Source organism: Stigmatopora nigra, chromosome 16 (assembly GCF_051989575.1).
Source record: "Stigmatopora nigra isolate UIUO_SnigA chromosome 16, RoL_Snig_1.1, whole genome shotgun sequence".
NCBI classification, from domain to species: domain Eukaryota; kingdom Metazoa; phylum Chordata; class Actinopteri; order Syngnathiformes; family Syngnathidae; genus Stigmatopora; species Stigmatopora nigra.
The window spans coordinates 10,157,720-10,289,278 of NC_135523.1; the positions used below are offsets into that span (position 1 = coordinate 10,157,720).

The 131,559-nt window shown below is 42.2% G+C and overlaps 129 non-coding genes across 129 annotated transcripts; all 129 read right to left on the bottom strand.

The window, feature by feature from the left end:
- Positions 1-11,556: 11,556 nt before the first annotated feature.
- Positions 11,557-11,629, bottom strand: trnak-uuu (transfer RNA lysine (anticodon UUU)). The gene has a single exon. It is a non-coding gene; the product is annotated as a tRNA-Lys (tRNA).
- Positions 11,630-13,236: 1,607 nt separating this feature from the next.
- trnak-uuu (transfer RNA lysine (anticodon UUU)) lies at positions 13,237-13,309 on the bottom strand. The gene has a single exon. It is a non-coding gene; the product is annotated as a tRNA-Lys (tRNA).
- A 947-nt stretch (positions 13,310-14,256) lies between these two features.
- trnak-uuu (transfer RNA lysine (anticodon UUU)) lies at positions 14,257-14,329 on the bottom strand. The gene has a single exon. It is a non-coding gene; the product is annotated as a tRNA-Lys (tRNA).
- A 267-nt stretch (positions 14,330-14,596) lies between these two features.
- trnak-uuu (transfer RNA lysine (anticodon UUU)) lies at positions 14,597-14,669 on the bottom strand. The gene has a single exon. It is a non-coding gene; the product is annotated as a tRNA-Lys (tRNA).
- Positions 14,670-16,635: 1,966 nt separating this feature from the next.
- trnak-uuu (transfer RNA lysine (anticodon UUU)) lies at positions 16,636-16,708 on the bottom strand. Its single transcript has one exon. It is a non-coding gene; the product is annotated as a tRNA-Lys (tRNA).
- A 1,384-nt stretch (positions 16,709-18,092) lies between these two features.
- On the bottom strand, positions 18,093-18,165 carry trnak-uuu (transfer RNA lysine (anticodon UUU)). The gene has a single exon. It is a non-coding gene; the product is annotated as a tRNA-Lys (tRNA).
- A 267-nt stretch (positions 18,166-18,432) lies between these two features.
- Positions 18,433-18,505, bottom strand: trnak-uuu (transfer RNA lysine (anticodon UUU)). Its single transcript has one exon. It is a non-coding gene; the product is annotated as a tRNA-Lys (tRNA).
- A 97-nt stretch (positions 18,506-18,602) lies between these two features.
- On the bottom strand, positions 18,603-18,675 carry trnak-uuu (transfer RNA lysine (anticodon UUU)). Its single transcript has one exon. It is a non-coding gene; the product is annotated as a tRNA-Lys (tRNA).
- A 267-nt stretch (positions 18,676-18,942) lies between these two features.
- On the bottom strand, positions 18,943-19,015 carry trnak-cuu (transfer RNA lysine (anticodon CUU)). Its single transcript has one exon. It is a non-coding gene; the product is annotated as a tRNA-Lys (tRNA).
- Positions 19,016-20,471: 1,456 nt separating this feature from the next.
- On the bottom strand, positions 20,472-20,544 carry trnak-uuu (transfer RNA lysine (anticodon UUU)). Its single transcript has one exon. It is a non-coding gene; the product is annotated as a tRNA-Lys (tRNA).
- A 606-nt stretch (positions 20,545-21,150) lies between these two features.
- On the bottom strand, positions 21,151-21,223 carry trnak-uuu (transfer RNA lysine (anticodon UUU)). Its single transcript has one exon. It is a non-coding gene; the product is annotated as a tRNA-Lys (tRNA).
- Positions 21,224-21,320: 97 nt separating this feature from the next.
- On the bottom strand, positions 21,321-21,393 carry trnak-cuu (transfer RNA lysine (anticodon CUU)). The gene has a single exon. It is a non-coding gene; the product is annotated as a tRNA-Lys (tRNA).
- A 97-nt stretch (positions 21,394-21,490) lies between these two features.
- On the bottom strand, positions 21,491-21,563 carry trnak-uuu (transfer RNA lysine (anticodon UUU)). The gene has a single exon. It is a non-coding gene; the product is annotated as a tRNA-Lys (tRNA).
- A 266-nt stretch (positions 21,564-21,829) lies between these two features.
- On the bottom strand, positions 21,830-21,902 carry trnak-uuu (transfer RNA lysine (anticodon UUU)). Its single transcript has one exon. It is a non-coding gene; the product is annotated as a tRNA-Lys (tRNA).
- Positions 21,903-22,169: 267 nt separating this feature from the next.
- Positions 22,170-22,242, bottom strand: trnak-uuu (transfer RNA lysine (anticodon UUU)). The gene has a single exon. It is a non-coding gene; the product is annotated as a tRNA-Lys (tRNA).
- Positions 22,243-22,339: 97 nt separating this feature from the next.
- On the bottom strand, positions 22,340-22,412 carry trnak-cuu (transfer RNA lysine (anticodon CUU)). The gene has a single exon. It is a non-coding gene; the product is annotated as a tRNA-Lys (tRNA).
- Positions 22,413-23,019: 607 nt separating this feature from the next.
- Positions 23,020-23,092, bottom strand: trnak-cuu (transfer RNA lysine (anticodon CUU)). The gene has a single exon. It is a non-coding gene; the product is annotated as a tRNA-Lys (tRNA).
- A 97-nt stretch (positions 23,093-23,189) lies between these two features.
- trnak-uuu (transfer RNA lysine (anticodon UUU)) lies at positions 23,190-23,262 on the bottom strand. The gene has a single exon. It is a non-coding gene; the product is annotated as a tRNA-Lys (tRNA).
- Positions 23,263-23,359: 97 nt separating this feature from the next.
- trnak-uuu (transfer RNA lysine (anticodon UUU)) lies at positions 23,360-23,432 on the bottom strand. Its single transcript has one exon. It is a non-coding gene; the product is annotated as a tRNA-Lys (tRNA).
- Positions 23,433-23,699: 267 nt separating this feature from the next.
- On the bottom strand, positions 23,700-23,772 carry trnak-cuu (transfer RNA lysine (anticodon CUU)). The gene has a single exon. It is a non-coding gene; the product is annotated as a tRNA-Lys (tRNA).
- A 267-nt stretch (positions 23,773-24,039) lies between these two features.
- trnak-uuu (transfer RNA lysine (anticodon UUU)) lies at positions 24,040-24,112 on the bottom strand. Its single transcript has one exon. It is a non-coding gene; the product is annotated as a tRNA-Lys (tRNA).
- A 97-nt stretch (positions 24,113-24,209) lies between these two features.
- trnak-uuu (transfer RNA lysine (anticodon UUU)) lies at positions 24,210-24,282 on the bottom strand. Its single transcript has one exon. It is a non-coding gene; the product is annotated as a tRNA-Lys (tRNA).
- A 97-nt stretch (positions 24,283-24,379) lies between these two features.
- On the bottom strand, positions 24,380-24,452 carry trnak-cuu (transfer RNA lysine (anticodon CUU)). The gene has a single exon. It is a non-coding gene; the product is annotated as a tRNA-Lys (tRNA).
- Positions 24,453-24,719: 267 nt separating this feature from the next.
- Positions 24,720-24,792, bottom strand: trnak-cuu (transfer RNA lysine (anticodon CUU)). The gene has a single exon. It is a non-coding gene; the product is annotated as a tRNA-Lys (tRNA).
- A 437-nt stretch (positions 24,793-25,229) lies between these two features.
- On the bottom strand, positions 25,230-25,302 carry trnak-uuu (transfer RNA lysine (anticodon UUU)). Its single transcript has one exon. It is a non-coding gene; the product is annotated as a tRNA-Lys (tRNA).
- Positions 25,303-25,739: 437 nt separating this feature from the next.
- trnak-cuu (transfer RNA lysine (anticodon CUU)) lies at positions 25,740-25,812 on the bottom strand. Its single transcript has one exon. It is a non-coding gene; the product is annotated as a tRNA-Lys (tRNA).
- A 97-nt stretch (positions 25,813-25,909) lies between these two features.
- trnak-uuu (transfer RNA lysine (anticodon UUU)) lies at positions 25,910-25,982 on the bottom strand. The gene has a single exon. It is a non-coding gene; the product is annotated as a tRNA-Lys (tRNA).
- A 267-nt stretch (positions 25,983-26,249) lies between these two features.
- trnak-uuu (transfer RNA lysine (anticodon UUU)) lies at positions 26,250-26,322 on the bottom strand. The gene has a single exon. It is a non-coding gene; the product is annotated as a tRNA-Lys (tRNA).
- A 1,456-nt stretch (positions 26,323-27,778) lies between these two features.
- Positions 27,779-27,851, bottom strand: trnak-uuu (transfer RNA lysine (anticodon UUU)). Its single transcript has one exon. It is a non-coding gene; the product is annotated as a tRNA-Lys (tRNA).
- A 606-nt stretch (positions 27,852-28,457) lies between these two features.
- trnak-uuu (transfer RNA lysine (anticodon UUU)) lies at positions 28,458-28,530 on the bottom strand. The gene has a single exon. It is a non-coding gene; the product is annotated as a tRNA-Lys (tRNA).
- A 97-nt stretch (positions 28,531-28,627) lies between these two features.
- trnak-cuu (transfer RNA lysine (anticodon CUU)) lies at positions 28,628-28,700 on the bottom strand. Its single transcript has one exon. It is a non-coding gene; the product is annotated as a tRNA-Lys (tRNA).
- A 97-nt stretch (positions 28,701-28,797) lies between these two features.
- On the bottom strand, positions 28,798-28,870 carry trnak-uuu (transfer RNA lysine (anticodon UUU)). The gene has a single exon. It is a non-coding gene; the product is annotated as a tRNA-Lys (tRNA).
- A 266-nt stretch (positions 28,871-29,136) lies between these two features.
- Positions 29,137-29,209, bottom strand: trnak-uuu (transfer RNA lysine (anticodon UUU)). The gene has a single exon. It is a non-coding gene; the product is annotated as a tRNA-Lys (tRNA).
- Positions 29,210-29,476: 267 nt separating this feature from the next.
- On the bottom strand, positions 29,477-29,549 carry trnak-uuu (transfer RNA lysine (anticodon UUU)). The gene has a single exon. It is a non-coding gene; the product is annotated as a tRNA-Lys (tRNA).
- A 97-nt stretch (positions 29,550-29,646) lies between these two features.
- trnak-cuu (transfer RNA lysine (anticodon CUU)) lies at positions 29,647-29,719 on the bottom strand. The gene has a single exon. It is a non-coding gene; the product is annotated as a tRNA-Lys (tRNA).
- A 437-nt stretch (positions 29,720-30,156) lies between these two features.
- trnak-uuu (transfer RNA lysine (anticodon UUU)) lies at positions 30,157-30,229 on the bottom strand. The gene has a single exon. It is a non-coding gene; the product is annotated as a tRNA-Lys (tRNA).
- Positions 30,230-30,326: 97 nt separating this feature from the next.
- On the bottom strand, positions 30,327-30,399 carry trnak-uuu (transfer RNA lysine (anticodon UUU)). Its single transcript has one exon. It is a non-coding gene; the product is annotated as a tRNA-Lys (tRNA).
- A 97-nt stretch (positions 30,400-30,496) lies between these two features.
- trnak-cuu (transfer RNA lysine (anticodon CUU)) lies at positions 30,497-30,569 on the bottom strand. The gene has a single exon. It is a non-coding gene; the product is annotated as a tRNA-Lys (tRNA).
- Positions 30,570-31,176: 607 nt separating this feature from the next.
- trnak-cuu (transfer RNA lysine (anticodon CUU)) lies at positions 31,177-31,249 on the bottom strand. Its single transcript has one exon. It is a non-coding gene; the product is annotated as a tRNA-Lys (tRNA).
- A 97-nt stretch (positions 31,250-31,346) lies between these two features.
- trnak-uuu (transfer RNA lysine (anticodon UUU)) lies at positions 31,347-31,419 on the bottom strand. The gene has a single exon. It is a non-coding gene; the product is annotated as a tRNA-Lys (tRNA).
- Positions 31,420-31,516: 97 nt separating this feature from the next.
- On the bottom strand, positions 31,517-31,589 carry trnak-uuu (transfer RNA lysine (anticodon UUU)). The gene has a single exon. It is a non-coding gene; the product is annotated as a tRNA-Lys (tRNA).
- A 267-nt stretch (positions 31,590-31,856) lies between these two features.
- On the bottom strand, positions 31,857-31,929 carry trnak-cuu (transfer RNA lysine (anticodon CUU)). The gene has a single exon. It is a non-coding gene; the product is annotated as a tRNA-Lys (tRNA).
- A 267-nt stretch (positions 31,930-32,196) lies between these two features.
- Positions 32,197-32,269, bottom strand: trnak-uuu (transfer RNA lysine (anticodon UUU)). Its single transcript has one exon. It is a non-coding gene; the product is annotated as a tRNA-Lys (tRNA).
- Positions 32,270-32,366: 97 nt separating this feature from the next.
- On the bottom strand, positions 32,367-32,439 carry trnak-uuu (transfer RNA lysine (anticodon UUU)). Its single transcript has one exon. It is a non-coding gene; the product is annotated as a tRNA-Lys (tRNA).
- A 97-nt stretch (positions 32,440-32,536) lies between these two features.
- trnak-cuu (transfer RNA lysine (anticodon CUU)) lies at positions 32,537-32,609 on the bottom strand. The gene has a single exon. It is a non-coding gene; the product is annotated as a tRNA-Lys (tRNA).
- Positions 32,610-32,876: 267 nt separating this feature from the next.
- Positions 32,877-32,949, bottom strand: trnak-cuu (transfer RNA lysine (anticodon CUU)). Its single transcript has one exon. It is a non-coding gene; the product is annotated as a tRNA-Lys (tRNA).
- A 97-nt stretch (positions 32,950-33,046) lies between these two features.
- Positions 33,047-33,119, bottom strand: trnak-uuu (transfer RNA lysine (anticodon UUU)). The gene has a single exon. It is a non-coding gene; the product is annotated as a tRNA-Lys (tRNA).
- A 267-nt stretch (positions 33,120-33,386) lies between these two features.
- Positions 33,387-33,459, bottom strand: trnak-uuu (transfer RNA lysine (anticodon UUU)). Its single transcript has one exon. It is a non-coding gene; the product is annotated as a tRNA-Lys (tRNA).
- Positions 33,460-33,726: 267 nt separating this feature from the next.
- On the bottom strand, positions 33,727-33,799 carry trnak-uuu (transfer RNA lysine (anticodon UUU)). The gene has a single exon. It is a non-coding gene; the product is annotated as a tRNA-Lys (tRNA).
- Positions 33,800-33,896: 97 nt separating this feature from the next.
- trnak-cuu (transfer RNA lysine (anticodon CUU)) lies at positions 33,897-33,969 on the bottom strand. The gene has a single exon. It is a non-coding gene; the product is annotated as a tRNA-Lys (tRNA).
- Positions 33,970-34,576: 607 nt separating this feature from the next.
- On the bottom strand, positions 34,577-34,649 carry trnak-cuu (transfer RNA lysine (anticodon CUU)). The gene has a single exon. It is a non-coding gene; the product is annotated as a tRNA-Lys (tRNA).
- A 97-nt stretch (positions 34,650-34,746) lies between these two features.
- Positions 34,747-34,819, bottom strand: trnak-uuu (transfer RNA lysine (anticodon UUU)). Its single transcript has one exon. It is a non-coding gene; the product is annotated as a tRNA-Lys (tRNA).
- Positions 34,820-34,916: 97 nt separating this feature from the next.
- trnak-uuu (transfer RNA lysine (anticodon UUU)) lies at positions 34,917-34,989 on the bottom strand. The gene has a single exon. It is a non-coding gene; the product is annotated as a tRNA-Lys (tRNA).
- Positions 34,990-35,086: 97 nt separating this feature from the next.
- Positions 35,087-35,159, bottom strand: trnak-uuu (transfer RNA lysine (anticodon UUU)). The gene has a single exon. It is a non-coding gene; the product is annotated as a tRNA-Lys (tRNA).
- Positions 35,160-35,426: 267 nt separating this feature from the next.
- trnak-uuu (transfer RNA lysine (anticodon UUU)) lies at positions 35,427-35,499 on the bottom strand. The gene has a single exon. It is a non-coding gene; the product is annotated as a tRNA-Lys (tRNA).
- A 437-nt stretch (positions 35,500-35,936) lies between these two features.
- On the bottom strand, positions 35,937-36,009 carry trnak-cuu (transfer RNA lysine (anticodon CUU)). Its single transcript has one exon. It is a non-coding gene; the product is annotated as a tRNA-Lys (tRNA).
- A 97-nt stretch (positions 36,010-36,106) lies between these two features.
- trnak-uuu (transfer RNA lysine (anticodon UUU)) lies at positions 36,107-36,179 on the bottom strand. Its single transcript has one exon. It is a non-coding gene; the product is annotated as a tRNA-Lys (tRNA).
- A 97-nt stretch (positions 36,180-36,276) lies between these two features.
- Positions 36,277-36,349, bottom strand: trnak-uuu (transfer RNA lysine (anticodon UUU)). Its single transcript has one exon. It is a non-coding gene; the product is annotated as a tRNA-Lys (tRNA).
- Positions 36,350-36,446: 97 nt separating this feature from the next.
- trnak-uuu (transfer RNA lysine (anticodon UUU)) lies at positions 36,447-36,519 on the bottom strand. Its single transcript has one exon. It is a non-coding gene; the product is annotated as a tRNA-Lys (tRNA).
- Positions 36,520-36,616: 97 nt separating this feature from the next.
- trnak-cuu (transfer RNA lysine (anticodon CUU)) lies at positions 36,617-36,689 on the bottom strand. The gene has a single exon. It is a non-coding gene; the product is annotated as a tRNA-Lys (tRNA).
- A 97-nt stretch (positions 36,690-36,786) lies between these two features.
- Positions 36,787-36,859, bottom strand: trnak-uuu (transfer RNA lysine (anticodon UUU)). The gene has a single exon. It is a non-coding gene; the product is annotated as a tRNA-Lys (tRNA).
- A 97-nt stretch (positions 36,860-36,956) lies between these two features.
- trnak-cuu (transfer RNA lysine (anticodon CUU)) lies at positions 36,957-37,029 on the bottom strand. The gene has a single exon. It is a non-coding gene; the product is annotated as a tRNA-Lys (tRNA).
- Positions 37,030-37,466: 437 nt separating this feature from the next.
- trnak-uuu (transfer RNA lysine (anticodon UUU)) lies at positions 37,467-37,539 on the bottom strand. Its single transcript has one exon. It is a non-coding gene; the product is annotated as a tRNA-Lys (tRNA).
- Positions 37,540-37,976: 437 nt separating this feature from the next.
- trnak-uuu (transfer RNA lysine (anticodon UUU)) lies at positions 37,977-38,049 on the bottom strand. Its single transcript has one exon. It is a non-coding gene; the product is annotated as a tRNA-Lys (tRNA).
- Positions 38,050-38,146: 97 nt separating this feature from the next.
- On the bottom strand, positions 38,147-38,219 carry trnak-cuu (transfer RNA lysine (anticodon CUU)). Its single transcript has one exon. It is a non-coding gene; the product is annotated as a tRNA-Lys (tRNA).
- Positions 38,220-38,316: 97 nt separating this feature from the next.
- trnak-cuu (transfer RNA lysine (anticodon CUU)) lies at positions 38,317-38,389 on the bottom strand. The gene has a single exon. It is a non-coding gene; the product is annotated as a tRNA-Lys (tRNA).
- A 97-nt stretch (positions 38,390-38,486) lies between these two features.
- Positions 38,487-38,559, bottom strand: trnak-uuu (transfer RNA lysine (anticodon UUU)). Its single transcript has one exon. It is a non-coding gene; the product is annotated as a tRNA-Lys (tRNA).
- A 97-nt stretch (positions 38,560-38,656) lies between these two features.
- On the bottom strand, positions 38,657-38,729 carry trnak-uuu (transfer RNA lysine (anticodon UUU)). Its single transcript has one exon. It is a non-coding gene; the product is annotated as a tRNA-Lys (tRNA).
- A 97-nt stretch (positions 38,730-38,826) lies between these two features.
- Positions 38,827-38,899, bottom strand: trnak-uuu (transfer RNA lysine (anticodon UUU)). Its single transcript has one exon. It is a non-coding gene; the product is annotated as a tRNA-Lys (tRNA).
- Positions 38,900-38,996: 97 nt separating this feature from the next.
- Positions 38,997-39,069, bottom strand: trnak-cuu (transfer RNA lysine (anticodon CUU)). Its single transcript has one exon. It is a non-coding gene; the product is annotated as a tRNA-Lys (tRNA).
- A 267-nt stretch (positions 39,070-39,336) lies between these two features.
- trnak-cuu (transfer RNA lysine (anticodon CUU)) lies at positions 39,337-39,409 on the bottom strand. The gene has a single exon. It is a non-coding gene; the product is annotated as a tRNA-Lys (tRNA).
- Positions 39,410-39,846: 437 nt separating this feature from the next.
- On the bottom strand, positions 39,847-39,919 carry trnak-uuu (transfer RNA lysine (anticodon UUU)). The gene has a single exon. It is a non-coding gene; the product is annotated as a tRNA-Lys (tRNA).
- A 437-nt stretch (positions 39,920-40,356) lies between these two features.
- Positions 40,357-40,429, bottom strand: trnak-cuu (transfer RNA lysine (anticodon CUU)). The gene has a single exon. It is a non-coding gene; the product is annotated as a tRNA-Lys (tRNA).
- Positions 40,430-40,526: 97 nt separating this feature from the next.
- On the bottom strand, positions 40,527-40,599 carry trnak-uuu (transfer RNA lysine (anticodon UUU)). Its single transcript has one exon. It is a non-coding gene; the product is annotated as a tRNA-Lys (tRNA).
- Positions 40,600-40,696: 97 nt separating this feature from the next.
- On the bottom strand, positions 40,697-40,769 carry trnak-uuu (transfer RNA lysine (anticodon UUU)). The gene has a single exon. It is a non-coding gene; the product is annotated as a tRNA-Lys (tRNA).
- Positions 40,770-41,206: 437 nt separating this feature from the next.
- On the bottom strand, positions 41,207-41,279 carry trnak-uuu (transfer RNA lysine (anticodon UUU)). Its single transcript has one exon. It is a non-coding gene; the product is annotated as a tRNA-Lys (tRNA).
- A 97-nt stretch (positions 41,280-41,376) lies between these two features.
- Positions 41,377-41,449, bottom strand: trnak-cuu (transfer RNA lysine (anticodon CUU)). Its single transcript has one exon. It is a non-coding gene; the product is annotated as a tRNA-Lys (tRNA).
- Positions 41,450-41,546: 97 nt separating this feature from the next.
- Positions 41,547-41,619, bottom strand: trnak-cuu (transfer RNA lysine (anticodon CUU)). Its single transcript has one exon. It is a non-coding gene; the product is annotated as a tRNA-Lys (tRNA).
- A 97-nt stretch (positions 41,620-41,716) lies between these two features.
- trnak-uuu (transfer RNA lysine (anticodon UUU)) lies at positions 41,717-41,789 on the bottom strand. Its single transcript has one exon. It is a non-coding gene; the product is annotated as a tRNA-Lys (tRNA).
- Positions 41,790-41,886: 97 nt separating this feature from the next.
- Positions 41,887-41,959, bottom strand: trnak-uuu (transfer RNA lysine (anticodon UUU)). Its single transcript has one exon. It is a non-coding gene; the product is annotated as a tRNA-Lys (tRNA).
- A 97-nt stretch (positions 41,960-42,056) lies between these two features.
- trnak-cuu (transfer RNA lysine (anticodon CUU)) lies at positions 42,057-42,129 on the bottom strand. The gene has a single exon. It is a non-coding gene; the product is annotated as a tRNA-Lys (tRNA).
- Positions 42,130-42,396: 267 nt separating this feature from the next.
- On the bottom strand, positions 42,397-42,469 carry trnak-cuu (transfer RNA lysine (anticodon CUU)). Its single transcript has one exon. It is a non-coding gene; the product is annotated as a tRNA-Lys (tRNA).
- Positions 42,470-42,906: 437 nt separating this feature from the next.
- Positions 42,907-42,979, bottom strand: trnak-uuu (transfer RNA lysine (anticodon UUU)). The gene has a single exon. It is a non-coding gene; the product is annotated as a tRNA-Lys (tRNA).
- Positions 42,980-43,416: 437 nt separating this feature from the next.
- trnak-cuu (transfer RNA lysine (anticodon CUU)) lies at positions 43,417-43,489 on the bottom strand. The gene has a single exon. It is a non-coding gene; the product is annotated as a tRNA-Lys (tRNA).
- A 97-nt stretch (positions 43,490-43,586) lies between these two features.
- Positions 43,587-43,659, bottom strand: trnak-uuu (transfer RNA lysine (anticodon UUU)). Its single transcript has one exon. It is a non-coding gene; the product is annotated as a tRNA-Lys (tRNA).
- A 97-nt stretch (positions 43,660-43,756) lies between these two features.
- On the bottom strand, positions 43,757-43,829 carry trnak-uuu (transfer RNA lysine (anticodon UUU)). Its single transcript has one exon. It is a non-coding gene; the product is annotated as a tRNA-Lys (tRNA).
- A 437-nt stretch (positions 43,830-44,266) lies between these two features.
- trnak-uuu (transfer RNA lysine (anticodon UUU)) lies at positions 44,267-44,339 on the bottom strand. The gene has a single exon. It is a non-coding gene; the product is annotated as a tRNA-Lys (tRNA).
- Positions 44,340-44,436: 97 nt separating this feature from the next.
- trnak-cuu (transfer RNA lysine (anticodon CUU)) lies at positions 44,437-44,509 on the bottom strand. Its single transcript has one exon. It is a non-coding gene; the product is annotated as a tRNA-Lys (tRNA).
- A 97-nt stretch (positions 44,510-44,606) lies between these two features.
- Positions 44,607-44,679, bottom strand: trnak-cuu (transfer RNA lysine (anticodon CUU)). The gene has a single exon. It is a non-coding gene; the product is annotated as a tRNA-Lys (tRNA).
- Positions 44,680-44,776: 97 nt separating this feature from the next.
- On the bottom strand, positions 44,777-44,849 carry trnak-uuu (transfer RNA lysine (anticodon UUU)). Its single transcript has one exon. It is a non-coding gene; the product is annotated as a tRNA-Lys (tRNA).
- Positions 44,850-44,946: 97 nt separating this feature from the next.
- On the bottom strand, positions 44,947-45,019 carry trnak-uuu (transfer RNA lysine (anticodon UUU)). Its single transcript has one exon. It is a non-coding gene; the product is annotated as a tRNA-Lys (tRNA).
- A 97-nt stretch (positions 45,020-45,116) lies between these two features.
- Positions 45,117-45,189, bottom strand: trnak-cuu (transfer RNA lysine (anticodon CUU)). Its single transcript has one exon. It is a non-coding gene; the product is annotated as a tRNA-Lys (tRNA).
- A 267-nt stretch (positions 45,190-45,456) lies between these two features.
- trnak-cuu (transfer RNA lysine (anticodon CUU)) lies at positions 45,457-45,529 on the bottom strand. The gene has a single exon. It is a non-coding gene; the product is annotated as a tRNA-Lys (tRNA).
- Positions 45,530-45,966: 437 nt separating this feature from the next.
- On the bottom strand, positions 45,967-46,039 carry trnak-uuu (transfer RNA lysine (anticodon UUU)). The gene has a single exon. It is a non-coding gene; the product is annotated as a tRNA-Lys (tRNA).
- A 437-nt stretch (positions 46,040-46,476) lies between these two features.
- trnak-cuu (transfer RNA lysine (anticodon CUU)) lies at positions 46,477-46,549 on the bottom strand. Its single transcript has one exon. It is a non-coding gene; the product is annotated as a tRNA-Lys (tRNA).
- A 97-nt stretch (positions 46,550-46,646) lies between these two features.
- On the bottom strand, positions 46,647-46,719 carry trnak-uuu (transfer RNA lysine (anticodon UUU)). Its single transcript has one exon. It is a non-coding gene; the product is annotated as a tRNA-Lys (tRNA).
- A 97-nt stretch (positions 46,720-46,816) lies between these two features.
- Positions 46,817-46,889, bottom strand: trnak-uuu (transfer RNA lysine (anticodon UUU)). The gene has a single exon. It is a non-coding gene; the product is annotated as a tRNA-Lys (tRNA).
- A 267-nt stretch (positions 46,890-47,156) lies between these two features.
- Positions 47,157-47,229, bottom strand: trnak-cuu (transfer RNA lysine (anticodon CUU)). Its single transcript has one exon. It is a non-coding gene; the product is annotated as a tRNA-Lys (tRNA).
- Positions 47,230-47,496: 267 nt separating this feature from the next.
- Positions 47,497-47,569, bottom strand: trnak-uuu (transfer RNA lysine (anticodon UUU)). Its single transcript has one exon. It is a non-coding gene; the product is annotated as a tRNA-Lys (tRNA).
- Positions 47,570-47,666: 97 nt separating this feature from the next.
- trnak-uuu (transfer RNA lysine (anticodon UUU)) lies at positions 47,667-47,739 on the bottom strand. Its single transcript has one exon. It is a non-coding gene; the product is annotated as a tRNA-Lys (tRNA).
- A 97-nt stretch (positions 47,740-47,836) lies between these two features.
- On the bottom strand, positions 47,837-47,909 carry trnak-uuu (transfer RNA lysine (anticodon UUU)). The gene has a single exon. It is a non-coding gene; the product is annotated as a tRNA-Lys (tRNA).
- Positions 47,910-48,006: 97 nt separating this feature from the next.
- On the bottom strand, positions 48,007-48,079 carry trnak-cuu (transfer RNA lysine (anticodon CUU)). The gene has a single exon. It is a non-coding gene; the product is annotated as a tRNA-Lys (tRNA).
- Positions 48,080-48,516: 437 nt separating this feature from the next.
- On the bottom strand, positions 48,517-48,589 carry trnak-uuu (transfer RNA lysine (anticodon UUU)). Its single transcript has one exon. It is a non-coding gene; the product is annotated as a tRNA-Lys (tRNA).
- Positions 48,590-49,026: 437 nt separating this feature from the next.
- Positions 49,027-49,100, bottom strand: trnak-cuu (transfer RNA lysine (anticodon CUU)). Its single transcript has one exon. It is a non-coding gene; the product is annotated as a tRNA-Lys (tRNA).
- A 267-nt stretch (positions 49,101-49,367) lies between these two features.
- trnak-uuu (transfer RNA lysine (anticodon UUU)) lies at positions 49,368-49,440 on the bottom strand. Its single transcript has one exon. It is a non-coding gene; the product is annotated as a tRNA-Lys (tRNA).
- Positions 49,441-49,707: 267 nt separating this feature from the next.
- Positions 49,708-49,780, bottom strand: trnak-cuu (transfer RNA lysine (anticodon CUU)). The gene has a single exon. It is a non-coding gene; the product is annotated as a tRNA-Lys (tRNA).
- A 97-nt stretch (positions 49,781-49,877) lies between these two features.
- Positions 49,878-49,950, bottom strand: trnak-uuu (transfer RNA lysine (anticodon UUU)). The gene has a single exon. It is a non-coding gene; the product is annotated as a tRNA-Lys (tRNA).
- A 607-nt stretch (positions 49,951-50,557) lies between these two features.
- Positions 50,558-50,630, bottom strand: trnak-cuu (transfer RNA lysine (anticodon CUU)). Its single transcript has one exon. It is a non-coding gene; the product is annotated as a tRNA-Lys (tRNA).
- A 267-nt stretch (positions 50,631-50,897) lies between these two features.
- Positions 50,898-50,970, bottom strand: trnak-uuu (transfer RNA lysine (anticodon UUU)). Its single transcript has one exon. It is a non-coding gene; the product is annotated as a tRNA-Lys (tRNA).
- A 267-nt stretch (positions 50,971-51,237) lies between these two features.
- trnak-uuu (transfer RNA lysine (anticodon UUU)) lies at positions 51,238-51,310 on the bottom strand. The gene has a single exon. It is a non-coding gene; the product is annotated as a tRNA-Lys (tRNA).
- A 98-nt stretch (positions 51,311-51,408) lies between these two features.
- On the bottom strand, positions 51,409-51,481 carry trnak-cuu (transfer RNA lysine (anticodon CUU)). Its single transcript has one exon. It is a non-coding gene; the product is annotated as a tRNA-Lys (tRNA).
- Positions 51,482-51,578: 97 nt separating this feature from the next.
- Positions 51,579-51,651, bottom strand: trnak-uuu (transfer RNA lysine (anticodon UUU)). Its single transcript has one exon. It is a non-coding gene; the product is annotated as a tRNA-Lys (tRNA).
- A 267-nt stretch (positions 51,652-51,918) lies between these two features.
- trnae-uuc (transfer RNA glutamic acid (anticodon UUC)) lies at positions 51,919-51,991 on the bottom strand. Its single transcript has one exon. It is a non-coding gene; the product is annotated as a tRNA-Glu (tRNA).
- A 97-nt stretch (positions 51,992-52,088) lies between these two features.
- trnak-cuu (transfer RNA lysine (anticodon CUU)) lies at positions 52,089-52,161 on the bottom strand. Its single transcript has one exon. It is a non-coding gene; the product is annotated as a tRNA-Lys (tRNA).
- A 96-nt stretch (positions 52,162-52,257) lies between these two features.
- trnak-uuu (transfer RNA lysine (anticodon UUU)) lies at positions 52,258-52,330 on the bottom strand. The gene has a single exon. It is a non-coding gene; the product is annotated as a tRNA-Lys (tRNA).
- A 97-nt stretch (positions 52,331-52,427) lies between these two features.
- trnak-uuu (transfer RNA lysine (anticodon UUU)) lies at positions 52,428-52,500 on the bottom strand. The gene has a single exon. It is a non-coding gene; the product is annotated as a tRNA-Lys (tRNA).
- A 97-nt stretch (positions 52,501-52,597) lies between these two features.
- trnak-uuu (transfer RNA lysine (anticodon UUU)) lies at positions 52,598-52,670 on the bottom strand. The gene has a single exon. It is a non-coding gene; the product is annotated as a tRNA-Lys (tRNA).
- Positions 52,671-56,279: 3,609 nt separating this feature from the next.
- On the bottom strand, positions 56,280-56,352 carry trnak-uuu (transfer RNA lysine (anticodon UUU)). Its single transcript has one exon. It is a non-coding gene; the product is annotated as a tRNA-Lys (tRNA).
- A 266-nt stretch (positions 56,353-56,618) lies between these two features.
- trnak-uuu (transfer RNA lysine (anticodon UUU)) lies at positions 56,619-56,691 on the bottom strand. Its single transcript has one exon. It is a non-coding gene; the product is annotated as a tRNA-Lys (tRNA).
- Positions 56,692-56,789: 98 nt separating this feature from the next.
- Positions 56,790-56,862, bottom strand: trnak-cuu (transfer RNA lysine (anticodon CUU)). Its single transcript has one exon. It is a non-coding gene; the product is annotated as a tRNA-Lys (tRNA).
- A 266-nt stretch (positions 56,863-57,128) lies between these two features.
- trnak-uuu (transfer RNA lysine (anticodon UUU)) lies at positions 57,129-57,201 on the bottom strand. The gene has a single exon. It is a non-coding gene; the product is annotated as a tRNA-Lys (tRNA).
- Positions 57,202-57,298: 97 nt separating this feature from the next.
- On the bottom strand, positions 57,299-57,371 carry trnak-uuu (transfer RNA lysine (anticodon UUU)). The gene has a single exon. It is a non-coding gene; the product is annotated as a tRNA-Lys (tRNA).
- Positions 57,372-57,468: 97 nt separating this feature from the next.
- trnak-cuu (transfer RNA lysine (anticodon CUU)) lies at positions 57,469-57,541 on the bottom strand. The gene has a single exon. It is a non-coding gene; the product is annotated as a tRNA-Lys (tRNA).
- A 267-nt stretch (positions 57,542-57,808) lies between these two features.
- On the bottom strand, positions 57,809-57,881 carry trnak-uuu (transfer RNA lysine (anticodon UUU)). The gene has a single exon. It is a non-coding gene; the product is annotated as a tRNA-Lys (tRNA).
- A 267-nt stretch (positions 57,882-58,148) lies between these two features.
- trnak-cuu (transfer RNA lysine (anticodon CUU)) lies at positions 58,149-58,221 on the bottom strand. Its single transcript has one exon. It is a non-coding gene; the product is annotated as a tRNA-Lys (tRNA).
- A 607-nt stretch (positions 58,222-58,828) lies between these two features.
- Positions 58,829-58,901, bottom strand: trnak-cuu (transfer RNA lysine (anticodon CUU)). Its single transcript has one exon. It is a non-coding gene; the product is annotated as a tRNA-Lys (tRNA).
- Positions 58,902-58,998: 97 nt separating this feature from the next.
- Positions 58,999-59,071, bottom strand: trnak-uuu (transfer RNA lysine (anticodon UUU)). Its single transcript has one exon. It is a non-coding gene; the product is annotated as a tRNA-Lys (tRNA).
- Positions 59,072-59,168: 97 nt separating this feature from the next.
- On the bottom strand, positions 59,169-59,241 carry trnak-uuu (transfer RNA lysine (anticodon UUU)). The gene has a single exon. It is a non-coding gene; the product is annotated as a tRNA-Lys (tRNA).
- Positions 59,242-59,508: 267 nt separating this feature from the next.
- On the bottom strand, positions 59,509-59,581 carry trnak-uuu (transfer RNA lysine (anticodon UUU)). Its single transcript has one exon. It is a non-coding gene; the product is annotated as a tRNA-Lys (tRNA).
- Positions 59,582-131,559: the final 71,978 nt, after the last annotated feature.

Sequence of the window (131,559 nt, forward strand, 5' to 3'; positions counted from 1 at the left end):
ATTATACAACCTCCTTGACCTAAGAATCATATAATATAATCATAATCATATAATCGTTACATACAGAAAAACCCGAAGTGTACGGTTACATAACGATAACAATATTCTTGTTATTGTCCGAATAGCCCTGTCCTCGTCACCAAGGGCCCACCAAATCTCAAGGACCCAGATTGGGTGGATTGTTTGTATAACCATCCTGGAACAGGCTGTCCAGGTTAAAGATGACTTGGTGTGACCTCAACACTTTTGAAAAACAGAAAGAGAATGATTTAACAAAGTAATGAATTAATACAGAGAAAAGGAAGAGAATGATTTAATAAAGAAATGAATTAATATAACTATTATAATAATAAAACAGAATAAACCCAACACTTTGTGATTCACCCCCTCTGTCAGGGTCTGGGAAAAGGTCCTTCCTTTGATGGAGGAGTTCAATTATCTTGGAGTCTTGTTCACGAATAAAGGAAAAATGCAGCATTAGATCGACAGGTGGATTGGTGCAGTTCCGCTGTGACGGCGCGGACGACAGAGAAAAGAAAGGAAAGACTTGACGGTCACTCACCTAACAGCATAAACGTTAAATGTAACTTAAAAGAACTTAGATTACTACACACAAACTTAAAATAAGTTTTACTCTTACATTACACTAAATGGGAACTTTCTTGTGCAATAACCATGGCAATAATGTTAATGCATTCCACCACGACTTTCAGGGCGGAACTTCCTGCTTCTCCATGCCTCAGAACAGTGTTCAGTTCGTCCAGTTATTTTTTCTAAATTATCGAATCAGCCATGACTTGCTTTGAAGGGTTTTGCTGGTGTCTTGCTTTGTTTTCAAGAAGATGTAGATTCTTTTTTTTTTTTTTTTTGCATATTATCGACCCGGTCACGCTATCATAAAGAAGGTTCTCCATCTCGTTATGAATGTCACTGTGCAGCGGTAAATTGTGTTTAGTCCTTTGGAAGGCTTAATATATTTTATACCATACTTCTGCTAGATAATGATACATATTGTCGCAGTATTCCTCTACTATTGGCGATCCAGCGCCATATCGCTTACACTACTCTCATGTATTTCGATTATTTTGTGCTAAATATTGAATATTGTCTCTGAACCGCTTTATCCTCATTAGGGTTGAGGGGGTTGCTGGAGCCCATCCCAGCTGACTCTGGGCCAGAGGTGGGGGACACCCTGAATCGGTGGCCAGACGATTGAAGGGCACAAGGAGACGGCCAACCATGCACACTCACACTCATACCTAGAGGCAATTTGGAGTGTCCAATCAGCCTACCATGCATGTTTTTGGAATATGGGAAGTTACGGCTGTCAGCCTGGACAGACACTATGTAGTAGGGTGTGTTGTTTCTTTTCTTCTGCAGGTACATAGAGCTGTGGCTCCACCTTTGTTGCAAAGCCCTGCTCAGGCCAACACAGCTGTGATTACTTCCCCATCATCCCTCCTCCAATCAAGATTCACTTCCTGTCTGTATTTAAACCTTTTTATTTGTCACTTAACTCTTGATTCTTGACTCCATTGACTGCCATGATTGTAAATGCTGAGACAGTGGAGTCCTTACTTTCTTTAGGAAGCACATTATTTAGTGTTAAGTAAGCTTAGGTTGCCCCTGCTTCACCTGATAATGTGAGTACGTTACTCCTTGTAATATTGAGTATTTATGTTGATAAAGTTAATTATTTTGGGTTACATAGGGGGACTTGAGATAAGTTTAGACACCCCGGGGTATACATATAGTTTGTTGCATTTTTACACATAGTTTATTCCCCTGTCTAGACTTTGATTACATCAGTTCTGACAGTGGCACCCTTCGGCCTTATTTCCTGTATTTTTGTGGGTGTTCATTTGAAGAACTGTTTGGGAGGGTGATTTTTTTTACCGTTTTTATTTGAGGGTGCCACTTTAGTATCTTTTGCTTCCCCTATGTTATCCCTTAGTCCAGGTTTTGGTGGACTTTGTTGTCAATAAATTATCACTGAAGGCTACTTGCAGTGTGCTTCTGACTCATCATTGACTGAATCCTTCTGCTGTGGTAGTTGCGACTCACTGGTATATCTTACCATCAGGGGGAGTCGTAACATGGGAGGAAACTGGTGTACCCGGAGGAATCCCACGTAGGCCCGGGGAGATTATGCAAACTTCATACAGGTGGACGTGACCTTGATGTGAAACCAAGACTCCATGGCTGTGAGGTCGATGTTTTAACCGGCCCGCCCTTAGTCGGCTGGCTAAACACTAAATTGCCTCTAGGTATGAGTGTGAGCCTGAGACATTGTCAGTCTCTGTGTGCCTTACAATTGACTGTCATCCAATTCAGGGTATCTCCTATCTGGGATAGGCTCCAACACCCCCACCGTCACGAGCTGTTAAATGTTATGAAATATAAATACATTATTTTTTGTTTTGTTTTGGAAAAAAAAGTGGTGTGCGTTATTCACATTAGAGTGAGAAGGGTTCATGTGCAGCCAATGGAGAGCTCCAAGGAAAGGGAGAGTATAAAGGACATCTGAAAATTACAGATGGACTTGGATTCCAGCGGATATGTGCTTTTTGAACATCATCTGGAGGCCGAGAGATTGGGACCAATGAGTTTTGGGGTTGATGTGCCATGCGTTATGAGAACCGGTGGTTTGCTCATTGTGTGTTTCATGTGCATTGAGTCCAGATAAACGTGTTTCATTTGGATCACATTAGTAACCTAGGTACTGTGTACAATAACCACATGGCTCTTATAGTTGAAAAAATGTAAAGCATTTCATTAGAAGTTACAGCAAAAAGTACCATACTTTTTCGCATATAGGCCATATTTGTCGCTGATGAATGAAGATCATGACGGAATCAAGGCTATGGCTTATACACAAATAAGACTTGACATGCACAAAATTGCAAGGCGACAATGACAAAACGCTACATGGCAACACAAAATTATTTTGACGTCTATGAATGAATTTCAAGAAAAAAAAACTGTATTTTGCATAAAACGTGAAAAATCTCACTTACATATGCCTGCCATTGCTCGTTCAGGGTGCTGCCATCTTACCTAGAGATGACAAACCAGACCAATACGCACACACATCCTCGTTGTACTGCAAACATGACTTCCTTTTTGAATTTTTCTATGTGCAGCCAACACCCTTTATGAGTGTGCAATCCAGCAATCGATTTATACAGCATCTCAGAAATTCCACGAAGATTTTTCTTAAGATTTTCCCTTCGATGTAACACATTTGTAGTCCCTAATAAACCTATGAATAATGAGGCGAAAATTGTGAATTATAAGAGAATAATTGTAAAATTCAACTACTTTGAGGCAAATTTATGGGTTATATGCAAGAAAATACGATAGTTTTTTTAATGTAACATAACTCAGTGGGTGTTAGTTCCAACACTGCCTTGCAGCATTTGAGAGTGTTACAAAAACAAAATCCATATATGAAAGGAGAATGTTGAGTATTTAGTCCTAGTCATGTTATTTTTTAATTCATTTTCTGAACCGCTTATCCTTACTAGGGTCACTGGAGCCTATTCCAGCTGACTTTGGCCAGAGGTGGGAGACATCCTAAATCGTTGGCCAGCCAATCGCAAGGCACGAGGAGACGGACAGCCATTCAAACTCAGACTCAGAAAAAAACAGTCACTATACAATTTTCTATTTAGCCAAATAGCAAAAGCTTTGTCTGTGTCCAAAAGAGAAAAGAGAAAGAAGGCAACACCAAATATGGTATAGAAATGTTAGGGTAGGGGTCGGGAAACTTTTTTGATACAGAGCCATAAACAATTCCTATTTTAAAATTGTTTTTTTTTGAGAGCCATACTCAGAATTTGAGAGTAAAACATTTTCAGCGCCATGGTGCGGACGTGACGCTCCCATTGGTGCATTCGGGACTTGGCTCTGTCACCAGCGGTTTAAATTCATATTTTAACTAATCAATTAGCCAAGAGCCACATGCACCCATCAGAAGAGCCACATATGACTCCCAGGATAGGTTCCCCACCCCTAGGTTAGAAAGTGCACTTCTTTTACATTATATCCGTGATACTTGTGTTTGCTACAGGCAGTGGCACACATATACACAAACAAGCAGAGCAGAATGTTACCAAAGAAATCTTTGTAAAAAATGAAAGGGTCTGAATATTCCACAGCCAATGACAAAATTGTTTACATGTGTCTGTTTCGTTCGAGAGTGTACTATGTTTTTGCTGTTTATTGTCGCTTATAGGCAAGACACTGATTAAAAAAAACGTTCTGTAAATACGCATCATTGTTATTTGTCATTGAAGGCAGATTTTACCATACACCACTTTTTAAAAAATCATCATATTACATGATTATTGGGGATGCATTAAATTATAGTTGGGATGCTCACTTTTCTAGAAAGAGCATCCTAGGGATGCATAACTTCCTGGATGTAAAATGTATCACGGAAGCATGACACTTAATTGCTCTAAAACCATGTCCTCTGATGTGTACGTAGCCATAAATTATAAGTAATGTACATATTGAAATAACTGTTATTTCTTACACTTTCTTTCCTCTTTCACTCAAGAATAAAGTCTGTCAATCTCTGACTCATCAAGTTTATTATCTTTTCTTAATCATTTTGTAAGTCTCTTACACTATTTTCCACTGCAACACAGGGATAGTCAATCAATGTACAACTCATCAATTCTATCACAGTTCTTGTCTCCTCCATCAACCAAAAATGCCAAAAGGCAAAGCTAGTGGTGTTCTTTGAAAAATTGTCCTAAAACACAAATGATTCGAAAAGACTCAATCCTGTTTTTCCTCTCAATAAAGAGCACAACAAAGCCTGGCATTTGATGTACGAGCATTGTGGGAGCCCGGCCACGCAGCAGAATGTGTATGGAAGGAAACATGTCAGAGCAAACTAAGTGTGTGCTATATAGTTCCCACACTACATAGGTAAGAATATCATGTTGCCCACCACATGATAGCTGCAGGTCAATACTTGCTTTGCTCCAACATGTTGCGAGGGATTTTTCTGTTGATAGTCTAGGGATCTATGAGGTTCTCTGAAAAATGATGTTAAAGGAGTTTGCTTCACCATGATTAGTTTTTCTAGTCTGTTATTTCAATGTTTACAAACCTGAAGACAATGTAAATAAAATGGATATGCTCAGACTAACATAACTAATGATATATGTGATGATCCAGGAGAATGGAATTAAACAATGAAATTTAGATTTTGTTTTCCCTGAAGTTAACGTTGAAATAATTATGTTATGTTACATGTTTAATATATTGTTTCTTATACATAAAAAAACAACACATTCTGGAATGTTGGTGCTAGATGGAACAGGCAAAAACAGCACTTAATATGGGACGAGGACTACATGCCATTTTAATTAATTAGTAAACCCTGGAACGATTTTGTCTTCGAGAGAAAACTATTAATTTGTGATGTTAGGTTACGAGTGAATTTTCCTCCACCCCTTCTCTCTTTGGCCTGTTTCTGCTCAGCTTGTCACCAAGGCAAGCATGTACATTGCTAAACCAAAGGCAGAAGCCCGCTATTATTGTGCTGTTAATCCAGAGCCCTTGGGCCCCATTGCCACACCGACCAGATGAAAGGCCTTGGCCCAGCTGTTTACAGCCTGTGAAAGTGGCAGGGAGCTTGTGTATGATGCTGGTGCACCAACAGAAAGAAAACAAGACCATAAAGCCTTACACTATTTAAGGAGACTTTCAGAAACAGGAGGTTTGAAACGGTGTTAAAGCGAAGTGACAGAGTCGTAAGATTTGACGAACACACAGGTACTGCATATGCACTGAGGGTATGTGTGCACATCACTGAAGATTATTTTAATGTTTTGGGCTTGACACAAGGCCACTCAAAATTTAAATAATCGTTTAAGGGCTCCAATGTCCACCATCTCCTTGATGTCATCATAGAAGAGTGCAGAGGCGGGCGTGACCGGACGTTTGCTCACCGATCTTTTGGTCGCCGGTCTTTTGGTCCTTTTGGTTGCCATTCAATATTAAACCGTACTTAGATATTAAACCGTACTTAGATATTGAACCGTACTTAGATATTAAACCCTCTCATTTAGATATTAAACTCTCTCTCTTAGATATTAAACTCTCTCTCATGAATATAATTTTTAGAGCTGGTACAGTAAACACCATTTGACCGGCGACCAAAAGATACCAAAAGACCGGCGACCAAAAGACCGGCGACTAAACGCTCTTCGGAGTTGACCGTCCTTTCTTAATGATGTCCATTTTTCTTCTGGAAAAGACCGTCTGGAAAATGGCTTTATGAGCAAATTTGCAACCAAATCCATTAGTGTTCCTTCGTCGGCCATTGCCGGTGGAGTTTGCGATCTCTGGCTGGCTCACATTGCCTTTGGTCCTACTCTATCACTACCCAACCATACTTGGTAAAAGCAATGACGTATTCCTATGCCTGTGAGAAGGCCGTGGTGTCACCAAATCAAATTCTGATTGGTTAAAGCAACAGTCTTATCCTTGTTTAATGCAGCAGAGCCTGTAGAACTGATTTTTAATGCCTTGAGGCAGATTTCTGACCCTTGCAACAAATAATGGCTGAAATGTGATTGGTTAAATGTTTCAATATGAAAACACACATCTGAAAGAAGTGCAACGAGGGGGATAGCAATGAAAGGAAGCTAAGAGACAATTTGGAATTATTTATTGGTAGTATTGATGGACAAAATATTATATATGATTCAGATATTTCTTAGGCCAGCAAAGAAGGCTTTGAAGGCCCTGACGTCACACCACTGGAAGATTGGAAGAGGATTCCACTGGCGATCTGTGATGCTCTGATGAACTCCATGCCCGAGAGGTTTAAGGTGATGACTGTTTGATGGGACGACAATGGCCTATAAAGACAGGTACATGTACTGTACTGAGATGCTAATTTTAAAAAAGTGCGTATTAAGAAGAGAATATGTTAAGAACAACTGTCGATATCCTACTCAATGAAATCTGTGACTGTTCACTAAAAACAAAATATCTTAAACCAAACATTCCTTAGCTAAATCATTATTCTAAATAAGTCCCCATGAGTATTAGACAATGAGATATTGACCTGATGCTAAGATATTTCAGTTAACTTTGGCCTGAGGACAGGTTTACTCCACATTATGTAGATGTTGCCTCATTATGGCACTGATGTAGTGTTTACAGCAAAATGCTAATAAACAATGGAGTATTGTGTGGTGGATTGTTTTTTGTTGTTGTTTTTCATCCATCCTTTTTTTCTTCAGTGACCATAATTCGGTAACATCTTTAAATCCGTGAGCCACATTTCAGGAACACAGTTTTACTGCGACGATCTGGATTGAAAAAAGCACCTTTATATTGCGTTACACGTGGCTGCAATGTGTCTTGTCAATTTGTAGAGATAGTGGCTGTTGAAAGGAATTAGATTGTAATTGATGTGTAGGTGAGATTGAGGGAACAACAGATCAATTGGCAGTCTTCATCCTACATGCGGATAATGGATACACAAACGGAATAATTCCAGATGGAAAGTGTGAATCAGCACTGAAGAAAAATAAAAAATGTATTTATAATGGGATTGACCTTACTTCGCAATTTTTCGATTATCAGTGCAATGTCTGGTGACGTCTTTATTTTTATTTTCGCGGCTATGTCTGGCCTAAATTATCCGCGGAAAACAAGGGATTAGTGTATATACAGCCAAGCCTGCAAAGACATACACAAATGTACACAAAAAGGTATTTTCTCTCACTTTAGCTTGGAGCGATAACTCAACGCTGAACAATGGGGAGAACAGGTTGTGTGTGTGTATGTGTAAGGGGAGGGGCGGGGGGGGGGGGGGATCTAAAAGCAAACCAATTCCGATACAGCACTAATGGGCCACATCATGTCAATACAATAAATAATGGCCCTTCCAGCTCTGTCAATAGTGAGTAAATGAAAATTTAACCTTTCATTAAATGTGGTCACATTATACTCAAAAGATTTTGTTTTGTAAGATTTAATTTCTTACTCAAGCAAATATTATTCAGTGAAGCTCTACGCCATATTCTACACATTGGTAACATATCACCCCCCCCCAATATATATATATATATATATATATATATATATATATATATATATATATATATATATATATATATATATATATATATATATATATATATATATATATATATATATATATATATATATATATATATATATATATATATATATATATATATATATATAACGAGAGAGAGAGAGAGAGAGAGAGAGAGAGAGAGGGAAAGAGGAAGAGAGAGGGAAAGAGGAAGAGAGAGGGAAAGAGGAAGAGAGAGGGAGAGAGGGAGAGAGAGAGAGAGAGGGAGAGAGTAACACAAAATATTTTAACTCAACTCTATGCACCTCAAGTCAACTCTCTGCACAACTTCAGCTGCTTTTCCACACACATTCTTATTTATGCACTTCTAATACTATTTTCTTCATCTTTACAAAAATCTTCTATCTTCTTACTAAAATATTTTATTTTCAACAATTCCCATTCCACGCTATTATATGCTCATCAAACCTTCTACATTCCTCAAATTGGGACAGATACCATGCCTCTTCACCCAACGCAGAGGGGAAAGGCAACACCCCACACTACGCATCCGCACATACACCACATCTGGTAACCCTCCGATCTCCATTTTGCAGTCTGACAACAAACCCATCTCCCTTGTCGCTTTCCGACCCATATTCATCACTAACTTAATACTTTAAAAAACTTTTGTATTCTAAATTTACTGAAATTGATCTCAATACTCTGTAATTCACCCAATGTCTCTGATCAAACCAAGCACCCCGCTTGGTTTGATCAGAGACTATACATTCTCAGGAGTCCCTAACTATATTCACATTTTACCTACGTAAGTTCAGACCACGAACATTGAACACTACTGCAGTGATAATACTCATTCAAATTACTTCACGGAGAACTCCCGATCTTTCTCGTTCCGAACCTGCCCTGGTTCAGAAGGACCCGTCACCAGATCACCGGAGCAGCGAGGGCACCAAAGTATATCTAGTCTGTAATACAACTTAAGGAGCAGGTTAATAAAGAGGGAGAACAATTTAAAGGAAATAAGTTTATTAACCGACTATAGAATGGAGAGAGAGCTCCATCAGTGGAGAACCGCACAGCCTGGTGTCCTTTGCAACTCTCTCTCCAAATGAACAGTGGGTCAGTCTTTATATAGGAAAAGTGGGTAAAGTTTGTGCAAACAAGATGTTTTTATCACTCACACAAACTATCGCAGCCTATCTTACATTGCGGGGGGTGAAAAATTACAAAGCAAGTTGACCACATTACGCAATGCGAACAAGAAAAATTGCAGAGCAAGATAGCCAGCCTATCTTACATTCAAATACCGTGAACAAACAAATGCAAAGCAAATTTGGCAACATAGTGTGACGTGAGAAAGCAACGGTAAAGTGGGTTGGCCAAAGGGGGGACTTGAACCCTGGACCCTCAGATTAAAAGTCTGATGCTCTACTATCTGTACTACGCAGGCCCTATCAACATGTAATTCTGCCTTTTTTCAAAGTTTGAAAGTTCCCCAACCACTTCAACAGATACTGTCAGACTGATGTTGAAAAGGACAAGGTCACACCTGAAAAGGGAATTGAATTCTGGACCATCAGATTAAGAGTCTGATGCTCTACCATCGGAGCTAAGGAGGGCCCTGTAAACATGTAATTCTGCCTTTTTTAAAGTTTGAAAGTTCCCTAAACACTTCATCAAATTAGAGTCAGACTGAGGTTGAAAATTGACAACTCACAGCTGAGCAGAGACTTGAACCCTGGACCTTCAGATTAAACGTCTGATACTCTACCATCTGAACTACCCGCGCCCTGCATACACACCATTCTGCCTTTTTCCATACTTTGAAAGTTCCCTAACCACTTCCTCAAATTACAGTCAGACTGATGTTGAAAAGGACAAGATCCCACCTGAGCAGGGACTTGGACCCAGGACTCTAAGATTAAAAGTCTGATGCTATACCATCTGAGCTACTGAGACCTTGTCAATGTACATTTTTGCCTTTTTTCCAAAATTTGGTAGTTCCCCTACCACTTCATCAGATAAAGTCAGACTGATGTTGAAAAGGACAAAGTCACACCTGAGCAGGGACTTGAACCATAGACACTCAGGTTAAATGTCTGATGCTCTACCATCTGAGCTACTTAGGCATTGTCTCTTAAATACTTTGCCTTTATTCCAAAGTTTGAATGTTCCCCTACCACTTCATCAGATACAGTCAGACTGATGTTGATAAGGACAGAGTCACAACTGCAGTTTTGCCTTTATTCCAAAGTTTGAAAGTTCCGAGCAACTCAGGCCCTGTGAATATGCAGTTTTTCCTTTTTCCTGAGGCCCTGTGAATATGCAGTTTTTCCTTTTTTCCAAAGTTTGGAATTTCCCCTACCACATCATCCGATAAAGTCAGACTGATGTTAAAAAGGACAAAGTCACACCTGAACAGGGACTTGAACCCTGGACCCTCAGATCAAAAGTCTGACGTTCTACCATTTGAGCTACGCAGGCAATGTCAATCTGCATTTTTGCCTTTATTCAAAAGTTTGAAAGTTCCCCTACCACTTTATCAGACACATTCAGACTGATGTTGAAAATGACAAAGTCACACCTGAGCAGGGACTGGAGCCCTGGACCCTCAGATTAAAAATGTCTGATGCTCTTCCATCTGAGCTACTCAGGCCCCGTCACTTTAATACTTTGCCTTTATTTCACAACTTACTACGGACTGACTGTCGATATCCCTAAGAACATCCGGAGACCTCCAGGATCTCCGAGGATATCCAACCCCCCCAAAGTACGCCGTAGACGGCGAAGAGAAAGGAGGCAGGGGAGCGGATGTCGGGCGGCCATTGCGGTTGGGCTACGACAACAACCACTCCGAGCCCCGCTTCCTAGTATCTTTTTGACAAACGCCCGATCCATTGCCCACAAATTTTGGCGTGGATCTGCCTTCTACAGGCGAACTGAGGGAGGGTAAGTAAGAAGACAGTGAGAGGTAAGTGATACATTTTATTCTTGTTAGCATCGGTGAGGCAACAAGAGGTGATGCGATGTTTCCATCGTGGCGGAGTGCTAACAAGTCTGAATATGTCAGTTAAGGGGTCTTGCCTGGGATGGCGGACCAGTGGAGAAGCACTTTACAATTTCGTCATACGCAGCTGAGGGTATGATGACTACTAGGCTTTTTGTCAAGTCAATGATGACGACAATGCCTATGTCTGATGATTTTTTTTTTTTTTTATTCCAAAATTTGAATGTTCCCCTACCACTTCATCAGATACAGTCAGACTGATAATGATAAGGACAGAGTCACACCTGAACAGGGACTTGAAAACTGAACCCTCAGATTAAAAGTCTGATGCTCTACCATCTGAGCTACTCACGCCACATCAATCTACATTTTTGCCTTTATTCCAAAGTTTGAAAGTTTCCCTACCACTTCATCAGATAGAATCAGACTGATGTTGAAAAGGGCAAAGTCACACCTGAGCAGGGGCTTGAACCCTGGACCCTCAGATTAAAAGTCTGATGCTCTACCATCTGAGCTACTCAGGCCCTATCACTAAGATATTTTGCCTTTATTCCAAAGTTTGAATGTTCCCCTACCACTTCATTGGATACAGTCAGACTGATGTTGAAAAGGACAGAGTCACACCTGAACAGGGACTTGAAACCTGGACCTTCAGATTAAAAGTCTGATGCTCTACCATTTGAGCTACTCAGGCCATGTCAATCTACAATTTTGCCTTTATTCAAAAGTTTGAAACTTCCCCTACCACTGCATCAGACACAGGCAGACTGATGTTGAAAAGGACAAAGTCACACCTGAGCAGGGACCTAAACCCTGGACCCTCAGATTAAAAGTCTGATGCTCTACCATCTGAGCTACTCAGGCCCTGTGAGTGTACCATTTTGCCTTTTTTCAAAAGTTTGGACGTTCCCCTACCACTTCATCAGATAAAGTCAGACTGATGTTGAAAAGGACAAAGTCACATCGGAGCATGGACTTGAACCCTAGACCCTCGGATTAAAAGTCTCATGCTCTACCATCTGAGCTACTCAGGCCCTGTGTATATGTGATTTTGCCTTGTTTCCAAAGTTTGGAAGTTCCCCTACCACTTCATCAGATAATGTCAGACTGATGTTGAAAAGGACAAAGTCACACCTGAGCAGGGACTTGAAACCTGGACCCTCAGATTAAAGTCTGATGCTCTACCATTTGTACTGGTGTACTTTGCCTTTATTCCAAAGTTTGAATGTTCCCCTACCACTTCATTGAATACAGTCAGACTGATGTTGAAAAGGACAGGGTCACACCTGAACAGGGACTTGAAACCTGGACCCTCAGATTAAAGTCTGATGCTCTACCATTTGAGCTACTCAGGCCATGTCAATCTACAATTTTGCCTTTATTCCAAAGTTTGAAAGTTCCCCTACCACTTCATCATATACAGTCAGACTGATGTTGAAAAGGACAGAGTCACACCCGAACAGGGAATTGAACCCTGGACCCTCAGATTAAAAGTCTGACGCTCTACCTTCTGAGCTACTCAGGGCCTTCCACTTGAATACTTTGCCTTTATTCCAAAGTTTGAATGTTCCCCTACCACTTCATCAGATACAGTCAGACTGATGTTGAAAAGGAAAGAGTCACACCTGAACAGGGACTTGAACCCTGGACCCTCAGATTAAAAGTCTGATGCTGTACCATCTGAGCTACTCAGGTACTGTCAATTAAATACTTTGCCTTTATTCCAAAGTTGTAATGTTCCCCTACCACTTCATCAGATAAAGTCAGACTGATGTTGAAAAGGACAGAGTTACACATGAACAGGGACTTGAACCCTGGACCCTCAAATTAAAAGTCTGATGCTCTACCATCTGAGCTACTCAGGCCCTGTGATTATGCGATTTTGCCTTGTTTCCAAAGTTTGGAAGTTCTCGTACCACTTCATCAGATAAAGTCAGACTGATGTTGAAAAGGACAAAGTCACACCTGAGCAGGGACTTGAACCATGGACCCTCAGATTAAAAGTCTGATGCTCTACCATCTGAGCTACTCAGGCCCTTCCACTTAAATGCTTTGCCTTTTTTCATAACTTTGGAAGACCCCTACCACTTCACCAGATAAAGTCAGACTGATGTTGAAAAGGAGAAAGTCACACCTGAGCAGGGACTTGAACCCTGGGCCCTCAGATTAAAAGTCTGATGCTCTACCATCTGAGCTACTCAGGCACTGTCAATTAAATGCTTTGCCTTTATTCCAAAGTTGTAATGTTCCCCTACCACTTCATCAGATAAAGTCAGACTGATGTTGAAAAGGACAGAGTTACACATGAACAGGGACTTGAACCCTGGACCCTCAGATTAAAAGTCTGATGCTCTACCATCTGAGCTACTCAGGCCCTGTGATTATGCAATTTTGCCTTGTTTCCAAAGTTTGGAAGTTCTCGTGCCACTTCATCAGATAAAGTCAGACTGATGTTGAAAAGGACAAAGTCACACCTGAGCAGGGACTTGAACCATGGACCCTCAGATTAAAAGTCTGATGCTCTACCATCTGAGCTACTCAGGCCCTTCTACTTTAATACTTTGCCTTTATTCCAAAGTTTGAATGTTCCCCTACCACTTCATCAGATACAGTCAGACTGATGTTGAAAAGGACAGAGTTACACATGAACAGGGACTTGAACCCTGGACCCTCAGATTAAAAGTCTGATGCTCTACCATCTGAGCTTCTCAGGCCCTGTGAGTGTACAATTTTGCCTTTTTTCAAAAGTTTGGAAGTTCCCCTACCACTTCATCAGATAAAGTCAGACTGATGTTGAAAAGGAGAAAGACACACCTGAGCAGGGACTTGAACCATGGACCCTCAGATTAAAAGTCTGATGCTCTACCATCTGAGTTACTCAGGCCCTGTGTGTGTACAAATTTGCCTTTTTTCAAAAGTTCGGAAGTTCCCCTACCCTTTAATCATATACAGTCAGACTGATGTTGAAAAGGAGAAAGTCACACCTGAGCAGGGACTTGAACCCTGGATCCTAAGATTAAAAGTCTGATGCTCTACCATCTGAGCTACTCAGGCACTGCCAATTAAATACTTTGCCTTTATTCCAAAGTTGCAATGTTCCCCTACCACTTCATCAGATAAAGTCAGACTGATGTTGAAAAGGACATAGTTACACCTGAACAGGGACTTGAACCCTGGACCATCAGATTAAAAGTCTGATGCTCTACCATCTGAGCTACTCAGGCACCTTGACGTAAATACTTTGCCTTCATGCCAAAGTTTAAATGTTCCCCTACCACTTCATCAGATACAGTCAGACTAATGTTGAAAAGGACAGAGTCACACCTGAACAGGGTCTTGAACCCTGGACCATCAGATTAAAAGTCTGAGGCTCTACCATCTGAGCTACTCAGGCACCTTCACTTAAATACTTTGCCTTTATTCCAAAGTTTGAATGTTCCCCTACCACTTCATCAGATAAAGTCAGACTGATGTTGAAAAGGACAGAGTTACACCTGAACAGGGACTTGAACCCTGGACCCTCAGATTAAAAGTCTGATGCTCTACCATCTGAGCTACTCAGGCCATGTTAAACAGCATTTTTGCCTTTATTCCAAAGTTTGAAAGTTCCCCTACCACTTCATCAGATACAGTCAGACTGATGTTGAAAAGGACAAAGTCACACCTGAGCAGGGACATGAACCCTGGACCCTCAGATTAAATGTCTGATGCTCTACAATCCGAGCAACTCAGGCCCTGTGAATGTACCATTTTGCCTTTTTTCAAAAGTTTGGAAGTTCCCCTACCACTTCATCAGATAAAGTCAGACTGATGTTGAGAAGGACAAAGTCACACCTGAGCAGGGACTTAAACCCTGGACCCTCAGATTAAAAGTCTGATGCTCTACCATCTGAGCTACTCAGGCCGTGTGAGTGTACCATTTTGCCTTTTTTCAAAAGTTTGGAAGTTCCCCTACCACTTCATCAGATAAAGTCAGACTGATGTTGAGAAGGACAAAGTCACATCGGAGCATGGACTTGAACCCTGGACCCTCAGATTAAAAGTCTGATGCTCTACCATCTGAGCTACTCAGGCACTGTCAATTAAATACTTTGCCTTTATTCCAAAGTTTGAATGTTCCCCTACCACTTCATCAGATAAAGTCAGACTGATGTTGAAAAGGACAGAATCACACCTGAACAGGGACTTGAACCCTGGACCCTCAGATTAAAAGTGTGATGCTCTACCATCTGAGCTACTCAGGCCCTTCCACTGGTGTACTTTGCCTTAATTCCAAAGTTTGAATGTTCCCCTACCACTTCATTGGATACAGTCAGACTGATGTTGAAAAGGACAGAGTCACACCTGAACAGGGACTTGAAACCTGGACCCTCAGATTAAAGTCTGATGCTCTACCATTTGAGCTACTCAGGCCATGTCAATCTACAATTTTGCCTTTATTCCAAAGTTTGAAAGTTCCCCTACCACTTCATCATATACAGTCAGACTGATGTTGAAAAGGACAGAGTCACACCTGAACAGGGAATTGAACCCTGGACCCTCAGATTAAAAGTCTGATGTTCTACCATCTGAGCTACTCAGGCACTGTCAATTGGGTACTTTGCCTTTATTCCAAAGTTTGAATGTTCCCCTACCACTTCATCAGATAAAGTCAGACTGATGTTGAAAAGGACAGAATCACACCTGAACAGGGACTTGAACCCTGGACACTCAGATCAAAAGTCTGACGCTCTACCTTCTGAGCTACTCAGGGCCTTCCACTTAAATACTTTGCCTTTATTCCAAAGTTTGAATGTTCCCCTACCACTTCATCAGATACAGTCAGACTGATGTTGAAAAGGAAAGAGTCACACCTGAACAGGGACTTGAACCCTGGACCCTCAGATTAAAAGTCTGATGCTGTACCATCTGAGCTACTCAGGCACTGTCAATTAATTACTTTGCCTTTATTCCAAAGTTGTAATGTTCCCCTACCACTTCATCAGATAAAGTCAGACTGATGTTGAAAAGGACAGAGTTACACATGAACAGGGACTTGAACCCTGGACCCTCAGATTAAAAGTCTGATGCTCTACCATCTGAGCTACTCAGGGCCTGTGATTACGTGATTTTGCCTTGTTTCCAAAGTTTGGAAGTTCTCGTACCACTTCATCAGATAAAGTCAGACTGATGTTGAAAAGGACAAAGTCACACCTGAGCAGGGACTTGAACCATGGACCCTCAGATTAAAAGTCTGATGCTCTACCATCTGAGCTACTCAGGACCTTCCACTTAAATACTTTGCCTTTTTTCATAACTTTGGAAGTTTCCCTACCACTTCACCAGATAAAGTCAGACTGATGTTGAAAAGGAAAAAGTCACACCTGAGCAGGGACTTGAACCTTGGACCCTCAGATTAAAAATCTGATGCTCTACCATCTGAGCTACTCAGGCCCTGAGATTATGCAATTTTGCCTTGTTTCCAAAGTTTGAAAGTTCCCCTACCACTTCATCAGATAAAGTCAGACTGATGTTGAAAAGGACAAAGTCACACCTGAGCAGGGACTTGAACCCTGGACCCTCAGATTAAAAGTCTGATGCTCTACCATCTGAGCTACTCAGGCACTGTCAATTAAATACTTTGCCTTTATTCCAAAGTTGTAATGTTCCCCTACCACTTCATCAGATAAAGTCAGACTGATGTTGAAAAGGACAGAGTCACACCTGATCAGGGACTTGAACCCTGGACCCTCAGATTAAAAGTCTGATGCTCTACTATCTGAGCTACTTAGGCCATGTCAAACTGCATTTTTGCCTTTATTCCAAAAGTTGAATGTTCCCCTACCACTTCATCAGATAAAGTCAGACTGATGTTGAAAAGGATAGAGTCACATCTGAACAGGGACTTGAACCCTGGACCCTCAGATTTAAAGTCTGATGCTCTACCATCTGAGCTACTCTGGCCCTGCGAATATGCAATTTTGCCTTGTTTCCAAAGTTTGGAAGTTCCCCTACCACATCATCAGATAAAGTCAGACTGATGTTGAAAAGGTCAAAGTCACCCCTGAGTAGGGACTTGAACCCTAGACCCTCAGATTAAAAGTCTGATGCTCTACCATCTGAGCTACTCAGGCCCTTCCATTTAAATACTTTGCCTTTATTCCAAAGTTTGAATGTTCCCCTACCACTTCATCAGATAAAGTCAGACTGATGTTGAAAAGGACAAAGTCACACCTGAGCAGGGACTTGAAACCTGGACCCTCAGATTAAAAGTCTGATGCTGTACAATCTGAGCTACTCAGGCACTGTCAATTAAATATTTTGCCTTTATTCCAAAGTTGTAATGTTCCCCTACCACTTCATCAGATAAAGTCAGACTGATGTTGAAATGGACTGAGTTACACATGAACAGGGACTTGAACGCTGAACCCTCAGATTAGAGGTCTGATGCTCTACCATCTGAGCTACTCAGGCCCTTCCACTTAAATACTTTGCCTTTTTTCATAACTTTGAAAGTTCCCCTACCACTTCATCAGATAAACTCAGACTGATGTTGAAAAGGACAAAGTCACACCTGAGCAGAGACTTGAACCCTGGACCCTCAAATTAAAATTCTGACGCTCTACCATCTGAGCTACTCAGGCATTGTCAAATAAATACTTATAAATATACGTGAACAGGGACTTGAACCCTGGACCCTCAGATTAAAAGTCTGATGCTCTACCATCTGAGCTACTCAGGCCATGTCAATCTGCATTTTTGCCTTTTTCAAAAGTTTGGAAGTTCCCCTACCACTTCATCAGATAAAGTCAGACTGATGTTGAAAAGGACAGAGTCACACCTGAACAGGGACTTGAACACTGGACCCTCAGATTTAAAGTCTGATGCTCTACCATCTGAGCAACTCAGGCACTGTCGATTGCATACTTTGCCTTTTTTCAAAAGTTTGGAAGTTCCCCTACCACTTCATCAGATAAAGTCAGACTGATGTTGAAAAGTACAGAGTCAAACCTGAACAGGGACTTGAACCCTGGACCCTCAGATTAAAAGTCTGATGCTCTACCATCTGAGCTACTCAGGCTCTGTCAACTAAGTACTTTGCCTTTATTCCAAAATTGGAATGTTCCCCTACCACTTCATCAGATAAAGTCAGACTGATGTTGAAAAGGACAGAGTCACACCTGAACAGGGAATTGAACCCTGGACCCTCAGATTAAAAGTCTGATGCTCTACCATTTGAGCTACTCAGGGCCTGTGAGTAGACAAATTTGCCTTTTTTCAAAAGTTTGGAAGTTCCCCTACCACTTCATCAGATAAAGTCAGACTGATGTTGAAAAGGACAAAGTCACACCTGAGCAGGGACTTGAACCCTGGACCATCAGATTAAAAGTCTGATGCTCTACCATCTGAGCTACTCAGGCTCTGTCAAATAAGTACTTTGCCTTTATTCCAAAATTGGAATGTTCCCCTACCACTTCATCAGATAAAGTCAGACTGATGTTGAAAAGGACAGAGTCACACCTGAACAGGGAATTGAACCCTGGACCCTCAGATTAAAAGTCTGATGCTCTACCATCTGAGCTACTCAGGCCCTGAGAATATGCAATTTTGCCTTGTTTCCAAAGTTTGGAAGTTCCCCTTCCACTTCATCAGATAAAGTCAGACTGATGTTGAAAAGGTCAAAGTCACACCTGAGCAGGGACTTGAACCCTGGAGCCTCAGATTAAAAGTCTGATGCTCTAATATCTGTGCTACTCAGGCCCTGAGATTGTACAATTTTGCCTTTTTTCAAAAGTTTGGAAGTTCCCCTACCACTTCATCAGATAAAGTCAGACTGATGTTGAAAAGGACAAAGTCACACCTGAGCAGGGACTTGAACCCTGGACCCTCAGATTAAGAGTCTGATGCTCTACCATCTGAGCTACTCAGGTCGTGTGAGTGTACCATTTTGCCTTTTTTCAAAAGTTTGGAAGTTCCCCTACCACTTCATCAGATAAAGTCAGACTGATGTTGAGAAGGACAAAGTCACATCGGAGCATGGACTTGAACCCTGGACCCTCAGATTAAAAGTCTGATGCTCTACCATCTGAGCTACTCAGGCACTGTCAATTGAATACTTTGCCTTTATTCCAAAGTTTGAATGTTCCCCTACCACTTCATCAGATAAAGTCAGACTGATGTTGAAAAGGACAGAATCACACCTGAACAGGGACTTGAACCCTGGACCCTCAGATTAAAAGTGTGATGCTCTACCATCTGAGCTACTCAGGCCCTTCCATTGGTGTACTTTGCCTTAATTCCAAAGTTTGAATGTTCCCCTACCACTTCATTGGATACAGTCAGACTGATGTTGAAAAGGACAGAGTCACACCTGAACAGGGACTTGAAACCTGGACCCTCAGATTAAAGTCTGATGCTTTACCATTTGAGCTACTCAGGCCATGTCAATCTACAATTTTGCCTTTATTCCAAAGTTTGAAAGTTCCCCTACCACTTCATCATATACAGTCAGACTGATGTTGAAAAGGACAGAGTCACACCTGAACAGGGAATTGAACCCTGGACCCTCAGATTAAAAGTCTGATGTTCTACCATCTGAGCTACTCAGGCACTGTCAATTGGGTACTTTGCCTTTATTCCAAAGTTTGAATGTTCCCCTACCACTTCATCAGATAAAGTCAGACTGATGTTGAAAAGGACAGAATCATACCTGAACAGGGACTTGAACCCTGGACACTCAGATCAAAAGTCTGACGCTCTACCTTCTGAGCTACTCAGGGCCTTCCACTTAAATACTTTGCCTTTATTCCAAAGTTTGAATGTTCCCCTACCACTTCATCAGATACAGTCAGACTGATGTTGAAAAGGAAAGAGTCACACCTGAACAGGGACTTGAACCCTGGACCCTCAGATTAAAAGTCTGATGCTGTACCATCTGAGCTACTCAGGCACTGTCAATTAATTACTTTGCCTTTATTCCAAAGTTGTAATGTTCCCCTACCACTTCATCAGATAAAGTCAGACTGATGTTGAAAAGGACAGAGTTACACATGAACAGGGACTTGAACCCTGGACCCTCAGATTAAAAGTCTGATGCTCTACCATCTGAGCTACTCAGGACCTTCCACTTGAATACTTTGCCTTTTTTCATAACTTTGGAAGTTTCCCTACCACTTGACCAGATAAAGTCAGACTGATGTTGAAAAGGACAAAGTCACACCTGAGCAGGGACTTGAACCTTGGACCCTCAGATTAAAAATCTGATGCTCTACCATCTGAGCTACTCAGGCCCTGTGATTATGCAATTTTGCCTTGTTTCCAAAGTTTGAAAGTTCCCCTACCACTTCATCAGATAAAGTCAGACTGATGTTGAAAAGGACAAAGTCACACCTGAGCAGGGACTTGAACCCTGGACCCTCAGATTAAAAGTCTGATGCTCTACCATCTGAGCTACTCAGGCACTGTCAATTAAATACTTTGCCTTTATTCCAAAGTTGTAATGTTCCCCTACCACTTCATCAGATAAAGTCAGACTGATGTTGAAAAGGACAGAGTCACACCTGATCAGGGACTTGAACCCTGCACCCTCAGATTAAAAGTCTGATGCTCTACCATCTGAGCTACTCAGGCCCTGAATATAAGCAATTTTGCCTTGTTTCCAAAGTTTGGAAGTTCCCCTACCACTTCATCAGATAAAGTCAGACTGATGTTGAAAAGGTCAAAGTCGAACCTGAGCAGGGACTTGAACCCTGGAGCCTCAGATTAAAAGTCTGATGCTCTACCATCTGAGCTACTCAGGCCCTGTGAATATGTACTTTGCCTTTATTCCAAAGTTTGAATGTTCCCCTACCACTTCATCTGATAAAGTCAGACTGATGTTGAAAAGGTCAAAGTCACACCTAAGCAGGGACTTGAACCCTGGACCCTCAGGTTAAAAGTCTGATGCTCTACCATCTGAGCTACTCAGGCCCTGTGAGTGTACAATTTTGCCTTTTTTCAAAAGTTTGGAAGTTCCCCTACCACTTCATCAGATAAAGTCAGACTGATGTTGAAAAGGTCAAAGTCACACCTAAGCAGGGACTTGAACCCTGGACCCTCAGATTAAAAGTCTGATGCTCTACCACCTGAGCTACTCAGGCCCTGCGAGTGTACAATTTTGCCTTTTTTCAAAAGTTTGGAAGTTCCCCTACCACTTCATCAGATAAAGTCAGACTGATGTTGAAAAGGACAAAGTCACACCTGAGCAGGGACTTGAACCCTGGACCCTCAGATTAAGAGTCTGATGCTCTACCATCTGAGCTACTCAGGCCCTGTGTGTATACAAATTTGCCTTTTTTCAAAAGTTTGGAAGTTCCCCTACCACTTCATCAGATAAAGTCAGACTGATGTTGTAAAGGACAGAGTCACACCTGAACAGGGAATTGAACCCTGGACCCTCAGATTAAAAGTCTGATGCTCTACCATCTGAGCTACTCAGGCCCTGAATATAAGCAATTTTGCCTTGTTTCCAAAGTTTGGAAGTTCCCCTACCACTTCATCAGATAAAGTCAGACTGATGTTGAAAAGGACAGAGTCACACCTGAACAGGGACTTGAACCCTGGAGCCTCAGATTAAAAGTCTGATGCTCTACCATCTGAGCTACTCAGGCCCTGTGAATATGCAATTTTGCCTTGTTTACAAAGTTGAAAGTTCCCCTACCACTTCATCATATACAGTCAGACTGATGTTGAAAAGGACAAAGTTACACCTGAGCAGGGACTTGAACCCTGGACCCTCAGATTAAAAGTCTGATGCTCTACCATCTGAGCTACTCAGGCCCTTCCACTTATGTACTTTGCCTTTATTCCAAAGTTTGAATGTTCCCCTACCACTTCATCTGATAAAGTCAGACTGATGTTGAAAAGGTCAAAGTCACACCTAAGCAGGGACTTGAACCCTGGACCCTCAGGTTAAAAGTCTGATGCTCTACCATCTGAGCTACTCAGGCCCTGTGAGTGTACAATTTTGCCTTTTTTCAAAAGTTTGGAAGTTCCCCTACCACTTCATCAGATAAAGTCAGACTGATGTTGAAAAGGTCAGAGTCACACCTAAGCAGGGACTTGAACCCTGGACCCTCAGATTAAAAATCTGATGCTCTACCACCTGAGCTACTCAGGCCCTGCGAGTGTACAATTTTGCCTTTTTTCAAAAGTTTGGAAGTTCCCCTACCACTTCATCAGATAAAGTCAGACTGATGTTGAAAAGGACAAAGTCACACCTGAGCAGGGACTTGAACCCTGGACCCTCAGATTAAGAGTCTGATGCTCTACCATCTGAGCTACTCAGGCCCTGTGTGTATACAAATTTGCCTTTTTTCAAAAGTTTGGAAGTTCCCCTACCACATCATCAGATAAAGTCAGACTGATGTTGTAAAGGACAGAGTCACACCTGAACAGGGAATTGAACCCTGGACCCTCAGATTAAATGTCTGATGCTCTACCATCTGAGCTACTCAGGCCTTGAATATAAGCAATTTTGCCTTGTTTCCAAAGTTTGGAAGTTCCCCTACCACTTCATCAGATAAAGTCAGACTGATGTTGAAAAGGATAGAGTCACACCTGAACAGGGACTTGAACCCTGGACACTCAGATTAAAAGTCTGATGCTCTACCATCTGAGCTACTCAGGCCCTGTGAATATGCAATTTTGCCTTGTTTCCAAAGTTTGAAAGTTCCCCTACCACTTCATCATATACAGTCAGACTGATGTTGAAAAGGACAAAGTTACACCTGAGCAGGGACTTGAATCATGGACCCTCAGATTGAAAGTCTGATGCTCTAACATCTGAGCTACTCAGGCCCTGTGAGTGTACAATTTTGCCTTTTTTCAAAAGTTTGGAAGTTCCCCTACCACTTCATCAGATAAAGTCAGACTGATGTTGAAAAGGACAAAGTCACACCTGAGCAGGGACTTGAAACCTGGACCCTCAGATTAAGAGTCTGATGCTCTACCATCTGAGCTACTCAGGCCCTGTGTGTATACAAATTTGCCTTTTTTCAAAAGTTTGGAAGTTCCCCTACCACTTCATCAGATAAAGTTAGACTGATGTTGAAAAGGACAGAGTCACACCTGAACAGGGACTTGAACCCTGGACCCTCAGATTAAAAGTCTGATGCTCTACCATCTGAGCTACTCAGGCCCTGTGAATATGCAATTTTGCCTTGTTTCCAAAGTTTGAAAGTTCCCCTACCACTTCATCATATACAGTCAGACTGATGTTGAAAAGGACAAAGTTACACCTGAGCAGGGACTCGAACCCTGGACCCTCAGATTAAAAATCTGATGCTCTACCATCTGAGCTACTCAGGCCCTTCCACTTATGTACTTTGCCTTTATTCCAAAGTTTGAATGTTCCCCTACCACTTCATCAGATAAAGTCAGACTGATGTTGAAAAGGTCAAAGTCACACCTGAGCAGGGACTTGAACCCTGGAGCCTCAGATTAAAAGTCTGATGCTCTAACATCTGAGCTACTCAGGCCCTGTGAGTGTACAATTTTGCCTTTTTTCAAAAGTTTGGAAGTTCCCCTACCACTTCATCAGATAAAGTCAGACTGATGTTGAAAAGGACAAAGTCACACCTGAGCAGGGACTTGAACCCTGGACCCTCAGATTAAGAGTCTGATGCTCTACCATCTGAGCTACTCAGGCCCTGTGTGCATATAAATTTGCCTTTTTTCAAAAGTTTGGAAGTTCCCCTACCACTTCATCAGATAAAGTCAGACTGATGTTGAAAAGGACAGAGTCACACCTGAACAGGGACTTGAACACTGGACCCTCAGATTAAAAGTCTGATGCTCTACCATCTGAGCTCCTCAGGCCCTGTGAATATGCAATTTTGCCTTGTTTCCAAAGTTTGAAAGTTCCCCTACCACTTCATCATATACAGTCAGACTGATGTTAAAAAGGACAAAGTTACACCTGAGCAGGGACTTGAACCCTGGACCCTCAGATTAAAAGTCTGATGCTCTACCATCTGAGCTACTCAGGCCCTTCCACTTATGTACTTTGCCTTTATTCCAAAGTTTGAATGTTCCCCTACCACTTCATCTGATACAGTCAGACTGATGTTGAAAAGGTCAAAGTCACACCTAAACAGGGACTTGAACCCTGGACCCTCAGATTAAAAGTCTGATGCTCTACCATCTGAGCTACTCAGGCCCTGTGAGTGTACAATTTTGCCTTTTTTCAAAAGTTTGGAAGTTCCCCTACAACTTCATCAGATAAAGTCAGACTGATGTTGAAAAGGACAAAGTCACACCTGAGCAGGTACTTGAACCCTGGACCCTCAGATTAAGAGTCTGATGCTCTACCATCTGAGCTACTCAGGCCCTGTGTGTATACAAATTTGCCTTTTTTCAAAAGTTTGGAAGTTCCCCTACCACTTCATCAGATAAAGTCAGACTGATGTTGAAAAGGTCAAAGTCACACTTAAGGAGGGACTTGAACCCTGGACCCTCAGATTAAAAGTCTGATGCTCTACCATCTGAGCTACTCAGGCCCTGTGAGTGTACAATTTTGCCTTTTTTCAAAAGTTTGGAAGTTCCCCTACCACTTCATCAGATAAAGTCAGACTGATGTTGAAAAGGACAAAGTCACACCTGAGCAGGGACTTGAACCCTGGACCCTCAGATTAAGAGTCTGATGCTCTACCATCTGAGCTACTCAGGCCCTGTGTGTGTACAAATTTGCCTTTTTTCAAAAGTTTGAATGTTCCCCTACCACTTCATCAGATACAGTCAGACTGATGTGGAAAAGGACAGAATCACATGTGAACAGGGACTTGAACTGTGGACCCTCAAATTAAAAGTCTGATGCTCTACCATCTCAGCTACTCAGGCCATGTCAACCTGCATTTTTGCCTTTATTCCAAAGTTTGAATGTTCCCCTACCACTTCATCAGATAAAGTCAGACTGATGTTGCAAAGGACGGAGTCACACCTGAACAGGGACTTGAACCCTGGACCCTCAAATTAAAAGTCTGATGCTCTACCATCTGAGCTACTCAGGGCCTGTGAGTATACAAATTTGCCTTTTTTCAAAAGTTTGGAAGTTCCCCTACCACTTCATCAGATAAAGTCAGACTGATGTTGAAAAGGACAAAGTCACACCTGAGCAGGGACTTGAACCCTGGACCATCAGATTAAAAGTCTGATGCTCTACCATCTGAGCTACTCAGGCTCTGTCACCTAAGTACTTTGCCTTTATTCCAAAGTTGGAATGTTCCCCTACCACTTCATCAGATAAAGTCAGACTGATGTTGAAAAGGACAGAGTCACACCTGAACAGGGAATTGAACCCTGGACCCTAAGATTAAATGTCTGATGCTCTACCATCTGAGCTACTCAGGCCCTGAGAATATGCAATTTTGCCTTGTTTCCAAAGTTTGGAAGTTCCCCTTCCACTTCATCAGATAAAGTCAGACTGATGTTGAAAAGGTCAAAGTCACACCTGAGCAGGGACTTGAACCCTGGAGCCTCAGATTAAAAGTCTGATGCTCTAACATCTGAGCTACTCAGGCCCTGTGAGTGTACAATTTTGCCTTTTTTCAAAAGTTTGGAAGTTCCCCTACCACTTCATCAGATAAAGTCAGACTGATGTTGAAAAGGACAAAGTCACACCTGAGCAGGGACTTGAACCCTGGACCCTCAGATTAAGAGTCTGATGCTCTACCATCTGAGCTACTCAGGCCCTGTGCGCATGTAAATTTGCCTTTTTTCAAAAGTTTGGAAGTTCCCCTACCACTTCATCAGATAAAGTCAGACTGATGTTGAAAAGGACAGAGTCACACCTGAACAGGGAATTGAACCCTGGACCCTCAGATTAAAAGTCTGATGCTCTACCATCTGAGCTACTCAGGCCCTGAATATAAGCAATTTTGCCTTGTTTCCAAAGTTTGGAAGTTCCCCTACCACTTCATCAGATAAAGTCAGACTGATGTTGAAAAGGACAGAGTCACACCTGAACAGGGACTTGAAACCTGGACACTCAGATTAAAAGTCTGATGCTCTACCATCTGAGCTACTCAGGCCCTGTGAATATGCAATTTTGCCTTGTTTCCAAAGTTTGAAAGTTCCCCTACCACTTCATCAGATAAAGTCAGACTGATGTTGAAAAGGACAGAGTCACACCTGAACAGGGAATTGAACCCTGGACCCTCAGATTAAAAGTCTGATGCTCTACCATCTGAGCTACTCAGGCCCTGTGAATATGCAATTTTGCCTTGTTTCCAAAGTTTGAAAGTTCCCCTACCACTTCATCATATACAGTCAGACTGATGTTGAGAAGGACAAAGTCACATCGGAGCATGGACTTGAACCCTGGACCCTCAGATTAAAAGTCTGATGCTCTACCATCTGAGCTACTCAGGCACTGTCAATTAAATACTTTGCCTTTATTCCAAAGTTTGAATGTTCCCCTACCACTTCATCAGATAAAGTCAGACTGATGTTGAAAAGGACAGAATCACACCTGAACAGGGACTTGAACCCTGGACCCTCAGATTAAAAGTGTGATGCTCTACCATCTGAGCTACTCAGGCCCTTCCACTGGTGTACTTTGCCTTAATTCCAAAGTTTGAATGTTCCCCTACCACTTCATTGGATACAGTCAGACTGATGTTGAAAAGGACAGAGTCACACCTGTACAGGGACTTGAAACCTGGACCCTCAGATTAAAGTCTGATGCTCTACCATTTGAGCTACTCAGGCCATGTCAATCTACAATTTTGCCTTTATTCCAAAGTTTGAAAGTTCCCCTACCACTTCATCATATACAGTCAGACTGATGTTGAAAAGGACAGAGTCACACCTGAACAGGGAATTGAACCCTGGACCCTCAGATTAAAAGTCTGATGTTCTACCATCTGAGCTACTCAGGCACTGTCAATTGGGTACTTTGCCTTTATTCCAAAGTTTGAATGTTCCCCTACCACTTCATCAGATAAAGTCAGACTGATGTTGAAAAGGACAGAATCACACCTGAACAGGGACTTGAACCCTGGACACTCAGATCAAAAGTCTGACGCTCTACCTTCTGAGCTACTCAGGGCCTTCCACTTAAATACTTTGCCTTTATTCCAAAGTTTGAATGTTCCCCTACCACTTCATCAGATACAGTCAGACTGATGTTGAAAAGGAAAGAGTCACACCTGAACAGGGACTTGAACCCTGGACCCTCAGATTAAAAGTCTGATGCTGTACCATCTGAGCTACTCAGGCACTGTCAATTAATTACTTTGCCTTTATTCCAAAGTTGTAATGTTCCCCTACCACTTCATCAGATAAAGTCAGACTGATGTTGAAAAGGACAGAGTTACACATGAACAGGGACTTGAACCCTGGACCCTCAGATTAAAAGTCTGATGCTCTACCATCTGAGCTACTCAGGACCTTCCACTTGAATACTTTGCCTTTTTTCATAACTTTGGAAGTTTCCCTACCACTTGACCAGATAAAGTCAGACTGATGTTGAAAAGGACAAAGTCACACCTGAGCAGGGACTTGAACCTTGGACCCTCAGATTAAAAATCTGATGCTCTACCATCTGAGCTACTCAGGCCCTGTGATTATGCAATTTTGCCTTGTTTCCAAAGTTTGAAAGTTCCCCTACCACTTCATCAGATAAAGTCAGACTGATGTTGAAAAGGACAAAGTCACACCTGAGCAGGGACTTGAACCCTGGACCCTCAGATTAAAAGTCTGATGCTCTACCATCTGAGCTACTCAGGCACTGTCAATTAAATACTTTGCCTTTATTCCAAAGTTGTAATGTTCCCCTACCACTTCATCAGATAAAGTCAGACTGATGTTGAAAAGGACAGAGTCACACCTGATCAGGGACTTGAACCCTGCACCCTCAGATTAAAAGTCTGATGCTCTACCATCTGAGCTACTCAGGCCCTGAATATAAGCAATTTTGCCTTGTTTCCAAAGTTTGGAAGTTCCCCTACCACTTCATCAGATAAAGTCAGACTGATGTTGAAAAGGTCAAAGTCGAACCTGAGCAGGGACTTGAACCCTGGAGCCTCAGATTAAAAGTCTGATGCTCTACCATCTGAGCTACTCAGGCCCTGTGAATATGTACTTTGCCTTTATTCCAAAGTTTGAATGTTCCCCTACCACTTCATCTGATAAAGTCAGACTGATGTTGAAAAGGTCAAAGTCACACCTAAGCAGGGACTTGAACCCTGGACCCTCAGGTTAAAAGTCTGATGCTCTACCATCTGAGCTACTCAGGCCCTGTGAGTGTACAATTTTGCCTTTTTTCAAAAGTTTGGAAGTTCCCCTACCACTTCATCAGATAAAGTCAGACTGATGTTGAAAAGGTCAAAGTCACACCTAAGCAGGGACTTGAACCCTGGACCCTCAGATTAAAAGTCTGATGCTCTACCACCTGAGCTACTCAGGCCCTGCGAGTGTACAATTTTGCCTTTTTTCAAAAGTTTGGAAGTTCCCCTACCACTTCATCAGATAAAGTCAGACTGATGTTGAAAAGGACAAAGTCACACCTGAGCAGGGACTTGAACCCTGGACCCTCAGATTAAGAGTCTGATGCTCTACCATCTGAGCTACTCAGGCCCTGTGTGTATACAAATTTGCCTTTTTTCAAAAGTTTGGAAGTTCCCCTACCACTTCATCAGATAAAGTCAGACTGATGTTGTAAAGGACAGAGTCACACCTGAACAGGGAATTGAACCCTGGACCCTCAGATTAAAAGTCTGATGCTCTACCATCTGAGCTACTCAGGCCCTGAATATAAGCAATTTTGCCTTGTTTCCAAAGTTTGGAAGTTCCCCTACCACTTCATCAGATAAAGTCAGACTGATGTTGAAAAGGACAGAGTCACACCTGAACAGGGACTTGAACCCTGGAGCCTCAGATTAAAAGTCTGATGCTCTACCATCTGAGCTACTCAGGCCCTGTGAATATGCAATTTTGCCTTGTTTACAAAGTTGAAAGTTCCCCTACCACTTCATCATATACAGTCAGACTGATGTTGAAAAGGACAAAGTTACACCTGAGCAGGGACTTGAACCCTGGACCCTCAGATTAAAAGTCTGATGCTCTACCATCTGAGCTACTCAGGCCCTTCCACTTATGTACTTTGCCTTTATTCCAAAGTTTGAATGTTCCCCTACCACTTCATCTGATAAAGTCAGACTGATGTTGAAAAGGTCAAAGTCACACCTAAGCAGGGACTTGAACCCTGGACCCTCAGGTTAAAAGTCTGATGCTCTACCATCTGAGCTACTCAGGCCCTGTGAGTGTACAATTTTGCCTTTTTTCAAAAGTTTGGAAGTTCCCCTACCACTTCATCAGATAAAGTCAGACTGATGTTGAAAAGGTCAGAGTCACACCTAAGCAGGGACTTGAACCCTGGACCCTCAGATTAAAAATCTGATGCTCTACCACCTGAGCTACTCAGGCCCTGCGAGTGTACAATTTTGCCTTTTTTCAAAAGTTTGGAAGTTCCCCTACCACTTCATCAGATAAAGTCAGACTGATGTTGAAAAGGACAAAGTCACACCTGAGCAGGGACTTGAACCCTGGACCCTCAGATTAAGAGTCTGATGCTCTACCATCTGAGCTACTCAGGCCCTGTGTGTATACAAATTTGCCTTTTTTCAAAAGTTTGGAAGTTCCCCTACCACATCATCAGATAAAGTCAGACTGATGTTGTAAAGGACAGAGTCACACCTGAACAGGGAATTGAACCCTGGACCCTCAGATTAAATGTCTGATGCTCTACCATCTGAGCTACTCAGGCCTTGAATATAAGCAATTTTGCCTTGTTTCCAAAGTTTGGAAGTTCCCCTACCACTTCATCAGATAAAGTCAGACTGATGTTGAAAAGGATAGAGTCACACCTGAACAGGGACTTGAACCCTGGACACTCAGATTAAAAGTCTGATGCTCTACCATCTGAGCTACTCAGGCCCTGTGAATATGCAATTTTGCCTTGTTTCCAAAGTTTGAAAGTTCCCCTACCACTTCATCATATACAGTCAGACTGATGTTGAAAAGGACAAAGTTACACCTGAGCAGGGACTTGAACCCTGGACCCTCAGATTAAAAGTCTGATGCTCTACCATCTGAGCTACTCAGGCCCTTCCACTTATGTACTTTGCCTTTATTCCAAAGTTTGAATGTTCCTCTACCACTTCATCTGATAAAGTCAGACTGATGTTGAAAAGGTCAAAGTCACACCTAAGCAGGGACTTGAACCCTGGACCCTCAGATTAAAAGTCTGATGCTCTACCATCTGAGCTACTCAGGCCCTGTGAGTGTACAATTTTGCCTTTTTTCAAAAGTTTGGAAGTTCCCCTACCACTTCATCAGATAAAGTCAGACTGATGTTGAAAAGGACAAAGTCACACCTGAGCAGGGACTTGAACCCTGGACCCTCAGATTAAGAGTCTGACGCTCTACCATCTGAGCTACTCAGCCCCTGTGTGTATACAAATTTGCCTTTTTTCAAAAGTTTGGAAGTTCCCATACCACTTCATCAGATAAAGTCAGACTGATGTTGAAAAGGACAGAGTCACACCTGAACAGGGAAATGAACCCTGGACCCTCAGATTAAAAGTCTGATGCTCTACCATCTGAGCTACTCAGGCCCTGAATATAAGCAATTTTGCCTTGTTTCCAAAGTTTGGAAGTTCCCCTACCACTTCATCAGATAAAGTCAGACTGATGTTGAAAAGGTCAAAGTCAGACCTGAGCAGGGACTTGAACCCTGGAGCCTCAGATTAAAAGTCTGATGCTCTACCATCTGAGCTACTCAAGCCCTGCCACTTCAATACTTTGCCTTTATTCCAAAATTTGAATGTTCCCCTACCACTTCATCAGATAAAGTCAGACTGATGTTGAAAAGGTCAAAGTCACACCTGAGCAGGGACTTGAATCATGGACCCTCAGATTGAAAGTCTGATGCTCTAACATCTGAGCTACTCAGGCCCTGTGAGTGTACAATTTTGCCTTTTTTCAAAAGTTTGGAAGTTCCCCTACCACTTCATCAGATAAAGTCAGACTGATGTTGAAAAGGACAAAGTCACACCTGAGCAGGGACTTGAAACCTGGACCCTCAGATTAAGAGTCTGATGCTCTACCATCTGAGCTACTCAGGCCCTGTGTGTATACAAATTTGCCTTTTTTCAAAAGTTTGGAAGTTCCCCTACCACTTCATCAGATAAAGTTAGACTGATGTTGAAAAGGACAGAGTCACACCTGAACAGGGACTTGAACCCTGGACCCTCAGATTAAAAGTCTGATGCTCTACCATCTGAGCTACTCAGGCCCTGTGAATATGCAATTTTGCCTTGTTTCCAAAGTTTGAAAGTTCCCCTACCACTTCATCATATACAGTCAGACTGATGTTGAAAAGGACAAAGTTACACCTGAGCAGGGACTCGAACCCTGGACCCTCAGATTAAAAATCTGATGCTCTACCATCTGAGCTACTCAGGCCCTTCCACTTATGTACTTTGCCTTTATTCCAAAGTTTGAATGTTCCCCTACCACTTCATCAGATAAAGTCAGACTGATGTTGAAAAGGTCAAAGTCACACCTGAGCAGGGACTTGAACCCTGGAGCCTCAGATTAAAAGTCTGATGCTCTAACATCTGAGCTACTCAGGCCCTGTGAGTGTACAATTTTGCCTTTTTTCAAAAGTTTGGAAGTTCCCCTACCACTTCATCAGATAAAGTCAGACTGATGTTGAAAAGGACAAAGTCACACCTGAGCAGGGACTTGAACCCTGGACCCTCAGATTAAGAGTCTGATGCTCTACCATCTGAGCTACTCAGGCCCTGTGTGCATATAAATTTGCCTTTTTTCAAAAGTTTGGAAGTTCCCCTACCACTTCATCAGATAAAGTCAGACTGATGTTGAAAAGGACAGAGTCACACCTGAACAGGGACTTGAACACTGGACCCTCAGATTAAAAGTCTGATGCTCTACCATCTGAGCTCCTCAGGCCCTGTGAATATGCAATTTTGCCTTGTTTCCAAAGTTTGAAAGTTCCCCTACCACTTCATCATATACAGTCAGACTGATGTTAAAAAGGACAAAGTTACACCTGAGCAGGGACTTGAACCCTGGACCCTCAGATTAAAAGTCTGATGCTCTACCATCTGAGCTACTCAGGCCCTTCCACTTATGTACTTTGCCTTTATTCCAAAGTTTGAATGTTCCCCTACCACTTCATCTGATACAGTCAGACTGATGTTGAAAAGGTCAAAGTCACACCTAAACAGGGACTTGAACCCTGGACCCTCAGATTAAAAGTCTGATGCTCTACCATCTGAGCTACTCAGGCCCTGTGAGTGTACAATTTTGCCTTTTTTCAAAAGTTTGGAAGTTCCCCTACAACTTCATCAGATAAAGTCAGACTGATGTTGAAAAGGACAAAGTCACACCTGAGCAGGGACTTGAACCCTGGACCCTCAGATTAAGAGTCTGATGCTCTACCATCTGAGCTACTCAGGCCCTGTGTGTATACAAATTTGCCTTTTTTCAAAAGTTTGGAAGTTCCCCTACCACTTCATCAGATAAAGTCAGACTGATGTTGAAAAGGTCAAAGTCACACTTAAGGAGGGACTTGAACCCTGGACCCTCAGATTAAAAGTCTGATGCTCTACCATCTGAGCTACTCAGGCCCTGTGAGTGTACAATTTTGCCTTTTTTCAAAAGTTTGGAAGTTCCCCTACCACTTCATCAGATAAAGTCAGACTGATGTTGAAAAGGACAAAGTCACACCTGAGCAGGGACTTGAACCCTGGACCCTCAGATTAAGAGTCTGATGCTCTACCATCTGAGCTACTCAGGCCCTGTGCGCATGTAAATTTGCCTTTTTTCAAAAGTTTGGAAGTTCCCCTACCACTTCATCAGATAAAGTCAGACTGATGTTGAAAAGGACAGAGTCACACCTGAACAGGGAATTGAACCCTGGACCCTCAGATTAAAAGTCTGATGCTCTACCATCTGAGCTACTCAGGCCCTGAATATAAGCAATTTTGCCTTGTTTCCAAAGTTTGGAAGTTCCCCTACCACTTCATCAGATAAAGTCAGACTGATGTTGAAAAGGACAGAGTCACACCTGAACAGGGACTTGAAACCTGGACACTCAGATTAAAAGTCTGATGCTCTACCATCTGAGCTACTCAGGCCCTGTGAATATGCAATTTTGCCTTGTTTCCAAAGTTTGAAAGTTCCCCTACCACTTCATCAGATAAAGTCAGACTGATGTTGAAAAGGACAGAGTCACACCTGAACAGGGAATTGAACCCTGGACCCTCAGATTAAAAGTCTGATGCTCTACCATCTGAGCTACTCAGGCCCTGTGAATATGCAATTTTGCCTTGTTTCCAAAGTTTGAAAGTTCCCCTACCACTTCATCATATACAGTCAGACTGATGTTGAAAAGGACAAAGTTACACCTGAGCAGGGACTTGAACACTGGACCCTCAGATTAAAAGTCTGATGCTCTACCATCTGAGCTACTCAGGCCCTTCCACTTATGTACTTTGCCTTTATTCCAAAGTTTGAATGTTCCTCTACCACTTCATCTGATAAAGTCAGACTGATGTTGAAAAGGTCAAAGTCACACCTAAGCAGGGACTTGAACCCTGGACCCTCAGATTAAAAGTCTGATGCTCTACCATCTGAGCTACTCAGGCCCTGTGAGTGAACAATTTTGCCTTTTTTCAAAAGTTTGGAAGTTCCCCTACCACTTCATCAGATAAAGTCAGACTGATGTTGAAAAGGACAAAGTCACACCTGAGCAGGGACTTGAACCCTGGACCCTCAGATTAAGAGTCTGATGCTCTACCATCTGAGCTACTCAGGCCCTGTGTGTATACAAATTTGCCTTTTTTCAAAAGTTCGGAAGTTCCCCTACCACTTCATCAGATAAAGTCAGACTGATGTTGAAAAGGACAGAGTCACACCTGAACAGGGAAATGAACCCTGGACCCTCAGATTAAAAGTCTGATGCTCTACCATCTGAGCTACTCAGGCCCTGAATATAAGCAATTTTGCCTTGTTTCCAAAGTTTGGAAGTTCCCCTACCACTTCATCAGATAAAGTCAGACTGATGTTGAAAAGGTCAAAGTCAGACCTGAGCAGGGACTTGAACCCTGGAGCCTCAGATTAAAAGTCTGATGCTCTACCATCTGAGCTACTCAGGCCCTGCCACTTCAATATTTTGCCTTTATTCCAAAATTTGAATGTTCCCCTACCACTTCATCAGATAAAGTCAGACTGATGTTGAAAAGGTCAAAGTCACACGTGAGCAGGGACTTGAATCCTGGACCCTCAGATTGAAAGTCTGATGCTCTAACATCTGAGCTACTCAGGCCCTGTGAGTGTACAATTTTGCCTTTTTTCAAAAGTTTGGAAGTTCCCCTACCACTTCATCAGATAAAGTCAGACTGATGTTGAAAAGGACAAAGTCACACCTGAGCAGGGACTTGAACCCTGGACCCTCAGATTAAGAGTCTGATGCTCTACCATCTGAGCTACTCAGGCCCTGTGTGTATACAAATTTGCCTTTTTTCAAAAGTTTGGAAGTTCCCCTACCACTTCATCAGATAAAGTTAGACTGATGTTGAAAAGGACAGAGTCACACCTGAACAGGGACTTGAACCCTGGACCCTCAGATTAAAAGTCTGATGCTCTACCATCTGAGCTACTCAGGCCCTGTGAATATGCAATTTTGCCTTGTTTCCAAAGTTTGAAAGTTCCCCTACCACTTCATCATATACAGTCAGACTGATGTTGAAAAGGACAAAGTTACACCTGAGCAGGGACTCGAACCCTGGACCCTCAGATTAAAAGTCTGATGCTCTACCATCTGAGCTACTCAGGCCCTTCCACTTATGTACTTTGCCTTTATTCCAAAGTTTGAATGTTCCCCTACCACTTCATCTGATAAAGTCAGACTGATGTTGAAAAGGTCAAAGTCACACCTAAGCAGGGACTTGAACCCTGGACCCTCAGATTAAAAGTCTGATGCTCTACCATCTGAGCTACTCAGGCCCTGTGAGTGTACAATTTTGCCTTTTTTCAAAAGTTTGGAAGTTCCCCTACCACTTCATCAGATAAAGTCAGACTGATGTTGAAAAGGACAGAGTCACACCTGAACAGGGACTTGAACCCTGGACCCTCAGATTAAAAGTCTGATGCTCTACCATCTGAGCTACTCAGGGCCTGTGAGTATACAAATTTGCCTTTTTTCAAAAGTTTGGAAGTTCCCCTAACACTTCATCAGATAAAGTCAGACTGATGTTGAAAAGGACAAAGTCACACCTGAGCAGGGACTTGAACCCTGGACCATCAGATTAAAAGTCTGATGCTCTACCATCTGAGCTACTCAGGCTCTGTCAACTAAGTACTTTGCCTTTATTCCAAAGTTGGAATGTTCCCCTACCATTTCATCAGATAAAGTCAGACTGATGTTGAAAAGGACAGAGTCACACCTGAACAGGGAATTGAACCCTGGACCCTAAGATTAAAAGTCTGATGCTCTACCATCTGAGCTACTCAGGCCCTGAGAATATGCAATTTTGCCTTGTTTCCAAAGTTTGGAAGTTCCCCTTCCACTTCATCAGATAAAGTCAGACTGATGTTGAAAAGGTCAAAGTCACACCTGAGCAGGGACTTGAACCCTGGAGCCTCAGATTAAAAGTCTGATGCTCTAACATCTGAGCTACTCAGGCCCTGTGAGTGTACAATTTTGCCTTTTTTCAAAAGTTTGGAAGTTCCCCTACCACTTCATCAGATAAAGTCAGACTGATGTTGAAAAGGACAAAGTCACACCTGAGCAGGGACTTGAACCCTGGACCCTCAGATTAAGAGTCTGATGCTCTACCATCTGAGCTACTCAGGCCCTGTGTGCATATAAATTTGCCTTTTTTCAAAAGTTTGGAAGTTCCCCTACCACTTCATCAGATAAAGTCAGATTGATGTTGAAAAGGACAGAGTCACACCTGAACAGGGACTTGAACCCTGGACCCTCAGATTAAAAGTCTGATGCTCTACCATCTGAGCTACTCAGGCCCTGTGAATATGCAATTTTGCCTTGTTTCCAAAGTTTGAAAGTTCCCCTACCACTTCATCATATACAGTCAGACTGATGTTGAAAAGGACAAAGTTACACCTGAGCAGGGACTTGAACCCTGGACCCTCAGATTAAAAGTCTGATGCTCTACCATCTGAGCTACTCAGGCCCTTCCACTTATGTACTTTGCCTTTATTCCAAAGTTTGAATGTTCCCCTACCACTTCATCTGATAAAGTCAGACTGATGTTGAAAAGGTCAAAGTCACACCTAAACAGGGACTTGAACCCTGGACCCTCAGATTAAAAGTCTGACGCTCTACCATCTGAGCTACTCAGGCCCTGTGAGTGTACAATTTTGCCTTTTTTCAAAAGTTTGGAAGTTCCCCTACAACTTCATCAGATAAAGTCAGACTGATGTTGAAAAGGACAAAGTCACACCTGAGCAGGGACTTGAACCCTGGACCCTCAGATTAAGAGTCTGATGCTCTACCATCTGAGCTACTCAGGCCCTGTGTGTATACAAATTTGCCTTTTTTCAAAAGTTTGGAAGTTCCCCTACCACTTCATCAGATAAAGTCAGACTGATGTTGAAAAGGTCAAAGTCACACCTAAGCAGGGACTTGAACCCTGGACCCTCAGATTAAAAGTCTGATGCTCTACCATCTGAGCTACTCAGGCCCTGTGAGTGTACAATTTTGCCTTTTTTCAAAAGTTTGGAAGTTCCCCTACCACTTCATCAGATAAAGTCAGACTGATGTTGAAAAGGACAAAGTCACACCTGAGCAGGAACTTGAACCCTGGACCCTCAGATTAAGAGTCTGATGCTCTACCATCTGAGCTACTCAGGCCCTACGTGTGTACAAATTTGCCTTTTTTCAAAAGTTTGAATGTTCCCCTACCACTTCATCAGTTACAGTCAGACTGATGTGGAAAAGGACAGAATCACATGTGAACAGGGACTTGAACTGTGGACCCTCAAATTAAAAGTCTGATGCTCTACCATCTCAGCTACTCAGGCCATGTCAACCTGCATTTTTGCCTTTATTCCAAAGTTTGAATGTTCCCCTACCACTTCATCAGATAAAGTCAGACTGATGTTGCAAAGGACAGAGTCACACCTGAACAGGGACTTGAACCCTGGACCCTCAGATTAAAAGTCTGATGCTCTACCATCTGAGCTACTCAGGGCCTGTGAGTATACAAATTTGCCTTTTTTCAAAAGTTTGGAAGTTCCCCTACCACTTCATCAGATAAAGTCAGACTGATGTTGAAAAGGACAAAGTCACACCTGAGCAGGGACTTGAACCCTGGACCATCAGATTAAAAGTCTGATGCTCTACCATCTGAGCTACTCAGGCTCTGTCACCTAAGTACTTTGCCTTTATTCCAAAGTTGGAATGTTCCCCTACCACTTCATCAGATAAAGTCAGACTGATGTTGAAAAGGACAGAGTCACACCTGAACAGGGAATTGAACCCTGGACCCTAAGATTAAAAGTCTGATGCTCTACCATCTGAGCTACTCAGGCCCTGAGAATATGCAATTTTGCCTTGTTTCCAAAGTTTGGAAGTTCCCCTTCCACTTCATCAGATAAAGTCAGACTGATGTTGAAAAGGTCAAAGTCACACCTGAGCAGGGACTTGAACCCTGGAGCCTCAGATTAAAAGTCTGATGCTCTAACATCTGAGCTACTCAGGCCCTGTGAGTGTGCAATTTTGCCTTTTTTCAAAAGTTTGGAAGTTCCCCTACCACTTCATCAGATAAAGTCAGACTGATGTTGAAAAGGTCAAAGTCACACCTAAGCAGGGACTTGAACCCTGGACCCTCAGATTAAAAGTCTGATGCTCTACCATCTGAGCTACTCAGGCCCTGTGAGTGTACAATTTTGCCTTTTTTCAAAAGTTTGGAAGTTCCCCTACCACTACATCAGATAAAGTCAGACTGATGTTGAAAAGGACAAAGTCACACCTGAGCAGGGACTTGAACCCTGGACCCTCAGATTAAGAGTCTGATGCTCTACCATCTGAGCTACTCAGGCCCTGTGTGTGTACAAATTTGCCTTTTTTCAAAAGTTTGAATGTTCCCCTACCACTTCATCAGATAAAGTCAGACTGATGTTGAAAAGGACAAAGTCACACCTGAGCAGGGACTTGAACCCTGGACCCTCAGATTAAGAGTCTGATGCTCTACCATCTGAGCTACTCAGGCCCTGTGTGCATATAAATTTGCCTTTTTTCAAAAGTTTGGAAGTTCCCCTACCACTTCATCAGATAAAGTCAGACTGATGTTGAAAAGGACAGAGTCACACCTGAACAGGGACTTGAACCCTGGACCCTCAGATTAAAAGTCTGATGCTCTACCATCTGAGCTACTCAGGCCCTGTGAATATGCAATTTTGCCTTGTTTCCAAAGTTTGAAAGTTCCCCTACCACTTCATCATATACAGTCAGACTGATGTTGAAAAGGACAAAGTTACACCTGAGCAGGGACTTGAACCCTGGACCCTCAGATTAAAAGTCTGATGCTCTACCATCTGAGCTACTCAGGCCCTTCCACTTATGTACTTTGCCTTTATTCCAAAGTTTGAATGTTCCCCTACCACTTCATCTGATAAAGTCAGACTGATGTTGAAAAGGTCAAAGTCACACCTAAACAGGGACTTGAACCCTGGACCCTCAGATTAAAAGTCTGATGCTCTACCATCTGAGCTACTCAGGCCCTGTGAGTGTACAATTTTGCCTTTTTTCAAAAGTTTGGAAGTTCCCCTACAACTTCATCAGATAAAGTCAGACTGATGTTGAAAAGGACAAAGTCACACCTGAGCAGGGACTTGAACCCTGGACCCTCAAATTAAGAGTCTGATGCTCTACCATCTGAGCTACTCAGGCCCTGTGTGTATACAAATTTGCCTTTTTTCAAAAGTTTGGAAGTTCCCCTACCACTTCATCAGATAAAGTCAGACTGATGTTGAAAAGGTCAAAGTCACACCTAAGCAGGGACTTGAACCCTGGACCCTCAGATTAAAAGTCTAATGCTCTACCATCTGAGCTACTCAGGCCCTGTGAGTGTACAATTTTGCCTTTTTTCAAAAGTTTGGAAGTTCCCCTACCACTTCATCAGATAAAGTCAGACTGATGTTGAAAAGGACAAAGTCACACCTGAGCAGGGACTTGAACCCTGGACCCTCAGATTAAGAGTCTGATGCTCTACCATCTGAGCTACTCAGGCCCTGTGTGTGTACAAATTTGCCTTTTTTCAAAAGTTTGAATGTTCCCCTACCACTTCATCAGATACAGTCAGACTGATGTGGAAAAGGACAGAATCACATGTGAACAGGGACTTGAACTGTGGACCCTCAAATTAAAAGTCTGATGCTCTACCATCTCAGCTACTCAGGCCATGTCAACCTGCATTTTTGCCTTTATTCCAAAGTTTGGATGTTCCCCTACCACTTCATCAGATAAAGTCAGACTGATGTTGCAAAGGACAGAGTCACACCTGAACAGGGACTTGAACCCTGGACCCTCAGATTAAAAGTCTGATGCTCTACCATCTGAGCTACTCAGGGCCTGTGAGTATACAAATTTGCCTTTTTTCAAAAGTTTGGAAGTACCCCTACCACTTCATCAGATAAAGTCAGACTGATGTTGAAAAGGACAAAGTCACACCTGAGCAGGGACTTGAACCCTGGACCATCAGATTAAAAGTCTGATGCTCTACCATCTGAGCTACTCAGGCTCTGTCAACTAAGTACTTTGCCTTTATTCCAAAGTTGGAATGTTCCCCTACCACTTCATCAGATAAAGTCAGACTGATGTTGAAAAGGACAGAGTCACACCTGAACAGGGAATTGAACCCTGGACCCTAAGATTAAAAGTCTGATGCTCTACCATCTGAGCTACTCAGGCCCTGAGAATATGCAATTTTGCCTTGTTTCCAAAGTTTGGAAGTTCCCCTTCCACTTCATCAGATAAAGTCAGACTGATGTTGAAAAGGTCAAAGTCACACCTGAGCAGGGACTTAAACTCTGGAGCCTCAGATTAAAAGTCTGATGCTCTAACATCTGAGCTACTCAGGCCCTGTGAGTGTACAATTTTGCCTTTTTTCAAAAGTTTGGAAGTTCCCCTACCACTTCATCAGATAAAGTCAGACTGATGTTGAAAAGGACAAAGTCACACCTGAGCAGGGACTTGAACCCTGGACCCTCAGATTAAGAGTCTGATGCTCTACCATCTGAGCTACTCAGGCCCTGTGTGCATATAAATTTGCCTTTTTTCAAAAGTTTGGAAGTTCCCCTACCACTTCATCAGATAAAGTCAGACTGATGTTGAAAAGGACAGAGTCACACCTGAACAGGGACTTGAACCCTGGACCCTCAGATTAAAAGTCTGATGCTCTACCATCTGAGCTACTCAGGCCCTGTGAATATGCAATTTTGCCTTGTTTCCAAAGTTTGAAAGTTCCCCTACCACTTCATCATATACAGTCAGACTGATGTTGAAAAGGACAAAGTTACACCTGAGCAGGGACTTGAACCCTGGACCCTCAGATTAAAAGTCTGATGCTCTACCATCTGAGCTACTCAGGCCCTTCCACTTATGTACTTTGCCTTTATTCCAAAGTTTGAATGTTCCCCTACCACTTCATCAGATAAAGTCAGACTGATGTTGAAAAGGACAGAGTCACACCTGAACAGGGAATTGAACCCTGGACCCTAAGATTAAAAGTCTGATGCTCTACCATCTGAGCTACTCAGGCCCTGAGAATATGCAATTTTGCCTTGTTTCCAAAGTTTGGAAGTTCCCCTTCCACTTAATCAGATAAAGTCAGACTGATGTTGAAAAGGTCAAAGTCACACCTGAGCAGGGACTTGAACCCTGGAGCCTCAGATTAAAAGTCTGATGCTCTAACATCTGAGCTACTCAGGCCCTGTGAGTGTACAGTTTTGCCTTTTTTCAAAAGTTTGGAAGTTCCCCTACCACTTCATCAGATAAAGTCAGACTGATGTTGAAAAGGTCAAAGTCACACCTAAGCAGGGACTTGAACCCTGGACCCTCAGATTAAAAGTCTGATGCTCTACCATCTGAGCTACTCAGGCCCTGTGAGTGTACAATTTTGCCTTTTTTCAAAAGTTTGGAAGTTCCCCTACCACTACATCAGATAAAGTCAGACTGATGTTGAAAAGGACAAAGTCACACCTGAGCAGGGACTTGAACCCTGGACCCTCAGATTAAGAGTCTGATGCTCTACCATCTGAGCTACTCAGGCCCTGTGTGTGTACAAATTTGCCTTTTTTCAAAAGTTTGAATGTTCCCCTACCACTTCATCAGATAAAGTCAGACTGATGTTGAAAAGGACAAAGTCACACCTGAGCAGGGACTTGAACCCTGGACCCTCAGATTAAGAGTCTGATGCTCTACCATCTGAGCTACTCAGGCCCTGTGTGCATATAAATTTGCCTTTTTTCAAAAGTTTGGAAGTTCCCCTACCACTTCATCAGATAAAGTCAGACTGATGTTGAAAAGGACAGAGTCACACCTGAACAGGGACTTGAACCCTGGACCCTCAGATTAAAAGTCTGATGCTCTACCATCTGAGCTACTCAGGCCCTTCCACTTATGTACTTTGCCTTTATTCCAAAGTTTGAATGTTCCCCTACCACTTCATCTGATAAAGTCAGACTGATGTTGAAAAGGTCAAAGTCACACCTAAACAGGGACTTGAACCCTGGACCCTCAGATTAAAAGTCTGATGCTCTACCATCTGAGCTACTCAGGCCCTGTGAGTGTACAATTTTGCCTTTTTTCAAAAGTTTGGAAGTTCCCCTACAACTTCATCAGATAAAGTCAGACTGATGTTGAAAAGGACAAAGTCACACCTGAGCAGGGACTTGAACCCTGGACCCTCAAATTAAGAGTCTGATGCTCTACCATCTGAGCTACTCAGGCCCTGTGTGTATACAAATTTGCCTTTTTTCAAAAGTTTGGAAGTTCCCCTACCACTTCATCAGATAAATTCAGACTGATGTTGAAAAGGTCAAAGTCACACCTAAGCAGGGACTTGAACCCTGGACCCTCAGATTAAAAGTCTAATGCTCTACCATCTGAGCTACTCAGGCCCTGTGAGTGTACAATTTTGCCTTTTTTCAAAAGTTTGGAAGTTCCCCTACCACTTCATCAGATAAAGTCAGACTGATGTTGAAAAGGACAAAGTCACACCTGAGCAGGGACTTGAACCCTGGACCCTCAGATTAAGAGTCTGATGCTCTACCATCTGAGCTACTCAGGCCCTGTGTGTGTACAAATTTGCCTTTTTTCAAAAGTTTGAATGTTCCCCTACCACTTCATCAGATACAGTCAGACTGATGTGGAAAAGGACAGAATCACATGTGAACAGAGACTTGAACTGTGGACCCTCAAATTAAAAGTCTGATGCTCTACCATCTCAGCTACTCAGGCCATGTCAACCTGCATTTTTGCCTTTATTCCAAAGTTTGGATGTTCCCCTACCACTTCATCAGATAAAGTCAGACTGATGTTGCAAAGGACAGAGTCACACCTGAACAGGGACTTGAACCCTGGACCCTCAGATTAAAAGTCTGATGCTCTACCATCTGAGCTACTCAGGGCCTGTGAGTATACAAATTTGCCTTTTTTCAAAAGTTTGGAAGTTCCCCTACCACTTCATCAGATAAAGTCAGACTGATGTTGAAAAGGACAAAGTCACACCTGAGCAGGGACTTGAACCCTGGACCATCAGATTAAAAGTCTGATGCTCTACCATCTGAGCTACTCAGGCTCTGTCAACTAAGTACTTTGCCTTTATTCCAAAGTTGGAATGTTCCCCTACCACTTCATCAGATAAAGTCAGACTGATGTTGAAAAGGACAGAGTCACACCTGAACAGGGAATTGAACCCTGGACCCTAAGATTAAAAGTCTGATGCTCTACCATCTGAGCTACTCAGGCCCTGAGAATATGCAATTTTGCCTTGTTTCCAAAGTTTGGAAGTTCCCCTTCCACTTCATCAGATAAAGTCAGACTGATGTTGAAAAGGTCAAAGTCACACCTGAGCAGGGACTTGAACTCTGGAGCCTCAGATTAAAAGTCTGATGCTCTAACATCTGAGCTACTCAGGCCCTGTGAGTGTACAATTTTGCCTTTTTTCAAAAGTTTGGAAGTTCCCCTACCACTTCATCAGATAAAGTCAGACTGATGTTGAAAAGGACAAAGTCACACCTGAGCAGGGACTTGAACCCTGGACCCTCAGATTAAGAGTCTGATGCTCTACCATCTGAGCTACTCAGGCCCTGTGTGCATATAAATTTGCCTTTTTTCAAAAGTTTGGAAGTTCCCCTACCACTTCATCAGATAAAGTCAGACTGATGTTGAAAAGGACAGAGTCACACCTGAACAGGGACTTGAACCCTGGACCCTCAGATTAAAAGTCTGATGCTCTACCATCTGAGCTACTCAGGCCCTGTGAATATGCAATTTTGCCTTGTTTCCAAAGTTTGAAAGTTCCCCTACCACTTCATCATATACAGTCAGACTGATGTTGAAAAGGACAAAGTTACACCTGAGCAGGGACTTGAACCCTGGACCCTCAGATTAAAAGTCTGATGCTCTACCATCTGAGCTACTCAGGCCCTTCCACTTATGTACTTTGCCTTTATTCCAAAGTTTGAATGTTCCCCTACCACTTCATCAGATAAAGTCAGACTGATGTTGAAAAGGACAGAGTCACACCTGAACAGGGAATTGAACCCTGGACCCTAAGATTAAAAGTCTGATGCTCTACCATCTGAGCTACTCAGGCCCTGAGAATATGCAATTTTGCCTTGTTTCCAAAGTTTGGAAGTTCCCCTTCCACTTAATCAGATAAAGTCAGACTGATGTTGAAAAGGTCAAAGTCACACCTGAGCAGGGACTTGAACCCTGGAGCCTCAGATTAAAAGTCTGATGCTCTAACATCTGAGCTACTCAGGCCCTGTGAGTGTACAGTTTTGCCTTTTTTCAAAAGTTTGGAAGTTCCCCTACCACTTCATCAGATAAAGTCAGACTGATGTTGAAAAGGTCAAAGTCACACCTAAGCAGGGACTTGAACCCTGGACCCTCAGATTAAAAGTCTGATGCTCTACCATCTGAGCTACTCAGGCCCTGTGAGTGTACAATTTTGCCTTTTTTCAAAAGTTTGGAAGTTCCCCTACCACTACATCAGATAAAGTCAGACTGATGTTGAAAAGGACAAAGTCACACCTGAGCAGGGACTTGAACCCTGGACCCTCAGATTAAGAGTCTGATGCTCTACCATCTGAGCTACTCAGGCCCTGTGTGTGTACAAATTTGCCTTTTTTCAAAAGTTTGAATGTTCCCCTACCACTTCATCAGATAAAGTCAGACTGATGTTGAAAAGGACAAAGTCACACCTGAGCAGGGACTTGAACCCTGGACCCTCAGATTAAGAGTCTGATGCTCTACCATCTGAGCTACTCAGGCCCTGTGTGCATATAAATTTGCCTTTTTTCAAAAGTTTGGAAGTTCCCCTACCACTTCATCAGATAAAGTCAGACTGATGTTGAAAAGGACAGAGTCACACCTGAACAGGGACTTGAACCCTGGACCCTCAGATTAAAAGTCTGATGCTCTACCATCTGAGCTACTCAGGCCCTTCCACTTATGTACTTTGCCTTTATTCCAAAGTTTGAATGTTCCCCTACCACTTCATCTGATAAAGTCAGACTGATGTTGAAAAGGTCAAAGTCACACCTAAACAGGGACTTGAACCCTGGACCCTCAGATTAAAAGTCTGATGCTCTACCATCTGAGCTACTCAGGCCCTGTGAGTGTACAATTTTGCCTTTTTTCAAAAGTTTGGAAGTTCCCCTACAACTTCATCAGATAAAGTCAGACTGATGTTGAAAAGGACAAAGTCACACCTGAGCAGGGACTTGAACCCTGGACCCTCAAATTAAGAGTCTGATGCTCTACCATCTGAGCTACTCAGGCCCTGTGTGTATACAAATTTGCCTTTTTTCAAAAGTTTGGAAGTTCCCCTACCACTTCATCAGATAAATTCAGACTGATGTTGAAAAGGTCAAAGTCACACCTAAGCAGGGACTTGAACCCTGGACCCTCAGATTAAAAGTCTAATGCTCTACCATCTGAGCTACTCAGGCCCTGTGAGTGTACAATTTTGCCTTTTTTCAAAAGTTTGGAAGTTCCCCTACCACTTCATCAGATAAAGTCAGACTGATGTTGAAAAGGACAAAGTCACACCTGAGCAGGGACTTGAACCCTGGACCCTCAGATTAAGAGTCTGATGCTCTACCATCTGAGCTACTCAGGCCCTGTGTGTGTACAAATTTGCCTTTTTTCAAAAGTTTGAATGTTCCCCTACCACTTCATCAGATACAGTCAGACTGATGTGGAAAAGGACAGAATCACATGTGAACAGAGACTTGAACTGTGGACCCTCAAATTAAAAGTCTGATGCTCTACCATCTCAGCTACTCAGGCCATGTCAACCTGCATTTTTGCCTTTATTCCAAAGTTTGGATGTTCCCCTACCACTTCATCAGATAAAGTCAGACTGATGTTGCAAAGGACAGAGTCACACCTGAACAGGGACTTGAACCCTGGACCCTCAGATTAAAAGTCTGATGCTCTACCATCTGAGCTACTCAGGGCCTGTGAGTATACAAATTTGCCTTTTTTCAAAAGTTTGGAAGTTCCCCTACCACTTCATCAGATAAAGTCAGACTGATGTTGAAAAGGACAAAGTCACACCTGAGCAGGGACTTGAACCCTGGACCATCAGATTAAAAGTCTGATGCTCTACCATCTGAGCTACTCAGGCTCTGTCAACTAAGTACTTTGCCTTTATTCCAAAGTTGGAATGTTCCCCTACCACTTCATCAGATAAAGTCAGACTGATGTTGAAAAGGACAGAGTCACACCTGAACAGGGAATTGAACCCTGGACCCTAAGATTAAAAGTCTGATGCTCTACCATCTGAGCTACTCAGGCCCTGAGAATATGCAATTTTGCCTTGTTTCCAAAGTTTGGAAGTTCCCCTTCCACTTCATCAGATAAAGTCAGACTGATGTTGAAAAGGTCAAAGTCACACCTGAGCAGGGACTTGAACTCTGGAGCCTCAGATTAAAAGTCTGATGCTCTAACATCTGAGCTACTCAGGCCCTGTGAGTGTACAATTTTGCCTTTTTTCAAAAGTTTGGAAGTTCCCCTACCACTTCATCAGATAAAGTCAGACTGATGTTGAAAAGGACAAAGTCACACCTGAGCAGGGACTTGAACCCTGGACCCTCAGATTAAGAGTCTGATGCTCTACCATCTGAGCTACTCAGGCCCTGTGTGCATATAAATTTGCCTTTTTTCAAAAGTTTGGAAGTTCCCCTACCACTTCATCAGATAAAGTCAGACTGATGTTGAAAAGGACAGAGTCACACCTGAACAGGGACTTGAACCCTGGACCCTCAGATTAAAAGTCTGATGCTCTACCATCTGAGCTACTCAGGCCCTGTGAATATGCAATTTTGCCTTGTTTCCAAAGTTTGAAAGTTCCCCTACCACTTCATCATATACAGTCAGACTGATGTTGAAAAGGACAAAGTTACACCTGAGCAGGGACTTGAACCCTGGACCCTCAGATTAAAAGTCTGATGCTCTACCATCTGAGCTACTCAGGCCCTTCCACTTATGTACTTTGCCTTTATTCCAAAGTTTGAATGTTCCCCTACCACTTCATCTGATAAAGTCAGACTGATGTTGAAAAGGTCAAAGTCACACCTAAGCAGGGACTTGAACCTTGGACCCTCAGATTAAAAGTCTGATGCTCTACCATCTGAGCTACTCAGGCCCTGTGAGCGTACAATGTTGCCTTTTTTCAAAAGTTTGGAAGTTCCCCTACAACTTCATCAGATAAAGTCAGACTGATGTTGAAAAGGACAAAGTCACACCTGAGCAGGGACTTGAACCCTGGACCCTCAGATTAAGAGTCTGATGCTCTACCATCTGAGCTACTCAGGCCCTGTGTGTATACAAATTTGCCTTTTTTCAAAAGTTTGGAAGTTCCCCTACCACTTCATCAGATAAAGTCAGACTGATGTTGAAAAGGACAGAGTCACACCTGAACAGGGAATTGAACACTTGACCCTCAGATTAAAAGTCTGATGCTCTACCATCTGAGCTACTCAGGCCCTGTATATAAGCAATTTTGCCTTGTTTCCAAAGTTTGGAAGTTCCCCTACCACTTCATCAGATAAAGTCAGACTGATGTTGAAAAGGACAGAGTCACACCTGAACAGGGACTTGAACCCTGGACCCTCAGATTAAAAGTCTGATGCTCTACCATCTGAGCTACTCAGGCCCTGTGAATATGCAATTTTGCCTTGTTTCCAAAGTTTGAAAGTTCCCCTACCACTTCATCATATACAGTCAGACTGATGTTGAAAAGGACAAAGTTACACCTGAGCAGGGACTTGAACCCTGGACCCTCAGATTAAAAGTCTGATGCTCTACCATCTGAGCTACTCAGGCCCTTCCACTTATGTACTTTGCCTTTATTCCAAAGTTTGAATGTTCCCCTACCACTTCATCTGATAAAGTCAGACTGATGTTCAAAAGGTCAAAGTCACACCTAAGCAGGGACTTGAACCCTGGACCCTCAGATTAAAAGTCTGATGCTCTACCATCTGAGCTACTCAGGCCCTGTGAGCGTACAATTTTGCCTTTTTTCAAAAGTTTGGAAGTTCCCCTACCACTTCATCAGATAAAGTCAGACTGATGTTGAAAAGGACAAAGTCACACCTGAGCAAGGACTTGAACCATGGACCCTCAGATTAAGAGTCTGATGCTCTACCATCTGAGCTACTCAGGCCCTGTGTGTGTACAAATTTGCCTTTTTTCAAAAGTTTGAATGTTCCCCTACCACTTCATCAGATACAGTCAGACTGATGTGGTAAAGGACAGAATCACATGTGAACAGGGACTTGAACTGTGGACCCTCAAATTAAAAGTCTGATGCTCTACCATCTCAGCTACTCAGGCCATGTCAACCTGCATTTTTGCCTTTATTCCAAAGTTTGAATGTTCCCCTACCACTTCATCAGATAAAGTCAGACTGATGTTGCAAAGTACAGAGACACACCTGAACAGGGACTTGAACCCTGGACCCTCAGATTAAAAGTCTGATGCTCTACCATCTGAGCTACTCAGGGCCTGTGAGTATACAAATTTGCCTTTTTTCAAAAGTTTGGAAGTTCCCCTACCACTTCATCAGATAAAGTCAGACTGATGTTGAAAACGACAAAGTCACACCTGAGCAGGGACTTGAACCCTGGACCATCAGATTAAAAGTCTGATGCTCTACCATCTGAGCTACTCAGGCTCTGTCAACTAAGTACTTTGCCTTTATTCCAAAGTTGGAATGTTCCCCTACCACTTCATCAGATAAAGTCAGACTGATGTTGAAAAGGACAGAGTCACACCTGAACAGGGAATTGAACCCTGGACCCTAAGATTAAAAGTCTGATGCTCTACCATCCGAGCTACTCAGGCCCTGAGAATATGCGATTTTGCCTTGTTTCCAAAGTTTGGAAGTTCCCCTTCCACTTCATCAGATAAAGTCAGACTGATGTTGAAAAGGTCAAAGTCACACCTGAGCAGGGACTTGAACCCTGGAGCCTCAGATTAAAAGTCTGATGCTCTAACATCTGAGCTACTCAGGCCGTGTGAGTGTACAATTTTGCCTTTTTTCAAAAGTTTGGAAGTTCCCCTACCACTTCATCAGATAAAGTCAGACTGATGTTGAAAAGGACAAAGTCACACCTGAGCAGGGACTTGAACCCTGGACCCTTCAGATTAAGAGTCTGATGCTCTACCATCTGAGCTACTCAGGCCCTGTGTGCATATAAATTTGCCTTTTTTCAAAAGTTTGGAAGTTCCCCTACCACTTCATCAGATAAAGTCAGACTGATGTTGAAAAGGACAGAGTCACACCTGAACAGGGACTTGAACCCTGGACCCTCAGATTAAAAGTCTTATGCTCTACCATCTGAGCTACTCAGGCCCTGTGAATATGCAATTTTGCCTTGTTTCCAAAGTTTGAAAGTTCCCCTACCACTTCATCATATACAGTCAGACTGATGTTGAAAAGGACAAAGTTACACCTGAGCAGGGACTTGAACCCTGGACCCTCAGATTAAAAGTCTGATGCTCTACCATCTGAGCTACTCAGGCCCTTCCACTTATGTAATTTGCCTTTATACCAAAGTTTGAATGTTCCCCTACCACTTCATCTGATAAAGTCAGACTGATGTTGAAAAGGTCAAAGTCGCACCTAAGCAGGGACTTGAACCCTGGACCCTCAGATTAAAAGCCTGATGCTCTACCATCTGAGCTACTCAGGCCCTGTGAGTGTACAATTTTGCCTTTTTTCAAAAGTTTGGAAGTTCCCCTACCACTTCATCAGATAAAGTCAGACTGATGTTGAAAAGGACAAAGTCACACCTGAGCAGGGACTTGAACCCTGGAACCTCAGATTAAGAGTCTGATGCTCTACCATCTGAGCTACTCAGGCCCTGTGTGTATACAAATTTGCCTTTTTTCAAAAGTTTGGAAGTTCCCCTACCACTTCATCAGATAAAGTCAGACTGATGTTGAAAAGGACAGAGTCACACCTGAACAGGGAATTGAACCCTGGACCCTCAGATTAAAAGTCTGATGCTCTACCATCTGAGCTACTCAGGCCCTGAATATAAGCAATTTTGCCTTGTTTCCAAAGTTTGGAAGTTCCCCTACCACTTCATCAGATAAAGTCAGACTGATGTTGAAAAGGACAGAGTCACACCTGAACAGGGACTTGAACCCTGGAACCTCAGATTAAAAGTCTGATGCTCTACCATCTGAGCTACTCAGGCCATGTGAACATGCAATTTTGCCTTGTTTCCAAAGTTTGAAAGTTCCCCTACCACTTCATCATATACAGTCAGACTGATGTTGAAAAGGACAAAGTTACACCTGAGCAGGGACTTGAATCCTGGACCCTCAGATTAAAAGTCTGAAGCTCTACCATCTGAGCTACTCAGGCCCTTCCACTTATGTACTTTGCCTTTATTCCAAAGTTTGAATGTTCCCCTACCACTTCATCTGATAAAGTCAGACTGATGTTGAAAAGGTCAAAGTCACACCTAAGCAGGGACTTGAACCCTGGACCCTCAGATTAAAAGTCTGATGCTCTACCATCTGAGATACTCAGGCCCTGTGAGTGTACAATTTTGCCTTTTTTCAAAAGTTTGGAAGTTCCCCTACCACTTCATCAGATAAAGTCAGACTGATGTTGAAAAGGACAAAGTCACACTTGAGCAGGGACTTGAACCCTGGACCCTCAGATTAAGAGTCTGATGCTCTACCATCTGAGCTACTCAGGCCCTATGTGTATACAAATTTGCCTTTTTTCAAAAGTTTGGAAGTTTCCCTACCACTTCATCAGATAAAGTCAGACTGATGTTGAAAAGGACAGAGTCACACCTGAACAGGGAATTGAACCCTGGACCCTCAGATAAAAAGTCTGATGCTCTACCATTTGAGCTACTCAGGCCCTGAATATAAGCAATTTTGCCTTGTTTCCAAAGTTTGGAAGTTCCCCTACCACTTCATCAGATAAAGTCAGACTGATGTTGAAAAGGACAGAGTCACACCTGAACAGGGACTTGAACCCTGGACCCTCAGATTAAAAGTCTGATGCTCTACCATCTGAGCTACTCAGGCCCTGTGAATATGCAATTTTGCCTTGTTTCCAAAGTTTGAAAGTTCCCCTACCACTTCATCATATACAGTCAGACTGATGTTGAAAAGGACAAAGTTACACCTGAGCAGGGACTTGAACCCTGGACCCTCAGATTAAAAGTCTGATGCTCCACCATCTGAGCTACTCAGTCCCTTCCACTTATGTACTTTGCCTTTATTCCAAAGTTTGAATGTTCCCCTACCACTTCATCTGATAAAGTCAGACTGATGTTGAAAAGGTCAAAGTCACACCTAAGCAGGGACTTGAACCCTGGACCCTCAGATTAAAAGTCTGATGCTCTACCATCTGAGCTACTCAGGCCCTGTGAGTATACAATTTTGCCTTTTTTTCAAAAGTTTGGAAGTTCCCCTACCACTTCATCAGATAAAGTCAGACTGATGTTGAAAAGGACAAAGTCACACCTGAGCAGGGACTTGAACCCTGGACCCTCAGATTAAGAGTCTGATGCTCTACCATCTGAACTACTCAGGCCCTGTGTGTATACAAATTTGCCTTTTTTCAAAAGTTTGGAAGTTCCCCTACCACTTCATCAGATAAAGTCAGACTGATGTTGAAAAGGACAGAGTCACACCTGAACAGGGACTTGAACCCTGGACCCTCAGATTAAAAGTCTGATGCTCTACCATCTGAGCTACTCAGGCCCTGTGAATATGCAATTTTGCCTTGTTTCCAAAGTTTTGAAGTTCCCCTACCACTTCATCAGATAAAGTCAGACTGATGTTGAAAAGGTCAAAGTCACATCTGAGCAGGGACTTGAACCCTGGAGCCTCAGATTAAAAGTCTGATGCTCTACCATCTGAGCTACTCAGGCCCTGCCACTTCAACACTATGCCTTTATTCCAAAATTTGAATGTTCCCCTACCACTTCATCAGATAAAGTCAGACTGATGTTGAAAAGGTCAAAGTCACACCTGAGCAGGGACTTGAATCCTGGACCCTCAGATTGAAAGTCTGATGCTCTAACATCTGAGCTACTCAGGCCCTGTGAGTGTACAATTTTGCCTTTTTTCAAAAGTTTGGAAGTTCCCCTACCACTTCATCAGATAAAGTCAGACTGATGTTGAAAAGGACAAAGTCACACCTGAGCAGGGACTTGAACCCTGGACCCTCAGATTAAGAGTCTGATGCTCTACCATCTGAGCTACTCAGGCCCTGTGTGTATACAAATTTGCCCTTTTCAAAAGTTTGGAAGTTCCCCTACCACTTCATCAGATAAAGTCAGACTGATGTTGAAAAAGACAGAGTCACACCTGAACAGGGACTTGAACCCTGGACCCTCAGATTAAAAGTCTGATGCTCTACCATCTGAGCTACTCAGGCCCTGTGAATATGCAATTTTGCCTTGTTTCCAAAGTTTGAAAGTTCCCCTACCACTTCATCATATACAGTCAGACTGATGTTGAAAAGGACAAAGTTACACCTGAGCAGGGACTTGAACCCTGGACCCTCAGATTAAAAGTCTGATGCTCTACCATCTGAGCTACTCAGGCCCTTCCACTTATGTACTTTGCCTTTATTCCAAAGTTTGAATGTTCCCCTACCACTTCATCTGATAAAGTCAGACTGATGTTGAAAAGGTCAAAGTCACACCTAAGCAGGGACTTGAACCCTGGACCCTCAGATTAAAAGTCTGATGCTCTACCATCTGAGCTACTCAGGCCCTGTGAATATGCAATTTTGCCTTGTTTCCAAAGTTTGGAAGTTCCCCTACCACTTCATCAGATAAAGTCAGACTGATGTTGAAAAGGACAGAGTCACACCTGAACAGGGACTTGAACCCTGGACCCTCAGATTAAAAGTCTGATGCTCTACCATCTGAGCTACTGTTGGGTTTATTCTGTTTTACTATTATAATAGTTATATTAATTCATTTCTTTATTAAATCATTCTCTTTCTTTTCTCTGTATTAATTCATTACTTTGTTAAATCATTCTCTTTCTGTTTTTCAAAAGTGTTGAGGTCACACCAAGTCATCTTTAACCTAGACAGCCTGTTCCAGGATGGTTATACAAACAATCCACCCAATCTGGGTCCTTGAGATTTGGTGGGCCCTTGGTGACGAGGACAGGGCTATTCGGACAATAACAAGAATATTGTTATCGTTATGTAACCGTACACTTCGGGTTTTTCTGTATGTAACGGTTATATGATTATGATTATATTATATGATTCTTAGGTCAAGGAGGTTGTATAATTACTCTAATCTAAATGTTGTTAGGTCTAGTCCCTGTTTTTGTTATTAGTAAAATACTTTGATTGTTATTGTAGTCCCAGATGTTGTTTTTACTCATACGTGATGGAATGATCAACAACTCTGTAACTTGTGACCATAAGAATGGGACGAAAACGTCTATTCGGGGAGACGTTCGGAAGTTGTAAGGGACACTTGCTGTAATGCTCCCCTCCGGAGGCTTTTACCTGTTGTATCCATTTCTATTTAATTAAATGTCAATAATTGAATAAGATGTCTTCCTGCAGTTATTGATAATTACGGACGAAGGTAATTATTAATGAACCTGACATTTTGGTCCTTCTGAGCCATGGAGGTCAATATACCGGAGCGAGAACCCAGGCGCTGCTGTTCGACATCTGGTAAGTGACCGTGCGCACGGCGTCTTCAAAACCCTTGGTGGGCCGGAGTTTTTCGACGGGGGCGCCTGGATTCTCGGCGGTTGAAGACTTTTCCTGCTGGAGGGAGACATCTGATGGATCTCGGGTAAGTCCACATTAATGTCTGCATGTTGTGAAGGTGTTTACAAATGCGTTAAAGGGACATTGTATGTGAGGCCCATTGTTGGGCTGGTTTCGCGTCCTGGGTGACGGCGATAAAACCCTGTGTTTATACTAGTCAATGGCAGGTACGGTGGGGCACTTTGCTGGAAAGTGTCCTGTGTCTCAGGGGTAGGCACGAATGTATTGTACTAGAGGTACAATATTGAGGCCGGGGAGTGTCCTGTGTCTAAAGGGTAGGCACGAATATACGTTGTATGGTGTTTGTGTGGTTTCTGCAGTAAAATTAGGAAAGGCCTAGGAGATACAGTCGATACAGTCGAATAGATAATAATAATATTAATAATAATAATAAATAATAGAGTTAACTGTGTGAGGCACACGAACTCACTACAAAAAATAAAAGTAAAATATGGGAAACACGTGTTGTAAGGCGGGTTTGGATGACGATCCAAAAAAATACGTCTAACTTGTAAGGATTGGAAAAAATTGGAAAGACAAAGCGCTTTAAAAATATTACACAGCTATATTTATGGATAAATAAATATGGGTTTGCTGGCCAGCTTAAAATGCATAAAATGCAGGATAATATATGCACTAATGCATAGAGGTAATATACATATATAAATAATATGTGAGTGGATAAAAGTGTAACAGCTTGTTCCACAGACACTAATGGAGGTAATATACATATATAAATAATATGTGAGTGGATAAAAGTGTAACAGCTTGTTCCACAGACACTAATGGCGAAATAAGGCCGGGGAGAAGTTAAAAAATACTATTTTGGGAAAATAGTGGGGGCTCCCTCGGATAACGGGGATATATTTAAGACCGTGGCGGCGGGAAAGTACTGTTTGGTAAGGAAAAAATAGCGGGGCCTCCTCGGCTGACGGGGAAAATATTTACCGAGATAGGTGACGGGCGCGGAGGAAGTTTAACAAAAATAAAGGGAGCTAGAAAATTAATGGGGACACTGGTATTTGATTTGGTTAATCCGGGTATGACGTTTTGTGATTACAATAAATTGGGTTTTTTGTGATGCTTGGGCTTGTATAACAACAATTAGAATGGTTATTTCCAAGTGCTGGTGGTGCTTTGTTAATATAACCTATATGTACTGTCAATTTACAGCAATGTGATGGCTTATTGCAGCTTGGTTTTTGATCCCGTCCGCTAACGGGAAGATGGTGTTTAAAAAGACAAAAGAATATATACAAAATGATCATTTAAATTTTAGCAGGGAATGTCACCTGTGTTTTTATTATGCTCTAGACTTGCCAAAAAAATGTGTCGACTGCGGGGGAAGCGTTTCTGGTGCAGCGGCTGCTGATTAGATGGGAGTGAAACATGTGGGCCGCGGGGCAGACGATTTAACTGTGTTGGGCTTTCGGGAGCGTTCGGACCGTGTAAACGACTAAAATTTTGTGATCCTTTCCGTGAAGACATTATAATAATAATAATTGGCCTTGGGGGTGCTGAAGCAAACTTGAGGGCAGAAAATGGGTTTTTGCCATATTGTTGTGCTTGCAGCATACATATTCTGGATATATGGGGTCTTGGAAAAAATATTGTGATGTAGTTGAATATCGGAAGAGGGGTTAATTTGACGTTTTAATGGTTGTCTTCTCTAAAAAGCGTTGTATTTGGGCACAGGGAAAAATCACAGTCACCCGACATTACCATTTAGTGATTACTAAGAAATGACTAATAACATACATATTATAAAAACGGGGGAATGTTGGGTTTATTCTGTTTTACTATTATAATAGTTATATTAATTCATTTCTTTATTAAATCATTCTCTTTCTTTTCTCTGTATTAATTCATTACTTTGTTAAATCATTCTCTTTCTGTTTTTCAAAAGTGTTGAGGTCACACCAAGTCATCTTTAACCTAGACAGCCTGTTCCAGGATGGTTATACAAACAATCCACCCAATCTGGGTCCTTGAGATTTGGTGGGCCCTTGGTGACGAGGACAGGGCTATTCGGACAATAACAAGAATATTGTTATCGTTATGTAACCGTACACTTCGGGTTTTTCTGTATGTAACGATTATATGATTATATTATATGATTCTTAGGTCAAGGAGGTTGTATAATTACTCTAATCTAAATGTTGTTAGGTCTAGTCCCTGTTTTTGTTATTAGTAAAATACTTTGATTGTTATTGTAGTCCCAGATGTTGTTTTTACTCATACGTGATGGAATGATCAACAACTCTGTAACTTGTGACCATAAGAATGGGACGAAAACGTCTATTCGGGGAGACGTTCGGAAGTTGTAAGGGACACTTGCTGTAATGCTCCCCTCCGGAGGCTTTTACCTGTTGTATCCATTTCTATTTAATTAAATGTCAATAATTGAATAAGATGTCTTCCTGCAGTTATTGATAATTACGGACGAAGGTAATTATTAATGAACCTGACAGCTACTCAGGCCCTGTGAATATGCAATTTTGCCTTGTTTCCAAAGTTTGAAAGTTCCCCTACCACTTCATCATATACAGTCAGACTGATGTTGAAAAGGACAGAGTCACACCTGAACAGGGACTTGAACCCTGGACCCTCAGATTAAAAGTCTGATGCTCTACCATCTGAGCTACTCAGGCCCTGTGAATATGCAATTTTGCCTTGTTTCCAAAGTTTGAAAGTTCCCCTACCACTTCATCATATACAGTCAGACTGATGTTGAAAAGGACAAAGTTACACCTGAGCAGGGACTTGAACCCTGGACGCTCAGATTTAAAGTCTGATGCTCTACCATCTGAGCTTTCAGTCCCTTCTACTTATGTACTTTGCCTTTATTCCAAAGTTTGAATGTTCCCCTACCACTTCATCTGATAAAGTCAGACTGATGTTGAAAAGGTCAAAGTCACACCTAAGCAGGGACTTGAACCCTGGACCCTCAGATTAAAAGTCTGATGCTCTACCATCTGAGCTACTCAGGCCCTGTGAGTGTACAATTTTGCCTTTTTTTCAAAAGTTTGGAAGTTCCCCTACCACTTCTTCAGATAAAGTCAGACTGATGTTGAAAAGGACAAAGTCACACCTGAGCAGGGACTTGAACCCTGGACCCTCAGATTAAGAGTCCGATGCTCTACCATCTGAGCTACTCAGGCCCTGTGTGTATACAAATTTGCCTTTTTTCAAAAGTTTGGAAGTTCCCCTACCACTTCATCAGATAAAGTCAGACTGATGTTGAAAAGGACAGAGTCACACCTGAACAGGGACTTAACCCTGGACCCTCAGATTAAAAGTCTGATGCTCTACCATCTGAGCTACTCAGGCCCTGTGAATATGCAATTTTGCCTTGTTTCCAAAGTTTGAAAGTTCCCCTACCACTTCATCATATACAGTCAGACTGGTGTTGAAAAGGACAAAGTTACACCTGAGCAGGGACTTGAACCCTGGACCCTCAGATTAAAAGTCTGATGCTCTACCATCTGAGCTACTCAGGCCCTTCCACTTATGTACTTTGCCTTTATTCCAAAGTTTGAATGTTCGCCTACCACTTCATCTGATAAAGTCAGACTGATGTTGAAAAGGTCAAAGTCACACCTAAGCAGGGACTTGAACCCTGGACCCTCAGATTAAAAGTCTGAAGCTCTACCATCTGAGCTACTCAGGCCCTGAGAGTGTACAATTTTGCCTTTTTTCAAAAGTTTGGAAGTTCCCCTACCACTTCATCAGATAAAGTCAGACTGATGTTGAAAAGGACGAAGTCACACCTGAGCAGGGACTTGAACCCTGGACACTCAGATTAAGAGTCTGATGCTCTACCATCTGAGCTACTCAGGCCCTGTGTGTATACAAATTTGCCTTTTTTCAAAAGTTTGGAAGTTCCCCTACCACTTCATCAGATAAAGTCAAACTGATGTTGAAAAGGACAGAGTCACACCTGAACAGGGAAATGAACCCTGGACCCTCAGATTAAAAGTCTGATGCTCTACCATCTGAGCTACTCAGGCCCTGTGAATATGCAATTTTGCCTTGTTTCCAAAGTTTGAAAGTTCCCCTAACACTTCATCATATACAGTCAGACTGATGTTGAAAAGGACAAAGTTACACCTGAGCAGGGACTTGAACCCTGGACCCTCAGATTAAAAGTCTGATGCTCTACCATCTGAGCTACTCAGGCCCTTCCACTTAAGTACTTTGCCTTTATTCCAAAGTTTGAATGTTCCCCTACCACTTCATCTGATAAAGTCAGACTGATGTTGAAAAGGTCAAAGTCACACCTGAGCAGGGACTTGAACCCTGGAGCCTCAGATTAAAAGTCTGATGCTCTACCATCTGAGCTACTCAGGCCCTGTGAGTGAACAATTTTGCCTTTTTTCAAAAGTTTGGAAGTTCCCCTATCACTTCATCAGATAAAGTCAGACTGATGTTGAAAAGGACAAAGTCACACCTGAGCAGGGACTTGAACCCTGGACCCTCAGATTAAGAGTCTGATGCTCTACCATCTGAGCTACTCAGGCCCTGTGTGTATACAAATTTGCCTTTTTTCAAAAGTTTGGAGGTTTCCCTACCACTTCATCAGATAAAGTCAAACTGATGTTGAAAAGGACAGAGTCACACCTGAACAGGGAAATGAACCCTGGACCCTCAGATTTAAAGTCTGATGCTCTACCATCTGAGCTACTCAGGCCCTGAATATAAGCAATTTTGCCTTGTTTCCAAAGTTTGGAAGTTCCCCTACCACTTCATCAGATAAAGTCAGACTGATGTTGAAAAGGTCAAAGTCACACCTGAGCAGGGACTTGAACCCTGGAGCCTCAGATTAAAAGTCTGATGCTCTACCATCTGAGCTACTCAGGACCTGCCACTTCAATACTTTGCCTTTATTCCAAAATTTGAATGTTCCCCTACCACTTCATCAGATAAAGTCAGACTGATGTTGAAAAGGTCAAAGTCACACCTGAGCAGGGACTTGAATCTTGGACCCTCAGATTGAAAGTCTGATGCTCTAACATCTGAGCTACTCAGGCCCTGTGAGTGTACAATTTTGCCTTTTTTCAAAAGTTTGGAAGTTCCCCTACCACTTCATCAGATAAAGTCAGACTGATGTTGAAAAGGACAAAGTCACACCTGAGCAGGGACTTGAACCCTGGACCCTCAGATTAAGAGTCTGATGCTCTACCATCTGAGCTACTCAGGCCCTGTGTGTAAACAAATTTGCCTTTTTTCAAAAGTTTGGAAGTTCCCCTACCACTTCATCAGATAAAGTCAGACTGATGTTGAAAAGGACAGAGTCACACCTGAACAGGGACTTGAACCCTGGACCCTCAGATTAAAAGTCTGATGCTCTACCATCTGAGCTACTCAGGCCCTGTGAATATGCAATTTTGCCTTGTTTCCAAAGTTTGAAAGTTCCCCTACCACTTCATCATATACAGTCAGACTGATGTTGAAAAGGACAAAGTTACACCTGAGCAGGGACTTGAACCCTGGACCCTCAGATTAAAAGTCTGATGCTCTACCATCTGAGCTACTCAAGCCCTTCCACTTATGTACTTTGCCTTTATTCCAAAGTTTGAATGTTCCCCTACCACTTCATCTGATAAAGTCAGACTGATGTTGAAAAGGTCAAAGTCACACCTGAGCCGGGACTTGAACCCTGGAGCCTCAGATTAAAAGTCTGATGCTCTACCATCTGAGCTACTCAGGCCCTGACACTTCAATACTTTGCCTTTATTCCAAAGTTTGAATGTTCCACTACCACTTCATCTGATAAAGTCAGACTGATGTTGGAAAGGTCAAAGTCACACCTAAGCAGGGACTTGAACCCTGGACCCTCAGATTAAAAGTCTGACGCTCTACCATCTGAGCTACTCAGGCCCTGTGTGTAAACAAATTTGCCTTTTTTCAAAAGTTCGGAAGTTCCCCTACCACTTCATCAGATAAAGTCAGACTGATGTTGAAAAGGATAAAGTCACACCTGAGCAGGGACTTGAACCCTGGATCCTAAGATTAACAGTCTGATGCTCTACCATCTGAGCTACTCAGGCACTACCAATTAAATACTTTGCCTTTATTCCAAAGTTGCAATGTTCCCCTACCACTTCATCAGATAAAGTCAGACTGATGTTAAAAAGGACAGAGTTACACCTGAACAGGGACTTGAACCCTGGACCCTCAGATAAAAAGTCTGATGCTCAACCATCTGAGCTACTCAGGCCCTGTGAGTATGCAAATTTGCCTTTTTTCAAAAGTTTGGAAGTTCCCCTACCACTTAATCAGATAAAGTCAGACTGATGTTGAAAAGGACAAAGTCACACCTGAGAAGGGAGTTGAACCCTGGACCCTCAGATTAAAAGTCTGATGCTCTACCATCTGAGCTACTCAGGCCCTTTCGCTTAAATACTTTGCCTTTATTCCAAAATTTGAATGTTCCCCTACCACTTCATCAGATACAGTCAGACTGATGTTGAAAAGGACAGAGTCACACCTGAACAGGGACTTGAACCCTGGACACTCAGATTAAATGTCTGATGCTCCACCATCTGAGCTACTCAGGCCCCTTCACTTAAGTATTTTGCCTTTATTCCAAAGTTTGAATGTTCCCCGACCACTTCATCAGATAAAGTCAGACTGATGTTGAAAAGGACAGAGTCACACCTGAACAGGGACTTGAACCCAGGACCCTCAGATTTAAGGTCTGATGCTCTACCATCTGAGCTACTCAGGCCATGTCAATCTGCATTTTTGCCTTCATTCCAAAGTTTGAAAGTTCCCCTACCACTTCATCAGATACAGTCAGACTGATGTTGGAAAGGACAAATTCACAACTGTACAGACTTGAACCCTGGATCCTCAGGTTAAAAGTCTGATGCTCTACCATCTGAGCTACTCAGGCCCTGTCACTTAAAAACTTTGCCTTTATTCCAAAGTTTGAATGTGCCCCTACCACTTCATCAGATACAGTAGGACTGATGTTGAAAAGGACAGAGTCACACCTGAACAGGGTCTTGAACCCTGGACCCTCAAAATAAATGTCTTTTGTTCGAAAATCAGAGCTGATCAGGCCCTGTCAATTTAACAATTTGCCTTTATTCTAAAGTTTGAATGTTCCTGTACCACTTAATCAAATACAGTCGGACTGATGTTGAAAAGGACTGTCCCACCTGAACAGGGACATGAACCCTGGACTCTTAGATTAGAAGTCTGATGCTCTACCATCTGAGCTACTTAGGCCATGTCAAACTACATTTTTGCCTTTATTTGAAAGTTTGAAAGTTCCCCTACCACTTCATCAGATACAGTCAGACTGATGTTGAAAAGGACAAAGTCACACCTGAGCAGGGACTTGAACCCTGGACCCTCAGATTAAAAGTCTGATGCACTACCATCTGAGCGCCTCAGGCCCTGTGAGTGTACAATTTTGCCTTTTTTTAAAAGTTTGGAAGTTCCCCTACCACTTCATCAGATCAAGTCAGACTGATGTTGAAAAGGACAAAGTCACACCTGAGCAGAGAGTTGAACCCTGGACTCTCAGATTAAAAGTCTGATGCTCTACCTACTGAGCTACTAAGGCCCTGTGAATTTACAATTTTGCCTTTATTCCAAAGTTTGAATGTTCCCCTACCACTTCATCAGATACAGTCAGACTGATGTTGAAATGGCCAGAGTCATACCTGAACAGGGACTTGAACCCTTGACCCTCAGATTAAAAGTCTGATGCTCTACCATCTGAGCTACTCTGGCCATGTCAAGCTGCATTTTTGCCTTTATTCCAAAGTTTGAAAGTTCCCCTACCATTTCATCATATACAGTCAGACTGATGTTGAAAAGGACCAAGTCACACCTGAGCAGGGACTTGAACCCTGCACCCTCAGATTAAAAGTATGATGCTCTACCATCTGAGCTACTCAGGGCCTGTCAAATAAATAGTTCGCCTTCATTCCAAAGTTTGAATGTTCCCCTACCACTTCATCAGATACAGTCAGACTGATATTGAAAGGTACATGGTCATGCCTGAAAAGGGACTTGGAACCTGGACCCTCAGATTAAAAGTTTGATGCTCTACCATCTGAGCTACCCAGGACCTGTCAGCCAATGATTCTACCCTTTTCCAAAGTTTTAAAGTTCCCTAACCACTTCCTCAAGTTACAGTCAGACTGATGTAGAAAAGGACAAGGTCACACCTGAGCAGGGACTTGAACCCTGGACCATCAGATTAAATGTCTTACGCTTTACCATCTGAGCTACTCAGGCCCTGTAAATCTACATTTTTGCCTTTATTCCAAAGTTTGAAAGTTTCCCTACCACTTCATCAGATACAGTCAGACTGATGTTGAAAAGGACAAAGTCACACCTGTACAGGGACTTGAACCCTGGACCCTCAGATTAAGTCTGATGTTCTAAAATCAGAGGTACCCAGGCCCTGTCAATACACAATTATGCCTTTTACCAAAGTTTGAAAATTCCCTAACCACTTCATCAAATTACAGTCAGAGTGACATTGAAAGGTACAAGGTCACACCTGAGCAGGGACTGGAACCCTGGACCCTCAGATGAAGAGTCTAATGCTCTTCCAAATGAGCTACCTCAGGCTTTGTCATCATGTAGCTCTTCCTTTTTCCAAAAACGCTGGATAATGCATCAGGCTTCTCATTCCTGGAACCTCGGACATAGTTTAACGTGAAATTAAATTTATTGAAAAGCATGGTAAACCTAGCTTAGCGAGGGTTCATCCTCCGGGTCGACCTAAGGTATTCCAGGTTTTTGTGGTCCATAAAAATCGTGAAAGGCTTACTAGCCCTTTCCACGTGGTCCCATCATTCCTCCAGGGCCATCTTCACCCCAAGCAGTTCCCAGTCCCCAATGCTGAAGTTGCATTCCGCTGGGAAAAGCCTACAGAAAAAAAGGTGCAGGGATGCAACTTCCCATCCGCCTGTTTGTGCTGGGAGAGGACTGTGAGGGAGTGGTGACGCAGCTATAATTCATTTTAAAATGCATATAGAAGTTTGTAAACCCCAAAAGTGTTGTAATACCTTTCTTCCTTTGGGCCTGGGCCACTGAGTTATGGCTGCCAACTTTTAGGCATACATCTGCACCTCCCTGATGGCCATCCCATACCCCAGAAAGGTGGTCTGAGGGACAGGAAATTCACACTTCTCAGGCTTGACGTATAGGCAGTTTTGCATGGGGCTTTAAAACATCTGGCGCGTGTGCTGCTCATGCTCTTCAAGGCTATGTGAAAAAACCAAGACATCGTCCAGATAGAGGAATACTAATTGGATCAGCATATCTTGGAGGACGTCTTTAAACAGGGACTGGAACACTGCCGGGGCATTGCAGAGGCCGAAAGGCATCACTAGGTATTCGAAATGGCCCAAGGGTTGTATTGGAAGCCGTCTTACATTTGCCCCCCTCCCGAATCCGGACAAGATGGTAAGCAGGGCGGAGGTCTAACTCGGTAAAGGCCGATTCAATGAGCGGTAAAGGGTACCTGTTCTTGACCGGGATCTTGTTCAGGCCCTGGCAGTCAATGCAGGGGTGCAGTGAACCATCTTTCTTGTCGACAAAGAAAAAAAATGGCCCGACAGGGGAGGAGGATGGGCGAATGTGTCCTGCTGCTAGAGCCTCGGAGATGTACTTCTCCAGTGCCTCCGGCTCCGGCCTGGAGATGTTGAAGATCTGGCCCCTGGGAAGGCGAGCGCCAGGCAATAGGTTAATGGCAGAGTCATACAGGCGATGTGGGGAAAGTGCAATAGCCTGATCCTTGCTAAAACTTGTGAAAGGTCCAGATGGCACTCCGGCACTGCTGTTAGGTCAGGGGGGTTTTGTCTCAGAGGTCACCTTGTGGGTATGTGGGCTGAATGGAGACATTTAGTGTGGCCGGCCGAGCTCCAGGAGACCACCTTGGATCCGCCCCAGTCGATCACTGGATTGTGCCGCCTCAGCCAAGGAAGGCCTGGAACAATAGTAGCCACAGGGCGGTCCAACACATAAAGGCACGCCATCTCATGGTGGTTCCCAGATAGGTGGAGTTGAACTGGGTCCACCTGTAGCTCAACCCTGCCCGCCGTTTTGTACAGGAATCTATCTATAGCCCGAGTCCCGATGCCAAGCCAAGAGACCCCAGAGCGATCGATAAAGCTTTTGTCCGCTCCGCAGTCGACCAGAGCTGTGGTCACGTGATTCTTTCACCCCCAGGAAAGAGATGCTTGCAACAAGAAATGACGGGAGGATTCTCCAGTGGCCAGGTGAGCCCTTGCTTTTGCCGGGCGGAGAGGGCATGTTCTCGAGAGTTGTCCATCTTTGCCGCAAAAAACAGGCGGCAACATGAGCGTTCCTCCTCTGACAGCCCCGTGTGACCTATTTGCATAGGCTCCAATTTCATCAAGGGAGGAAGGGCCACAGCCGCCGGGGGGAAGCCGGAAGCAGACGCCAAAGTCCACCCACGGCGCCCATGTGTGAGCCACCTCGCCGCGGCCTTTGGCGTTCCTGGAGTCGCCCATCAATCCTGATTGAACATTTCACAACCGCGTTGAGGGACTCGGGCTTGTCACGGCACCCCAGTTTGTCCTTCATTTAGCCTCCCAAAAATGTGACCTGGAGGGCGCTGACATTGAAGTTGCTTTCGGCGGCTAGAATGCGGAACTTCACTGAATATTCAGTGACGCTCAGGACGCCTTGGCTTAGAGACCTCAAGCGCCCAGCTGCCTCCCGGCCACGCACCGGGTGGTTGAAGACCTTTCGCATTTGTTGGAGCCCCGCTCCCATTCAGCGCTCGCCCATGCCAGGGCCTCATCTCAAAGACAGCCGATGAGATAAGCGATCTTGGGTCGGTCCATGCTGTGGGTATGACATTGTTGTTAAAATACCAGATGGCAGTGATCTAGCAAATACTGACATGCGCCAAGGTTCCCACTGAAAGGGGCGGGCAGAAGGATCACAGGTTCGCGGAGCGGCGGTGCCGGGGTTACCACTTGCGAGACTGGGGTTGGCTGTGCACTCTATGAGTGAGGCAAAGGCATGAGTTGCGCCTGTATGGAGTTGAGGGTTTGGGTTATCTTCGATACCTCAGTCATGAGGAAGTGGATCACCTCTGTGCTGGTCCATCAGCGTCGCTGGTTGATCAGTGGGGGCTTGGTGTGAGCCTGTGGGGTCCATGTTGGCTGGATGGTGCTGTACGATTGGGGATGGAGGACCCCAAAGCAGTCTAGGGGCAGCACATATGGAGCTTGAATCTTTATTAGAGTCATCCAAGAGAAAGGTAAGGCACCAAAGGAAGTAGCCTCGGCGAATCGCTAGTGGTGAAAGGATGGTCGGTAACTGTGAAGTCCGCCGTTGAGTTCAGAGTGCAGGGTTCAAAGAGTGAGAGCGAAGTTGTTGTCCCTGGCCCGTGGTCCGTGGTCGTGGGGGTGAGCGTGGTAAGGATCCTGGGAGCAAAAACAAGAGGTCATAGATCAGTAGAGGCAGGCGAGGAGAAAATGCAAGAGGGTACTTAACAGTGAACTGATAAGACGATGCAGCAGCCTGGTCATGTTCTTCTTGGTTAAATATATTCCCCACTGGCTGATGACTCACACCTGGAAACAATTGAGTGATTAGGTGCTGGACCTGTGATCAGGAGGCAGGCACAACTAGCCACCAATCTGGTCCGGGGCCTGACATAACAAGAGTAACTGATGTTAGAAACAACAGAGAAATGTATTTTACAGATTGCATGGATGTTCCATAGCCTCCAAAACTTGTTTTAAGAAATGAGTATTTTCTCCTTTATTGATGTGTACAAGTAATATATACAAGAATAAAGTTATTAGCAAATTAATTGTGGTCATTCAAAACAGAGGTTTGAGTTATTCTTCAAGAATTGACAAGTAATATTTATAGTAATAACAGAAAAAAATGTCATAAGAGACCTGTGAGTGTTTTTATGTCATAATATAGAAATATAAAGGATTTGTCCTTAATTATATCACGCTGACAAAAAATTAACTACTCACTGTTTTCAAGTTTGATGCATATACTCATTTAGTTATGGTTCTTTTTTTTCATTTTTCTTTTAGCATGTGCAAGAAACTTGTCTCTGTTTCTTCACTGCCACCAATAATGAACATGTGCACCTTCTCCCCCTGAGGCTTTCATACACAATTTAGCCAGAAAGCCATAGCTGATCATGATTTAGCTTTCAACACAGCCGGCCTGAGGCAATAAAGGGGTTCTAATACAGATATCTGACTGCCAGACTACGATGGAGGGTAAGAGAGAGAGAAAGTGGAAAGGCTTTTATTGACTAAATGATTAAGAGGTTGGTAATGATAAATAACAGTCATTTTATTGTAGAATTCCCAGAAAAGACGCAATATATAAAAAGTTGTTTGACGGGGTCTCTACACACTACAGCTCCCTATAGAGTGGCTTATTGTTAAACTCTAATGTTCTTCCGCTGGGGTGGAGGTCACAAATTGTTTTAAAAGTACCTGCTGCAATGAATACTACATAGGAGTGATGTAGAGCAGCTGTGTTATCGTCCTCTTTGGCTCATTGAAAAGGGTCCACCTATGACAGCAACAGACTTGCCCATGGGTTTCTCTCTATATTCCCTCTTAAGTACCCCGTTTAAAGACGTCTTTGCCTCTCAACATGGTCATCTTGTCATTTTGATGGTACATCAAGAGTAGGTGGGAGTAGAGAAGGGCAATTTACTTAAAATGTACCTTTCCAGAGATGATTCACAATACCAACAAAATTTTGATTGTGAGTAAATTAATTTTTTTTAATGAAATGAAAACTTTAAAGTCGCTTTCAGCCACGTTTGACAGTGTCATTAAGTTGTACTCATTTTCCTTTAAAAGGGGACAGACTGTGTGTCCAAAATTGAATTTCGCCTTTGTTTTTTTTAAAAATTGATTCAAATCCTGAGGTGGATTTTTTTACCTTTGACCCAGTTATTTTACACATGCAAAATTTTCAGAACACAAATGATTACAGTTTTTGCAGCATTAGGCAGGCGCACATGCCACATTTATCTGCCTTCTAAAGTGTATTCTACCATTAAGCTACGAAACGACAAAAACCTTTGATTTTGAACATCTTTAAAATCTGCTTCATGTTTTCTTTCTCTTTTCAGGTTCACCAAGGAGACGGACAACAATGCACACTCACACCCATACCTAGGGGCAATTTAATGTGTCCAATCAGCCTACCGTGCATGTTTTTAGAATGTGGGAGGAAATCAGAGTACCTGGAGGAAACCCACACAGGTCAGAGGAAGACATGCAAACTCCACACAGGTTGACGTGATTTGAACCCAGGACTCCAGAGCTGAGAGCCCGAAGCTCTAACTGCCCTCCATTTCAAAACATACCTAAACATCAGTCGTGCTCAAACTTTTTTACTCAAACTTATACTTTTCAAGGAGCCAACGTTGCATGACCTCCCCTTTTTTTCCAGGCCAATGACAAAGCTCACTATGTCTGCTGATGCCAGTAAAAACCCAAAGCAGTGCAGGCAGATATTAATCATGCTTGGACACTCGACGGTTGTGTTTCCCAGCTCAAGTGTCAAATGAAACTTGATTTAATTTGACGCTTTGGCTTGATTGAACTGAACTGCTGAATTGTGTCGCATATCATATGTGTACATTTTGCTCGACTGATTTGAAGTGCTGAACTTTTTCTGTATCATACCTGTACATACTTGTATACACATTTGCTGTGCTATGCGTGTAACTGAACTATTTTTTTCTCATCTAACCCATTTTTCAAAAGAGAATTTATATATATATATATATATATATATATATATATATATATATATATATATATATATATATATATATATATATATATATATATATACAGTTGTGGTCAATGGTTTACCTACACTTGAAGAACATGATGCCATGGCTATCTTGAGTTTCCAGTTATTTCTACAACTCTGGTTTTTCTCTGATCGTTATTGGAACAGATACTTCTTTGTCACAAAAAAAACATTCATGGAGTTTGATTTTTTTATGACTTTATTATGTGTGAATAGAAAAAAAGTGATCAAATCTGCTGGGCCAAAAATATACATAAACGGCGAAAAATGGACTAAAATGTATATGTATATATGTGTATACATTTGTTCGTGTTTGTGCTTCCTAGCAGCATTTATTGATTGAATACAAATACTGGAGCTTTTGAGACATTACAACCAGGCCAGGGAGTGATTTCCCCGGGAAAAGACAGCGATGGACGTCAATAGCGAAAGGGGAAAAATTGCACTAAAATGTTTAAAATCCATTTCCTAGCAGCATTTAGTGAATACATACAAACACTGGAGCTTTTCAAATATCAGAACTGGGCCCACAATTGAAATATTATTGAGGAATATAGCTGTCAGGTTCATTAATAATTACCTTCGTCCGTAATTATCAATAACTGCAGGAAGACATCTTATTCAATTATTGACATTTAATTAAATAGAAATGGATACAACAGATAAAAAGCCTCCGGAAGGGAGCGTTACAGCAAGCGTCACCTTACGACTTCCGAACGTCTCCTCGAATAGACGTTTTCGTCCCATTCTTATGGTCACAAGTTACAGAGTTGTTGATCATTCCATCACGTATGAGTAAAAACAACATCTGGGACTACAATAACAATCAAAGTATTTTACTAATAACAAAAACAGGGACTAGACCTAACAACATTTAGATTAGAGTAATTATACAACCTCCTTGACCTAAGAATCATATAATATAATCATAATCATATAATCGTTACATACAGAAAAACCCGAAGTGTACGGTTACATAACGATAACAATATTCTTGTTATTGTCCGAATAGCCCTGTCCTCGTCACCAAGGGCCCACCAAATCTCAAGGACCCAGATTGGGTGGATTGTTTGTATAACCATCCTGGAACAGGCTGTCTAGGTTAAAGATGACTTGGTGTGACCTCAACACTTTTGAAAAACAGAAAGAGAATGATTTAACAAAGTAATGAATTAATACAGAGAATAGAAAGAGAATGATTTAATAAAGAAATGAATTAATATAACTATTATAATAATAAAACAGAATAAACCCAACATTCCCCCGTTTTTATAATATGTATGTTATTAGTCATTTCTTAGTAATCACTAAATGGAAATGTCGGTGACTGCGATTTTATCCGCCTACTCCTTACTCCCATGGCTGGTCTGAAAGAGAAAAAACATAATTATATTCGTCCAATTGGTCCTCGGATTTACCGTACTCCTGGACCTCACTGCTTTCCCCAAACCGTCCCATAAGATACAACTCATGTACTTTAGAATTTGTAGGGGCAATTGCAGTAGTTATAAGTCGGCTTAGCAAGGAGCGCAAACAGGGGATACTACATCACCCACACAATGTTGGGATAGCGGTAATTGTGCCTATAGTCACCACGAAGGATGTAGCCAAATCTTTAGATTTTACAAAGGTCTTATCCCACCAATCTGACAATGCGGACGTATCTACTCCAGAGTGCTCTTGCATATTGCGGTTCAGTGTTTGCAGGCCAGTAATGGCCCTGGTGAGAGATCCACTGGGTGACGCGTTGTTCGGTATGAAGGTGCAACATTGTTTTCCAAACATTGCACACACGCCCCCTGTTTCAAGGATCATATCCACCGCTATGCGATTCTGGAACGCCATCAGACTGGTAGCTGCCAGTTGTTCCTTCATGGCCACAAATCCCTGTTCAGTATAATTTCCAAGTTTTGAACATTGTAATGTAAGTAATTTATTCTATCCACATTTTTGTTTGGGGTGATTAGAAGGAAGATAGACTCCCAACCTGCTGCGATCTGATTAGCCAGCTTATACTCATCTGGTACGCCCCGGGGGATGCCAATCGCATCAATGTATGTTGGATCTCCTTCTCTCCATGCCTCTCGACGATGTCGGGAGGGTCGACCCTTCAGCCGAATTATGAGCCGCCAATTGTATCTCCTCCACTGTGGATGGAAAAACAGACATCGGTAAGAGCAGTGAGACCAAAGTACCTAGTCCTGCCGCGTTTCGGCAGGAGTCGTATAATTTATCTACCACCCCGCCACCATAGGCCAGAACGTGGTATCAGGGGTGTAGTTTGTTTTAGAACGCCGGTACACCACGTCTCATTTATCGCCCCCAGCTTCAGACCATGCCCTGTAAGGTTTAAGCAGGTAAAATGATTAAACAGTGGAAAAATTGACTTCCTATTTACCGCGTAACAGGATAAACACTGCTTCAATATTTTTTCTTGCCAAGTAGGACACGTTTTTTCATTTGTAAAAACACTTTTCCCCAAATGAATGGTGATTGAGGGAGTTGTTAGATCCCATCGTATTTTCCCTTGTCTGGTAGTTTATCCTAATCCTTTGTAAGATGGTTTAGTCTCAATTGAAACCATATGGAGACGTCAAACCCAATATAAAAGAGTTCCCTATAGTTTTATGGTATTGCTTGCTGAGCAATAATCTTTTCAATTAATATTGGTGTTTCCCGTATTTTATTAAGTCAGAAAGTTTATCTTACCCGTCCCCTCAATGTTTCAATTGAGACCACCCTTTTACCAAAGTAGCTCCACCTAGTGCTTGCCTTCTTTACACTCCATTAACAGCGCCCAATTATCCCCCGTTTGGGAAATCCCTGTTTCAGAAATAATTTTCACAGGTTAATATGTCAGTCCAAGCTTTCCAATCTTGACCAATTTCTGCAACAAGGCTTTTCCCAATCTTCAATTTTCTGCTGTTAATGTACCACACATATTTCCCACCATACATTGCCCCTTTGTATGGCAACCGGGACGTCGCCGAGTCCAAATATATATTTTCATTTTGGAAATTTGATTTAGTAGGTAATGTTAATTAAATGTAAATGTGTATGTTTCTCGGTTTACCCTCCCGTAAGAAGGTGTATCCTCAATTGAAACGCCTCCGCCTTTTTCTCCAACTGGAGAAAACAACCCTACTGTGGAAAGGAATAGAATCACAATCATCATTAATCTCATTGCCCCAAAAGCAATAATTGTTTTCAACATGACTTTTTGTCTTTGTTTAGGGATTTTTCCTCTTGAAACGTTTCAATTTAGACAACCTTCTTACTGTGGGAAAGGTGGATCCGTGTCCCCTTTCAGTAACAAGGACCCTCCCACTTTGCGTTGCTCCGATGTTTCTTCTTTTATGCTGCTTATCAGCATCCAGTCTTCAAGAATCACCGTCGCTTCGTCCGTTTCCTGTTGAGAAGCAAAATCTCCCTCTGATAGTCTAAATTTGGTGTGTGCGTTTTTTTTTTCTTTGATAGATTCGCCTCATCATCCAATTGTCATTGTGTAGTGAATAATAACAATTTGTAAGGTCTACCAAACAGGACTTCATATAAGGTCCGCCAATTGTGGATGGTAGACAACTATTATATTAACAAAATGGGAGCCATTATCACTATAAATAGTTTCTGGAATTCCATATCGTGGAATGATATCCATATGATCTAATAAAAATAAAATAAAATCTATATGTATTTTTTGAAATGGATATGTGGGTATGCATATAGATTTAAACCCTAAGCCTTGTAGTGCCGTTGTAGCAAGGCCACCTCCCCCTTGTCGAGACATAGGTCTTCCCTTGACTCAAGCCCAAATTATTTTCTTTTATTGATAGATTATGTCTCGGTGGTCTGCCAATCAAAAAACACAAAAAGACAAACTATCATTCACGCTCACACTCATAAACAGAAGAATTTAGTGTGTTCAACCAGTCTAGCATCCATAATTTCATTTTGTGGGAGTAAACTGGAGTACCCGGAGAAAATCCACAAATTCTCGAGGACGCCATGAATACCCCACATTCCGGAAGGTCTGGATCCACCCCGCATTCATTAGTAGATCCTTTAATATACACACCCCCACTCTAGCCTTTTAACCGTTTGTAAAAAAATTTCCTTCAAGTTTCACACAAAGTTATATCCTTTTTAATGCTATCAGTTTACCTGTTTGTTCCCCGAATTGAGGTGGGAATAGTTTCACATCTAAAGTTTTTATTTTTTACAGCCGCCATGACCTAATGGCCCCCTATCATGTTTTTGGAAAATCCCAATTCCCTTTAATAGCATGCCAATCACCTTTTAATGCGGCCATCCAATTTTGTTTCTACTTGTTTCAGGTGATAAGATAATCTCCCCCATTTGTAAAACTAATTCATCCACGCCTATTTTATACAACATGACGCCTATGGCCTTTATTACGTCGCTGTTACGACTCCCCCTGGGGTATGATATACCAGGGAGTCGCAACTATCACAGCAGACAGGTTCGGTCAAAGATGAGTTCGGACACACATTGCAAGTAGCCTTCAGTTATTTTTATTTACAATAAAGTCAACAAAACAGACTACGGGATAACATAGGGGAAGCACGAGATATTAAAGTGGCACCCTCAAATAAACACGGTAAAACCCCCTCCCAGACAGGTGTTCAAATGAACACCCACAAAATACAGGAAATCAGACCGAAGGATGCCACTGTTAAACTGATGTAATATAATCTAGACAGGGGAATAACTGTGTCTAAATGCACAAACTATATGTATACCCATGGGTGTCTAAACTTATCTCAAGTCCCCCTATGCAACCCAAAATCATTAACACCACATACAAAATATAACATGGAGTAACGTACTCACAAGCCTGCAACTCAGCAAGGCAAGGGCCAGGGCAAGAAGGGAGGTAAAAGGCAAGAAGAAGGGCTGAACTGACTACTGAAAAGGCTTTAAATAAGGGCAGGAGGGATGATTGGGGAATTAATTACAGCTGTGTTTGGCCTGGGCAGGGCTCTGTCACAGGGGTGGAGCCAGAGCTGGAGATAAAACACCTCCTACTGGTGTGTGTCCAGGCTGCCAGCCGTAACAGTCGCCTTTACTCCAAATTCTATGAACCAAGATAACACGCCTAATTTGTAAGCGAATTTCGCCCATCCCATTTTGTTCATAGACAACCCATCTACCTAAAGCGTCACTTGTTTCAAAACATGAAAGGCCCCACTAGAATTCGTGCATCCAGCGCCAAATAGAGCCTATTTACACATTTGTCTCAAACTTGTTTTAGATATGGGGTCCCCAATTTCCCAAAATTTCCCAGAATTTATGTACTACCACATCCTGTCAAAAACCCAAAACGACTAACATAACCTGTTTCTAAGCCAGATTCTGGAATTTGGAGAATTTCTCCTTTCCCTCCCTTATCTAAGCTTGTTATTGCCACTCGTTATCACTGTAACATTCAGGCGTATTAACCCCATCGTTGCTAAAGTTCTCACCAATTTGCATGCCCTTAAAGCAGTAAAAAGCAACGTTATTTGGTTGTATCAATTGACCAATGCTTATCCAATCCGTAATATCCTTAAAGTCATCAATATGACCTGTGACAAAGCATATTTCCTCCTGCCAGGACAACAGACAATGTTCTTTCAAGTGCACTTTGAAAAACATTCCATGTTACTCCATTCTTAGGGAAAATATGCTCATCCTAAACCAATTATTTTATTTACAATTCACCTAATTATTTGGATGAATGCCATGAATTTTATCATGCCACTATTGCATTGTAAATTTCCCATCTGATGTCGTTAATCAGCCAAATAATTCAATACCTACTATACTTTGTAAATCACCTCATATGATGTTTACTTAAGACAAGAGTCATTTCCCATAGCCTGTTACCAAAACAAAAATCTACAACAATTAAATGAGAGAAATCAACCTTTTGTTAGACAATTCCTAATTACAAACTTTAATGTTTTAAAAACCTTATCGTCACCAATATACCATAATATTGTAAATTTTGTCATCCTGGCCTTTTTTTCTTTTAAACAGCCAACCTCCTGGATTAAAGTATTTTGAATAATCAAAAAATTCTGAAATAGTATTATTATTATTTTATCCTCCAAAAGCTAGTTTCCTTTAACTAAGAGCCCTTTGAAATCCACAATTGCTCAAAAATGACTATTTTGGTCTATTTCCCAAATCCAAAGCTTTTTACCAAATCAACCTTTTACTAAACAGATTTTCTATCCTCTTAATACATTTCATTTTAAAACCCAAAATATCAATGCGAAAGCATTCGCATAACCTTGCATTTCTTGCAGCCCATGTATTGTTCTTATTCTGAAAAGTCCAAACAGAAAACGCAATTAGCCGTTAACTATGACCTCCACTCTTGCTGCGAAAACAGCATTGTTATCTTATGTTTACAAACCAGCTTTTTCCCTGTGCCCAAATACAACGCTTTTTAGAGAAGACAACCATTAAAACGTCAAATTAACCCCTCTTCCGATATTCAACTACATCACAATATTTTTCCAAGACCCCATATATCCAGAATATGTATGCTGCAAGCACAACAATATGGCAAAAACCCATTTTCTGCCCTCAAGTTTGCTTCAGCACCCCCAAGGCCAATTATTATTATTATAATGTCTTCACGGAAGGGATCACAAAATTTTAGTTGTTTACACGGTCCGAACGCTCCCGAAAGCCCAACACAGTTAAATCGTCTGCCCCGCGGCCCACATGTTTCACTCCCATCTAATCAGCAGCCGCTGCACCAGAAACGCTTCCCCCGCAGTTGACACATTTTTTTGGCAAGTCTAGAGCATAATAAAAACACAGGTGTCATTCCCTGCTAAACATTTAAATGATCATTTTGTATATATTCTTTTGTCTTTTTAAACACCATCTTCCCGTTAGCGGACGGGATCAAAAACCAAGCTGCAATAAGCCATCACATTGCTGTAAATTGACAGTACATATAGGTTATATTAACAAAGCACCACCAGCACTTGGAAATAACCATTCTAATTGTTGTTATACAAGCCCAAGCATCACAAAAAAACCCAATTTATTGTAATCACAAAACGTCATACCCGGATTAACCAAATCAAATACCAGTGTCCCCATTAATTTTCTAGCTCCCTTTATTTTTGTTAAACTTCCTCCGCGCCCGTCACCTATCTCGGTAAATATTTTCCCCGTCAGCCGAGGAGGCCCCGCTATTTTTTCCTTACCAAACAGTACTTTCCCGCCGCCACGGTCTTAAATATATCCCCGTTATCCGAGGGAGCCCCCACTATTTTCCCAAAATAGTATTTTTTAACTTCTCCCCGGCCTTATTTCGCCATTAGTGTCTGTGGAACAAGCTGTTACACTTTTATCCACTCACATATTATTTATATATGTATATTACCTCCATTAGTGTCTGTGGAACAAGCTGTTACACTTTTATCCACTCACATATTATTTATATATGTATATTACCTCTATGCATTAGTGCATATATTATCCTGCATTTTATGCATTTTAAGCTGGCCAGCAAACCCATATTTATTTATCCATAAATATAGCTGTGTAATATTTTTAAAGCGCTTTGTCTTTCCAATTTTTTCCAATCCTTACAAGTTAGACGTATTTTTTTGGATCGTCATCCAAACCCGCCTTACAACACGTGTTTCCCATATTTTACTTTTATTTTTTGTAGTGAGTTCGTGTGCCTCACACAGTTAACTCTATTATTTATTATTATTATTAATATTATTATTATCTATTCGACTGTATCGACTGTATCTCCTAGGCCTTTCCTAATTTTACTGCAGAAACCACACAAACACCATACAACGTATATTCGTGCCTACCCTTTAGACACAGGACACTCCCCGGCCCCAATATTGTACCTCTAGTACAATACATTCGTGCCTACCCCTGAGACACAGGACACTTTCCAGCAAAGTGCCCCACCGTACCTGCCATTGACTAGTATAAACACAGGGTTTTATCGCCGTCACCCAGGACGCGAAACCAGCCCAACAATGGGCCTCACATACAATGTCCCTTTAACGCATTTGTAAACACCTTCACAACATGCAGACATTAATGTGGACTTACCCGAGATCCATCAGATGTCTCCCTCCAGCAGGAAAAGTCTTCAACCGCCGAGAATCCAGGCGCCCCCGTCGAAAAACTCCGGCCCACCAAGGGTTTTGAAGACGCCGTGCGCACGGTCACTTACCAGATGTCGAACAGCAGCGCCTGGGTTCTCGCTCCGGTATATTGACCTCCATGGCTCAGAAGGACCAAAATGTCAGGTTCATTAATAATTACCTTCGTCCGTAATTATCAATAACTGCAGGAAGACATCTTATTCAATTATTGACATTTAATTAAATAGAAATGGATACAACAGATAAAAAGCCTCCGGAAGGGAGCGTTACAGCAAGCGTCACCTTACGACTTCCGAACGTCTCCTCGAATAGACGTTTTCGTCCCATTCTTATGGTCACAAGTTACAGAGTTGTTGATCATTCCATCACGTATGAGTAAAAACAACATCTGGGACTACAATAACAATCAAAGTATTTTACTAATAACAAAAACAGGGACTAGACCTAACAACATTTAGATTAGAGTAATTATACAACCTCCTTGACCTAAGAATCATATAATATAATCATAATCATATAATCGTTACATACAGAAAAACCCGAAGTGTACGGTTACATAACGATAACAATATTCTTGTTATTGTCCGAATAGCCCTGTCCTCGTCACCAAGGGCCCACCAAATCTCAAGGACCCAGATTGGGTGGATTGTTTGTATAACCATCCTGGAACAGGCTGTCTAGGTTAAAGATGACTTGGTGTGACCTCAACACTTTTGAAAAACAGAAAGAGAATGATTTAACAAAGTAATGAATTAATACAGAGAATAGAAAGAGAATGATTTAATAAAGAAATGAATTAATATAACTATTATAATAATAAAACAGAATAAACCCAACAATAGCCAAATTTCACTCACCAAAAATCCTTTATAACTGTACACAATATCCATTCTACTTTCATTCTTCCTTCTTTTCTATCGCCATCGAATCTAATGATGAAAGTCGAGCCTGTCCTGTCGTACTTCTGGCATAGTCTGTCTTGAAAATGGCTTTAAATCAACACAACAATATATTTGCTTGTGCAGTACGCTCCAAATACAGTTTGGTAGCTCTCTCAGTTAGCGCAGTGAAAGTGGTGGACACACCCTTTTTCCCGGCTGTAACAGGCTTGCTAGCTTTGGAGTTGACCGCATTTTCTTAAATATGTCAATTTTTTTTCTGGCAAAGTCAGTCTGGAAAATAGCTTTGTGGGAAAATTTGCAACCTAATCCATTTGTATTCCTCCGTCGGCAATTCTGTGTGGAGTTTGCGATTTCTGGCTGGCTCACTTTGGCCCGCCTTCGATCTAGTTGGTGAAAGCAATTACGTATCCACGAAATGGCATTGGTGTCAACCAAATCGAATTCTGATTGGTTAAATTAACGGTCTTATCACCGCTTGTTTAATGCAGCAGAGACCGCAGAACTGATTGTGAAGGCCTTGAGACAGATTTCTGACCCTGGCAACAAATAATGGCTGAAATTTGATTGATTAAATGCTTCAATATTAAAACACACAACTGCAAGCAGTGCAACCAGGGAAAAAAAACTTTGAAAGGAAGCTAACAGACAATTTGTAAGTATTTAATAATTATTGATGGACAAAATATGACATATGATTCAGATAATTCCTAGGCCAACAGAGAAGTTCTTGAAGGCCCTGACAGCCCGCCACTGATGGATTCTCACTTTCGAACTTCGCTGTACTCTACTGGGCTCTCATTGGCTGTCTTAAAACAACCACTATTCATGTTTCAAGGTTCTCTTTTATGTACTTTTGACCGCCGTTCATTGACACGGAGTCCGTCAGTGTTTTATTGTTGATTTTTTTCAAGTTTGGATAAAGCAGCGGCTTCTGTTTTCCTCCCAAGAAAAATACCGTATTCACTCGCATACAAGCCGCTTTTGTCGGACAAAAAATGATGACTGAATCAAGGGAATGGTTTATAACTGCGTAAAAACACGACATGCTAAAAAAATGCAAATTGACGGTGCCGCACCACGATGACGTCACTGCAAGATGTGGCCCTTGTGTCAGCGTGTGATGTCACGAGTTCGGCTGATACTCTAATTTATTTCAAAATAGAGAAAAGATAAACTGATAGAACGCTAACTAAAATGTATTTTGACATCTATGAAGAAAATTCAGAAGAAAAAAACGTACATATTTGGCGTAAAACGTGAATAAACTGACATTCCCGTCACCGCTCGCTCGGGCCACGGCCATCTTACTGTAGTTAAACGCAGAAGCATTTGTTTCTTCTTTCTTTTCTATCGCCACCGACCTTTCTTAATGATGGCCAGCTTTTTTTCTCTTGAACAGTCCGTCTTGAAAATGGCTTTAAATCAACACCACAATATATTCGCTTGTGCAGCTCGCTCCACATACAGTTTGGTAGCTTTGGCCCGCCTAATCTATCACCAGCTAATCAAAGTTGGTGAAAGCGATGACGTGTCCATACGCCAGCGAGAAGGCAATGACGTATCCCTACACTTGCGACAAGGCATTGTGTTGTTGCCAAATCTGATTGGTTAAAGCAATAGTCTTATCCAGCACAGCCCGCAGAACTGATTGTGAAGGCCTTGAGGCAGATTTCTGAACCTGGCAACAATTGTTCACTGGAGCGCCGCGTTGTTACCGTAGGTATGTGCTCTAACCATAGTGTTTACCATGTCAGCACACAATAATAGTTAAGGGTGATCGAAGGTCTTGCGGTCGATCATCAAAATATAAACCTTGATACCTGCGTAATGTGTTTGCTGTCATTGCACCCAGAGACTTGGTGAACACTACATACAGCACTGTGGGCATATTTCCCGGTTGATCTTGCGTTAACCACGTTTTAGAGTTTGTCTACGTGCAAACAACAACCCTCTCTTTCGGAACACAGAAAGGAAAAGATTGTATATTTTTGATAATGAAATAGAACAAAATTCCGCTTTTAATTTTTTATTTTAATTTATTTTTCGAAAGTGAGAACTATTGCAGTAATATGAACCATAAAATGTTTTTGATATTTTTACATTAGGAGCAATTGGGCTACCACATCTTAAACTTCTAGTAAGAAAAAAATATATATGTCATTAAAAAGCATTGAGTCCTCATCAAGATACTTCAAATTGAATAATTTGATATTTTTCATTACAATGACAGGCATATTAATTTCCTTATGACATTGACCCTAATAATGTGCTTTGGATTCATACAGTATCTCAGAAAGACCACTTGTGAGGATTTATCTTAAGAATTTTCCTTCAAAGTAATTCATTTTTACTCCTTATTAAAACAGTCAATACGGAGGTGAAAATTGGAAATCGGGCGGGGGTGGTTTGTATGTGAAAAATTGTAAAATTCCAAAATTTTAAGGCATTTTTCATGGTGCGGTTTATACGCATGGAAGGCTTATATGCTAGTAAATATGGTACCAATGGGAATGAAAAGAAGAGTTCAGCGAGGAGGACAAAGGTGAGATGGTCGAGAAGGATAAACATGAACTATGAAGTTAATGGAACATTTGGGAATACAGGAGAAATGTAACAAGAAGGTGGACGAGGAGAAAGCAGCGAGCATTCCAACGGCAAAAATCAAAGAAATACTGGAGAAATTTCACTAACTTTCTGTCTTTGTAGGAAAAAAAAACATCCCAAAAAAGTGTTCACAAGTCGTGCGATCGCCCACTTTGACAACATTCTTTTGTTGCATTACAGAATTATTATGAAAAGTTCAAAGGCAATCATCTTTGGATATATATATTTTTTCAAAACGTTCGTAACCAGCACTGCAAAAGGGCAAGTTAAGTCCAAACAGTAGCTAATAGAATGGGTAAAAAAAATTAATTCCAAATAAATAAAATGTTAATGTTTGTTGGTGATTTATGTTGTTACTGTTGTTGTTTGAGTTCTTAACGTCGTGTTTAATAAGACGTGTTCATATATATATATATATATATATATATATATATATATATATATATATATATATATATATATATATATATATATATATATATATACATACACACATACACATACATACACACATACACACACATACACACACATACACATACATACACACATACACACACATACACACACATACACACATACACACACATACACATACATACACACATACACATACATACATACATACATACACATACTTAAACATACATGCATACACATACAAACACATACATACATACACATACATAAACATACATACACATACATACACATACATACACATACATACACATACATACACATACATACACATACATACACATACATACACATACATACATACACATACATACACATACATACATACACATACATACACATACATACATACACATACATACACATACATAATACACATACATACACATACATACACATACATACACATACATACACATACATACACATACATACACATACATACACATACATACACATACATACACATACATACACATACATACACATTAATAAACATACATACACATGCATGTATACATTGTATACAATGTATACGGTTGGTCTTAACATTCATCCATTTGTTTTGTTAAAGAGCATGACAGTTGATGGACGGAAGGATCTACAGAAACGCTCCTTCCTGCAATGAGGGTGAAGCAGTCTGTTGCTAAAAGAGCTTCGGGGGGGTTCCATAGACTCATGCAGTGATGAGAGGTGTTATCCATGATGGACATCATCCTAGTCAACATCCTCCTCTCTCCCACTTCCTCCACCAAGTCCAAAGGACAGCCCAGAAGAGAGCAGGCCCTCATGAGGCTTGTTCAGCCTGTTCCTTTCCTGAACTTTAAAGGGGGGAAATGATCATTTACATTGTGATGGGTTTATTTTTATTGTTCATTAACCAATTGATATATTAATCCGTATCAATGTAAAATTACACCCCATGGTACTTAGCTTGTTTCTTTCTAATTGAGATGAATAGAAGAGACTGATCCAATAGTTAATAAAATGTAGATCAGTGGCCAAAAGAGACACTTTGTCATTTCTGCATTAATGAAGGAATTCTTTAGAAACTCCTGGCTTAATTGTACAAGGGACTTCCTGACCTTTTTTACATCTTAAATTTAGCTCCTCAAGGTGCCTTTACAAGGTGAACCGTAAGTAATGAGGTACAAAACCGGTCCATTAATTGACTTTCAACAAAATTAGGCTGCAAGTATGAGCACATTATATCTGCATTTCTTTTTTTAAATATTTGAATATCCATTTGGAATAATAAAATAATGTATCTTACCCACAAAATAATCATCATTGTGCAAACCACCTTGTAACTCTGAGTAAGGCCATACATTGTCTCAACTGTGTCCCAATATGTTGCAGTCACTGTCCCGCACTTAATGATTAGATGCATTAGTAATTGTGCTATCTATTTTATAGTATGTCTTTGCCCATTATTAGTTAATTGATCTTGAGTCATTCATATTACTTTTTTACTTAATCTTATATGTTACATGTGCAAAAAATATGGCCATGATCACTTCCGTTTGGTGCTATTCTGTGGCGCATGTTGTAACTCGTAATTTCAACATCTAAAATTTCAAGGTCACCTTTTTTTCACCATGTCGTCTTTGGCCTTCCTCTTGACAGGTAGAGTCCAAGGCTACTTTGGGGATGAAAACCTGGTTAAGTTAAAGGACATGTCCGAGTCATGTGATATCTGAAATCTGAGATGTTTTACTTCCAATGCCATGTTGTGGCAGTTTGTCTTGTTGAGATCTTTCCTGGCCAAAAGATTCGGCAAATATTGTTAACAGACCTTAATTATTACTCACCTCCCTCGACTGTCTTCTTTCTGATACAACCACAAGGTGCAAACGCACAGAACAACACTGCTTTAAATCTGTTATTTGGCGCACTCATTTGTCAAATTTTCGACAAGAGTGAAATTAGTGTGGGAAGCTAGGCACATTGTTCTTCTCGTTTAGCGCCAATATGCCAAGCATGTGAATAGCTTTACTAGTTATGACTTGGCTCATCGCAACACTATCAAATACAGTTCATGCACTACTTACAATATTTGGATTGGATTGGATTACTTTATTCTTCCCGTACTCAAAAAATGTCATTGTCACAGTAGCAAGATATAAATACAACAATAAACTTCCTGGTGAGAGCAGGAAGACAGAAACAAGACATAAAATATATTTCAGGCTAGCACAAAGAAACCAAGCCATGTGACGACGGGTGAGGCCGAGTCGCAAAGGCCACAGAACAACAAAGCAAAAAGCACCAAGTACAAAGCAAAGTATATGGGATCAGTCAGAATCATTAAATCAAATTATTAAGACAGTAAAGATGCAAAAACACAAAACGAGCAAGAGCGGACGGAGCTACCGCGACCGACTGCCACTTGAGCAGTGCCATCTTGGTTGCAGTAGCAAAAACGGATACAGACTTACAGACTCAAGAAAAAGACATTGTAGATTTGGATAAAACTGGAACCACAAACAGGAAGTTTTCCACAAGATGGGGAATTTCTGCACACTGTAACCGAGGTTGAAAATATGCAGTCACTCTTCCAAGCTTTTCCGGGTCCGTCAGTAGTCTGGAGCTGAAGAAGCATACCGTAGCAGAGTAGAATGCCTTAACTCCGTTTCCAAGCCTGGTAAGCGCCGACAGCTCTTCCAAGTAAAAAGTAAAACGGATTGTATTAAGAAATATTAAAATGTAAATAAAGAAAGATAGAAAGTTTGTAAAACACAAAAAAAACAAATAAGAATGGACATAGTTACTGCCACCACCTGCAGCACGATTTTGCCATCTTGTAAAAGATGAAAAAGAAAACTATTTACGTTGTGAATGCTCAATGTGTGGCTATTTAAGGGATGTGTAGTTTGGATAAAAATCATGTGGTTTCAAAGTTATGTCCATTGGAGTAGGTTAAAAAATATGTATTTTCTCGCGTATACAGTGGGCCAAATAAGTATTTAGACAACCACCAATTTGCAAGTTATCCTATTTGAAAAGATTAGAAAGGCATGTCATTGTCAACCCTCAACCACCAAAGACCAAATGTGGAGGAAAAAAGAAAAGAAAATGACATTGTTTGATTTTTTAAAAAATTCCAAATCATGGTGGAAAATAAGTATTTGATCAATACCAAAAGTTCATCTTAATAATTTGTTATGTACCCTTTGTTGACAATAACGAAGGCCAAACATTTTATGTAACATAAGCTTTAACATAAGCTTCATAAGCTTTTCACACAATGTTGCTAGTCTTTTGGCCCATTCCTCTATGTTGATCTCCATTAGAGCAGTGATGTTATGGGGCTGTTGTTGGGCCCCAAAATCTCTCAACTCCCTCCACTGATTTTCTATGAGGTTGAGATCTGGAGACTGGCTAGACCACTCCAGGACCTTGAAATACTTCTTATGGAGCCACTCATTTGTTGCCCTGGCTATGTGTTTGGGATAATTGTCATGCTGAAAGACCCCACCTTATTTCATATTCAATGTCCTTGCTGTTGGAAGGAGATTTTCACACAAAATCTCTCGATACATGGCCCCATTCTTTCTTTCCTTTAGACAGATCAGTCGTCCAGGTCCCTTTCCAGAAAAACAGTCCTGAAGCATGATGGTTTTACCCTCTTGCTTTACAGTGGTTTTGGTGTTCTTCGGATGCAATTCAATATTATTTCTCTTCCAAACACGAGAATCTGGGTTTGTAACAAAAATTTCTATTTTGGTTTCATCTGACCATAACACATCCTCCCAGTCTTCTTCTGGATAATGCAAATGCTCTCTAGCCAACCGTGGACGGGCCTGGGTATGTACTGGCTTCAGCACGGGGACACGTCTGGCAGTGCAGGACTTGAGTCTCTGGCTGAGCGTGTTGTTACTGATAGTAACCTTTGTTACTTTAGTACCAGCTCTCGTGTAGGTCTATAATTGTTATGATCGCGCCGCGTAGTGCGACGCGATCGGAGGGGAAGGTGAACCCAGATGCAGAGTCGCCGAAGTAAATGGAAAGGGGAGGCAGATATGTTGCTCTTGTAGCTTGATTTAATAAACGGGGTAACATAACATAAACAACTTAGCTTGATCACTCATTAAAAAGGAAAAGAACAGGCAGCGTGGCGTGGCGTCAATGGGAACGGCAATGACTACGAGGAAAAACATGAAATGAACCAGAACAATCCGACAGCGTTCACAGAAAACCATAATGCTTAAATACCAAAAATAATCTAATCACGTAATTAGCCACAGCTGATAATAATCGTGACGTCATGCCAGGAGGGGCAATCCAGCCACTCCTGACAACAATTTTATCTCTGGTGGCCTACAACAGCTCTTTGGTATTGGTTCTGAGTGTGAGAGACTGAGTTTTTATACCGATAATGAGTTAAAACAGATGCTATTAATACAGGTAACGAGTGGAGACCTCGTTAGAGCTCATTAAAAGAAGTTAGACCTCTTTCACAGCCAGAATATCTTGCTTGTTTGTAGGTGACCAAATACTTATTTTACACTCTAATTTGGAAATAGATATTTCATTTTTTTATATTCTGTCTCTCATGGTTGAGGTTTACCCATGTTAAAAATTTCAGGCCTCTCTAATCTTTTCAAGTAGGAGAACTTGCAAAATCTGTGGTTGACTAAATACGTATTGGCCCCACTGTATGTCGTATTTGATGCAAAAAAAGTTATGACTGAATCAAGGTTACGACTTTTATGTGCACAAATTAGGTGAAAGGAACAAAACGCCATAACAGAAGACAATGTGGCCAATACGGTCATTTATTTCACAATAGCAAAAAGAAAAACTGTTGCCTCATAGGTTGATTGGACACACTAAATTGCCCCTAATATTTTACTTGGTCTAAACGGCACAAATAATTGAGGAATATCAATGTTTACAATCAAAATAATTTTCTATAAAGTACTTGACAGAGCTTCTAAGATCTTCATTGCATTCAACTTGTTTCCTTTGACTAGTATACTGTCAGTTGACATGTATCTCTGTTTCAGTGTCAATGGTCACAGAAGAACCATATATTGTGTAACATGATAATGCTGCTTTAATTACCCTTGGTCAGCCCACTTACAAACCCATTGCCGCAGCAGTCAATATCCCTAAAGATCTATTCATGCCTTGGCTGATGGTTAACTTGGGAGCCTTTGCTGAGTGCTTTAGTCTAATTGATATCCTTATTTAGCAATGAGCCAGTGGGAGTTGGATGGGAGTTAAATGGAGCAGTTTACCAGACAATGAACATTAGAAACCAGAACCCTGATATCACCAGCCAGACTCAATGCTGATTAGACAGTTAAAAACGATTTTTAAAATACTTTTTATTTATTTTGTTTTCACATAAAATAAAATTGAATCCCATTGGTATTGTCTAGTGAATGCTATTTATAATGGGTGTTAGGTATTGACTCAAAATTAGACCACAATATTTATATTTAAAAAAAAATGTGCGGTTGATATTCATGAGGGATTAGGAAAAACACATTTTGAACAATCCTTTAAATGCATTCATTCATTTTATGAACTTGTTATCCTCTCTGCGATTTTGGTAGGTACTGGAGCCTATCTCAGCTAACTATGCGCACCAGGCTTGTGGCACCTGAATTGGTGGCCAGTCAATTGCAGGGCTAAAGGAGACGGACAACCATTCACACTCATATTCATTCATTGGGGCAATTTAAAGAGTTGAGCCAGCATATCTTGCATGTTTTGGGGATGTGGTAGGAAACCGGAGCCATGCAAACTCCACACAGTGAGGACCGACCATGGATCAAACCAACCAAAGTGTGAGGCCGATGTGCACCGGGCTGCCACGAATGGAAATGCAATATAAATAAAAAGGCATAATTAGCACAGCTTAAAATGGGAAAAAAGTCACTGTAACATAGCTTCCATACCTCAAGTTAAAATAGACACAGTTGACTCTCACTATTCTCGGTTGATAGTGATCAAACATAGCCGCTTATACTCCTCCTTAATACCGCCCATAATGGCTTAATTTTGTTGTCTAATACAAACCCTACGCTGAGAGTAAGCAACCCTCAGCATTTTAGGGCTGCCCGACTGGCTCCCTGGAGGTTTTATTATTTTATTTATTTTTTTTTATTTTGAAAATGATGGATGGGGGACTGAAATATCCTTTTTTAATTTTAACGTGGTTTATGTATGCGAACAAACAAAAAATATTCTAAACATTTTTTCAATTCTGCAAAAATGTGTAGAATAAATATTAAATTTCAGCCATTCTGTTAACAAAGATTTGCGTCTATCAGGAGGGTGGGATGACAAGAAGGTTGCTGTTGTAAACAAACCAGTGGCTTTGAGTTTTAGTCGTAGTCCTTGAAGGGGGGAGCGATATCTGCAAAATCCGAGGGATTACTGTACACGCCTGACTAAGCGTGGATTGGAAACATCAGGAAACAAAACAACCTAAAAAACACCATTGTCTTTCTGAACAAATCAGTCAAAACATAGGCTAGGTTCATGAGGACGATCGAATTTGTAGATTAAGGCAGGCTTTATAATGAAGCCACTCAGCAGCACCCCCACATGGTGACTGTCGGGCAATTCCTGTGAACCCCTTTCATTTCATCTCCCACTCACTCGTGGTGCTGGAACAAGGCAGAGGTTCATCTTCGTTGTCTTGTCAAAGTGTAATGTGCTTTGTACTTTAAATATGCACTAACAAGTGTGTGGGTCTTTTTGAGACTTGTCTTGCGCAGAAAACAAATTGTGAGTTTTTCTAATTAGAGCCAGTCTGCAGCCAATCAGATCTCTCCCTCCTTTTCAGCCAATCACATGGGCTGGGGTGTTAGGCAACGTCACTGTTGTGCGCATACAACAGGAGATATTGAAATTGTATAAGCTTGGCGAGTGGAGTTTCAAATCTATAAAATATTATATAATCTTTCTAATGATCACGTATATTCTTTCAATCCTTCAAAATAATGTGTATGTCTAGGTGGGTCATTTGTCTATTATATTTTTTGGAGTCAAGAAGTCTATGAAATTTTTGATCCTTGGTTGTCTGTGTAGGTAAAACAAGTTTCTCCTATCTCAAATTTGGCTCATATCTCATCGCAAAAATGTGGTCGGAATTTTCCTTCTATGTCAAATGTATCATATGTTGGGACACTCTTATTTAAAGGTGTTACTGTACTTCCTTGACGATAACATTCTGACCATCTCATCAGTTTGAAGCTACTTCTAACTGTAAGATAAGACAAAGTCTCTTTGCAATTGCTTTTTCATATTGTATCAGATTTTGTAAGTATAGCAGCATCGTAGTCATCCTTATGGCTGACATGTCAGCATAAACACCTAACACTCTTACTCAATGATCAATTTTAGTCTTGTGATTGGGTTGACATGTCAGCACAAATACCCAACTGTCCGACACTGATAAATTACTTTTTGCCCTGCAAATGACTGAAACGTATCTTTCCAAAGTCCTAGTGACAACTGTCAGTTTTGCCTGTATTTAAGACACACTCACTGGTCATTCGAAAATATGTCATTAGTCTATTTGTCCGTGCTTTGTGAGACCTGTAGTTTCTGCCGGAGGGCAGCAGCTGGAACAGGTTGTGACTAGGGTGGTATTGGTCCCTGACAATGTTCCTGGCTCTGCTGAGGTAGCGAGGGCTAGCAATGTCATCCAGTGAGGGCAGAGAGCAGCCTATGATATTCTGGGCAGTGTTGATCACTTTCTTCATGGCCTTCTGTCCGCTGCCGTGCTTCCAGCGTAGCACATTGTTAGGCAGTATGCCAGGATGCTCTCTACAGTATCTTAAGCTTAGTGTCCAAGTTGTTCCTCGGGAAATGGAAATGGAAATTAAACGGGAAGTCGTTTCTGGGCCTTCCATCTCCTTTCTATAATACTGTCTCCTTTCTATAATACTTATAAAGCGTGATTTATGGGTTTGTGTGAGTGTGTGTGTTATTGTTCTGTCGCTACGTTTTTTCCAAACAGTTTAATTTTCTATGTTCGCTGGAAACGGCTGGCAGTTAATAATTGAAGAGTGATTGAATTTCTTCACCTTCTCCGAGTGTCTAAACTCAACTTTTATTTGTTAAAACTAAAAGTAGAATTGATGTCGGGTTTGTTGTTTTGATAAGATGTGCCCTAAATGCACCGCATGACTGATTGGTCGTAACATCGGACACCTTTCCACGTCATTTAAAAACATCATTTTCAGAAGAATTTCCGTTAGCAAATTTCCCGCTTTATCTTCAATAGAGTTGCGGAGAGTGCTGGAGCCAATCCCAGCTGTCTCCGGGCCTGAATTGGTGGCCAGCTGATCGCAATGCACAAGGAGACGGACAACCATGCCCAATCACACGCATACCTAGCGGCACTTTAGATTCTCCGATCAGCCTACCATGCATGTTTTTGGAATATTGGAGGAAACTGGAATACCCGGAGGAAACCCACGCAGCCCTGAGGAGAACATGCAAACTCCACACAGATGGACCGACCTAGACTTAAACACAACAGCGCCCCCGTTTTGTGAGGCTGTAACGTTAACCACTAGCTCCACCACGCTCCCTTACATTAAAGTACAATTTTTATTATTTTTAATAGCCAATATCTGATTAGAAAAAAATCTTTGCTTTGCTAAATGCTGCCTCTTTACACTCCCCAAGCAACATCCCAAATTGACCTAGACATTTATTTACCTGAATAACACAGTATGTTTCAATGTGTCACCACTTGACCAAGAGTGGAAGGTTTTGTGTATGTGTATGTGTGTCTGTCTGTCGGTGCTGAGTATTGTAATTAATGGGAACCCCAAAGGACTCAAAGTTTAGAAAACTTATCAAATAGCATACTTATTTGTTTAAAAATCAATTTAGTGTCACTTTTTCATTCCGAACAACATCAAAACAATTGTACAGAGGAAACAAAGATCATTTGAATGTAGATCATTAAACTGTCACAATGTATCTCCCTCATACGGGTGTCCTTTGTTGCACGACTACCTTTGTTTCAGTGATGCGACCTTGGGAGTCGATTACTTCATCGCTCCCAGTCCCTATAAGCTCCCAACAGAGCTTCTCACCATGTCAAATTAAAGATAAGGTCTTCCTACTGCTGACTCTTTGTTCGGTAGCTACTCTATCATTGGCATGTGGTAGTTGCTAATTACTGTGTGCTGTTAAGGGACACATCTGTAGAGACGGGCAGTAGGGGAGACCTACAAACCCATTTTAACAGATGAATTTTTCCATTGCACCTGATAGCTTTGTCATTTTTGTGTTCAGTTATTCTATAACTTTGCTCTCAAAAAGATAATAATGTTTAACCTAGAGCTGGGCAATAAAACAATAACGATAGTTATCGTGAAATAATTATTGTTAAAGATTATATTAAAACCTTTCAATTAAAATTTGATAATTTTGAATGTTAACCCGTCCACCTCAGAACGGGGACGCTGTTGTGAGATGAACACTAGTTCCAGATCTAGGGCCAGGTTAAGAGGATTATGAGGATGTGTTTTTAGCATTTTAGAAATATAGGCTAATACAGAGCAAGAAAGCAAAAGCACAATAACACGGCCAAAATAAGCAATTATGTGATGCAGGACAACACCGAACCTACCCACTAAAAGATCCAAGCTAATTCTCCCTGGCGTTTTATTTTATTTTTGAAAGTGCCACGTACATATCTGTGCTGTAAGAGCAGGCTTTGTGAAACTGTCCTTAACCCACTGACCTCATCTGAGGCCTGTAATATTTGTCTTACTTGAAATCAAGGTGTTTCCCCATTTTATATAAAATTTCTGAAAACGTTTCAAAAACTGACATTTGTTATCTTGGGTTGAAATGTTTAGATTTTATTTTTGTGAGGCTGAAAATAGTCTGCTTCCCAATGATGATGATATATTCAATTGATTATTTTATTTATTTCATATTGCACAGCAAGTTTTGGTTTGAAGGAAAATTTATAAAAATAGACGCCGGTCAAAATTTCTGCATGTTTTATTATTTAATTTCATATTGTAAGGATGTTATTGTCTTATCTTTGTTGCACAACAGAACAATTAAAAATACTTTAAAAGTCATTATACTGAACATTCTAGCAAAGTTATTTTTATATTTGAATAAGGAGGAAAGTAATTTATTTCCATATTCAAAGAAGTTTGAAGTTTCAAATTTGAAACTAAAAGATCGTCATCATTATAATCATTGATGTCGACTCCCATTTTTTTAAAAATGTCCCGCGTTGTGTTTGTATGGTGATTATCGCTTAATACGCAGAATCGCAATCATTAATAAAGGGAGCAATTGGCCGAGGTTGACAGGTATGCAGTATCCCAGCCAACTATGGGCAGAAGGCGGGGGACACCCTGAATTGGTTGCCAGCCATGTGGAGAGACCAACGAAATTAACAACCAGGGGAAATTTAAGGTGATCAACAAGCACAACCTTGCATGCTTTTCCATGTGGGAGAAAGTCAAATAAAATTTGTCTTTAGCATATGTTTCAACACTCCTATATGCAATTTAATTAACCCCTTGAGTAGAAGACTCATTACATTTTATTTTCTCATAGTTTACCATAAAAAATTGCACACTGTATTGCATACAAACATTCCATGTAGTCTGAAGATTAAAATTGAGTTAACACAATCTTATCGGGAAATTTGAAAGAAGACAATTTGAGCAGAGAAAGACAGCCAGAGAGACAGACACACAGATAGGAAGACAGTAAAGATATGTGCAGCGGGCACTACATTTCTATACAGTGAAATGGTTATACGTTTCCTGGCTCTCGGCTGCAGGTTAGGCAGCTTGTGCTGACTCGTCTTGACGATAGACACGGACTTTCCACTCTTTAGTCATTTTTGATAGGTACCCATAGGGTGCCACCCATTTCATTTAAATAGGCCAAGCCACCCAAACTTTCTGTTCGCCATCTAAAATGAATGTTTGCAAGATGAAATGTAAACAAGGTAAAACTATGGTGATTGGATAATTGAAGTAGTGCATTTGAAAATGTTGGGTAATATATATATATATATATATATATATATATATATATATATATATATATATATATATATATATATATATATATATATATATATATATATATATATATATATATATATATATATATATATATATATATATATATATATTTTTTTTTTTTTTTTTTTTTTTTTTTTTAATGTTTTTTGCATTTGGCAACATCATTTTCCATCACTTGTATACTTCCAACCCAAGTGGCATCTATTTTGCCCAGCATGCTTATATTTATCAGCATACAAGAAGCCTATAAAAAAGGGAGCCAGAGGCGTGGGCCAGAATGCCAAATATTTGAGCAACTGAGGTGATAAAGCTAATAGGTTTTCTCTTTTTGAATTTGGTCTCCTCTGTCTTCTGAGTTTGGATTCAGCAAGACAGGCATTTTAGATATCCTTAGGAAGATGGAACAAAAAAGTCAAATGTACCACCCCAAAAGTTATACCTGTGCTGAGCCGGAAAATGCAAGGGATGACCATCAAAACACAAGGTCATCTTCGACAAAAAATAAGCTCCATACTGGTTTCAACTTCAGCACAATAGAATCAGATAGCAGCTGTGCGTAAAAATGTTTCAAAAACAAACAAACAAAAAGAAAACATTCAAGGCCTCGTTTCCGGCGACCAAAAGACCGGCGACCAAAGGTCCGCAATAAAACCTAGAAGCATCCATTGATTAAATACAAATACTGGAGCTTTTCAGACATTGCAACCATACCAGGGGGGTGATTTTCCCGGGAAAAGACTGTGATGGACGTCAAGGGCGAAACGGCAAAAATTGCACTAAAATAGGGTAAAATTCACTTCCTATCAGCATTTAGTGATTAAATACAAACACAAGCTTTTCAGATATCAGAACCGGGCCGACAATTGAAATATTATTTAAGAATATAGCCATATTTTACCCACCAAAAATCCTTCTTAACTGTACACAATATCATGCTCCTATCTTCCGTCCTTCTTTTCAATCCCCATCGAAGCTAATGATGAAGGTCGAGCCTGTCCTGTCATATTTCTGGCATAGTCCGTCTTGAAAATGACTTTAAATCAACACAACAATATATTTGCTTGTGTGGCTCGCTCCAAATACACCTTGGTAGCTCTCATAGTTAGCGCACTGAAAGTAGTGGACAAACCCTTTTCCCCGCTGTAACAGGCTTGCTAGCTTTGGAGTTGACCGCCCTTTCTTAATGATTCCATTTTTTCGTCTCGAAAAAAGCTTTGTGAACAAATCTGCAACCAAATCCATTTGTTTTTCTCCGTCTGCCATTGTGGGTAGAGTTTGCAATCACTGGCTGGCTCACTTTGGCTTTGGTCCGCCTACTAGCCATTCATAGTTGGTGAAAGCGATGATATATCCCTTCGCCTGCGAAATGGCCTTGGTGTCACCAAAATCAAATTCTGATTGGTTAAAGCAACTGTCTTATCGACGCTTGTTTAATGCAGCAGAGCCCGCAGAACTGATTATGAAGGCCTTGAAGCAGATTTCTGACCCTGGCAACAAATAATGGCTGAAACGTGATTGGTTAAATGCTTCAATAGGGAGAAAACACACATCTGGAAGCAGTGCAACCAGGGGGAAAAGCAATGAAAAGGAGCTAACAGACAATTTGGAATTCTTTAATAAGTATTGATGGACAAAATATAATATATGATTCAGATATGTCTTAGGCCAGCAGAGAAGGCCTTGAAGCCCCTGATGGCCCGCCACTGTATTCTGTACATATCCAAGTTAGATACATGATGATTAACTATGTGTTTTCAGCAATGCAAAGGTTGACGTAGCTAAATCTAAATGAAAGGCCACAAATGCTTTAATGTACATTGTATGGAGTTATTTATTGCCTTCAAAGGTGTAATATTTCATAGAGAAACTTTACTGGAACTCATTACAGTGTGTAGGGGTACCTAATGTGGTGACCAATAAGTACAGTCTCCAACAGAGTTGAACACCCAGTAAATATATCACACACTCCATATATCTTCTAAATCTAAATCTTCCAGCCTGCAGCAAGCACGGTATAATCAGAGATGAAGCCCGGTGTGGTTAGATGATTCATATGGAAGAAATAACATATTTTATTGCAGTCAAAGAGATTTATTTTCTGGAGCAAGAGTGTACGTGTAAGTAACACAATCACCAGAGGGGCAGTTCAACATATCATTTGTGTTCGTCTTTATAACATCAGTCAATAGAAAAGAGACACATTTCACAGCAAATAATCATAAGCGAACCAATGAGCTGCAGTTTAGATATTGTCAGGAGAAACCTTTTGGCCATTGAGGACGTGCTCAGAGTGAAAGGGAGAAAAGGCCAAAAGGCAAGTAGGGATGTAAGCGTGTTTTATATTATTACTTTTCCTCCGAAGATAAGCGTTAACAACTTTATTTGTTCAGACCTTTGAAAAATATAGTGGTAGAGATGTTGTTATAGAAAACATTTATTTCATGTTTTATTTGTTTTTGGTGTTTATTTCTTTAAATGATTGTTATTTTTCAATTCTCAAAGTATGTGAAACCATATCAAAATATCAGAATCAGAATTTAAAGGAAAAAGGGTTTGTATCACTCATTTTACAGTCGCTTTCTGTTAATGACTTATTCTGAATGTCTCTCTCTCTTTTTCTGAACCATGTTATTCTCATTACGGTCGCGAGGGTGCTGGAACCTATCTCAGCTGACCCCGGGCCAGAGGCGGGCACACCGAAAGTCGTTGGCCGGCCGATCGCAAGGCTAAAGGGAATTTAGAATGTCCAATCAGCCTGCCATACATGTTTTTGGGATGTAGGAGGAAACCGGAGGAAACCCAAGCAGGCCCGAGGACAACATGTTAACTCTACATGGATGGACGTGACCAGGATTTGATCCCAGGGCACTTTAGCTGTGAGGTCAACGTGCTAACCTGTCGTTCAACCAAGCCGCCATATTCTGAATGTATTAACTGTAATTTGAGGTCAGATTATGAACACTCGTTTTATAATTATTGGTTGGTATAATCATCATCATGTACACTAGAATAATCTTTCCATTCAGTAAGGACCTCCAAGACTACCGAGGCTTTTTAAACCTATTTGAAATCTCATCTCTTTTTTCGGAGTATTGTGATTTAGAGCTCTTGGCAGTTTGGTGCAGGTCCTTCTATCTACCTAGGGAGCTAACGATAGTCATTGTAATGGTTTACATCCCACCGAATGCTAACATTAGCACAGCACTTAGCCTCCTGCTAGCGACTGTAAATAAACAGCAGCTTGACCACCCCGATGGAGTCCTTATTTTCGCCGGTGACTTCAACAAAGCATGTCTATGTTTAAAGACTGTTCTGCCTAAGTTTATCCAGTACGTGAAGTGTCACACCAGAGGAGATAAAACTCTAGACCATGTTTATTTACACATCAAACATGCATGTAGAGTCACTCCCCTCCCTCACCTTGCTGGATCCGACCATCACCTAACAAGGCCACAAATAAAAATAATGAAAACATGCCCTAAGGACGCCCTTCCTCAGCTGCAGGACTGTGTTTCCCGAACCATTTTGGGAACTTTTTGAACACCACAACCTCTAGGACTACACGGACACTACTTTCCAACATCACAAACTGTACGGACACTGTATATGTTAATAAACAACTCTGTGTTTTTCCTAACCAAAAACCCTGTATGACCAGCTAGACACAAAGACTCATCAAATGCCCGAACACCAGCTTCAGGTCAGGGGACAAGTTAACCTGAAGAGAGGCATTAAAAACGCCAAGGCAGAATATACAAGGAAAATTGAGCACTTCACAAAATAATAACCCTAAGATGTGGCGGGGAATACGACACTACCAATTACAATGACAATAATAAGGTGTCTGTTAATGCAGATGCCTCACTAGCAGAGGAACTGAACCTTTACCTTACCCGCTTTGAGACCGACAAATCAGACCCAGTCTCAACACATCTACCACCACCCTGCTTCAGTACACTGAAGCTTCAGGGACATGAAGTGAGTCAGGTACTGCGGACTGTGAACACCAGGAAGGCTGCTGGCCCTGACGGAGTACCTTCGAAGGTGCTCAAAGCCTGTTCCCTGCAACATCCATCATCCCATCCTGCCAGAAATCTGGCACCATTATCCCTGTCCCTAAAAAGCCAACCATTGACAGCCGGAATAATTATAGGCCTGTGACTATGAGGGATACAATTCCTCCCTCAGTTGACCCTCACCAGCTTGCTTATAGAGCAAATAGGTCCACCGAGGACGCCATCGCCGTAGCTCTACACACAGCACTGACCCACCTGGAGCACCACCTGGAGCACCGTGGGCACTATGTGATGATGCTTTTCATTGACTATAGCTCAGCCTTCAACAATATTAGACCGGACATTCTGGCTGAGAAACTCCATCCTCTTCCATCTGCTGCTGGATTAAGAACTTCTTAACCAACCGTTGGCAAACCATTAGACACCTTTCTTCCTCTGTTCGACGGAGCACTGGCTAACCTCAAGGCTGTGTACTTAGTACTCTTCTATACTCCCTGTACACAAACCACTTTACTCATCTCAGGGGGGGTGAGTCTGCGTACAGAGATAAGGTGAACAAACTTTCTTCATGGTGTTTAGTGTGAGATTGTTCACTAAACACCAAAAAGACACAAAACTAAATAAATTATCCTGGACTTTCGCAAACGCTACACAGATCTGGCCACACTCCTCATAAATGGAGTATGCATAGGCAGGATCCAGTTCTTCAAATTCTTGGGGGTCCGCGTCACTGAAAAGCTCTCCTGGTCTACCAACACCACAGCATTGGTGAAGAAGGCCCATAAACGACGCTACCTCAGCAGAGCCAGGAACCAGGGACCAATACCACCCTAGTCACAACCTGTTCCAGCTGCTGCCCTCCGGTAGACACTAGAGGTCTCACAAAGCACGGACAAATAGACTTAGGACATTTTTTCCCACAGCCATCAGGACTCTGAACGTGTGTTAGCACAACACTCAATCCCTTCACTGCAATAACAATGTGCAATATCTTAGACTGTGAAATACTTTAGAATTCATCTAGCCGGGATGAGACTTTTTATAAGACAGAAAAGCTATACAGAGAGTGATCAACACCGACCAGAAGATCATCGGCTGATCATGTGCCCTTACTGGATGACATTGCCAGCCTTCGCTATCTCAGCAGAGCAAGGGACATTTTAGTGACCCATACCATCCTGGTCACAACCTGTCCCAGCTGCTGCCCTCTGGCAGACACTACAGGTCTCACAAACCACGGACAAATACCCTTAGGGGCGGTTTCAGGACCCTAGGACAGCCATCAGGACTCTGAACCTGCATTAGCGCGGCAAAAAATCCTTTTTGTGCAATAGCTTTGGGGTGGGCTTTGGTTCAGGTATTATCGAATATGCCTGACCAGAAATGTCTTAGCTTGCTGCTCTTTTGCGGTGGTTTTAAGCATTATACTCTGTGATGATTCCAAAGACATACTTTCTACAGTGGATACTGAAGTGTTTCCGCTTAGTCAATTCCGCTTGAAGTTAGTTGCACGAACTACGCAATAGCACCACTATTCTGTGATCATTGATTTTTGTCGTATTTTCACTTTCGTTTACAATGTTACCAAAAATAACCCCCAAACATTGCTTAAATAGGAAAAATTGGTCAGCCTTTCTTTTGAAATTGACCGTCACTTTTCCTTTACTTTTTCCTAAAATACATGCTCCTGCTTCTGCATATATTATACATTACTTTGCAATGGAACAAGCGGGCAGTGGCCATTTTGAGAAGTGTTCGGGGAGCCTCGCTCAGGTAACCTCCATCGGTGTCAAAAACGACTTTGTTGCCTGATAAATACATCTCTTGCAAAAGAAATGCTCTCTTCTTGCAAGAATAAAAGGATATGATTTCAGACGCCTCCTTTATTGAAAAGTGAATAGCGAGAATACTTATTGGTGAACCTATAACTATTCTTGTTTACTAAATTGTGGTCTGGAATTACAGCACCACCTTTCATTCATTCATTCACGTTCTGAACTGCATTATCCTCATTGGGGTCACGGGTGGTGCTGGAGCCTATCCCAGTTGACTACGGGGCAGAGGCGGGGAAACCCTAAATTGGTGGCTAGCTGATTGCAGGGAGCAAGAAATGGACAACCATGCACACTCATACCAAGGGCAATTTAGAGTGTCCAATCAGACTAGCTTGCTTGTGCTTGGAATGTGGGAGAAAAGCCATGCAAACTCCACACAGGTGGAGCTACTTGGGTTTGAGCCAGCTGTGAAGTGATCGTACTGAGCACTCAGCCCCCGGGATGCCACAGCACCACCTGTGTCTTCAAAATGTGTTCCAAGCAAAGTAACTTTGACCCTTATTCTCCAAATGGCAGTGCACAATAAGTAGAGTAAAGGGGCAGTTCAAGGCTGACATCATAGAAGTTAGGAATTTTTAAAATAAACTCATCCAGTTAATTTAAAATGCATTAAATGAATATTTAATATACATTTATATTTTTTATGGTCAGAAGAGGTGGCTCAACAGCTTTAGTTGTTACCATTTCAGCCCCACAGCTCTGGGGTCCTAAGTTCAAATCCAAGTTCACTTGAGTGGCTTTTGCATGTTCTCCTCGGGCCTGCATGGGATTTCTCTGGGACTCCGGTTTTCTCCCACATTCCAAAGAATTGCATATTAGGCCTATTGGACACTCTAAATTTCCCCTAGGTATGAGAGTGAATGTTTGTCCGTCTGCTTGTGCCCTGCGTTCAGCTGGCCACCTATACAGGGTGCCCCTTGCCTGGGGCCCATAGTTAGTTGGGATAGGCTCCAGTACTCCCAATGTGACCTCTCTGGATAAGAAGTTCGGAAAATGAATGAATGAATGTTTGGAAGCATGTTGTTACCACAACTTTTTGCATTACCAGTGGCCAGCATGAACTTGTTTGTAATTTTTAATAAAAACACCATCTGTGAATTTGCTTTTGTAAGTATTACTGTTTTAATAAAAACACCATCTGTGAATTTGCTTGGTCTTCTTTTTAATATTTTTTTAATAAAACAATTTAACGTATTGCCTTTTATTTTAATGTCAATGTTCTAAGACTTTTATTTGTTTGATAGAAATAACCATAAAGTATTTAAACACCGTATTGCAAGTTCACCCACTTAGAAATTGAGAAAATGAAGGTTCATCGAACGTTTACCGCTGGCGATGGGTTAAATGAGTGCTCTATAAGAGTTAAAACTAACATAATTCAGTGTATCAGAGGCTTACGTGAAAGTTTTGATCCAACCACTTTAACAGAGGTGTTGGGACATGACAATAATAGTAAAAAAATGTGGGATGGGCAGGGGCGAGGCAGGTTTGTCTATAAACACGAGAACAGGACATTTCCAGGAACACATAAATTGAAAAACATGTAAACACACACCAAGAATACACAAAATATTGATAATTTTGATCTTAAATATTTAGATATCAATGCTTTGACATTGTCAATGTAATGACAAACTTTCTCTCTCTCTCATGATTATAATTTTGAACGCGGGCGAATCCGGCGACGAATTATCCGTTCGACGAGATGTCCGGCGAGTGAATCCGGCAATGAATTGTCCGTTCGACGAAATGTCCGGCGGCGAATCCGACGAAAAATTGTCCGCCGACCAAACGTCCGTTCGGTGAAATGTTTGTTTGACGAAATGTCCGTTCGACGGAAAGGTCCGTTGGACGAAAGGTCCGTTGGACGAAAGGTCCGCTTGACGAAAGGTCCGTTTGACGAAAGGTCCGTTCGACGAAAGGTCCATTCGACGAAAAGTCCGTTCGACGAAAGGTCCATTCAACAGAAGGTCCGAAGCGTCCGTTCGCCGATTTTTCCGTCGACCAAACGTCCGTTTGATGAAACGTCCGGGGACAAAGTGTCCGTCGAACAAGTGTCCGTCGACGAAACGTCCGGGTACCGGTCAGGTGTGTGTATTTTGCAATTAAACCCTGTCTAGGTATTTGTGTGTTTGTGAGTCTTTGTCAGGTCGTCGACTTTAGCGTGATTTGTTTACGATTGATTACTGGATGGACCTACCATATTCCAAGTTCCTTGTTTCCCCATGTCTTTCCATTTCACATTTGGTTTTGTTATTTAATTCTAAGTCATTTTTATTTTCTCAAGATCCTTCCTAGGTTATTAAAGTTTTTGTTAGAGCACTCGTCCACGTCCTTGATTGTTTCCCTACTTTTGGGTCCACACTCGACGTCACACTTAACAAGACACTTGGTTGCAAATCGTGAGTGGAAGTTTGCGGCCTGATGAAGCCAAATCAATCGGCAAAAAGTAGAGATAAGTTACCAAGGCCACCAAACTGTACCCCATCAATTCATGTCCAGATCAGGGTTCGGAAAAAAAATATTGGTGGAAAATTAATTGCAATAAATTGATGAAAATAATCCATTACTTGTAATTCATAACCAATTATTGCTTGCCGAAAACAGAAATAATTGGAACAATTGGTTTTGCCCTTTTATTGGCTGGGAAATTTGCAAAGGCATGCGCGCAGCCAAGCATGCAAGACACATTGCACGCTAGCACGTACATGGCGAGCATTTCGTGCGTGTGCATTCATGCATTCAAGGTCAAATACTGAGAGTGGGCGCATTGCACACACATTTTGTACTGGCTGTGATCTGTGTGATGCTCAGTGGCTAATTATTTGTCTGGTTTTTGATTGGCTTGAGAATTTTTAACAGTAGTAGGCATTTTCTTACTGAAGCACTTTCAAAAGGGCTGGTTTCTTCAAAGTATAACTTAAAAAATAGGCTCATACATTTTTAGAGCTGTTCCATAAAAAAATCATATTTTGCAAAACTAATAATGCAAAATAACTTAAATAAATGTGTTGAGTTGCAGAGTGAAATTTGGACTGTCTGTTGTGCAAAAAATAATTTACATTTATTGCTTACGGCTGGCAAAAAATATTTTTAATTGTTTTCTGGAAACAAATAGTAAAATTAATTTAATGGGCGAGAGATATTAATTTTTGGGCCTTATTTTTTCCTAGCCACAGTCCAGATATTCTTTCCAAAAAAAATATGAACACAATTGGTGACATTAGGCAGCCGCAGAGGAGTCCAACCTTTCCTGGAAATAAATCCGGCCTACTGCAGTCTATGTGGACCATACTCTGGCACCAGTCATACAGGGTCACGACCTCCACAAGAGGCTTCAGGGGACATCTTCAAATGAATTTTCCATGTCCACAAAGCACATAACTCCCATGACCCCCTAGGAAAATGCTGTTGAAGGTAGGGAGCTGATTCACTGTTCCATAGTCAGGGCGAAAACCACACTGCTCCTCTTTAATCCAACGGTCAACTTCACGACAGACTCTACTCTCTCGTAGTCCCTAATTGACCTTCCCGGGACGCTGATGAGTAGTATTCCCTTATACTAATTGGAATACACCTGCTGGTCATCATTTTTTTAAAAAGGGACCACCACCCCGGTCTGCCAATGGAAAGGCACTTTTCCCGGTGTCCATGTGATGTTGCAGAGGCGTGTTAACCAAGACCACCCAACAACATCTAAAGCCTTTAGAAACTCTGGGCAGATCTCATCTACCCCTATAAGTGCCTGAAGAGTACCCATAAATAAGCAAATGTTTCAAGTATTTCTCAACTGTGAGTGGTAAATGCCAGTCTACCCATTTGCCACTATCAAATCCATGATGCGAATCACCCCCTGACCGAATGATTTGCCTAAAGACATTGCGCCGACGGACCAGGACAGTTTCAAAATAAAATACAGGAAATACATTTTCGTTTTGGGGTATTTTGAAACTTGGATTTTGTATTTGCATATTGGGATGGTTAATTGCATACCAGGGGGGTTTCTAAACTGAAAATGTCATACTTAGACCACACCATTAAGTCACCGTACCCAGCCTGGACCATTGACCCAAGGAAGTATGGTTCTGAATGCTTCAGTCGTTCCTTCCAATTTCTGACAATTGGTATCATAATGAATTATGTGTTAGACTCCGAGTAGATCCGCTTTTTCTGAAATACGTATACATGATGAGGAAAGAAGATGGTGCCCTGTTTCTGAAAGACATACAAAATGAGGAAGCGGGTGATGCCATGGAGTTGATCTGTCACAGGGTCAAATTTATACAGTGAATGAAAACATCGTAGGGTTCTGCTGTCAACACTTCCTATAAAGGTTGTACTACAGCCAAAATACATATTGCATGTAGAAGTAAGTGATCTTCCACTGATCAGAGTGGGAAACGTATAAGGTATACTGTAATGGCTGAAAAAAATGTGCACTTTGGTAGGCTGTTTAAAGGTAATTAATGCATTTAACAAACTATAAGCAAACCTAGTGGCTGACTTATTTCTTGCCAGTCATATTTAATTACTGCTTTTCATTGTGACTTTTACTGTGAGCCACAAGCGTCAGAAGCAGGCATGTTTTCTAAATCCTTCATGCACTTGCAATGAGTGGAATGTCGTCTCAAGCCTCGAGGGCTGAGGTTTCACAATTACATGTCGGAATAAGGTAAAGTCTCTTGCATTTGATTGAAATTAATGTGATTAGAGTTTGGGGTCAGATTTATCTTGGTTTAGTATTATTTATTTACTCATGAAGAGGACGCAATTGGAATTCAGAAATAGAATGATATAAATTAAACTTAATTGTGCCGAATTAATGTTCAAATCATTTTGTGACGATAATAAAATAAGAAAAACAAAATAGCTAAGCTGTTTCACATGCACATATCAAATTAACATTTATACCTATTACTGCAATCAACAAAAGCAGTAATGTTTAATAATCATAGCATATGATGTAACAGGTCTATGTATAAGCTGATGAATAAAATTAGCGATCATAGATGTTTTGTTTGTTTTGCAGCCCAATGTGCGAATGGTTTGTGCATCAGCCTCGTAGTTCTCGGGCCAAGGGTTCAATCCCAGGTGCGTCCTCACTTGTTGGAGTTTCCATGTTCTCCCTGGTCTTGCGTGGGTCTTTGGTTTCCTTCCACATCCAAAAAACGTGCATGATATGGTGGATGAACATTCTAAATTGCCTCTAGGTTTGAGTGTGAGACTGAATGGCTGTCCGTCTCTTTGTGCCCTGCAACTGGCTGTCAACCAATTCAGGGTGTTCCCCTAGACCAGGATAGGACCCTTGTGGGGGCAAGCGCTACAGAAAATGAATGAAAGATGTTTATTTTGTGTATATTTGTTTGATGGCAGGCACAGGGACTCTCATTTGTAATAAAGGCACATTCCTACTCACGCATTCTGAGCAAGTGACCTAAGTAGGGGTGTGATCTGTTATTTAGACAGGTTGGATGCACTTCCTCACCATCTGAAATTTCCCCCGAGGCTGTCTTCCATTTCTCACTGTCATGGATTTGAATCTTTGTACCACTGAACTCTTACAATTACTGAACATACATCAAATGCATACCTTCCCGGATACCTAGATTCTGTATGGAAACAAGATTGATGGGCCAGACTAGTGCGATGGAGAATATAAAGTAACTCGCCAATAATGTGGCAGTGACATCCCTTCTCTTGGGATGACTGGTTTTGTGTGTGTGATGTTGGTGTTTAGAAATTCATTAGAAAGCGTCTGTTCTTGTTGATAGTTTAAATCTTGATCACGGGGAAAATTATGTTGTAGTTTTTGCAGTTCTGACATTTGTTGTTTGGCATTGTATCTTTTTTAAAATAAGTATAGTTTTGTTGCTTAGTTGTTTTTTTTGCCTCCAGGGAGATTGTCATATTTTTGGGACAGGACAACAAGCTGAGGAAACAAATGATGAAAAGGAAAGCAAGGTGGCAAGGCAGATATATTGTACAATACATGGAAATAAAAAATGTAAATGATTCAAATGGGAATTTCAAACTAAAGCTGGACTAAACACTAAAGACACAATTACGTTGTCAAGAGACGAGATGCACCCCGTGAGCACGACCGAACGAGAGAAGTTGGATTGGGGTCAAACACTATTTGCAAAAAAAAATAATAATAAAATAAAATAAAAAAATTATATATATATATATATATATATATATATATATATATATATATATATATATATATATATATATATATATATATATATATATATATATATATATATATATATATATATATATATATATATATATATATATATATATATATATATATATATATACCGACACCCACACACACCCTCACACACCCACACGCACCCATACACACTCACACACACCCACGAAGGATCGTGTATCTGCTCTTAACGTCGGCCACCAAAAGTGTTGGTGCAACAACGCCAATGTGCGGGTAACACCCAGGTTGCAAGTCAGGCGGGAGGTGTGGGCCCATTCAAGCACCTTGGAACACATTGGGGTCGGAACAAAAGGTCCTTCTGCGTAGCTTGATTTGGTTCCGGCTCCGAATCTTGGGCACTCAGTACTCTAGCCCCATCCTCATACTAGCCACAATGCAGGAGGGAGGTAGGATAGTGGGGAGCTCCTACTTAAGGGGATGGGAAACGCGGGATAGCGCATCCGGCTTCCCGTTAGCGTGAAATCAAACCTACTAAAAACATGGTCCACCTGGCCTGGCAAGGGTTCAGCCACCAGGCTGACTTGAGGTATTCAAGGTTTTCATGGTTCATTAGAACCATAAAGGGTGGTGCCGCCATTCCTCCAGAGCCATCTTCACCGCCAGAAGTTTCCGGTTCCCAATGCCGGGTACCCGGACGTTTGGTTGACGGACGATTGGTCGACGAAAACTTGGTCCCCGGACTTTCCGTTGAACGGACGTTTGGTCGATGGACAGTTCTCTCTCTCTCTCATAATTCTAATTTTGAAAATGAGAGATTACCTGGTTGATCGCTTTCAACAATAAATTCTCTCTAATGATTATAATTTTGAGAGCGAGCGAATCTGGCGATCAAACGTCTTTTTAACGAAACGTCCGGGGACCAAGTGTCCGTTTGACGAAAAATCCGGGGACCAAGTGTCTGTTCAACGTAACGTCTGGGGACCAAGTGTCTGTCGACCAAATGTCAGTCGACCAAACGTCCGTCGACCGGGCGTCCGTCGACCGGGCGTCCGTCGACCGGGCGTCCGTCGACCGGGCGTCCGTCGACCGGGCGTCCGTCGACCGGGCGTCCGTCGACCGGGCGTCCGTCGACCGGGCGTCCGTCGACCGGGCGTCCGTCGACCGGGCGTCCGTCGACCGGACGTCCGTCGACCGGACGTCCGTCGACCGGACGTCCGTCGACCGGACGTCCGTCGACCGGACGTCCGTCGACCTGACGTCCGTCGACCAGACGTCCATCGACCAAACGTCCATCGACCAAACGTCCATCGACCAAACGTCCATCGACCAAACGTCCATCGACCAAACGTCCATCGACCAAACGTCCATCGACCAAACGTCCATCGACCAAACGTCCGTCAATCAAACGTCCGTCGACAAAACGTTCGGTCACGCCAATGCTGTAGTTGCGTTCCGCTTGAGACAGCCTACGGGAAAAGAAGGTAAATGGGTGCAACTTCCCATCTCCTTGTTTGGGTTGGGAGTGGACAGCATTGACCCACACCTCCGAGGCGTCAACTTCCACCTGGAACTGCAATTCAGGGTCTGGGTGGTCGAGGACGCGAGCAGAGGTAAAACCGGACTTCAGGTCAATGAACGCCGCCTCCGCTGCATCTGACCCACGGAACGGAAGTTTCGTGGATGTAAGTGTTGTGAGTGGGGCGGCGACGTGGCTTTAGTTCCTGATTAAACACCTATAGAAACTTGCAAACCTCAAAAAATGTTGTAGCTATTTTCTCCCTCTGGGCCTTGGCCACTGAGTTACGGCTGTAACTTTTGTGGCATCCATCTGCACCTCCCGTCGGCCACCACATATCCCAGAAAGGTGGTCTGAGGGACATGGAATTTATATTTATCAGCTTTGATGTATAGGCGGTTATCCAGGAGACCATTCAACATCTTGCACGTGTGCTACTCATGCTCCTCAAGGTTACGTGAAAAAAAAGAAAAATTGTCAAGATAGACAATACAAATTGATTGAGCATATATTGGAGCACGTCATTAATCAGTGACTGGAACACTGCCGTACTAGGTATTCAAAATGGGCCAGGGGGGTGGAGAAGGCCGTCTTCCAGTCGTCCCCCTCCCAAATCCGGACAAGATGGTATGCATTACGGGGGTCTAGCATTGAAAAAATGTAGGGAACGTGCAGCGGGGTAAAGGCCGAGTCGATGAGCAGTAAAGGGTACCTGTTCTTGACCGTGAATCCATTCAGGCCTCGGTACTTGACGCAGGGGCGCAGTGAACTGTCCTTCTTATTAACAAAGAAGAAGCCAGCCCCGATAAGGCAGGAGGATGGGTGAATTTGTCCTGCCGCTAGCGCTTCAGAGATGTTGTAGATCCGGCCCCTTGGAAGAGAAGCGCCTGGCAATAGGTTAATGGCACAGTCATACAGGTGACCCGGGGAAGTGCCAAAGCCTGGTCCTTGCTAAAAACCTGTGAATTGTCCCGAGCACTAAGGCACTGCCGCTAGGTCAGGGGGGTCTTGCCTTGGAGGTGAAATTGTGGGTACGTGGGCTGACTGGAGACAATTGGTGTGGCAGGCCAAGCTCCAGGGTACCACTACCTTTGGTCCGCCCCAGTCGATCACTGCATCAACGAGTCTAATCACTTTCTGCATGGCCTTTTTGTCTGCCACCGTGCTTCCAGCGTACCACACTGTTATGCAGTATGCCAGGATGCTCTCTACAGTGGTTCTAAAGAAGGTTATCAGAACCCTCTGGATTGTGCTGTCTCAACCAAGGAAGGCCTAAAACAATAGTAGCCTCCAGTCTGTCCAAAACAAAAAAGGTCCTGATGGTCCCTGGATAGGCGGAGTAGAACTGGGTCCGTCCGTAGCTCCACTCTGCCTAAGATACGTCCGTGCCATTATTTTCAAGGGTCGATCTATAGCCCGAGTCCCGATCCCAAGCCTAGAGACCACGGAGTAGGAGGATCCCCCAATTGCCAGGCTCACCATAACCTCCCTTACTATTGCTGAGCCTTTGCTTTTACCAGGCGGAGAGGGCATGTTTTCGATAGATGACCATCTTTGCCGCAGTAATAGCAAAGAGAAAAATGTTGGGGACGTGATCGTTCCTCCTTTGACAGCCCAGCGCGACCTATTTGTATAGGCTCTGACGTCAACAAGGGAGGAGGGGCCGCAGCTGCCTTGGGGAGAAGCCAGAAGCGGGCGCCGAAGTCCACCCGTGGCACCTGCAAGCTGCCTTCGGAGTTCCTGTATTCAGCCATCAATCCTGATGGCCAATTCCAAAAGCGCGGGGAGGGACTCGGGCTCGTCACGGCAAGCCTTATCTTAGAGATCTTAAGCGCCCAGCTGCCTCCCGGCCTAGCACCGGGTGGTGGTCGAAGAATTTTCGCATCTCTGCGGTGAATTCAGCAAAGGAGGAGCATATGTTGGAGCCCCGCTCCCATTCGGCGCTCGCCCAGGCCAGGGCCATATCCCAAAGACAGCCGATGAGGTAAGCGATTTTGGCTCATTCCATGCTGTAGGTATATCAGACGACACTGAACTAAGAACTGCTGACAATCGCCGAGGTTCCCACTGTATGAGGCGGGTGGCGGGACCATAGGTTCGCGGCGCGGCGATACCGGGTTTACCTCTTGCGAGACTGGGCTTGGCTGTGCACTCTGTGAGTGTGGCAAAGGCGTGAGTTGTGCCTGTATAGAGTTGAGGGTTTGGGTTATCTTCGATACCTCATTCATGAGGAAGTGGAACACCTCTGTGCTGGTCCATTAGCGTCGCTAGTTGATCAGTGGGGGATTGGTGTGAACCAGCGGGGTCCATGTTGGCTGGATCGTGCTGTTTCGATTGGGGATGGAGGATCCCAAAGCAGGCACGGGCTGCGAGTCTGGTTCTCGAATCTGCATTAGAATCATACAAGAGGGAATTGCGTAGGCAAATATTTAGTCGTGATCTGCGGTCCGTGGTCTGTGGTCTTTGGGCTGAGCGTGGTCGGGGTCGTGGTCCATGGTTCATAGTCAGTGGTCTGTGGTCGTGGGGCTGAGCGTGCTCGGGATCCTGGAAGAAAAATCAAGAGAGTACTTAACAGTGAACGGATTAAGACGATCCAGCGGCATGGTCATGTTCTTGTTGTCTTTAAATACTCCTCACTGGCTAATGAATCACACCTGGAAGCGCTTGAGTCATTAGGGGCTGGGCCTGTGATTGTATGGCAGGCACATCCAACCACCAGTCTGGTCTGGGGCCAAACACTAAGTATAAGAGATGGCCAAAAAAAATATTTAAAGTAAGCTTTTTCTCAATCTATTGATTGATTTGCAGGCAACTTATTTTAATGAGCAGTACAGTAAGAAGTTCAAGTAGCACTCCATGCTACTTACTCCTTCATAATTAAGAGTTATAACGTGGTGTATAATTTAGTAACTTTGAGTTGAGTGCTTTGAGTCAAAACTACTTTTTTCTATTTTTAAAAGGCATATTGGTTTATATAAATTTAGATTTGGTAACTAAAGTGTTTCCCTTATGAATAAAAAAGAGTATTTGCTAACCCATAGCACCGCCAGCCCTACTCTCGAGTGCTTTGTAAGTATTACTCAAATCTACTTGCAAAAGTCCCTTAACACTAACAGAGAAAACATAAATATGTAATAATCCCATCACCTGTCCATTTACTACGTGATTTCCACGAGGGCAGCAATTCTTCCTTTGGTGTGATTGAAGTAACAGCGTTATTATCAGCCAAGATGTATTCATGAACACACAGGTCCTAGTACCCTGCGGGCTTTGTAATATAAGACCAGACCTCTTTATCAAATTTAACAGTTTATTGGAAACAGCTTGTACACATGATTTAGACACAGTGCAGTGAGGTCTGCAGGTATCACAAAACAGTCTCTCATTCTCTCTCTAGCCCTCTCCCTTGCGCACACATACACCCACGCAAATATTTATTTACCCTCCTCTGCCTTAATATCCATTTTCATTTATGTGAGTGAGCATGAACAACAACTCTAAAAAACATTTCATCTCATCAAATTTTCTGAACGACTTAATCCCCATTAGGGGGGTGCTGGAGCCAATCCCAGCTGTCTCCGGGCCAGAAGCAGGGGACACCCTGATTTAGTAGCCAGCCGATCGCAGGGCTCAAGCAGAAGGACAACCATCCACACTCACACTTATACCTATGGGCAATTTAGAGTATCCAATCAGCCTACCATGTATGTTTTTGGAAAGTGGGAGGAAACTCACACAGGCCAAGGGAGAACATGCAAACTCCACAGAGGTGGATCGACCTAGATTTAAACCCGGTACCCTAGAACCGTGAGGCCGGCAAGCTAACCACTCATTCCACCAGGCCACCTCCATTTGAAGCTCTCAGGCAAAAAGAGAAATGAGCTTTGAAGACTGGTTGCCTTTGGAATTAGCATAAGTGCAGAAGGCCTGAATAATTGTAGAGAAAGTATGAAGAAGAACATAGATGGTTTAAGGAGGTGGAGAAAAGTTGCAGGAATGGACTACAGTGTAGCCACTAGACTATTAGCGCTTTAGTCCATAAATTGAGACAAGACAAGTAGAAATATTCCATAAAAAAATATTAACAGTAAATATAGGCCTGGGCGACAAAACATGTTCTCACATTTTTAAAAAGTTATCAGTCGAAAGTGATAATTATCATTATAACTATCATCTTTTGTCTATACATTTTGAAACTTCAACTGACCAATCTCGTATGCAATTACAAATGTTAGGGTTTATAAATTCATATTGCCAGATGGTCCGCCAGGAGGCGGATCAGGAGTGCACATATATACTGTGATCCTTCACCACACCACGGATTCGGTAAGTATAAAAATGTTCATAAAAAATGTCCGAATTCACAGTGAAACTCGGAAGCGAAAGGCAGGAGATGAAAAATTGTGGTGGAAAATGGCTGAAGCCGCTTCTTCTTGGCACAGAAATGGCTGGCATTTAGCGTAGAAGAAGCAAAAGTAGAATTACCGTATTTTCACGTCTATAAGGTGCACTAAAAAGTATTTTCTCCAAAATAGACAGGGTGCCTTATAATGCAGAGCGCCGTGTGTGTAAGTTCCAAAGCCTGACTGAGAGCACTTCTTGCCGACACACTTCTTAAATAGAGATAGGGCGGACGTGGGTCGGGTCGGATGCTAAAGGCACGCCCCTACCAGGTACCCGTATATAGTGTGGGCATGTTTATTGCAAAACAATGTTGGTTTGGTTTCTAAGGCCCCCCAAAAATGAAAAATACAAATAGACAGGCTTACAAAGCTCAGTAAAAACTTCAAGCCATCAATTATGCAGGTAAATAGAGCAGCCGTGAGGGAATTTTAGATCAATGAATCCATGGAGCAAATGGAGAACAGCTTCGCCAAGTCAAGAAGAAGAAGCTGAGTTGATTTGCGAATCCATGCATGCCCATTGCCCATCTCACAGCAGCGGTGAAAAACCAAGTCACGAAAATGAACTCTGAGCTTCCCGTCATTCCCACAGGCTTAACTAAAGACCTCCAACCGCTGGACATCGGCATCAACCAGGTGTTCAAACCAAAGTTGCGAGAGGTGGTGAACACAGCTTTACAAAGGGTGACAAGCAGCGCCGGGCTAGTTACGCCACTATTTGCGAATGGATTGTGGCCGCTTGGACTAACGTGTCTGCTTGCACTGTTGTTTGAGTTTTTGCCAAAGCTGGCATCATTTCTGTTGAGCCACAAGGTAATGTGAGTGACTGACAACAAAGAGAGGGAACTCGGAATTTTTGATGAATCATTTGGACAATTGTTCAAATAGGACACGTAAAATGAGGACTTTGATGGATTTGTGGGTGATGATTGATCAAAAAACGTGAGTACATTGTAAAAAGGCTAAATAGTACAACCGAACTCAGTTTTGCTTCCATTGTGTGTCCATATGTTTAAGCTGGAGTATGTTTTGGCATGCCTGGCTGCGTGTTTAGGTGCAGTGCATCTTGTGTGTGTCAAATACAGAAAAAACAGTCGTTACTGATACTGCGCCTTTAAATGGGGTGCGCCATATAGTCGTGAAAATACGGTATGCATTGATGCCTTTTCTTCGGATTATATTACATACATTATGCACTGCGCACATAGACAGTATGTCGCACCTTTTTCAGAATTGTATGGATTTTGAATCGGTGTTGAAAATGCATTCTAAATGTAGTGTCACAATTCACGCTGTAACTCTCAAGCGGAAGACGAGATGAAAAATGGCGGTGAAATGGCCGGTAAGCATGTCCTTGATTCCCGCTGGTGGCGGTATGATTGTGAGTGCAAATGGCTCTAGGGAGTAATTTGCCTTTCACCCAAAGTCAGCTGGTATGGAAAATGACTGAATATTATCAAGTGTAGCAGTGTTGACCAAAAAGGCCAATTTCCCTCCAAAGTGTTTGGGTTATATTTAAAGACTGATCTGTTTGGAGTCTTTGTGATCTGGCAACCCTTTGGTACAGGGCACCTACGATCTCCATACTTGAGTGTCACGGTGCATCATATGGATGAGGCGTAAAATGTCAATAGTATTTATTTCTCGACGAACTAGCACCAGGTGGCTCGAGGACCACTCGTTGACCGAATGTGCTGCATCTCATAATCGCTCATTTTGGCCTTCCGGCTCCATGCTTTCTAGCTGACTCTGCTGCTAAATGATTAGCTGTTCCTCATTGTCTTTTTCATCTACTGAATGTTGGTCTGGAACAAACATTTGTGATGGATCAGCACGTCCGTTATTTGTGTTGTTTTGGTGTTATTATTGCAGTTTACATTTATTTTTATTGTTGACAAAATTATTTGACGATAATTATCAATACCATTTTATAGCTCATGTTTAAGTACAATCATTACAAACCATGTATTTAATTTAAAACGGATCTATATTAAACATTGAACATTCTCCAAAGAAGCAAGCACCATTAGTAGTAATACACATCCAACCTTATCTCAAAGACTTGACTGAAACAATGTCATTCTCATAAAAAGCAAAATTCCCAATAATGTTGTCAATTTGGAAAGGAGGGGTGCATTTTAGTATAGGGCTATTAACACATAATCACAAGAGGTGTAATAATGAAGAATGCCCTTCATTCTTGCAGAGGGCAAGGTAGAACCCTGTGTCCAGCCCTCATCTTCACTAGAAAATAAAGAGAGAACTTAGGTGTTTGATGATGCGTTTAATTCCTGTGGGAATACATTAATATTATAGTCAGTAGAGCATAAAAGCCCTGAAGTTAAGTTATCTGATTAGTATGTTTCCATTTCTTTTTTTATAATTAAAAAAAGAAATGGCATATGTATTGGCTATCTCAAGGAGGAATTAATGGAATCTGAATTGGGCATAAAAAAAGTATGCTCTCTTAATGCTTGATTTGTATCATTCAATAGGAGGGTGGTAATTATTAATGTTATAACTACTCATGCACAATGAACAAGATTTAAATTTACATTTAAATAAATTTATTTTGGAAAATAACAATGTCTGGTTGGTAAAATACATGTATTTGGAGATGCAAGATTTTCATTGGAGGTATATCGAAGGTTACAAATGTAACTAGGTTTTTATGAATCCCAAATGACGTCCAAGGCGGTCAGCAAGGGTGAAATAAAATTATTTTTTTATTGGTGTTTCCCTGTATTCAGGAAAATGGCTGAAGAATTGCAATTCACAAACCCTAAAAGTGATTTCTGAATGTGGCTTTAAATATCTTTTTTTCAAGGTCTCTGAATACACTTGCCAATTACTGTGGGTGTTTTTAAATGGAGTGTGTGATTGATTGTCATTATTGTGACCTCTTAATTTTCCTTGACACAGTTAACCACACTGAGCTTCCCTGCAAAAGGTTAGGTAGGTAATTCATTGCTTGATTGGGCTTGCTGGGCAATTAATCATGCACAAATGCATAGTGTCGCAGAGTGATCATTTAGGAATGAATGATGATTAATGAAAGTGTCAAATAGTTCTTACACTACTTATACAGCTCACCATTGATGACTTGGAGGGAAGGATATCTTAAATTTTAACAATGTCCCTTTTAATTTTTTTTTATATTTCGTTTTTGTATTTGTGTCTCAGTATTTATCTTCGAAAACACAGTTGCATGCCTAGAAATAACGGTTCACATCAAAATACAGGTGCACGATCGTTAGGATGAGGCTTTCACCTTGTAGGCATAAGGTGCCGCAATGGCGGGCCGTCGGGGCCTTCAAGGCCTTCTCTTCTGGCCTAAGAAATATCTGAATCAGATGTTATGTTTTGTCCATCAATACATATAAAATAATTACAAATTGTCTGTTAGCTTCTTTTCATTGCTGTTCCCCCTGGTTGCACTGTTTCCAGATATGTTTTCATATTGAACCATTTAACCAATCACATTTCAGCCATTATTTCTTGCCAGGGTCAGAAATCTAACCCAACGCCTTCACAAACAGTTCTGCAGGCTCTGCTGCATTAAAAAAGCGTCAATGAGACTGCTGCTTTAACCAATCAGATTTCGAGTTGGCAACACCACAATGCCTTGTTGCAGGCATATGGATACATCATCGCTTTCACCAACTATGATTGGCTAGTGATGGTGTGGATAAGTCAGAGATACCAAACTGTATCTGGAGCGGGCTGCACAAGCAAATATATTGTTGTGTTGCTTTAAAGCCATTTTCAAGACGGACTTTTCAAGAAAAAAAAGCTGGACATCATTAAGAAAAGTCGCACAACTCCAAAGCAAGGAAATCTGTCACAACCGGGAATGAACATTTTTAGTTCTAAATCAAATAAAAATGTATGCCAGAAATATGACAGGACAGGCTCGACTTTCAGCATTAGCTTCAATGGCGATAGAAAAGAAGGAAGAAAGAACGGAGGATGGATATTGTGCACAGTTAAAAATGATTTTTTGTGAGTAAAATTTGGCAATATTCCTAAATAATATTTTATTTGTATGAGGTTATTATTCTTTTTTTATGTGTCACAGCAGTAGCTGCAGTAAAGGTTTTATGGCCATAAAATAGTTTTTGAGGGTTGGATTGAGTCAGACATAGGTGAGGGTGTCACTAGAAAAGTCAAAAGGTGGGGATGTTTAAGATAGTTGGCTGTCACTGTTGAGTCAATTAATTACATAATTTGGCAGGAGATCAATCATTAAAATGAGATGATCCCATTTAAAAACCTACAGCATATTGATTATTATAGATATTGCAGTATGACAATCACGAACGCAAAACCAAGTAATTCTGACATGTAATTCATCTACCATTTGATTAATAGGAAACCAGCACATTTTAAAAACTATTACAATTATATACTTAAAACGTAATTATAAACCCCCTCTGGTGTGCAGATGTAAACACATTTTCTTATAGCAAAAGAGAGATGAAATAAAAATTCCACCTTGGAAACAAGTGGCAAGTCTCTGCTGAGCTGCCGCTGTGTCTGGTAGGAATTTACTGGATTAACTCAGTCACAAAATGTGAGATGAACCACATTGTCAATCAGCCTCAGGGTAGAGCAGGAGAAGAAGAGCTGTCAATCAAAGCAGGTCTTCAAACGTCCCATTCACATTGCCTCCTGGAATCAGTCTCTCCCGCTGACTGCTCTTTGACATTTCACGCACCAGGGCCGCAAGAATGGAGAGGAAAAAAACATCCTGAGATCCTTTTTTTCTCACTATCTGATGCCAGTATTTCTGCATTTTTGTGAGTTAGTGTGTAAATGTTGTTTGTAGAAACTTATTAGGAGAAAAAGCAGCAAAACACCGAAGAAAGACAATAAAAAATACTTCAACTTCATTGTTTACTCTTCAGTTAATTCACTTAGCTGCCCAATTCTTTTGGAATTTAATCAACTCATCTCATCTTCTAAACCACTTTATCCTCACAAGGGTCGCGGGGGTGCCGGAGGCTATCCCAGCTGACTTTGGGCCAGGGCACGGAGAGACAAACAACCATTCATGCTCACACTCATGTCTAGGGGCAATGTATAGTGTGCTCAATCCGTCTACCGTCCATGTCTTCGGAATGTGGGAGGAAACCGGAGTACCTGGCTAAAACCCACGGAGAGCATGCAAACTGCACAAAGGTGGGCCAACCTGGGTCCCCCACTGTGAGACCGACTTGGTAACCACTCATCCACCGGTTAATCACATAAACTCATTTGCAAATAATGATGGATTTTGTAAATGTTTTGAAAAATATTTAATCAGGAAAACTGAACTCGACCAGATGACTACACCCTTTAGGCTAACTCTCGATTTGGCTTTGAATTATATGGAGACATTGACTACATCCACACAAATCACCACTATGACACACTCTTTAAGATTTGACATTTGATTTATTTTGCATTAAACAACCAAACAGTTAATGAATTTGGACGAGATGAATGTGCAAACCTTAGTGGTGTGCCATCAATGGAGTGTTCATGTGTTGAAATATAATATGAACAACTGATGATATCCCATCTTCCTATTATGGGTAGAGACGTAAAAAAAAATATCCAAGCTTGTAGGTATTCTAGGGAACTCGCCTGGCTCCGAGTGAGGCATACCGAGTCATTGCTCTTTTGGCTCCAGCCATGACACCTTGTGCCCTCAAGTGTGGACTCCTTAGTTGCAATCTAATCAGCATCTTTATAGCTTATCAGCCTTGGGGTTCAATTTTGTCTTGGATGCTTTTACAAATGAACACAATCATGGGTGAGCCTGTGCATCCTGATTGCATTGAGAAAAGACCGTGGAGGAAAGTTTAGTGGATTACTGTGGCACTCGAGGATAAAACACAAACACACAGACACAGAGGGATGCCTGGCTGTCCCATCCACCTTTAGAAAAAAAAATCACCACAGCCCTCCCTGCCTGGAAAATTGGTACTCACCATATGTCCTCCGTCTTATTTCACTAAAATAATATAATGGTCTCATCTTATTGCTTGTAAAGCTATATTTTCCAAGTGTGATCAATGAACTAGCAAAGAGAATCAAATGTTTCAGGAATACCTTGTGTTTGTGAAATACTTCCCGTCAGCAGAAGAGGTGACTGCAAACTCGGATCTGTTTTCTCCAAGATCTTCTTCACTTTCCTCCAATGTTAAATCACAGAGGCACAATGTTTACCCAATGGTAAAGAGGTCTATCAACAAAGATAACCCCACATGCCCAACATTCAAAGCTTTTAGATACTCTGGATGTGTCTCATCCATCTTTGGGGCCTCGCTACCGATGAACTTTTAAACCACTGTAGTGACTTCAGCCCTATAAATAGGAGAAGATTGATATTAGACCAATATTTCCTTGAAGCCATTCTGTGTGGTTGCTTTCTGGTCTTTAGAAAACAAGAGTGTACCCACCGCCCTTGCCTTAGTGCCTTTAAACTCCTCCACCACAGATCATATTAACAAGGGAATCTTTGAGGTTTTACTGTCCAGCTTAATTGCACTGAAGGACTCCCAACCACAGCAAAAACTTGCTCCACTCTCTCTTCATTCCTTCCACTTGGAACATTGAAAAATCATAGATTAGAAAGGGCCAATGTAGCCTAGGTATGATGCCATACCCGAAGCACCATACCTTGAATCTACTATTGTGGAAGATTGTGGAATACCTCTTGTGGCAGGTGTGTTCATTAGCCAGGGTAGAGCTGACCTTAAAAATACCAGACATTGCCAAAACTATGATGAAGGAGAGCAAATGTCATTCACATTCTCACTGTACTATGCTCAGAGGTCAGGCGCAACTGGGAAGGACGGCGGATGTCTTTCACTGTACTATGCTCAAGCTTAAAAAGACGCCGAGTTTTTCAATAAAGTAGGTCTTGCTTCCTCTCTGAAACCAGAGCGTGTTGTGCATTTTCCACTCCAACACTACAAAGAAGTTGGCTGTGATCAAATGCTTTGAGCGAGGAATGAATATGGGTTTTGGTAGTGGTCAGATTGTGGTTATCTTTTAGGGTACTGTCATATTACTTCCCGAGGCACCGAATGCTTTGCTCTTGGGTATTGGTATTTCTGAACCTTGGATACTGAACCTGTTGCTTGTCGGCTTCCCTTTCAAGATACTGAGACTCCTTGCCTTTTTGCCTTAAACAGCAAATGGGGCCATGTTGCCATCTTCCCCAGTATATGCAAAACAAATGGTGTTCCCTGGATTTATGGTGACATTATAGTCATGTCATCCATGAAGGCCGGGTGTCTGGTCCTCTTCCACTGACTGACCAACAACTTTAACAAATACAGAAAGGTCATTCTGTGTAAGACCAGGTGGTGTGCGTTGGTCTCTCTGTTTTCTGCACTTGGACTGGCCTAGGTAGATTCTGACTCCACACTCATTTTCAAACAGTCCCCTGCAGTGACAGCATCTTCTTTTAGCGCAAGACACTATAACACGATAAGGCGATGGTTCATTGAGGGAATCAAAGTCAGATTAGGACTTTGCTACCTTGGTCCATTTCATAAGTCATTTGTATGGACCAGATGTTAAAGTCATTGGCAGGGAACCCCGCAGCCAGAGTAACAACTCTTAAGGTGGCAATGTATCTTTTTTTGACTTGGTGAGCCTGGGCGAACCTAGAAGAAGCCGCCTTGCATTTGTTTTTTTTTAAATCGCTTAATAAGGGAATTTGCAATCATTAATAAGTATAATTAGTATAAATATAACTAGTAAATTGTAGTCAGATGGTGCTTGTTTCAGCAGAAAACTCATTGGTTTAACTGTTTGCGTTCCATCTGCCAGAACAGTGACCAGGACCGATTGTGGCCCTTTGTGAAATAATTGACAACCTCTGATTTAAACAGTTTTACGAGCTACCGTTGGGTGCCATTCTCTGTTCCTTGAAGGTAAGTTAAATAACTAATAGATATGGTGTTCTTAATTGATTGAATTTTATTTGGTGGTTAAGCAATATTTTTTTCTAACTCATTTAAGTAGTCATTTTAACAAATTGTAAATAGGTCAACCTGAATTACAATTTTGCAGTTAAAGTCAACTCTAACAACCCTAACCCTGACCCTAAACTTGGCCGCGATAAAAAAAATGCACAGTAGGATCACCCCTCTTGTTTGTAATATAGTACATATTTTCACATTCATACAGTGATACCATGCAAATATAAATAATGTCATGTATTTATATTAAAATATAATCCATACGTAATAAATGTGTAAAAAACTTTAAGCACTGTACTTACAAATATAGTAACTCTTCTTGATTAAAAAATGATTGTCTGTGTATTTTTGTTTTTGATTGGCTGGCCACCAAGATATAATCTATCAATCAAATTTCAAGAAGGAAAAGGATTTGGAAATTTGAAATTGATTTCTGAAATCGCCAGGAAGCCTTTTGTGAATGGCGGCGGCAGATTAGTACAAAGACAAAAAGAAAGAAACACATTTTCAACAAATGATTTTTTTACAAGAATGCAGCAGCAGCACTCCACATTTGAAACTTAACATGGAGAAAAAAATAATCTGCTCAGCGAAATGGGAAATTTGAGAGCACTGAGGGAAAAACAAAAAACAAATTGGTACCTCAGCTTACTTGGGTGAGCTGCTTTTAACAAAGCTAGCTTGAGTCATAGGAAGTCCTATGTCTCGATGGGGGAAGGTGGCTTGGTACGGTGCCACTACACAATTTATAGGGTTAAGTTGGTTGCAGAGCAATTGATTTATCGTGATAATGGCACCTGAATTGTGTTAACAAAATAATTGGCTGGACGGACAGAAGGTTCCATATCTCATTGTGAAATCACTGCCTACATAAGTGCAACAGGACAACAACAAAGGGAAATCATCTTTAGTAGACCATACAAATCTCCATTATTCACTTCACGATTGGAACTGGATGATGAGGCTAATCTGGCTGACTAGATAAAAAGGTAAATCTTTAACAAAATGCATTGAATTTGGAGTAGCAGAAGGAGAATGTGCTTCTCAACAGCAAACAGACAGGAAACAGGACGAGTCAGGATCGATTCCCTCTTGCAAGACACTGGTCATGAGTCAGGTGCCTCTTCCATTGAAAGGTACATTTGTGAATACCTATGGTTGAACCTATTAACCCCGTTGCACTGAAGCCGGGAACTTTGAGCCGTAGAATGGTGAAGAATGACTGTGCATGTGAATAACATGGTGAACATAACAAAAGCAAATATTTTTAAGGTAAAATGAATTAGAAACGAAAGTGAATGGTGCGTACAACAGTTGTTATGATCTTGTAAATGGCCCCAAAGCAGGCGAGATAGAAGTCCAGTTCTTTGTTCACTTTTATTGATACGTGCTCAATTCAACTATATACAATTTGTGTCCTGGTGGTACTCCTGGCTGTTCCTTCTTCCTTTTACCATTCTGTCTCATGCCGTAGTTCAAGTCCAATCCTGTCGATGTCCTGGGTAGTTCTCCTCCAATCCGCTCCTGGCTGTTCCTTCTTCCTTTTACCAGTCTGTCTCTTGCCGTAGTTCAAATCCAATCCTGTCGATGTCCTGGGTAGTTCTCCTCCAATCCGGGTCGATTATCCTTTGGTTTCTTGATCTCCTTGCAGTCTCAGACTAGGTAGTTCCTGGGCGAGAAAAGGGCAATGAATCAACATAGAACAATGGCCTGTACCAGGGGTTGCTTCAGCGAGCGAGCTGAGATTACGATCCGGCAGCTGGTTGGGTATCCGGTGGCCTTATATCCAGGCAGAACCTTGATTGTCTCCACCTGGCGCCACTCCGCTCGTTGGAGCTGCGCCAGTGATTGGTCGGTCTGGAACACCCCGCCACCAGTCACGTCTGAGGCCTGACAACAGTATACGTTATTGGTCCATGATCAAACATTAGTGATGACTGTTTTCTATGTCGTCATTTTGATAAATCTTGATGATCAATGACAATTCCCCACAGTTACAGCTATGCTACACTGCAGGCCTCTACAAATTAAGGAATTTATGCCCCATTGTGTTTCCCATCCACATTCATCTAATTCTACAACTAAACAATGATCTCAATGGTAAAAATAAATAATACTCCGACTGACTTCACCACTAATAGAAGGGCGTCGTGCCTTTTCTTTGGATTACAAGACATTAATTTTGCATCACACACACAGAAAGTCTACCCTAAGCTTCTTCCAGCATTGTATGAATTTTGAATCAGCATTGAAAACGCCACTGCGTCATCTATAGTCCATCATAAATGAATCAACTCTGCATAACATCAAGAAGGAAGAAGAGAAAATTTGGTAACCACGAGAATTAAAATCATCATTAGGATGGAAAATGCCCTGATGGAAGAAAATGATTCCTCTGGATACCAACAGGATTAGAACCAAATGACTGTTACAATAGCTGAGCTCCTGATGAAGACAATGAAGATGAACCTCAGCCTTGTTACAGTGCCACTTGTGTGCCTCCTCGGCAGGGTGACAAGCATCGAAATGTTACATCAAGGAAGAGTTCTGTCACATAATTCAAGAGAATGGTTGTAGCAAGTTTTTAACATGGAGGGAACTGGCCTTTTTGAACATAATTATTCAAAGATGAGCTGAACGTGCGCATCATTATGTGTGGAAATGCTGCTGACTTCATGGTAAAGCCAGCCTTTGTCAGGCCTCAGACACGACTGGTGGCGAGGTGTTCCAGACCAACCAATCACTGGCCCAGCTCCAACGAGCGGAGTGGCGCCAGGTGGAGGCAATCAAGGTTATGCCTGGATATAAGGCCACCGGATACCCAACCAGCTGCCGGATCGTAATCCCAGCTCGCTCGCTGAAGCAACCCCTGGTACATGCCATTGTTCTATGTTGATTCATTGCCCCTTTTTCGCCGAGGAACTACCAAAGGAAACCAAAGGATAAACGACCCGGATTGGAGGAGAACTACCCGGGATATCGACAGGATTGGACTTGAACTACGGCAAGAGACAGACTGGCAAAAGGAAGAAGGAACAGCCAGGAGTACCAACAGGACACGAACTGTATATAGTAGAATTGAGCACGTATAAATAAAGGTGAACAAAGAACTGGACTTCTATCTCGCCTGCTTTGGGGCCATTTACAAGATCATAACAGTACGATCCGGCGATAAGAAGCATGGATCCCGCGGGCGCAGATGGAGCGTCGAACAACCTAGCTACAGGAGGTACGGACCAGCAAGCCAGAATGATGGAGTACCTCTGTGCCGAGATGTCAAACATGGCGCAGCAAATAAGAGCCTTACAGGCTCAACAGACGCCTTTGCCGTCCTCTCCGGGGGCACAGCCCTACACAGTGGCTCCCGAGGTAACTCAGATATTGCCATACCACCAGCCCAAGGCTTCCCCTCCCGCCCCTTACAGTGGGGATCTGGGCGCATGCCGTCATTTTCTATTTCAATGCCGGCTGGTGTTCCAACTGGAATACCGCTCATACCCCTCTGACGAATCCAGAATAGCTTACCTGATCGGGTGTCTTCGCGGTGAAGCCCTGGCGTGGGCGAACATGGTATGGAATCAGGACCCACACTTATGCTCGTCCTACGAACTGTTCACAAATGAGATGTGCAGGATTTTCGATCACCCGGTGGGCGACCGGGAGGCAGCTGATCGTTTAGAAGCCTGTAGGCAAGGGTCCAGGAGCGTCGCTAAATATGCCGTGGAGTTTCAAATCCTGGCCCCCGAGAGCACGTTTAATGATAGTGCCCTCCGGCACATATTCCGGAAGGGCCTAAATGTGATTATGAGGGAGGAGTTGGCAATCCGAGATCAACCAGGTTCCCTAAAAGAGCTCGTGGAGTTGGCCATACGGATCGACGGCCAACTACAGAGACAACAGGAGCAGCGACGGGGCGATTCATGGAGGGGCGCCGGGGTTGGTCTTCGACGCTCGCTTCCGGGTTCCCCCGCAACAACGACGCCAACCCCTCCTGTGACGACGTCAGAGCCTATGCAAATAGGACGTGCTGGTTTGTCGGAGGAGGAACGCTCACGACGCCGCCAGTATTCGCTGTGTTACAATTGCGGCCAGGGAGGCCACTTCTCGCGGTCATGCCCTGCCCGCCCGGTAAAAGGGAGGGCTCACCATTAGTTAGGCAGGTCATGGTGAGCCAGGCCATTGGGGAGTCCCCCATCGTTGTATCCTGCCAGCCTCCCTTTCCTGGGGGGGAAGAATTCTTGACACCACAGCCTTTGTCGACTGCGGTGCGGACGAGAGTTTCATCGACCGCAGCTTGATTGCAGAACTAGGAATTGGGACCCGGACTATCGAGAAGCCTCTTAAGATTACTGCACTGGACGGGCGTACCATTGGCAAAGTGGAACAACGCACCGACCCCGTTCTACTGCGCTTGTCCGGAAACCATCAGGAGAAGGCATGCTTCTACGTCTTGGACTGCCCGGAGGCGGCTATTGTGCTGGGTCTTCCTTGGCTAAAACGGCACAACCCAAGAATCGACTGGGAGGTTCCCAAGGTGGTGTCCTGGAGTCCATCATGTCATAACAACTGCCTCCAGGCAGCCCAATTGCCCCCGTTACCGCCACTCCAGATTGAACCACCGGATTTATCGGCAGTGCCTGATTCTTATCGGGACCTCTCACTAGTGTTTTCAAAGGACCAAGCCTCCATGCTTCCTCCGCATCGGCCTTACGACTGTGCGATAGACTTATTACCCGGTGCTTCACTTCCTCGATGCCGGATTTATAACATCTCCCGGCCGGAGAGGAAGGCCCTGGAGGATTACATCTCCGGGGCATTAGCATCGGGACAGATCCGCCCGTCCTCCTCCCCCGTTGGGGCAGGGTTTTTCTTTGTGGACAAAAAAGATGGGTCACTGCGTCCCTGCATTGATTACCGTGCCTTAAACCAAATCACGGTGAAAAGGAATTACCCGCTGCCACTCATGGACTCTGTTTTTACCCTGCTGCAGGGTTCTTGCATCTTCACCAGGTTAGACCTGCGAAACGCTTATCATCTGGTCCGGGTTCGGGAGGGGGATGAGTGGAAGACGGCTTTTTCCACCCCCCAGGGCCATTTTGAATATTTGGTCATGCCCTTTGGACTCCGTAATGCCCCGGGAGTGTTCCAATCAATGATAAATGATGTCCTCCGGGACATGCTTGATCGTTTTGTTTTCGCTTATCTGGATGACATTTTGATATTCTCCAACAGCCTGGAGGAGCACGTGCAGCACGTACGCTTAGTGCTGCAACGTTTGTTGGAGAACCGCCTTTACGTCAAAGCAGAAAAATGTGAGTTCCACGTCTCGGAGACTACCTTTCTTGGGTTTGTGGTGGCTGCCGGGGAGATGCGAATGGACACCAGTAAGGTGGAGGCGGTGACCCAGTGGCCCAGGCCAAAGAATAGAAGGGAGTTACAACGTTTTTTGGGGTTGGCTAATTTCTATCGACGCTTCATTAGAAATTATAGCAGGGTCGCTGCACCCCTCACGACGCTAACTTCCACAAAGCTCCCGTTCTGTTGGTCGGAGGCAGCAGAGGCGGCTTTTTGTGACCTAAAATCCCGTTTTACTACCGCCCCCGTCCTCGCCCACCCTGATCCTAAGTTACAGTTTCAGTTAGAGGTTGACGCCTCAGAGGTAGGCGTCGGTGCCGTCCTCTCCCAGCGCGGGCAAGCAGATGGGAAAGTACACCCCTGCGCTTTTTTTTCCCGTAGGTTGTCCCCAGCCGAACGTAATTACGGCATTGGGGACAGGGAACTGCTCGCCGTTAAATTGGCCCTAGAGGAATGGAGACACCACCTTGAAGGGGCTAGTTTACCCTTCGTGGTGCTGACGGATCATAAGAACTTGGAATACCTCAGGTCGGCCCGAAGGTTAAACCCTCGCCAGGCTAGATGGTCCATGTTTTTCAATAGGTTTGATTTTACCCTGACTTATATTCCTGGCTCCAAGAACGGGAAGTCAGATGCCCTGTCCCGCGTTTTTCAGTCCCCCGACTCGAGGAGAGAGTCTCCGACAATATTACCCTCCTCCCGCATTCTGGCCAGTATGGAATTAGGGTTAGAGGCGGAGGTGTTAAGGGCCCAGGATGTGGAGCCGGACCCTAGGAGAGGTAATCAAAAGAAATTGTTTGTTCCCACACCAATGCGTCCAAGGATATTGGAATGGGCCCACACCTCACGGCTTACCTGCCACCCGGGGGTTGCCCGCACACAGGCGGTGTTGCGCCAACGCTTCTGGTGGCCAACATTGAGAGCGGACACAAGATCCTTCGTATTGGCCTGCGAAGTATGTGCACGTAATAAGACCTCTAATAAGCCAAGCTCGGGTTATCTTCTCCCTCTCCAGATCCCCAGCCGTCCCTGGTCCCATATTGCGGTCGATTTCGTCACAGGCCTCCCTAAGTCCCAGGGTAACACCGTTATTCTCACAGTGGTCGATCGTTTTTCCAAAGCAGCCCATTTCATCCCCCTACCCAAGTTACCTTCAGCCCTGGAAACTGCCAAGCTCCTTGTAAAACACGTTGTCCGCTTACATGGAATTCCTGCCGACGTGGTCTCCGACCAGGGGCCACAATTCACGTCGCATGTTTGGTCGGCTTTTTGTGCTGCGTTAAAGATCACCCCTAGCCTCTCCTCAGGTTACCACCCTCAATCTAATGGCCAATGTGAGCGGACTAACCAACAACTGGAGGCGGCTATCCGCTGCGCCACTCATGCCGATCCTACCACCTGGAGCGAACAACTACCATGGATCGAGTATGCGCACAACTTCCACCCCAACGCTTCCTCTAACCTGTCTCCCTTCATGTGTTCATTAGGTCAGTGATTTTCAACCACTGTGCCGCGGCACACTAGTGTGCCGTGAGAGATCCTCAGGTGTGCCGTGAGAAATTATCCAATATCCTTTTTTTTAAATTAACATTTATTAATAGATTTCTGCAAATATGATGTCATTGTCCAATGTCCGTGCTGCAAAGGCTGGCAGCGTAATGTAATATTTGTCCGTGTGGCAACACGTAGTTGATTGACACGTTCCGCCAAGAAAATTAGTGATGCACCGTGGTGACAGTCATGGAGAAGTTTTTAAAAAGGACAACTGCAAACTCCGAACTGCGCCCTGGACAAGATTCTGACCCGGATAAAGGCCCTAGTATGAGTGGTGGAGAAAACAAAGCAAAGACGGTGAGCTCAAGGCAATATAGTAAAAGCTATCTTTCGTTTGGATTTACTTTCACCGGGGATGAGCCGACACCTATTCCGTTATGCCTGGTGTGTGGCGAGAAGCTATCCAACAGCGCCATGGTGCCAAGCAAGCTTAAACGCCATCTCCAAACGAAACACCCGTCGCTTCAAAACAAGCCGATAGACTATTTTGTTCGCCTGCATGTAAACACAGAGAAACAGGCAACGTTTATGAGAAAAACCACAAAGGTAAATGAGAAAGCGCTCAAAGCTAGTTACCTAGTCGCCGAACTTGTTGCTAAATCAAAAAAGCCGCACACTGTGGCAGAGACATTAATACTACCTGCCTGTAAAGCCATTGTCAACGAGATGCTCGGCCCTGGTGCGGCTAAAGACATAGATAAAGTCCCGCTCTCTGATAACACAATTGCCAGGCGTATTGATGACATGTCTACAGACATCGAAAGCCATGTTTTGGAAAAGATACGCATCAGTAGGAAATTTGCGTTGCAAGTTGACGAGTCTACGGATATTAGTGGACATTCTCAGCTCTTGGCCAATGTGCGTTTTGTGGATGGTGATGCCATTAGAGAAAACTTCCTATTTTGCAAGACACTGCCAGAAAAAACAACTGGAGAGGAAATTTTTCGGGTCACATCGGAATATCTTGACCAGGGAGGACTTACGTGGGAAAACTGCACAAGTGTGTGCACTGATGGAGCTGCAGCCATGGTCGGGCGCACCAAAGGCTTCGTGAGTAGAGTGAAGGAAAGAAACCCAGATCTGATTATTACGCACTGTTTTTTGCACCGTGAGGCCCTCGTTGCGAAGACTTTACCAGTAGAACTGGTTCCTGTGTTGGACGATGTGGTGCGCATGGTGAACTTTGTGAAGACACGACCTCTGAAAAGCCGTATATTCGCATCTCTGTGTGAGGAAATGGGAGCGGAGCATAAAGCCTTATTGCTCCATACGGAGGTCCGATGGTTGTCGCGCGGTAAGGTGCTGACCCGTGTGTATGAGCTGCGAGAGGAACTTAAAATGTTTCTGACAAATGAGAGGTCTGATTACTCAAATCAGTTTGCAAGTGATGAGTGGTGCGCAAAGTTGGCATACCTGGCTGATATATTTCATCATCTTAATGAACTGAACACAAGGATGCAGGGCCGAAATGAAAACCTGCTTACAAGCACAGATAAAATAAATGGATTCCGTTTAAAGGTGCACCTCTGGCAACAACATGTGCAACGTGCCAACCTGGAGATGTTCCCACTCACAGACAAACAGCAAAGCAACACTGCTGCACTGTCTGAGGTAATAGGTAAACATTTGAAAAGTCTTGAGGAGAAGTTGTCATTTTATTTCTCTTCAGCCTCCACTGAATGCTTTGACTGGGTTAGGGACCCATACAGCTCGGCATCAGTTGTTCGAAAGGACATGACTTTACAAGAGCAGGAGGAACTAACTGAACTGAGACAGGATCGTGGTTTAAAACTAAGATTTGCTGATCTTCCTTTGGACAGTTTTTGGTTGACTGCTGCCAAGGAGTTCCCCATTCTGGCCAACAAAGCTGTTCTGACATTGCTCCCATTTTCCACAACATATCTGTGTGAGCTGAGCTTTTCAAGCCTAACTGCTATAAAAACTAAAAACAGAGAGAGACTGAGAGCTGTTGAAGAAGAGCTTCGTGTGTGTCTTTCTACTATTCCTGCCAGGATATCGGCTTTGTGTTCATCTAAACAGGCCCAGGTTTCACACTGACTGAGTATAAATAAATTGAGAAATTATATTGTAATTAAATATACTATACAGAGTGTCATTTTGTAAAATCTTTGGTTAGTGGTGTGCCACAAATTTTTCCAATGTAAAAAAATGTGCCGTGGCTCAAAAAAGGTTGAAAAACACTGCATTAGGTTACCAACCCCCCTGTTTTCCTTCGCTGGAGGCAGAGATTGCAGTTCCCTCCGTCCAGGCACACATGACCAGATGTAGCCTTATATGGGAGAAGGCCCGGGCTGCACTGCTGCGCTCCTCAAACCTTGCCCAGAAGCAGGCAAACCGCCGTCGTGCCCCAGCACCCACCTATGTTGTTGGCCAGAAGGTATGGTTGTCCACCCGCGATCTTCCCATTAAGACAGAGTCCCGGAAGCTGTCTCCCCGCTTCGTGGGGCCATATAGGATTGAGCGGATAATCAACCCTTGCGCAGTGCGTTTAAAGCTCCCACCATCCCTCCGTATCCACCCCACTTTCCATGTATCTCAGATTAAACCGGTAGCCTCGAGTTCCTTGAACCCACCCAATCCCCCTCCACCCCCTCCACTAATGGTCGATGGAGGCCCGGCTTATTTGGTGGAGAGGCTGGTGGACGCTCGCCGCCGGGGCCGTGGCTTGCATTACCTCGTCGACTGGAAGGGCTACGGTCCCGAGGAGCGGAGCTGGGTCCCTGCCCGCCACATCCTATGCCGGGAACTGATTGAGGATTTCCACCGTGACCACCCGGGGGCCCCTCGTGGCGGGCCAAGTGGCCCGCGTAGAGGGGGAGGTAATGTCAGGCCTCAGACACGACTGGTGGCGAGGTGTTCCAGACCAACCAATCACTGGCCCAGCTCCAACGAGCGGAGTGGCGCCAGGTGGAGGCAATCAAGGTTATGCCTGGATATAAGGCCACCGGATACCCAACCAGCTGCCGGATCGTAATCCCAGCTCGCTCGCTGAAGCAACCCCTGGTACATGCCATTGTTCTATGTTGATTCATTGCCCCTTTTTCGCCCAGGAACTACCAAAGGAAACCAAAGGATAAACGACCCGGATTGGAGGAGAACTACCCAGGATATCGACAGGATTGGACTTGAACTACGGCAAGAGACAGACTGGCAAAAGGAAGAAGGAACAGCCAGGAGTACCAACAGGACACGAACTGTATATAGTAGAATTGAGCACGTATAAATAAAGGTGAACAAAGAACTGGACTTCTATCTCGCCTGCTTTGGGGCCATTTACAAGATCATAACAGCCTTAATCGACAAGGTCAACCGTCTTCATGATTTGAAAAACAAGAACAAAGTCTTGCTGCGCATCTACTGGACGAGCAACAGCAAAGTCTAGTTCACGAAAGCTTTCACAAAAGGCAGGTTCTTAAACTTTGTTATCTCGAACACGAAGCTGTACCTCGCTGAAAGGGCCTGCCGCTCAAGGCTGGACTGTACAAAGGGACTTGGACTAAAACTCTCATTAACCTGTTCCGTGTACTGTGAGAGCAGTATTTCAAGTATTACATTTTTAATATTTAGATTACATTTACATAATAATGCATTACAATTTTCATATAGTTATAGATGTAAAAATAAAATACAGTTATACCTCTACTTACGAAATAATTGGTTCCGGAACTTTTGTAAATTTCTCAAGTAGAGGCCAAGTTCCTGCCCGTCGAGTTCCTGCCCGCCGAGATCCTGCCTGCCAAGTTCCTGCCAGCCATGTTCCTGCCCGCTCATAAGGCCCACCGGACGAGGGGGTCGGCGGCGGTAATTCTCTGGGCTCCCTTGACGAGGGGTTCTGCAGCGGCGACTCTCCGGGCCCCCTGGACAAGGGGTTTGGCGGTCCCCCGAGCAGCCAGAGTAAGGTGGCTGACGATCTTTCTGAAATGCTGGTGTCCATTCAGGGCAGGGCGCTTGGCCATCACTTAAAGGGCAGGCGAGGACGGCCACCGGACCGGCCAATCCCATGCTTCACCACTGGCCGGCGCAGAAACACCCGCCCGACCGGCCACTCCTATGCTTCTCCACGGCCTGCCGCAGACGTCCGCCAGACCGGCCACTCCGATGCCACTTCACGGCCTGGCGCAGACGTCCGCCGGACCGGCCACTCCCGTGCCTCGTCATGGGCCGGCGCGGAGGCCTGGCAGATTAATATTTTGGTCCCAACTGCCCACCACGGCAGAGTTTTTCTTTTCCAAGGACATTCAGCTTTGGGACTCTAAGGGAGTCGTCCCTTAGAAGGGCGTTACTGTTAGGATTGGCTTGTTCTTGTTTTTCCATTGCTTCCTCACTATGTTGGGATATTTATTTCCCTTATCTTGTTTGTCCCTCGCACTCGCACAGCTGTGCATCATTTATAATTAGTTCCTGTTTTGTCTATTTAAACCCCACTGATAATTATGTCATTTGTCAGATCGTCTGTGTTATTTCACTTTCCATGTGTCTGCACAAATAGCAACAACAAACAGACAAATAATTAGTCAATCAATAAGAAATAAATAAACCTTTATAGTCCAAGTGAGATTAGCCGAGCAGAGCGGCTTTGTTTTATCTGAAGTCCAGCATGAGCACCATGGCTTTGGTGACGGTTCGTGCCAAGTTGTTGAGAGCGTACCCCTTTCTGAGTCTATGGACTCAACAACTAAAAAACAAACAAACAAATAGATAATCAGTATATAGTAAGGATGAACAAATAATTAACAAATAGTAATAGATAAATAATTGGTCAACATAAAATATAAGGAGTATAGTAGTAATAAGTAATAATTGCTATGATGATTGAGTTAACTGTAATTGCATTTGTGACTTTGAGTTCAGATCCTTTATCTGCAGCTGTTTCACAAGAGCAGCTCAAGCAGCAAATAAAGTAAAAGCCGGAATCATTTTATTTCATTTGTAAAATACAAGACCTGTCCCTGTATTGCATGAATAAGGACATACTTAATGTGTTAGTGAACCTCCGAGTTTATCTGTACTGTTTACTTTAACCTTTAAATGCTTTGTTTTTATTTAAAGAATTTTCTTCAGGTATCATGTGTTTTATTGTCATCTTTTTTTGGGGCGGGCGGGGTTTTTTTCTGGTGGAATAGTTCGGCAACTGAGTCAATTCGTTGGGAAGTGAAACTCACAGGAAGTGAAACTGTAACACTGAGTTCACTGGTAATTTGCCACGGTCACGCTAAGCAAACAGGAAGGAATCTGCTACTGATTAGAATTCTTCCTGCAATAATAGTTCCCCTGTACCTCCTGTCCCCACGAAATTAATTACATTCAAGGGTTTATTCCAAGTAATGGTTTTCCTGTTTAGAAGCAGCAATGTAAAGGGACAAATCCCAAGATAACAAACCACACTGCTGTTTCAATTAAAGCAAGATGGGAAAATTTAAAAAGAAAAAAGGAAAACACCTTGTTGAGTTAAGGCAGAGAGCTATCTATCTATCCAAACAGAACTCATATCTGGTCTCAGACTACTGAATATTCCCAGTACGGTATTTTCTGGATTATAAACCGAAGTTTGTATACTATATGTTAATATATATATATATATATATATATATATATATATATATATATATATATATATATATATATATATATATATATATATATATATATATATATATATATATATATATATATATATATATATATATATATATATATATATATATATATATATATATATATATATATATATATATATATATATATATATATATATATATATATATATATATATATATATATATATATATATATATATATATATATATATATATATATATATATATATATATATATATATATATATATATATATATATATATATATATATATATATATATATATATATATATATATATATATATATATATATATATATATACTCCTTGCTGACATACTAATTGTGATGGAAAATGTCTTAGTAATTGGCTTCATCTTTCTTGATGAATGGGTGAATGGTAGACTATTTTTCTTTAAAATGAGTGAGGCGTAAAGTGTTGCCTTTCTTTTCCATATTGAGATTTCACCTTCTCAATGATTGTCATACTAAGATCCTCAGGTGAAGCTTGTGAGGCACAGCTGGCGTTGGTACAATTACAAAAAAAGAGAAATCACAAAGACACCATGAAACGATCCGAAACCTGTGCTGGATGGAGTGTGGAGAGAAGCACTGTTAAAATAGATTGCACCCTATCTGCCCTGTCTACCATCTACAAATTCTGATGTCCCGGAAGGGTGAAGAGCATCATAGAATATAATACACATCCCCGCTTCCACCTCTTCAACCTGCAGCCCTCTGGTAGGTGCTACAGGATCGTAACATCCACGACAAACAGACTCAAGGAAAGTTGCTTCCCAAGTGCCGTCGCCATACTCACCTCCAGTACTGGACCTATGAGGACCTAATCAAGACTTACTGCTTACCTTTTTAGTCACTATGTACCTACTTATTTATGTGACCATTTATTAATGTTTACTACTTATCTATTTTGACTACTAATTATTTAGTATGTTGACTACTTATTTATTATGTTTATGATGCATTCATTTACTACTTATTGATTATTTTTCAGTTTGTTGTTATTTATGCACTTCTCTTGTTATTTGTGTTGTTGACTACTTATTTAGTATTTATTAATTCATTATTGATAAACTATTGATTAGTTATCATTTAATGTCTGTTTGTTTGTTGTTGTTATTGTGAACTTCGTGGTGAGGCTTTAAATGTCATTATGATTGTAAAATGACAATGAAAGCATTAAATCCCATCCAATATCCCCAAAGGAGTCACCAGTTTTTATTCATTTATTTGGATTTCGAAAACAACACAGCTGCTGTCCACCGTAGCCAAAATGACCAACAAAACCTCCGTCCAATTCTTCCACACATCACTTGCTCGTAGCTCTGCCTGCTCTCACGGTGCATTCAGTATGAAAACACATCTTCAACAAAAAATACAAAAAATTATATCTTTATGTTTGAAGCCTGAAATGTGGCGGAAGGTTAAAATGGGGATAAGCAGTCCAGAACAATGCCTAACCCAACAGGGAGTGAACAATCAATTTCAGATCTTTCAGAACATATTGGCTTTCCCACTTCTGTGCTTTAAGCTTCTGGATCTGATTTGGTTGATGCATTTCACAACAACAGCCATCACATTGTCAAACTTCAGGCATCTGCAGCAAAGGGCCTGCTGATGGAGAATGCAGTGCAGAGCTATGGCCTCCTCCACACACCCCTCTTTTCCTGTTTTTTTTTTAACAAATGTTACCATTCCATTATTCCTCCCTGTTATTGATGGGGCTCCATCGGTTGTTATTCCAACAAAGCTCTTCCATGGCAAACTGGCATTCTCAATGGCATTACACAGCTGGTGAAATATTTCCTTAGTGGTGGTCTGGCCATGCATTGGAATTACTGTGAGCAACTCCTCCATCACTTCAAAATTGTCATCAACACCACGGACATATATTGCGAGCTGGGCAGTGTCCGTAATGTGTGTGCCCTCATCAAGAGCCACTGGATATCCACTGAAACATTGTGCTTTCTCACACAGTTGATCATAAATGTCTCTTGACAGATCAGAAATGCACTCTGCCACGGTGTTGGCAGAAACGCTGATGGGGTGGAACTGACTTTTATTTTCTGGACAGACAATATGTGCAGCCTGTAATATGCACTTTTTGATAAATTCACCTTCTGTGAATGGCTTTCCTGCTTTAGCACTCAACTCACAAACGGCGTAGCTAGCTTCGACTGCTGCATTACTGTCTTTAGTAGCCTTCTTGAAGAAATCCTGTTGCCTCAGAAGACGTGTTTTAAGACTGGCAAACAAACTGGTTGGCTCTCTCATCTCCCTGGTATTTTTCGTACTCCTCAGCATGTCTCTTAGTATAATGATGTTTCAAATTGTATTCCTTGTTCACTGCAACTTTTTCAGTGCAAATGAGACACGTCG